At 56.7% G+C, this 137,765-nt stretch overlaps 6 protein-coding genes across 6 annotated transcripts; 1 reads left to right on the top strand and 5 right to left on the bottom strand.

Moving 5' to 3' along the window:
* Positions 1–2,799: 2,799 nt before the first annotated feature.
* Positions 2,800–14,677, bottom strand: MAN2C1 (mannosidase alpha class 2C member 1; the record flags this gene model as incomplete). The annotated part of the gene is made up of 26 exons (XM_084267804.1): positions 2,800–3,361; positions 3,446–3,549; positions 3,778–3,923; positions 4,049–4,128; positions 4,707–4,816; positions 4,894–5,037; positions 5,318–5,474; positions 5,642–5,746; positions 5,860–5,954; positions 6,155–6,237; positions 6,515–6,685; positions 7,148–7,233; positions 7,989–8,110; positions 8,612–8,735; positions 9,080–9,225; positions 9,515–9,610; positions 10,309–10,425; positions 10,532–10,624; positions 10,988–11,098; positions 11,222–11,328; positions 11,810–11,999; positions 12,540–12,717; positions 12,949–13,019; positions 13,632–13,755; positions 14,000–14,125; positions 14,586–14,677. 26 exons carry the CDS (start codon positions 14,675–14,677, stop codon positions 3,244–3,246), a joined length of 3,096 nt encoding a protein of 1,031 aa, XP_084123930.1. The 3' UTR covers positions 2,800–3,243.
* Positions 14,678–16,836: 2,159 nt separating this feature from the next.
* Positions 16,837–43,773, bottom strand: SIN3A (SIN3 transcription regulator family member A). Its single transcript, XM_084268170.1, has 20 exons — positions 43,576–43,773; positions 42,589–42,765; positions 40,077–40,183; positions 39,319–39,601; positions 36,935–37,186; positions 36,218–36,370; positions 35,690–35,848; positions 34,475–34,564; positions 32,946–33,064; positions 30,590–30,800; positions 28,221–28,337; positions 26,830–27,068; positions 26,403–26,586; positions 25,656–26,229; positions 24,553–24,722; positions 22,403–22,576; positions 21,569–21,661; positions 21,124–21,218; positions 20,182–20,389; positions 16,837–18,222 (listed from the first exon to the last, which is right to left on the bottom strand). The coding sequence occupies exons 1-20, from the start codon at positions 43,762–43,764 to the stop codon at positions 17,992–17,994; spliced, it is 3,825 nt and encodes a 1,274-aa protein (XP_084124296.1). The 5' UTR covers positions 43,765–43,773; the 3' UTR covers positions 16,837–17,991.
* Positions 43,774–57,476: 13,703 nt separating this feature from the next.
* On the bottom strand, positions 57,477–66,727 carry PTPN9 (protein tyrosine phosphatase non-receptor type 9). The gene is made up of 13 exons (XM_084268205.1): positions 66,636–66,727; positions 62,943–63,086; positions 62,410–62,499; positions 62,151–62,275; positions 61,277–61,382; positions 60,527–60,637; positions 60,083–60,411; positions 59,549–59,642; positions 59,351–59,420; positions 58,730–58,808; positions 58,352–58,502; positions 58,052–58,259; positions 57,477–57,835 (listed from the first exon to the last, which is right to left on the bottom strand). The coding sequence occupies exons 1-13, from the start codon at positions 66,666–66,668 to the stop codon at positions 57,609–57,611; spliced, it is 1,767 nt and encodes a 588-aa protein (XP_084124331.1). The 5' UTR covers positions 66,669–66,727; the 3' UTR covers positions 57,477–57,608.
* A 2,772-nt stretch (positions 66,728–69,499) lies between these two features.
* Positions 69,500–77,337, bottom strand: SNUPN (snurportin 1). Its single transcript, XM_084268206.1, is given in 9 exon segments — positions 69,500–70,537; positions 73,594–73,674; positions 75,102–75,179; positions 75,364–75,461; positions 75,798–75,894; positions 76,014–76,118; positions 76,840–76,987; positions 77,143–77,309; positions 77,311–77,337. Coding segments are annotated over 9 exon segments (1,125 nt in total). The 5' UTR covers positions 77,326–77,337; the 3' UTR covers positions 69,500–70,201.
* Positions 77,338–78,985: 1,648 nt separating this feature from the next.
* On the top strand, positions 78,986–83,033 carry SNX33 (sorting nexin 33). Its single transcript, XM_084267998.1, has 2 exons — positions 78,986–80,558; positions 82,057–83,033. The coding sequence occupies exons 1-2, from the start codon at positions 79,118–79,120 to the stop codon at positions 82,308–82,310; spliced, it is 1,695 nt and encodes a 564-aa protein (XP_084124124.1). The 5' UTR covers positions 78,986–79,117; the 3' UTR covers positions 82,311–83,033.
* A 7,339-nt stretch (positions 83,034–90,372) lies between these two features.
* Positions 90,373–116,527, bottom strand: CSPG4 (chondroitin sulfate proteoglycan 4; the record flags this gene model as incomplete). Its single annotated transcript, XM_084268100.1, has 10 exons — positions 90,373–92,432; positions 92,747–92,930; positions 93,921–94,075; positions 94,206–94,340; positions 94,526–94,724; positions 98,626–98,802; positions 98,966–99,445; positions 99,738–103,319; positions 104,169–104,332; positions 116,434–116,527. The coding sequence occupies 10 exons, from the start codon at positions 116,525–116,527 to the stop codon at positions 90,535–90,537; spliced, it is 7,068 nt and encodes a 2,355-aa protein (XP_084124226.1). The 3' UTR covers positions 90,373–90,534.
* Between the last annotated feature and the right edge of the window lie 21,238 nt (positions 116,528–137,765).

The following is a 137,765-nucleotide window of genomic DNA, read 5'->3' as shown; positions in this document are numbered from 1 at the left end:
GGCTCGGGAGCGCTGGTGATCCCGGCCGGAGAGCGCCGGGAGCGGAGCGGGAGCAGCGCCGGCCGCCGGGGGATTCGCGTCTTGGGGTGGGGACTCGGCCCGGGCGGGCTGTGTACCGCGGGGGGATGCGGGTCGCGGGGTCGTGTCCGGTCCTGGGAGCCGCTTCCCGCTCATGTCGCTGAGCCGCATCCACGGGCTGGGGGGGCACCGGCCGCTCCGGGCGCGGGACGTGAGGGGCTGAAGCCCCAGTGCGGGTCGGGGGTGGCTGGGCTTGGCCGCGAGCGGGATCTTGGAGCTTTAAATACCAACTGGTGACGCCAATGAAGTTGTGAGTGTGAAACCCGCCGTGTGCAGCGGTGGCCTAAAGACACCGAGAGCAGAGACTGGAAATAAAGTCTGTCCCGGGGCTGGCTCCGCCCCGCGGGAGGTGCCCCCAGTTCCCGGGCACTGGGGTTGGTGCTCCCTCCTTCCCCCAAGAGCGGTAGCAGTAGCCCCCCGGGGTGCCTCCAGCCCCTCAAAGACTTAAGTGCCGCGTGTCCGCCTGAAGCGGGGCCGGGGCGGCTGGCTGAAGGTCAGCACCAGCCTTTGGGGAGGGGGAACTGGAGGCCTCGCAGCTGTTCCCCCTCCCCAACTGCTGCTGCTGGTGGGGGCTGGGGGGGTACCAGGGCTGTGGGACCCTCACCCCAGGACATGGGCCTGCATCGACAGCTGGGGCTGGGGACCAACACTTCGGGGAACCGGGACAGCCGGGCAGGGGGGCTGTGAGTGATGACAGTGAGTGATTTCCCACCTTGTCAACAGCCCTCCGTGCTGCCGGGATAAGGTGGAGGCAGAGGGAAGACGTAGAGCTGGAGCTGAGAGAGACACTGCAGGGCTGGAGCTGAAACCACACCGAGCTGGAATAAAGTCAGTAGGGCTGGAATAAACAGGGGGAGCAGGGTGGGGCTGGAAGAAAGGTGGGGAGCAGTAGTGTGGGGCTGGAAATAAAAACCACAGAGCTGGAATAAAGGTTGTTGGGGTGCAAAAGGAGCTGAAATCACGGCTGTGGGGCTGGAGCTGAGAAAAACGTGAGAAAACCTGGAACTGGAGCTGAAATAAAACCTTCAGCTGGAATAAAGCCTGTGGGGCCAGGGCTGAATGAATGAATGCTGTGGGGCTTGGAAAGGAGCTGGAATCACTCAGGGATAAAATCCAGACATAGGGCTGGAGCTGAGACCTCAGAGACGTGGAGCTGAAATCATGGCTGGGGGTCTGGAGCTGGGACATGACAGAGCTGAACATGGGCTGGAATAAAAACAAGCTGGAATAAGGACTGTGGGGCCGAGGATGCAGTAAGTGCTGTGGGGTTCAGAAAGGAGCTGAAATTATTCAGGGATGAAATCCTGACTGTGGGGCTGGAGCTGAATATTGGCCATGGCTGGAGCTGAAACACCGAACCCGGAGCTGGAATAAAGCCTGTGGGGCTGAAATGATTGGTGTGGGGCTCAGAAAGCAGCTGAAGTCACAAACTGGAGCTAGAGGCAAAATAAATCCACTTTGAAAAATGCTAAATGTCTGGATATAGCTTCAAAACCAAAGGGGCAATAACTGACAGATGTTCCTGGCCTGAAACCTCCCCATGTAGCCCACAAGCATGCCCACCTGACCCTGGGGCTCAGGGCTTCCTTTCCTGATGTTGAGCAAGCAGCTGAAGGTGATCTGGGCTAACTCAGATCTCCTGGAGCTGGGCCACACTGTGCCCAGCATGTCCAGTTCAAGGCAGATCCTGAGCCAGTTTTTGTGCTGATGTGGCCCCTGCTGGGGCCAGAGGCTGCTCCCGAATTCACAGAGCGGCTCCTACCTGGAGTGTCTCACCAGCCGATGGTCCAAACACACTCTGCTAAGCTCAGGCTCTGATGTCCACCCAGCTCATGACCTGAGCCTCAAAATAATGGCCTGGAGCTGCGGTGAACCCCCTAAAGCTGGTCATGGAGGAAGAGGAGGTGGCTGGCAGGGTGAGGGGGGGATATTCTTGCAGGAGGAGGAAGGTTACTGCTGCTTCAGCCACACCTGAGGTGCTGGTTAAAGCCAAAAGAAGCCACTGTCGGGTAGAGGTGAGGCTGGCAGTCTCTGCAGCCTTGAAGAGGGGCTGTGGGCTGTGAAGGGGTACCAGAGGGCAGGAGAAGACCCAGCAGGGCTTCAGGGACAGAACCAGGCACCCTGTACCCTCTGCCTTCTTGTTTCCCTCCCCATTTTCCAGGCGCAGCCCCTGCTGTGTGAGAGCTGGAGCAGCTGGGGGAGGCTTTGGGTTAGTGCTGGGGGGAGACAGGGGTGCTCTGCGCCCGCTCGCTACTGCTGCGTCCTGCCTGTGTGAAAAGGTGACGGGGACAATTTATCCAGCACACTCTGCCTGTCCCTAAGCATTTGAGGGGTTTAAAGCCCACAAACCACACAGGGAGCTGGGCTCTGATCCTTCCCTCTGCCCAAAAGTGGGTTCCCTCTTCCTTCCCCCCTCTTCCCTTGCTGGCTGCTGCTTGGATCACTGTTTTTAACTGACAAATAGAAGTATTTCCTGTAGCAATCTCCATGAATGCCTTTTTGTGCTAGGGAGGAAACCTCCACTGTGCTCAACCTCTTCCCCTAGACAGGCTGGAACAGGCCTCCCCCTCCACCTCACCACCCCAAAATACAATACAAGCTGTGCCTCCCATCCCAGGCCCGAGCTCGAGGGGAGGATGCTGAGCTAGGAACAGGTTCCCCCAGGAGGAGGCAGATCAGTTCAGTTACTAGAAGTTAAAAACAGGCTGGAGTTTGTTTTCATGTCACTCTCCTCTTTACTTGTGTCCCCCTTCCGCAAAGGCGGCGCGAGAGGCGGGCAAAGGGAAGGGGCAATGATTATCATCTGTCGTTTAACCCCCCTGCCCCATCACAGCTTGGCTCTGGGCAAGACAAAGGCCAAGGTGCAGGAGCTGGTCCCCAAAGCCTCCAGGGACAGAGCAGAGCCTGTCCCACAGCCCCAAGCCCCTCCTCGGCTAGCCGGGCACGCACTTGAGCCCTCCTTCCCGGAGCTGGGAGGGGGTAATGGTCCTGTTCTCCTCAGAACAGCGCTGTTCTTGAGCACAGCTCTCAGGTGGCCAGAGGGGGAGCGAGGGAGAGAGTCTGCCCTTCCCTGGAAGCACGTCCTCACGCAGCTTTTGGGATGGGGGAAGCCTCAGGCCTTGATGTGAACTCGTGGTGCTGGTGCAGGTCACTGTGGCACCAGTGTCAGCGCCTCAAGACCAAGAGGACAGAGAGCAGGCGGAAGGGCGTGAAGGAAAGCCTCACACCCCGCGGCTCCAGCAGCAGGCAGCCCCTCGCCACCGGCCGCTCCAGAAGGTCGCAGCTGGGGAAGGAAGCGGTGGGTGAGGCTGGAGGGACTCTGTCTCCTTCCCCCCCACATGCACCCAGCCCTCCAGCACGGACTTACAGCATCGCCTCCTTCACAGGGAGGGAGGTCTGGAGCCAGGCGACAACCGTGCTGCCGTGCGCTTCGTACAGCCGGGCCACCACCGCGTCGGCTCTGTCCTCAGCCTTCAGGGAACAGCGCAGGAGGGAGTTTTGGGGAACAGGATGGGCGCATCCTACCCTACACCTCAGGGTACAGCCTGACCCAAGTTACTGTTCCCCCTCCTTGCCCTCACCTAGCAAGGCTGCTCAGCTGAGCCTGCCCACCACCCAACCACAGGGAGAAGAGCAAACCACGCTTAGGGACAACAGCCTCACCCCTCCGCTCTCCCCAGCTCTGCCCCGGGGACTTACCTGCTTCAGAGCCTCCAGCACGACTGCAGGTGAGCTGACAGAAAAGGAGCTCCAAGCCGGGCACTGGGCAGAGCTGGCTGGGACCACGTGGAGCGGGAAGTTCAAGTTGTAGGCGTGTTGGATCACACCAGCATCCTGGAAGGAACCTGCAACACGAGCAGCTCCAGCCAGGTGCTACACGGGCACAGCCGGCCGTGCTCATCCTGAGGCTCACCGGAACATCCTCTGCCCCACGGTGTCACCGCAGGAGCCAGCTCTGTCTGTCACTCACCCTGGTGAGGCATCAGGGCGTAGGTGAACCGATGGTGCGCGATGTCTGCCGTGGCGTCAGGGGACTTGGGTGCTCTCAGACTACGGCAACAAGAGGTAGGTGAGACCAGTGTCTTGGCAGCACCCTGTCAGCCGGTCCAGAGGCAGAGCCAAAGGAGCACGGGGACAAGACAGCTGCCTCCATCCACCCTGCTACCCCCAGACCTGCCCTGAGGTAGAACCAACACGCTGCTGGCTTCTGGCAATGGTGAACAGACCCTGGACAAGGTGTCTCAGAAGCTAAAACTGATGTTTGAAGGGGGTTTTTCTGCGAAACTTGGGGATGTTGGAGTCAAATTGAAACATGTAGAGTTTCTCCCAGCTTTGTATGCATCTGTAACACTGTCATTCCTTCCTTCCCCTCCTGGGGGATGTTTTGGCCAGTGGACCTGCTCTCTCCCGAATTATCTCTGAACGTTACTCACAGGAATTACCCGATCTTCCTCAACTGCAATTCAGCCAGCCACAAGTTCTCAGGTGACAGCCAGCCACTTTGACTAATACCAGGCTATTTCCTTACTAAGCAGGATCATTTAGGGCCAGGCCTTGCCTTGTCCAAGAGACACCTCAGGCAGCAAAGCGATGGCCGCAGCCCCACCAGCCCCCCCAGCCCTACTCACAGCGAGAGGCTGAGGACGTTCCCGCGGGCCGACGCGCCGTACTTGCAGTCGTTCAGCACTGCCACCCCGAAGCCGTGCTCGGAGAGGTCCAGCCACTTGTGAGCCCACACCTGCCAGAGGTACCAAGGGATGGGTCCACTGCACAGAGCCCCGTGCCACAGGAGGAACAGACCCCATCTCCCCTCACCTCGAATCGGGCCCAGTCCCACGACGTATTCCAGTGCGTCGGCCGCTGCAGGTGCCCAAACTGGATCTCGTAGGTGGCGTTCGTGCTTCGGACCTGCACAGGGAACTCCACCTTCAGGAACTTGTGAGCTTCCCTCCACTCCACCTAAAAGCAGAGCCAAAGGGGGTTATCACATGAGGCTGAGCAGGACAGCCCGCACTTGTCCTTCCCCAGGGCACAGCAGCTCATTCCCAGGCCAGACCAGCACCAGAGTCCAAACACAGACCCACTGGTGGGTCTTTCTTCCAGCTTGGGACCCCCACCCTCAGGTTGCCTTCCCCTAAGGTGGCAGGGGGGAGCTCCAGGGAGGGGGGGACGTAATTCAGCAACGAGGTTTAGCTCCCCAGGGCCCTGACCGTTGCATTGCAGCAGCTGCTGCCCAAACCTGTGTCAGGAAGCGGAGGTAGGGGCACGAGGCATCCAGGATGATCTCCTGGGTTATGGTGCTGCTTGCCCCGACCTGCAGAGAGAAGCTCACACTTCCCCGCAGGCCCCCAGCCAGGGTGATTTCCAGAGGCCTCAGCAGCATCATCACTGGCTTCCTAGAGAAAAGGATAAAGGCATAACCGGTCTCAGCCTGGCACATCCAGGTTCCCAAATCCCAATCCAGCCTCCCACACAGCAGGCAGTGCCTCTTCTGGAACAAACGCTCCATTACACCTAGGACTGACAGAGCAAAGTCAAAAATCCAAGCGCTGCATGCACTCACCTGGTTTCCAGGTGATAATCCATCACATCCCAGGCATCCCAGTACAGGGGAACATCATCAAAGAGGGCAAACTGGTTGGCATAGCAGCCAGCTGGGATGGACTCTCTGGAACAGAGAAGTGGAGCAGAGAAACAACTCCAGCCTAAGAAGACTTGGCAGTGGAGAAGGGTGTAGAATAAGAAGACCCAAGAAGAGGTTTGGGGAACCTGGTTCCATACCTCTCAGAGTCCACCAGCCGAAGCGAGGTCAGGCGGCCCATCACATCCAGGCAGGCTGCAATCACCCTGTTCTCCATGACAACAGAGCCATCCTCCTGGGGTGGGGGGGGAAGGACAGAAACCGCTGTCACAGCCCCACACCCATGGGGTACAAAAACCCGCAATTGCAAATCTACCCCTCCCCAGTCACAAATCTGGTGTGCAGACTTGCAGCACCCTGGGTTCCCTAGATTTCTCCCTGAGCCGCCTCTGTCACAGGGCACAGCGATGTGAGGACAGCAGCACTCACACTTACCTGCTTCCTGACTGTCACAGGCTGAGGGGGCACCAACGGCTCCTGCACTGCAGCGTAGCCCATGCTGGGGACTGTCACCAGAGCTGGAAAGCAAAGAGATTCTCTTCCAACATCTGCTTCAGACCTAACTCTAAGCCACACTGTGCTGCCCCGATGCTCCCACGTCAGCCCTACCACATCCATACATACCCTTCTCTTCTTGTTCTTCATGGACAATATGAAGTGGGATGAGCCCCAAGGAGCAGTTTCACAGGTCAGTAAACCCTCCCCAGGACAAGGAGAGGTGGAATATTTCTTTGCTAGCTGTCTCTGCCCCTCTAAGAAATCCTGGTACATGAGTTACCCCCAAGTCAGACATACCTAAAGTCTCCGCTCTGGCTGGCTCAGTCCTGGAGATCACCTCGGTCCGTTCCCAGGGCAAAGTGTTCAACACGAGGGTGCTCTTGGTGCTCACGGCCTCAGGCTGCAGCAGGTCCCCACACAAGGACTGCACAGCTTCCTCCTGCAGCTCAGCGCCGGCCCTGCGGATCTCTGAGCAAAGAAAGGCCCGAGCTGGACACATTTCTCACATCCAAGACAGTTTCTGGTACTCTATCTACTTCCAAAGCTACAATTACTGATTACCATTCGTGCAAATGACTATTATCTATTAATAAGTAAGTAAAGTTTATAATTATTCTTCACTTTGTTATTTCAATGGGCTACACTGGCTCAAGTGGAAAACTGCAGAGTTACAATAAAGCTACCGTGGGCAGGCAGGGGCAAACTCCACCTCCCATCTTTGCCAGGGCCTCTCCTGGCATGATAGCAGCATGTCAGTAACTCATGCTGGTTTTTAATCCCTCACCCCCCCTGCTCATTCCCTCTGAAGTTTAACACTGATACAGACACATGCTTGGGTGTGGATTCAGGATTGAGACCTCTGCAGACCCACCAGGCAGGACCTGGAGTGCTCCAATAGAGAAACACCCTCCTAACCAACGCCCCACTCACCTGCATAGTACTGCAGGGCATCTGCAACCACGAGCTGGATACAGCTGCCTGGCAGAACATCATGGAATTGGTTGAGCAGCAATAACCTAAAAAAGAAAGAGAACAGGAACCAGGTGGGGAAGCAGGGCAGAGGACTGGGGTTTGTTCTGGCTTGGTTTTGTTTGATGGACAAACTAAGGAATTGTTCTTTATTCCCCCCTTTGTTAGCAAACACTGGAGAGAAGAGGACTTTTTTGATAGCACCCTTTGAGTCCCATCACACTGGGACCTGCCAAGTGTCACCACAGCAAACCACAACTGTGGGGAGCAACAGCCAGTATTCATATCCCTTGGGGCTACCAGATATCACTGCACAAATTCAGGCAAGTCCAAACTGGTGAGGAATAACCTCAGGTTGGGAACAAAGCTTCCAGCCAGCAGAGCAGAGAGGCTCTGGAGCTGTCTTCCTATGGGAGAACCGAGCAAAGAAGCACTGAAATGCTTTCCAGGCCGAACGCCCATCAGTTTACAGAAGGGGTCACGTACCCACAAAGGTACCCACGCCCTAACTACACACCCACTGTGAGCCAAGAGGCAGTTCAGATGAAAATGGGCTCTGTCCATCACCCTTCTGGCTGCAGCTGGAGGAGATACCTATCTCCAGCCAGGGAGATAGGCAACCATCTCCCACCATCAGCCCACTAAGCTGCCCAGTAACTGCAGGTCCCACTGGTCCAGGCTAATTTTGGTACACTAACAGCAAAGATTCCTACCCAGACTCAGGCAGGGAGGAGGAGCTGTAGAGGATGGGGAGCAGTACCCCAAGAGCAGCCAGCTCTCAGGCCAAGTTCCCAGCCCTCACCTCCAGAGCCGCTGCAGCTGGCGGGCAGGGTACTGGAAGGCGCTGTCCCGTGTCATAGCCAAGGTGCTGAGCACTTCGACATCGTGGAGGATCCGTTCGCACTCCCGGTTCTCCTTCTTTATCTGGTGTCAAAGGAAGGGGAGAAGGAAGACTCTTAGGATACTGAGAGCTAGGAGTGGCTCTCTCACACCAGCTCCAGTGTATGAAGGCTGGTTACTGACGAGTTTGCCGTTATCAGCAAGTCCTTTTTTTGCCACAGATCAAACAGAAAATCCCAGCACCAGACACAGCTTCCCTTCTCCCTGTTCCCACCTTCCTGCCCCTCTCTTCTGACTCTTCAGCCAACTATCTCCTAAACTCTCTCTGCAGTTATCTCTTAAAGTGAAGGACGTGGCAGCTGTTGACTAAGATGGGGGTCCCTGTTGTGTCCAGGCTCCCTTCTCAGCCCTTGAAGAAAGCCTGGTGACAGATCTGCCTTTTGGAGTCCTGGCTCCCACTGCTGAGACCTGAAGGGCACTACCCAAGCCTGGGAGCTGCCTGAACAGCAGCAGAGAGAACTGGGAATGGCCACTTCCCTGAGGAGGGAATAAGGGAAGCCGCTGCCCCGTGCTGTGCACGCTCACCTGAGCCTGGGTGGTGTAGGTGCCGTTGTGCAGCTCGAGGAAGAGCTCTCCCACCCAGGTACACAGCTGCGATGACTCCTGCTCCAGGACAGAAAAGAGTCGATCGGGAGTGGAGATCTGAACCCTGCAGCAGAGGCACAAACAGGGATGAGCCATGGGAGAAGCCTCTGACACGGCCCATGGTGTGTCCCAAACAGAAATGTGACAACTCCAAAACTGAGACCTCAGGGACCCCAATACAGCCACACACAATGACCCCTTCAACCTCCTCCTACCCCTCTCCCACTCCACGCTGCTCTTGCTGCCTGTCACGGAGATCTGGGTATTCCCCAGGCAGGGACTGACTGCCACGCTGGCCACTCACTCCAAGGCTCTACTGAGGACTCCCTCCTTTCTTTTGGCACTGCTGAAGGCCAGGCCCAGCTCTAAAGAAGTATTCCTGCAAGGAAAGAGGAAGGGATCTCCCACCTTGGCAGCCCATCTGTGTCGCTCATTCTCTTCATCCTGTCCAGCATCTTCTGCGTAGGGCCCCCTCCTCCATCTCCAAAGCCAAAGAGGAAAGCGCTGTTGTTCACACGGCCTTTGTCCTTGTTGTTCTTCACTGTCTTCAGCATCTAGAGGGATTTTTGGATAGTTGTGATCCCCCAGCGCCCAGCCCCAGCCCCACACAAGAAAACCAGCTCAGCTTTTAATGTGAAAAAGTCCAATCCTGCCCCTCTTCCCCACCCCAAACTACCAGAAATCAGGCACGGACACATTTCAGAGACAGGCAATTGACTGCCAAGCACCCAAACAGCCTGTTTGGCCACGCTGTCACCTATCCCAGTCCCTTCCAGGGACCTCAGATCTGTCCCTGAGGGGGTGGTGTTGCATTTCATGTGCAGGTCTGGCAACCTTACTCACCTCCTCCACTCTCCCTTGCATCCCATAGGAGTCACCAGGGGGGAAATGGGTCAGGACTCGGGATCCATCAATGCCTTCCCAGAAAAAAGTGTGATGCTGGAGGGAAGCCAAAGGAAAACACAATGTCTCCTACAGCCCCCACCAGACCACAGGCAGCCAAAATGCTAAAGCACAGCCCCATTATCCCCAGGAATTCCCGAAAGCAAATCTCTGGTCATGCTGGAAGCAGAAAGATAAATTCATCCTTAGCTCAGCGTTTCAGGGCTCCCAAACTCATCCCCCACACATGGAGGGCACACTCCATCCACATCAGCACCGAACTCATAAGATAAAAGACCAAATTTCCTCACAAGTCCCATCAAACACACAGAGTCCAGCACCTCTGCCACCAGGGAAGCGCACAGGCAGCTCTGAGCCCTCTGCAGATTCAGTGATAGACCCCTGCAAGGAGTCACTTGCCCAAGGATGGGGAATGCCACAGCAGCTGGGGACAGCAGAGGAGCGGTTGGCTTTGCTGTCTGTTACACCCTCACATAAGTCACAGCTTCCCATCTGGAAGCAGAAGGAATCTGCAGGCTGTGAAGCCCAGCTGGGTTCTCAAACCACATTGTTCCTTTTCCATAAAGCCTGACAGGACACTGCTACCACCATAAACTGGTGGCTTCTGGATGAAAAGTCCCTGTCAGCAGAGCTGAAGGACTGGCTTGACCCGCAGAATGAACAGGTCCCGCCTCACAGATGTACCCCAGCAACCCCAAATCCATCTCACTGGGAAGAGGGAAAGCACAGCTCACCGGGAAGGTGTTCACCAGGTTCCAGCTGAGTTTCTGTGTGAGGAACCGCTTGATCCCACAGCCAAGCATCAGCTGGGGCAGCTGGGCTGAGTATCCAAATGTGTCTGGCAGCCAGAACTGGGAGCAGGGGAGAGACACATGTGAGCTGCCCTGACCCTAAATAACACCCTGAGATCGTGGAGGGTTTCACAGTTGGCAGGCTCTGGTGGAAAGGAGCATGTACCTCTGAGCACATCTGGCCAAACTGCTCCTGGAAGAACCGCTGTCCCTGGAGGAACTGCCGCACCATGGACTCCCCGCTGGGCAGGTTCCCATCCTGTGGGAAAAGCACAGGGAGTTCATGAGGAAAACCAGGCACCAGGGAAAGATGGGGGAAGTCTTATGGGCATCCCATTCCCACCTGCTGTCACCCTGAGGATCTGAACAGAGCTCAATAGAGGGCAAAAAGGAGGAAGAGAGCTCAGCCAGTCCAGGCCAAAGCTCCTTTTTCAGGGAATGAGGTGATTTGGGGGAGGGATGGTATTTTTCCTACGCTAGACATTGCAGACAGCAGCTGTTTGCTGAGCCTGGAGACCAGTGCCAACCAGAGAGGCTCCATGCTCCCCCTCCAGCACCAGGACCAGTCCCAGAGGGATGGCAGAGGGAAGGGACGGCAAGCCAGGCTCACCACGCTGCTCACCATTTCCACCCAGGTGCCTCCAACAGGGACGAACTGCCCCTTGGCCACGAAGTGCTGAATCTGCGCGTAGAGCCCGGGGTACCAGCTGCGCACCCACTCGAACTGCTGCGCCTGGCAGGGCACAGAGGTCAGGCTCAGCTTCCCACCGCAGCGCTCCACACCAACATCCCCCACCCCCTCTCCCCCCCCCAATCTCAAGGCGCCACGAGCAGCGGGAGAGCTGAGCTCACTCACCTGGGAGCAGGTGAAGGTGAGCTGGGGATTGCTCTCCATCAGACGGATCACTGAGACCCAGCTCCGAGCGCACTTACGGATCGTCTCCTCGTAGGGCCACAGCCAGGCTGCAGGGACAGGCACGGCCCCACCAGGGTTATTACTCAGCACAAGCTCCTTTAGGAATAGGGCTGGGCTGCCCTTTGCACATCAGCCAGGGAGAACACTAGAGCAAAATGCTAAATGCTGTCTTTTGACTAAGCAGCAGCGACGCAGCCTGAGGCCTCCAACTCCCACCCCTCCTGCTGCCTTTCTGTTCAGACTGAAACCCCTCCAGAGACTGAAAATCGAGGGGCAATGGTCCACCAGAAAACAGCAGCCTGGAATTCATCCCCCATCACCAGCCCTGTCACTGCTTCAGAAGGCACAGCTAGCCAGACACCTTGCTTCGGTGACAGAGCAGCTGCGTGGCAGCACCAAGGTCCCTCTCCCTTCCCTCAGGGCGCAGCACCCAGCGCCTGGAGCTCAAGGGCAGCCAGCCCTCCCCATGGGCTGCACGCCCTGGCCTCCAGGTCAGCAGAGAGGGGACACTGCACTGCTCTCACCCACCAGAGTCAATGTGGCAGTGACCCATGGCGTGGATGGTGTGCTGGCTCTCGCCGTTCCTCTGGCTGAAGATGGCTGCAGCCAGGTCACGGGCAGCAGGGAAGGTGGAGGGGTCTGTAACGTCACACACGTTGACCATCTGGTTGGCAGTGTACAGAGCCTGGAAACCCCTCTGGTCTTCCTCCCCGAGGAGCTGAGGTTGGGAGCAATAACAGATTGACTCTTGAGCTCTGCACATCCTCTGGCTCCGAGCAGCTCCCTGTATGAGCTCGGATGCCACCTGCCCCAGGGAGAGCCTGCTACCTCCTCCCAACATCTGAATCTACTGGAGGTGCCAGGGAAACACCGTGTCCCTGCTTCCCAGACACAATCTGATCTCTTTGCTCATGGGTCTTCCACAGCCAGGTTACACATCCATCCATCCATCCATCCATCCATCCATCCATCCATCCATCCATCCATCCATCCATCCATCCATCCCAGGGGATGCTGGTCTAACAGATCCAGCAGCAGGGCAGAAGGCAGATGAAAAAACTACCTGTAGCTTCTCTCTCATTCAGTTTTACCCTACACTGGACAACATCAGTTGTGCTAAAGCAGCAGGAGCAAACACCTGCTCCTCCAAGACCTCCTCGTAGGAGGCAGGCCATGGAACAGTGGGACAAGAAGATAAAATGAAGTTGTAGGAGGAGATGGAAACAGTGTGAGGAAAGAAGAGGAGGAGCTCACAGACCTTGGCCATGTCCAGCAGTATTTCCAGATCCACCAGCAGTTCATAGACATTCCTGTTGAAGACGACCAGCTCCGCCTTGCTCAGGGTGAACCTCCTGTCAGGGTCTGGAGGGGCTATTACACTGCCTTTGCCAGCCCCAAAGAGACCGTTGCAGGCCAGTTCCACATACAGCGTCAGGCTGGAAGCAAAAGCAAACCTCTGGAGAGCAGACCCTAAGCAATCGGCCAGGAAAGTCCACTTCCCTCCCTGTGGCACAACCAGCCCAACCTGAACAATGGACAGAGCCCCTGAATGCCTTCTCAGATCCCCTGGATGCAGACAAGGATGTCTCAGCCCTGCCTCCTGGCTTCAAACACTGCAGGATACCCCAGGAGTGGTGGCGGTGGCTGCAGCCAGGCTACCTACCCACCTGTGGGGTTCCGACTCTTTGAGGCTGCTTGTCAGGATGTAGCTGGTCTTCTCACCTTCTTTAGTCAAACCCTGCAGGGAAAGGCAGCACACTTCACACATGTCTTTGGAGAACCACGGGTAAACAGGACAAGAGGCATCCAGCTGGACGGAGGGGCCTGGTCCCACATGCCACAGGACAATGCAGTAACACAGAACCCACAGGCACCACCATAGAGCAGGGCAGGGCTGCAAAAAGGTCACCTGAGCCTTCCCACCACCCCAAAGCAGGACTGAAGTTGACATGTGTGACAAGAATCTGTCCCGCTGCTCCTGACCGCAGTGGAGACTGCCATCTCAGGCCCAATGCCTGTCCATCCTTCTTCCAATCCAGTTCTCCCAAAGCTTAAGCAAAGAATTCCCAGCTCTTACTGGCTTGCAGAGCAGAATTTTAACTCCTATCAGGGGGTAACCTCTAGAAAAGACTCACACATGCCACCAGCAGACCTGCCTTTCTGGGCAATAGCCCACATGACCCTCTGCGCTCTGGCAGCCCAGCACGCAAACCACCTCTGTGCCACCCCACACATCAGCCTAGGCATTCCTCTGAAGAGTACATAGCAAATGAGAGAGGGTTTCTTCTCCTCCCCCATCACAGAGGGCTGAGATAACCATTCTGCACAGTGCTGATCCACACCTCCTTACCTGGACAGGCTGGGAGTCTCGCCACACCATGCCCTCCCCATCGCTCTCCCAGACAAGATGCACTTCCCGCCCTGCCCATGCAGGGGGGATGCTCAGTTCCACTTTAAACCAGCACGTCTCCCACCTGGAAGAGAGCAGGCAGCTACCTCAGCCCACAGAGGAGACCTTCCCCCACGGAAATCCACAACTCCTCAACCTCCCTAAGGGCTTCTGGGCAGACACCTTCTACCTAAAGTATGCAGGGAAGAGGATTATCATCCGATTTCTCTGCCATCAAGAGCCTGGGAGGACTCATACAAGCAGGTAACACTGAAGACAAGAGCTCTGGCCCCACTGCAGTCACAGCACCACAGAAACCTGGTACTTACGTGGGCCCAAAGGAGTCTCCCACTTTAGCAGGTCTGAATTCCTGCCTGATGGCCTCATCGTACCGGATGCGCTGCGGGGTCTGGAAGCAGGAGAGCGACGCTAGTGGACAGCTATCCCCAAAGAGCCTGCGGTTGGAGACGGGTGGGGTATGATTACGGCGGCCAGTCCTGCGTGGAGCGGCGTGGGGCAGGGGACAGAGAGCACCCTCCCTTCCCAGCACGGCTGGGAAATCTGCTTGACACCCTCAGAGTATCAACTCCCGAGCGCCCTGGGGAAGGGGCCTGTTGCGGACGGGCCTCCAGCAGCAGCGGAGGGTTGGGTAGGAGAGGGGGGTGCAGAGGTCACCGTGCCAGCGGCACCCTGAGGCAGCGCTCCAGGCTGGCAGGGACGCGCCTATGTGTGTGTCTGCTCTGTTCACCGAGGCTCCCCAAGCCCCAGCCGGGGCCGCTCCCTGAGGCAGCCGAGGAAACACACTCTGCAGCAGGCCCGGGGCTCGGCGCTTTCAGCACCGCGAGCTACCAACACCCCACTGACAAGCCCCGGGGAGGCGGGGGTGAAGGGGAAGAGGCCAGCCCCGCCGCACACCTGCCCCTCAGGTTGCAGTCGGTGAAGTAGATCTCGGAGAGAAACTTCTCCACCCGCTCCAGCGCCGTCCGCCGGTGCTTCAGCGCCGCCATCTTGGCCGGCACCCAGCACTGGGGCGGGAACGTAGGAGGGGGGGAGATGAGGTGCAGTGCGCATGCGCCGCGCCTCATCTCCCTCCTCCCCCCCACCCCTCCACCTTATCCCGGGCGCTGCGCATGTGCGCACGGTGCGGCGGCAGCGGTGGCTTCAGCGGGTCCGCGGGTTCGATCCCCAGCGGCTCCGGTTCTGGGCTGCCGCACCGGGGCTGGGAGTGGTTTGGGACAGAAAGCGCTGTTCCCTGGGAAAAGGGGGAGGGCCCGCCTGGCTGCACGGAGGTGTCCCCCCCGCTGAGCCTTCCCCCGGGGGTGTTCCTCGCTCAGGAGCCCTCGGGAGGAAAGCGACCGCTTAATTATTTCCTCGTCTTGTCGGTAATTGGGAACCGGGGGGTAGAAGGCGGGTCTGGGAGCTGGGTCCCTGGGGCTGAGGGGTGCTGCACGCTCCTGTCAGCCTCCCTTACCCCCCTTTCCTCTTCCTGTGTGAGAGGGAGGGAAGGAGAACCTGTAACTCAACGGTTAGCCCCGGAGTTTTAATGGAGATACTGCCCTACAGCCAAGTTGGCAGCATCTGTGTAGAAAACACAGGGGTGGTGGGGCTGAGGGTCGCATTACAGAGTACAAAAAGCAAGCTGAAATGAAAAGGAAGACATAAAAATGAAGAAACACCCCAAATCTCTGCTGCTGTACAGGCTGGGAGCAGAGATGGGATAACAGAGGGCAGAGATCTCCCCACAGTGTTACCCGCACCAGCCCCCCTTGTGCTCAGTGACATGCAGGCACAGCCCCCTCGGGACAAGACACCCACCAAGCAGCAGCAGCTGATACTTCCAAGCTGGTCCAAAGTCAAGATCACCCAGGATTTTTGCTTCCAGATCGCCTTGAGCATACAACAGGAAAACAAAGAGAGCAGGGGAGCGTAGGGGAAACCATTGGAGTGGAAGAGGACACACAAGAGCCCCTTCCTGCCTTGGAAGAGAAAGGAGATGGGTAATTTATTGCTGGCAAACTGTGAATATTTCCCACTGGGCTTTTCCCTCACTCCAGAGGAGGCCCCCGTTCCAAGACCTGCCTTCTTGCACACTGGCTGCCAAGGAGCAGCAGCGGGGTCCCGCACTTCCACCTCAGCTGCAGAAGGACTAGTAAGACACAGATCCCCTTCCCCAGCTCTCTGGCCTGTGGAAGGGAGAGCAGCTTCTGTCTTGGAACAAGAAAATAAATCCTCAGGAAGGGTTTAGGCAGGGTGAAGCCCTGCGTGCAGCTCCCCAGATGAGGGACGACGGAAGCCGTGTCGGGTGCCCAGGACTAGCTGGTGGGGTGTGAGCAGGGAAAGCTGCCTCCTGTGAGGAGAGACAGTGCAGTTGCGTCCGTTGTGGCACCTTTCCCCATGTTTTAAATATCTGCCAGTGCTAAACTTCTATACTTAAAAAAATAGGTATCATCCCATCTGGGGGTTTCACTGGTGAAATGCACCGAGACCCAGCCCAGCCCCTCGCCTTTCTCTTGTACACACGAACACACACGCAGAGCAGCTCTAGCCAATACTACAAAAATGCACACACTGACTCTGCTTTTCACTCTTGGATCACAGAATCATAGAATGGCATGGGTTAGAAGGGGCCTCATATTGCTCCAACCTCCCTGCCATAGGAAGGGCCACCAACCTCCAGGCCTGGAGCTACACAAGATTGCCCAGGGCCCCATCCAACCTGGCCTTGAACACCCACAGGGATAGGACACCCACCCCCTCTCTGGGCAGCCTGTTCCAGCCCCTCACCACTCTGTGTAAAACTTCCCTCTAATACCTGATTTAAATCTTCCTTCCTTTAGCTTTAATCCATTCCCCCTTGTCTTGTCATTGTCTACCCCTTTAAAAAGCTGGTTCCCCTCCTGTGTCTCTGCTCCCTTCAGGGACTGGAAGGCTGCAATGAGGTCCCCCCACAGCCTTCTCTTCTCCAGGCTGAACCAGCCCAGCTCCCCCAGCCTCTCTCCACAGGGGAGCTGCTCCAGCCAATCCCACAAAACACTCAGATGCACAACCAGCCACCCTACACCCCCCCCCCCCAGATCCCACCCTCCCCTTTTCCCCCACCCCAAAACCCGCATGCTGCCTTTCAGACCAAGAACGGTTGGGGTGGAGCGAGCGTCTTCCTCCAGGGTTAAGAACAAAGACCATTATTTTTTATTTACAAAAAAAGGAGAAAAAAGTTTCCACACAAAAGCACTACAATGATAACTCCCTTTGGTAAAAAGTGTAATAAATGCCTCCGTCAGTCTGGCTCTGTCGGTACTAATTCTCAAGAAGCCACCCGGTACTATGGTACACAAGAAGCTAGTACAGTTATGCTAGCACATCAAGCATACTTTCCTTTAATAAAACCAAAAACCAAACCCAAAAACCGAAAAACCAACCAAAAAAAAAAAAATTTGACAATTTGTACATTTATTTACAAAAAAAAAAAAAAGAGAGAAGAAAAAAAAAGAGGGGAACATGTTAAAATTGTGTTGTTCTGGTGTGTGTGTGTGTGTGTGTACGTACAGGTGTGTGAAAAGCTGGTGCATGGCACTAGGAGAGACTAGTAAACAAGCAGGTACAAAAAAAAAAAGGAGGAAAAACCAAATAAAAAGGAGAAAAAAAAAAAAAAAAAGAGAAAAAGAAACAGTTCCACTGGCACTAGAAAGGACAGACCGATCTGCACGGGGTGAGTCCAGCCTGGGAGGGAGGAGAGGGAGGCGAGAGGAACCCAAGGTCTGCTCCGTGGGGTGACATCGGGCTGCCCCACGGCCCCCCCCAGCACAGGAACCGGGCCGCCGGCGCCAGCGTAAAGGGAGGAGAATCCGTTGGCGACAGGCACCTTGGGGATTTGGGACACATCCGAGCGGGCCCGGTGATGGGAGAACCTCCTGGTTCTCTTCCTACATCGTTCAGGGGCTCCGGGGAGTGGGGGGAAAAAAAAACCAAAACCCAAAACCTCAAGGCTGCTGGTGTGTACGAGCTCGTTGCGTTTCTCTGGGATGGCTCAGTTCGGAGAGGGGTCCCTTCCAGCCCTCCGGGGCCGCGCGAGCCGAGCCGCCGCCGACGGAGAGATCCGCGTGTGTCCCGAGCAGGGAATCCCCGCTGGTGACAGGTTGTACCAGCCACGCACTAGTCAAGTGGCCACATAAACACAGTGAGGGTGGGGGGGGGTGGAGAAAAAGGTCTTCCTCCTTCCCTTGATGCGCGCACACACACACACATCTCCCGGGCTCTTCCCTCGCCCCGGGGCGGTGGCGGGGTTTGGTTGGGGGGGGGGGAGGGTTGAGGGAGGGGAGTTTTAGGGTGTCTTGAATATTGTGCCGTATTTGACGCGGTACTTGTTAATGCTCACAAAGTGCAGGGTCTCTGTGTCACAGGTGGTGGTGCAGGGCACCAGACCTTCCAAGCCTTCGCCCATTAGCCACTTGTTTGTCTCGGCTGCCATGTCGCGGGGTACGTGTTCCTTGGTCCATTTGTCCACCCAGGCTTGGAACCGCTGGTGCAGCCGCTTGCTCACTCTTTCGTGGGACTGAGGGAATAGGAAAGAAGTGTTAGGAAAAGGCAGCTTTGCCACCCTCCCCCCCCAAAATCAAAGCATTAAGGCAAAGCTTGGCTGCTGGTTGACACAACTGAGGGGATCTATGTGCACGCTAGCTAACGACAGGAAAAGCTCCCATAAAGGCCCCGGGTCTCCTCTCCCAGTGGCAAAATAAACTCTGGGCTACCAAGAATCATAGAATCATAGAATTGTAGGGGTTGGAAGGGACCTCGAGAGATCATCGGGTCCAACCCCCCTGCCAAAGCAGCTCCCTAGGACATATCACTCAGATAGGCGTCCAGGCGGGTCTTGAATATCTCCAGAGATGGAGACTCCACCACCTCCCTGGGCAGCCTGTCCCAGGGCTCCCTCACCCTCACTGAAGTTCACAGTCTTTGTGCTAACACAGCACGTCTCAAGCTGGGGATACAAAACATACCCACCCCACCCTGGGAGGCACCTGCCCAGCACAGAGTCCCTTCTGCATCACCCAGAAGATGCTGCCTCCTCTCCTCCTCTTCCTCAAGCATCCAGGAGCCAAGGTAATCCAAGCATCCCAGAGCAAGCAAGCTCTGCTCTCTCCAGCCCTCGGGTCAGCCTCTAGCCTTTCCCCAATGGAGGGACAGAGCCCCAGGAGGGAACAAACTCTTAATATGTTGGGGGGACCCAATTGCTAAGGAAAATGAAGAACTAGTCTGAGTTTAAAATGTTCAAAACCTGCTGGCTTCACAAGAGCATCAAGAGAAGAAAAGCCACGCACGTTCTTGAGTAAAAGCTTCTGCTTAAGGAATGTCAAATCGAGGACAGATGGTTGAAAGCCCATGACTACAGTCCTAATTGAAAGCAGCAAATATAATTAAACCTCAGGATTAAAACTTGGGTATTTTATGGTTTGCTTTGTTCTCCTTCTGAAGGCTGAGTGCTTCTCAGTGTTAACCATTAAACCCAAGAGATCTGCAACTCCTTGGGTGTGCTTCAGCAACTGAGGGGCTACGCTGCACATGCAATGATTTGGCTTCTGTTCAGATTCCCCATGGAAAACAGCAGGACACAGTATCCCGTTTCATCAGGTTAGGTTTACACCAGTGGAATGGCATAGAGGGAATTCAATCAAAACCCTCAGTATGGGCATTTCAGAGAGTTACCTCTGAAATCCAACCTTCTCACCTTTGATGTGAATGCTTAAGTGAGTAATTTTTGCCCGAATCTGGCAGGTTTTACTTTCTTTTACGTTCTAAGCAACGACATTCTGTTTCACAGCATGTTTTAAATCTATTATAATGGAGTTACAGGGACGTATTTCAAACCTTGGGTCCAAACAGCCAGACTGGAACTGGGCTTTGCTGCTAAAGCTCCCCAGTTTTCTCTGCTGGACAGAAACATTCCCATGGGATGAGACAACTAACTCAAGTGCCAGAGCATTTAGCAGGCCTAATCTGCTTGCTCCAACCAAATCCTCCTGAATTTGGCCAATCTGGAGCCACTGGCATTTTCACCTTGAATAAACCTTTACAGCTCAAGAACAGGTGGAGAGCTGATAATCCCTTCTCCTCCTGCACCTCCGTTGCCCACTGCTCCTGGTCACATCCCCCTTCCCTAGTCCCAACGGTTACTTTTGGCATGGAGAACCACAAGCAAAGGTAAGTAACTTTAAGGAATCAAATTCCAATTGAAACCAGGGATTAAAATCCAGTTTGAATCGGGAACTTAAATTCAAATTTGAATCAGGAAATCAGGAATATCGACGGACACTCTGCACCTCTGATCAATTCCTCTTCAGGGAAGCCCCCCAGAAGAACAGGCACCCTGATGCGTCACCATGAAGACCACCGGTGGGTACCCACTGGGATGCCTGAGGGTGTTTCATCCCACTCTCCCCACCTGCCCTTTGGGATAAGGGGGTCCCAGGAAACACCACCTGCCCACCCCAGTCCTCCTGCCCGCTCCTACCTGCTGAGCTCGCAGCAGAGCGGTCCTCCTGTACATGTAATCCTCCGATTTGATCACGTACACCATCTTATAGGAGTTCAGTTTGAATTTACACTCCAGCTTGTCCAAGCTCTCCAAGTTCTCCATGGACTTCTTACTGTTTCCCTCCTTCCCTTCCTTCTCCTGCTGCTCACGACCACGCTGACACTTACGGATCCGCCTCAGATTCCTGCAAACCAGAAGAATCCCTCTTGGAATTGGCACTCACCTTCCAGCACCATCAGGCTGGATGCTGCTGGTAGATCCACACTCCCCCATCAAAACAGCTTCAGAGCACAGGTGCCAGACCACTGCTTCGCTGGAGCACAGTCACTCCCCTCTCTACAGCCAGATAAAGCCCGTAGTGTAGGGATCACAGAATCACAGAATCATAGGGGTTGGAAGGGACCTTGAGAGCTCATTGGGTCCAACCCCCCTGCCAGAGCAGCTCCCCAGCTCATATTGCACAGGTCTGCATCCAGATGGGTCTTGAACATCTCCAGAGATGGAAACTCCACACCCCCTGGGCAGCCTGTCCCAGGGCTCTCTCACCCTCCCTGTGAAATAGTTCTTCCCCATGTTGGTGTGGAACTTCCTGTGCTTCAACTTGCAGCCATTGCCCCTTGTCCTGTCCCCACAGACACTGAAAAGGGGCTGGCTAATTCCCCCTGCATCCCATACTTAAGATACTCATAGACATTAATTAGATCCCCCCTTAATCTTCTCTTCTCAAGACTGAACAGCCCCAGCTTATTCAGCCTCTCCTCATAGGGGAGATGCTCCAGGCCCTTAATCATCTTCGTAGCCCTTCTTTGGACTCTCTCAGGGAGATCCCTGTCCTTTTTATACCAGGGAGCCCAGAACTGGACACAATACTGCAGGTGGGGCCTGACCAGGGCAGCACAGCACAGCCTGGCCACTCACCTCGGCAGGAAGACTGGTTTTTGGGCCAGGTGCTCGCGGAGCTCGGGGGAGGTAGAATCGGAGTTGACGTACCGCTCCACGTAGTCCGACCAGCGCTGGAAGCAAACACAGAGCAGAGATCAGCCACTGCCTTCCCACCAAACACCACAGGGTGGTTAAGGAGGCTAAGCTGCAAGTTATACCTATGAACACCAGGACAATTTTGAAGGCTCCCTGCGTCTTATCGCCAACAAAAAGCAGGTGCATCATTCCTCTATGTGGTTTTCAGGGTTTTCCAATGCAAATAAAACCCAGAAGGATTTGCCTTGTAGGGGCTTTGGGTGATGTGAGCAGGCAAATCCTTCTTGGCCTCAATGTTTCTTTGGCTAACGGACCACAACAACAGTCAACCAGATACCCTCGTCCCAGCACCTCACAGTCAGCTCTCTGGAGAAGTTGCTCCTACCTCTGCTTCTACGGGGTCATCGGAGTTCTCTTCCTCCGTGTCCAGGAGTTCAATGGTTAACTGAACTTGCCCTCTGCTCTGAATGAACATCAGCTGTAAAGACAAAGCAGAAGGGACTGTGGTAAGAGGTTTCAAATGATTTAAAAAAATCCCCCAACAACCTTCATTAGGGTTTTTTTACCCCACAACCTTCATTCTTTCAAGGGAGAACGAGGCAAGTTTGCAAAGTTTTAAGGGGAAAAGCTGTGCTTTCCCCATCCCTGACAGCAAAGGGAAAACACCAGGCAAGCCTCAGAGCCTCTGAGGAATAAAAACCAGTAAAGCTTTTTGAAACCTCCTTCTCATGGTATTTGGGCGGGGGGGGGGTTCAGGGGTCCTTCTCAAGCCCCTCAAATAAATCTGAGGGCAAGGGGAAGAGAGATTACACAGGCAGGTTTTTATCCCAAGTACTTCACCGGCTCTGAAAGGGTCTGACTGCTTCCTGTACCTTAGGCATGGTTCTGATTAGCACCAGTTTCTGTTAGTGACGTATGCAGTCAGCAACGATTCAATGCCTGGGTGGCATCAGCAGATCTCCCCACAAAAGGTTGAGACAGGAGAGAAATGGGAGAGTTTGAGCTAATAAATTAAAATTGAAGGCAAAGCAATCGGTGAAATACAACCCAAAGATGCTGTGAAGCTGGGGATGTGCCACCAAAACTCTCCTTTCAGTGGTACAGCAAGTCCTCGGGGCCCTTGGGTGCTTAAAAACAGGCTCCTTGTTAACAGGACTGGTGCCCCCTCCTGCCTTATGAGGCACCCACCTCGCTGGTGGCTGCTTCCCCAGCCTGTTACCTTGAAGCAGTTCTCCTCCGACATGAGCTGCTCGGCTTTGCGCTGGTACGCGGCCTCCAGGAGAGTGCGAGAAGACTGGGAAGCCAGGAGACCTCCTGTTGCTCCGTTGTTGTTCTCAGACAGGTAAAGGTCTGTTACCTGCACACAGATCTCATCACTCACTATGTGCTGAAGCTGTGAAAATGAAGAAGATGGGGGGGGGAAGGTGTCGGTCAGGGAGGCTGCTCTGTGCCCAGAATAAAAAGAAACAGAGATGTACTGGTCTGATGTACTGGTCTGCCTTGGGTCTGGTGCTCTTCAACAGCTTTATCAATGAAAAACCTAATGATGTGAAGTGTCAGGTCTTGTGCTCAGGCCAGAGGAATCCCAGAAATGGGCACAGCCTGGGAGAGGAGCTCCTGGGGAGCAGCCCAGCTGAAAGGACCTGGGGGTTCTGGTGGGGGAGAAACTTCCCATGAGCCAGCAGTGGCTCTTGCACCTCGGAAGGGCGATGGGATCCTGAGCTCCATCAAGAGAGGGATGGCAGCAGGGACAGGGAGGGGATTGTCCCTCTGTGCTCTGCCTTCGGGAGGCCCCAGCTGGAGTCCTGTGTCCAGAGCTGGGGCCCCAATACAAGAAAGATGTGAGAGGGTTCAGAGGAGCCATGAAGATGCTCAGAGGGCTGGAGCAGCTCCCCTATGGAGAGAGGCTGAGGGAGCTGGGCTGGTTCAGCCTGGAGAAGAGAAGGCTGTGGGGGGACCTCATTGCAGCCTTCCCATCCCTGAAGGGAGCAGAGACACAGGAGGGGAATCAGCTCGTTAAAAAGCAGACAGGGGCAGGACAAGGGGGATGGGGTGAAGCTGAAGGAGGGGAGGGTTAGATGAGATATTGGGGAAGTTCTTTCCGGAGAGAGTGGTGAGGGGCTGGAACAGGCTGCCCTGAGAGAGGGTGGGTGCCCCATCCCTGGGGGTGTCCAAGGCCAGGTTGGATGGGGCCCTGGGCAAACTTGTGTAGCTCCAGGCCTGGAGGTTGGTGGCCCTGCCTGTGGCAGGGGGTTGGAACTTTGTGAACTTTGGGGTCCCTTCCAACCCAGACCAGCCTATGATTCTATGACTCTATGTAACCACAGGTTTAAGCCTCAATGGGGGAGGGAGGGGAGGAGAGAAAAAGATAAATAAAAGGCTTTAAAAAGCCTGAATTTAAGGCTACACCTTTAGTAACCCCTTCCAGCTGCAGATGATCTCTGCTGCTATGTAAAAAACCCAAAAGGAAACCACAGTATCTTTAAAAAAAAATAGCAGGTGGCAAAATACAGCTACTCTGAGGGAAAAACTACAGGAAGGAATTCCCAGATCAGCAGGGCATCTCCTCCACAGCTCGGGGCTGCTGCCGGCTCTGAGGAGAGGGGTGGGAGTCTGAGTACTGAATCCTCATTTTGTGGCAAGTTTAAAAATAATAGTAATTTTTAAAAAATCATCAGAAAGTTGCTCAGATGTCTTTTGAATTCAGTTCATCTCTGCACTGACGCACAGAGCTTCTGAAAAGCAGCTTCTGAAAGAGGAAAGGTCTCTCAAGCCATTCCCCTTCCAGCCCCTCAGATCTGGTTTAGTTCTTTATGCTACAAAAAGGCAGAGGAAGGATTTTTTTTTCCCCCCTTGATCACACGTTCTTCCTACCAGCCCAAGTAAAGGACTGCAGTTTAACAGTCCAAACATGCTACTCAAACAGCCAGATAAGAGAGACAAAGCTTTTCAGAACATAAAAATTAGAAATAAGAGGAAGACTGCTCCTGCAGCACTGCTGAAAAGGAAGGAAATTATTTCAGTATCATTTAATGTTCTTATTCTTTTTCCTCAAGTTAAAGCAAGATTAGATCTGAAGACGCTTTCAAGTTCAATATTTGTATCCTAAAACTTCTGGGAAACAAAAGGAGAACTCTATACACATGGAGAGGATATTCCCAATCATTTAAGTACATCAGAAATTACCTCTTACCACGTCTCTCTACTCAGTGTCAGAGCTGGATTAAAAACACACCCAGCATTTACCTGCCTACCCCCGAAACTCCTCATTTAGGGATACAACACTCCCTGTTCCTCTGCTCTCTGTGCAGCAAACCACCCAAGCAGACTTTCTCTACCACCCTCCCAACCTCCTTTTTGGAGAGTCACCTGTCGGACGATGCTCTGGATCAGCTTGTCCATGGTGAAGGCGATGTAGGCATGAATGGTGAACATCTCGCGCAGGGAATCCTCATACTGCGACGAGTCCATGTTGCCATCCAGGAGGTTCCTCACCATGTCCAGGAAGGCTGGGTAATAATCCTCCACATCGATGTCCACTGCAACAGAAGAGAAGGGGGGAGATGAACATGTCATCCCCCAACCCAGGAAGGTATGCTTGGGGGTTTTTGGTCCTCAAGACTACCCTGGTCAAGCTGGAGAATTACTGACTTAAGTACAGACTTAAGTAAAGACTTAAGTTTGTCTTTTAGAGACATTTCCTGGAGTAGTTTTAAGTGCTCTGGTAATCTATCACTTTCCTGCAGAGGTTCCAGAGGAGGCTACAGAGATGATTAAAGGCCTGGAGCATCTCCCCTGTGAAGAAAGACTGAGTGAGCTGGGGCTGTTCAGCCTGGAGAAAAGAAGTCTGAGAGGGGGATCCGATCAATGGTTATCAATATCTGAAGGGTGGGATGCAGGGGGAAATGGCCAGCCTCTGCTCAGTGTCTGTGGGGACAGGACAAGGGGTGATGGCCTCAAGTTGAAGCACAGGGAGTTCCACACCAATCTGGGGAAGAACTTCTTCCTGGTGAGGGTGAGGGAGCCCTGGGACAGGCTACCCAGGGGGTTTGGAGTCTCCTTCTCAGGAGATATTCCAGCCCTGTCTGGACACCGACCTGTGTGACCTGTCCTAGGGACCCTGCTTTGGCAGGGGGTTGGACCCAATGATCTCTGGAGGTCCCTTCCAACCCCTGTGTTTCTGATTTCCATCACTGGCCTCCTCAACGAGGCCTTTATTTCTAAAAGACTTTTTAAAAAAGCTTTTAGTTAAGGCACTCAAGGATACTTTAGATCCTCAGGCATGAAATGAAAGCTCTCAAGCCTGTATTAGCGCTCCATACCTCACACCTTCCCATCTCCCTCAACCCAGGGCTGCCCAGTGAGAATAAGAGAGATCCCCCCTCTGCCTTGATGGCTGACAAGTCCATCCTGTCACCAAGCCACCATCAAAAGCGTCTGTCCTTCCCAGCCTCCCTCCAGCAGTCACTCACTAGGCTCCTTCAGCCGCAGCTGGATGGCAGGACTGTCGCTCTTGTCTCGCTTTATGCCCAGCACTTCCCTCTCCCACTCCCTTTCCCGTGTCTCCTCCTCGATCTGTCGCTCGGCCTGGGTGCAGATCCTCAGGAGCCGCAAGCACAGGATCTGGTGCAGCCTCATGAAGATGTACCAGTTGCTGTTGACGTAGAAGAGGTTGTAGACCTCATCCATGCCCCGCAGCTTCTGGGCTGTCGTGTTGTTGAACATCAGCTTGGTTTTGGGAGGGCTTCCCCCAACACCATTGTGCTTTTTCGCAGCTCCGGTGGCTTCGTCCACATCCATTTCTTCTTCTTCCTCCTCCTCCACATCGGAGAGCTCCCCTCGCTGAGCAAACAGCAGGTCTGGAATGAAGTGATACATGATCTGCTTGATTTTGTACTTGTCCTCTTTCTGGATTCCCGTCTGTCGCTTGACGTGGTGGATGATGAGAGAGGCAGCATCTTCCAGGATCTGCTTGTCTTCATAGGCTAGCGATAGGTGTGGGCCCGTGGGGACTCCTGCATTGTCCTCTGAAGCCTGCTCTTGCCTCTACAAATGAGAAACACAGCACAAAAATTAGGCCCAAACACCCCTCTCCACCCCAGAAAGCTCTGCTGGCGACACAGACTTCCCCTCTGATCGTGCGGTGAGGAACAGGAACTGAAATCGCACTCGCAGACTAGAGAAGCTTGAGGGAAGGAAACTATTGGTGACCATCTTACCTCATCGTAGATGCTTTCAATCTCATTGAGGAGACTCTTTGACCTCAGGACCTTGGTATCGTTCTGCTTGAAGTTGATGCCCTGGTGATCCAAGGATTTCAGGTAATACTTCTCATTCTGCTCCCGCCAGACCTTGTTAAATCCCCTCTGGGCTTCTCGCCACTCTTCCTCTTTCATCTTTAACCTTGGATCGAGATAAAACAAGGGTGAGCTATGAGACAGGACAGTTCTACTGGGAGCATATCAGGAAAAACCTATGGCTGTGGTAGAGAAGAGCTGAACTCTCTAGGAAACGGCTGTGGGATTTGGAAAGGGATCAAATTTACCCCACATGAGGCTAAACCTCATCTGACGCGGGACGCTGACACTGGGGAGGAGACAAGGCTTGAAGGGAGATGAGAAGAGCTCTGGGCACAGCAGCCAGTACCTTTTCAGTACGATGGGAACAGCCACGGATGGGTTCTTGCGGAGCCCATCGATGATGTCGGCTGCTTTGTCAGCATATATCCTCTGGAGAGCCTTGCGGTGGATCACCTCCGAAGTGCCGCCCAGCGTGTTGTCCAGCCGGAACTTGGCCTGTTCCTCGGCAGACAAGCGGGAGAGTTTCTTCTGGATTGCCTCAAGGACGCGGATCGTGGCCAGGTTGGTCTCCAAGACAACATCCAGCTGAAGCACAGGGTGCATTAGCCATGGGTGAACAGACAAACCCCGGTACTACACAGAGGCTAACACGTAAGTGACGCGCAACAAGCAGCCCCCACGTGTTAAACAAGGTGTACTCCAGCAGCAGTTCCCACGTTCCCCTGCTTTAAAATAATCCAATTATATTTTATCTGCCACCTAGATAATAACACAGGAGAATTTAAAGGCCACTGTTGAGAAATTACATTTCCCAGCTGGGAACAGAGCGCGATTGACAGTTACTCTACAAAAGGATGTGGCGAATGGGAGCATTTGCAGGTAATTGCCAAGCTAACTTCCATTTCCTGTTGAGGTGTCAATCATTTCCCATCCCTGATGATCTTTTTGGATTAGTAGAGGGGAATGAGCACGTTCTCCTGCGTTACGTGGGCTGTCAGACCCTAAAAGGCACAGTGATTATACACTGCACATTGAGGGGTTTCACCTGGAGTGGCGCAAATGAAGAGCTCTCCCCAAAAAGCGAGGGGCAGGGGTGGCAGCTTGGAGCTCCTTGGGTTAAGGGAACACCAGCTTTTACCCAAAAAACAGGTGACAGGCACACAATACAGAATCAGAAGGCTGGAAAAGACCTTTAAGATCAGAGTCCAACCGTTCCTGTCCTGTGCTAAACCATATTCCTGAGCACCTCATTTACTCATCTTTTAAACGCAGCCAGAGCCAGTGACTCAGCCCCCTCCCTGGGCAGCCTGTTCCACATCCCTACAACTCTTTCAGGGAAGAACTTTTCCCTCACATCTGCTCTGACCCTGCCCTGGTGCAGCTTGAGGCCATTTCCCCTTGTCCCATCTCCTGTCCCCTGGCTGAAGAGACCATCGCCCACCTCTCTGCACCCTCCTGGCAGGGCAGTGGAGGTGGGGAGGTCTCTCCTCAGCCTCCTCTTCTCCAGGCTAAACACCCCCAGCTCCCTCAGCCGCTCCTCAGAGGATTTGCCCTCCAGCCCCTTCCCCAGCCTGGTTGCCCTTCTCTGGGGCAACCTCAATGTCCTTCTGATGGTGAGGAACCAGAACTGGACACAGCACTCGAGGTGCAGCCTCACCAGTTGTAACTCCATCAAGCTCATTAATGTTCCCAGAAGCCCAGGCTCCCCAGGATGTGAATCAAGGAAACACCATTTACCTCGAAACGCTCGTCCTCACACCTGTAGATGTGCTCTTCATATTGCGTCTTCTTGGAGCTCACAAAGGTGGAATCTTCGGACCAGGATGGGAAAGAGACCCAGGTGTCATTCAAAACCTTCAAGGGAAACAGGGTAGGGGGGAGACAAGAGTCAGGATCTTCCCAAGGGGTCACACTCAGCCACCTCCGAGCCCAGTATTCTGATGGAAAGATCCAACTCCCCAGTTGCCAAAGCCCACATACCCCTTCCAAAGCCAAGGCATCACCCTGAACCCCAAACAGCCACGACCAAAATGTCCAGGCAGTCGGAAAAATTCAGTAGTTGGAGCTGTGAGGCAAAAAACCCCAGGCAAACTTGCAAGGGGAGAGAAAAAGGAAGGTGAAGGAAGCTTTGCCATTAACTTTGGATTAGTCAACTGCAACCAGCTGCTTCATCATGTGCGTGATTCATCGCGGGCAATGCTGGCTGGTCATCACGTCAGACGTGGCTGCTAGGGCAGGACGTGGTTTCTACCTCCAAATAAGGCTAATTGGGAATATAAATCCATAGCCCAGCAACACCTTTCCCTGACAAGGCTGCTGAGCACCCGCAGCTTTCACCACCTCCAAAACAGGAACGGAACAGTCAAAACCAAAACCCCCTCAAAGAGGCCAAGGGAAAAGAATGATGGGTTTTGGCAGGCGGTCTTGAATGTCAGCCCCAGCTTTCATAAACCTGAAGCCTGAACAACTGAGTCATTAGATTCTCTCAGGAAGGAAAGTTCCCAACTGCATCCCACAAAACACTTTCCAGAGACGTGTTCAGGACTCTCATTTAAGAAGAATCCTTGCGTCCTTTGCCCATCATGTTCCCCAAGGACATTTGTGAGGGTAGTCACCTAGGGAAGGGATTTCTGGGGCTGTCCCCTCCTCCAGCAAACGCTCTTAAGCATCAGGTTTATTAACCAGCCTTCAGCAGAAGTCCTGGCTTGCTCACCTCCAAAACATCACCTTCGACACTGGTGAAGGAACAGGATCGACCGGTGCCATTCCCACTTTGATCAGAAGGTGATTACAAGAGATTAAAGGACTCAAGGAGTATGTTGTGAGACAAAGCTTTGACTCTTGACTGAGAAGGCTCCCCTGTAGGGTCCCAATTTCCGAATGCAACCCAACTGTTTGTCAAGACAGAGGTTTTCTCATGTATTTCAGGTGGGGAAAAAAGGAGGGAAGGATGGGAGGGATACATGGAAGAATCACACTGCAGAACCACAGAATGACCAAACTGTCAGTGTTGGAAGGGACCTCCAGAGTCCATCATGTCCACCCGCCCTGCCACAGCAGGGTCCCTAGGGCAGGTCACACAGGTCGGTGTCCAGACAGGGCTGGAATATCTCCAGAGAAGGAGACTCCACACCCCCTGGGCAGCCTGTCCCAGGGCTCCATCACCCTCACCAGGAAGAAGTTCTTCCCCAGATTGGTGCAGAACTCTGTGCTTCAACTTGAGGCCATCACCCCTTGTCCTGTCCCCACAGACACTGAGAAGAGGCTGGCCATTTCCCCCTGTGTCCCACCCTTCAGATATTGATAACCATTGATCAGATCCCCTCTCAGACTTCTTTTCTCCAGGCTGAACAGCCTCAGCTCACTCAGCCTTTCCTCACAGGGGAGATGCTCCAGGCCTTTAATCACCTCTGTGTCCTTCTGCTGGACTCTCTCCAGGAGATCCCCAGCTTTTTTATCCCAGGGAGCCAGCACTGGACACAACACCACTCCAGATGGGGCCTGACCAGGGCAGAGCAGAGGGGGAGGATCACCTCCCTTATCCTGCTGGCCACGCTCCTTTTCATGCACCTCAGGATCCCATTGGATCCCTGTCATCACGTTAAGAGCCCACAGAAAACTAGTTCTATCATTTCCTACGCAGAGGGTGAAGTTTGTAACCTTAATGTTCTTTTCACACGTTGTGAAACATGAACTGTGACTATCTGACGACCTTTAAACATCACAACTATTTGGCTGGGTTGTTGGGTTTTGTTTTCCAGCTGCTCCCCAACGCTTTACACAACCCTTTCACAAGTGCCACCGGAGCAGAGCTGATGCCAACCGCCAAAGCCACGTGGGTAGGGGATCTCCCAGCCAGCTGCTGGCATAACCCATTCCTAGACTGACGCCTCGCCCCATGCAACAGCTTCTGGATACGATCCAGGTGTTTCAGGAGCAAGTGGAGAGCAGACGTGCCCTGATGTCCCCAGGCACCTTTTCAGCATAGCACAGGGATACAAAACAAATTCCCCAGCCTCATTGTTCTATTCCCCTCTCTCCATCCCTGTGGGAAAACTGGGAATAGCCTTCTTCTGTCACGTGGTTCCCACCCAAAATCACCTTACCTCTTTACACAGCGGAGTCCGGCCCGTGCACTTGGGTTGCTGGTAGCTCTTGGGTAAGGCTCGGTAGCTGGAGCCCAGCCTTTTACAGGAGGCATAGTCTATCTCCATGGCAATCCCCTCAGTAGCCCGTTCCTTTGGATACGTCTCCATGTGAACAGACTCTTTATACCCCAGAAAGTTTTTAAACCAAGTGAACAATTCCGGGAATTTCCTAAAAAGAAAAGGAAGGAAGTGGAAAAACTGGCTAAGGAGAGAAACCAAACAGCAGCAAGCTGCCACGCCGAGCCTACAACTCATCCCCACGGACTGACTGTGCCCAAGGGGACCCTCTGAATTATCAGTCTGGACCCTCTCTGCCCAACCCCATCTCCACCTCAGGGCCTGACCGAACTCCCAGGTGTTGATCAGGCAGTGAGTTGCTCCACAGTGCTTTAGGATTACCCCCCCACACTCCCACATACTTCCAGGGATACGCTGAGAAGCATCCTCCACACGCCTCGCTGATACGGTGACAAGTGACAAGGAAGAGCAGCCAAAGCTTTCACTGCAGGGTCACATTGAGGTCTCTCAAACTACCCTGGTACCCAACTCAGGCCAGATTCCTAGTCATCCAACATTCTTGACCTTAAACCCAACCTTTCCTTCCCAAAAGCGGCATGGAGAAACTGAAAAGTGATTCCATAACTATACAGCCAAACACTTCAGCCAGCGCTGCCTTCCCTGCACCAGCACAAACTGGGAAGCAGCCCTGGGCTGCAAGGCCTGGGATCACCTGCTGCTCGAAGGGAAAAGTTGCCTGAAGGATTTATTAGCCTAAAATACTGCAACTGTTCAAGCACCTCTTATCTCATGGAAAGCTCCGGCAACATGAGGGATTGAAGCTGTTAGCGAGGCTAATTGAATCACTGCTCATTTATTGCTTTTTCATTACAGGACAGAAGATAATGTCCAACTCCAGGCTAAGAACACCACGTTATACCTTTCCCAATGCTGATGCTCACCCTTGTAGCTAAAAGCACTGACAGCAGACAGGAGAAATCCCAAATTTTTTTGTTATTTCACCTTTCTTGGCTCAAGGTGGCATCCTGCTGATGCCTGACTAATTCCAGCAGAGCTATCGGAGAGAAGGGGAGCTCCCCAGGGCAGTTTCTCTGCACAGTAGCTACTGAAACAGGGGCTTGACCCTAATTTATGTTGCTATTGCCTTCTCCCTTGGGACCAGGAACTCAAATTGCAGGAAGAAGGAAGGCTCATCCTGCTGCCCAGACTCGATGGGAGGATATCACTTGGTGTCAGTAGCTTAATACAACTTGTTCTGTACGCTACCAGCAGTTATGGAAGTCATCGTTCCTGCTTAAAACTAGAGTATTCCTTATTATTTTTTGCTTCAGGTCTGAACTCAGCAGCTTTTTGGAAATTTTGTGGGTTTTTATCTGCATTACTTGTTTTTTTTTGGGGAATGCTCCCTACATTGTTAAGCCAGTCAATCTTCTTCTCAAATGAAATGATCTGTGATAATAATCATAGAATGGCATGGGTTGGAAGGGACTCCAAGGGTCACAGAGCTCCAACCTCCCTGCCACAGGCAGGGTCACCAACCTCCAGGCCTGGAGCTACACAAGGTTGCCCAGGGCTCCATTCAACCTGGCCTTGGAACACCTCCAGGGACGGGGCAAATCCTGCAGTAACAGGCTGCTAAATTAATTCTGTCTGCTCTTCTCAAAAAGGAAGAAACGCAGCAAGTGGCACCGGCACCGCTCTCGAACGCTGCCTGCCTGCCAAGACACAGCTAGGAATCCTGGAATCCCTCTCTCTCCCCTCCTCTTGCACAAGGAACAGGAAAAGGGGCTGCAGAAGAGCATGAAGTTGAAAACAAAGAAGCTTGAGGGAGGAGTTTATTATCCTGCTCCCACACAGGAAAAGTTTGAAAGCCTAAAGGCTGCGGTACCTGCAACACTAAGAGCTACCAAAGGGCTTCCAAGGTGGACCAGAACCTGCCCATACAGCAGCATGGGACACCTTCCCATGGACATCTGAGATCAGCGAATGTGCTGCTGTGGAAGCAACTGGTGCAGTCGTTGAGCAGGGAGATAATGAACAGGTAGCAGGCTGTCCAGACAAACGTCTCGCTGACCGACAGCGGAGGAAGCGGGCAGTGCAGGGGGGCTCTATCTCAGATGGACTGTGCGGGCTGAGAAACCACCGCCCGGGCTCCCAGAGCGGTGTGGTGCTCAACCACCACCTAAGGTTAGTGTTTTGGGTTTGTTTTGGGGGTTTTATTTCCCAGCTTTGCAACAGAAACGGATCGAGCGGGTTCAGCTTCTAACCTCACCTAAAGGAACCGGGCTGCACTTACCCCAGGAACGGAGACACGAGCTGCACGAGCTCAGCCCGCGAGATCACCTCCTGGTTGAAAATAACCAGGCAGCGGAGGAAGTTTTCGTAAGCTTCCGTGCTACGCAGAGCCTTGCGCACCTTTGAGGGAGAAGAACAGAGGAAAAGAAAACACTGGCTGTCAGGGTGAGACCAAGCAACGTGTGCTATCGCTGTCCAGGAGACAGAGGTTTAACATCGTCCTTCCCACCAATGCACGGAGGGTACACGCAGAACGAGAAGGCTGATCTTTATAGGAGTCCAACAGGGAGTTTGTATCTGACGTGGGCATCTCCCAGTGACTCTATATTTTATATATGTTATATATAAGCAGCAGGTGTATTACTCTGAGGAAAGGAGCTGCAAGTGAAGGATGAAATCCCTTCAAGAGCCCCCCAGCAGCTGGAACTGTGGATAACATCGGTCATGGGTGCAGCACCAAAATTCTCCCTGGGGCGCCTTTAAACACCAGGGAATATTGCAAGCAGGGGGCAGAGACCTGTGCCCTGGGTAATAACACCCACCCCACATTGCAGCTTGGGTTATCACCAGTAAACCAGCAGCCTTAACCCTTATCTTCCCAGTATGAGGAAACTGAACAACTCATCCCAACACCATTACCCTCCCCATGAGAACAGTCAGCATCTCAGCAGGAGTCAGAGCTCTATTGCCATTAAGGTATTTGTCATTATGTCTTTCACTCTACGGCAGGGATTTCTGGGTTTACTCATGTTAACGCCTACGTACGCTCCCGAGCATTGAGACTGGTTCCCAGTTACCATTAGTTGGTCTGCAGTGTGCTGGGAAACACACCACATCATCAGGGAGCTACTGAGACCTTCATCAACGCAGGGATGTCACTTAACAGGCTTGTTAAGTATATAAGCTCACTACCTACTCCCCTCTGAGCCGTAAGGAAATGTACACACATCTCAGGGAAGGCACCAAGGTACCGCTTGGAAACATCCTGTGTATCCTTCATCTGTTCACCACAGTAAACCAGCAACACGTAACGACAGCGTAATTAATTAGATTCATCTCTAGTGGGTGGGAAGGGAAAAAAAACCTCAATGCAAAACCCAAACCCAAGGTCGAGGTGGATCGGTGAAGGGAGTTCTCACACCGCAGGCAGCTGGCTGGGGATGGGTATGGCAAGCTGTGCCCACGCCACGCGCGTCAGCGGTTGTACAGGGACTTCATCACGATGAAAGACAATTTGGAGCCTGCGTTACATCAGCAGCAGGTGAAAAGCTGGACAAAGGCTTTTGGGGGTGGGGAGGGGAAACAACTCCCATGAATATCCATACAAAATAAAGGTCGCTGGGCTTCAAAAACAACTCAACAGATCTGAGTGAAGAGGTCACACGATACACCTGAGGTCAAGCTGACAAGTGTTACCAGGGCAGTGTACATACATCCCATACCTCACAGTGATGAAAATCCAGCTGTCTATAGGCTAAGAACATATATCCCCGCGGGGGGGACGGCTTTACCCCAAATCTCACTGCTCACCTTTTCAAAGAAGAGCGATTCTGTCCCCACGCCGTGCTTGCTGGCTTCAGCCAAAGACTGGTCTTTTAAACCCAGCAGCTTCGGTTTCTTCTGTTGGCAAAAAAAAAACCAAAAAGGAAAAAGAAAAAGAGAAAAAAAAGAGGCTGTTTAGCAGAGCAAGGTGCTGTATTTTGGTTATCCATCACACAAGGGTTTCGGGTTCCCAACCTCACCACTGCCTGCTTTCATCTCAGAGAAAGGCATGGTTGTTATGGGAAGGAAGGACATGTCACAAGTCAACCTGCCAAAGGTTAATCAGTAGCACAGAACCCCAAATGTTTTTTGCACGCCATCAGCTAAATTCACCTGTTGATTTTTTTTCCTATCACTCCCCCAGTGCTTTTAAATCTTACATCTCCCAAAAAATATTGTATTTTCTCTCTGGCATTCCACTGCAAGATCCTTTATTTTCCCCTCTACACCCTCGGAAAAGCTGAGAGCTGCCTCCAAAACCTGTTTTATTTTGCTGCCCTTTATTTGGAGAGAAGGAGAAAGGGCAGAAGGGGAAGTAAAGCCCTGGATTTAAAATGATACAATCAGGCTTGCAAATGCTTTACATCCACAGAGCAAGATCCACCTTGATCAAATAAAGCAGGCCAACTTATCCTGACCACACAAACACTCAACCACCCAGTCAGGAGACTGGTTTTATTGTGCTCTCCAAACGTGCAGCATTTGAAAAGGGCCAAATTCTGCTCAGAGAAGAATTGTTCATCATCGTATCAGAAGGTTTATCCCAGGTAGGATGAGCAAACACGATTCTGCTGCATCTGCTCGGGACTCTTCCTGTGACAAAGATTTCAGGCACGCTTTTACCTTGCCCTCAGCTCAGAAACATTGCTATGAATTCTTGGACAAATTTCATTTGCCATTATCCTGATGAGTTTTAACCCCTCTTCTCTCCTCTCATCACCAAACGCCGCTTCGCTCCCTGATAAAACCACCCCCATCCTAATAAAACAGGGAAGTTCTTATTTTTCCCCAGTCAAGTAACTGTTACCGCCTTCAGGTACAGACAATACCAGGTGTTTATGAAAAATCTCAGTAACAGGGACTTCAAAAAGCTTCTTTATAAAGGCAAGCATTGATTTCCACAGGGATTCACCAAACGCATCCCGCTCTGCCACAGCTTTTCCTGGGGGGGAGGGAGGGCAGAATAAAGGGGGCCGCTCTTACCTTCACCGGAGGGGTTGCTCCGGTTCCCGAGTGCCGTCGGATCTGACAGCCGTTCTGGTTGGGCCTTTGCTGTTTGTTGTTGAGCTGTGGCTTCTTCACCGTGCCACCATGATCATTTCTTACCGACTCCACTTTCTCTGCGGTTGTCTTACTTAACAGCTTATTTAGAGACAAACCCATTAAGACCATTAGAGCCGAGTTCCAAGCATCCAGGCAAAAAAAAACCCCACCCCCAAAAAAAGCTTGCCTGCTCCTCCTAGCTCTAGGTGACCGATGTGTTTTATCACCAGCCTACAACAGCCCTCATAGGCAAAGGGATTGGATTTGAAAGACAAGTTGGAGCCACAAAATGCAGCCTATCACCCTGACCCCATTCCCACGCTCGGGAAAAGATGACTCCAAAATACCAACCAAACCCCAGCCCCAAAACCCCAAGAATCAAACAGGAAAAGCAGATTCTGGCTACACAACAGGACAGTTTTTTCCACAAGGGGTTTCAATTCCAGGCTGTCTCCAAGAAAAACTCACCACGGAGCTGTTGGCATCGGGCAGGAACTGCCCGAACTCCGAGAGCAGATCCTCCTGGTTCTTGAAGAGGCGAGCCACCTGCGCGTACACCTCCTGCTCCGTCAGAGCCGGCGTGTAGTTACCTCCGGCCTCCTTGGCGTTACGCTGCTCCTTCTGTCATGGCAAAGAGGAGAAGCGTCAGGAGAAAAGGCGTGCAAAGCACTGAGGTGACAAAGAAAACCAAACCAAAACCCCCAGCGATGGAAAGGAGGAGACAGCAAAAGGTCTCAGCTATAGGAAGAAGACGACAGCAGAGGTCTCAGCATCTTACATAAGGGACTGTGTATCTACAGCATGATTCTTATATCAATATATATATTGATATATATATTCAGGACATATAAATATGTCCTGAATGCCCTGGCCTAGGAGGACTGATGAAGGAAGGGGTTTCTTTACTTCACTACAGCCACATCATCTCTTCCTCATCCATCCTCATGGAAAAACACCAAATGGGATCTTTAAAAAGGCATTTCAGACACTCACAAAGACAGACAACAGACCCAAACATATTATTTCGCGCTTCTATGCAACCTAACTTCCTTTGCACCAACTCTGCTTAGCTCCTTGGCCAATATTAATCCAGAAGAAGACCAAGTTTTGGGCAGGCACAGGTAGCTTCCATGGCCCAGAAAAGAGAAATCGCCCTGTGTACACCCCAACCTGCCTCGTACTCACCTGATACGTATGGAGGATCTCCAGGAAGGCTTTGTAGATATCTGGCTGTCCCTGGAACCGATTCTTGATCTTGTTGACGTAATTGATGGCGTGATTAAACTCAACGGGCTGATTGTTCTGCAGGGATGGTGTGGTTCCCAGAGAGATTGTCACTGGCGTGTGAGGTTGGACCGGTGGCGAGCGTGGCGATGCGTACGGTGGAATCGGGGGAGTCTGCTGGCTGGCGGGAGTATGCGCCTGCAACTGTGACGGCTGCGGAGAGAAGAAGCCACACTCAAAATTAGCATTTTCCTTTCTGTTTGGAATAAAGGTGATTTTATTCTGCATGTGGACCACATCCAGAGGGAAAAACCCAGCAGAGAAGTGTAACCAATGCCAATGGTGGTACAACATGGATTCAACAGATATCTCTGAGCTGAAAGATTATCCCACTCCTACGTTATAGAATAGTCTGGGTCGGAAGGGACCCCAAGGATCACAGAGCTCCAACCCCCCTGCCACAGGCAGGGACACCAACCTCTAGGCCTGGAGCTACACAAGGTTGCCCAGGGCCCCAGCCAACCTGGCCTTGAACACCCCCTGGGATGGTGCACCCACGACCTTTCTACATCCAGTCAAGCTCGCTCTTCCTATAGACTGGCCTCAAGAGAGATGTCTTCTGAAATGGCTACTAAAGAATTACCCCCTTCACATGCTGAAGGGATTCCAATTGTGTTTTTGCCAACAGCTGTCTGAGCAGTAACTGCTGTTAAGACTTAAAACTAAGAAGTGCCATCTCAGAACCCGTTTCATGGGTTTTAAAGACCAACAGAAGCACAAATACAGGCAGACTAAGTAGAAGAAAGCTACTACCCAACATCAAGAAGTAAATGAATAGTTATCAGGCCAACAAACTACATTTTATCAGGAAGAAAAAAAACCTCCAGACCATTCAAGCTGTTCCTGTTCCCAGATCTTTTCCCTTCCTGATTGCTTTTGACTGAAATCAGACAGGAGACACCTCAAAAATTTAACAGAGCCCAAATGCCTATGCACAGCTCACTCTTTGTTTGCCCCTAGTGAAGAATTCCGGGCATGGCAACAGCAAAGGAAAACTGGAATTTCTTACAGTGTTGAGATAGGGATAAGAGGGACAAGGCTCTTGGAGTAATTATTTCAAATGCTCTTAATTAGGTAAAAAATAAACAAACATGAAGAGGCAGTTTTGAGGCTCCTCTCACCTTCACAACATGCATTAATTACGTCGAGTTTCCACTGCTGACACTGTAGGGAACTGTCTCAGGATGGCCAGAAGCATCCTGTAACAGCTCTATCTACCTGGTAAGGAGATCCCACCTCAGCACCTAGCACGTCCCTTGGGTTCATTTGAAAAGTTTCAGCAGGTCAGTGGAGAAAAATAACCACTTAGCCCACAGCAATGAGAGGGACTGCTCCCTCTTCTCGGAGGGCATGTCCTACTGCTTTGGAGAAAAGCCTCAAAACCCAGCACAGGTACCAAGTTAATTCCCAAAAGCCTTTAACTTCGTGGTTTTCAGCTCTGCAGAGCGTTTAGCACAGGGTTTTTTTTACTATTTCTGACCAGAAGGGGTTGCAAGTCCCACACATGTCTGTCTAGAGACCATCTTATTGCCACAGCTTAAATCTTGCTGCCTTCTAGCCGTGTATTCCTTTGGTTTTTCTTCTTTTCCAGCCAACTGTTAGCTAATTGTACAGTTTAGAGATTAACCCCTGAAACTTTGGGGGGATTCTTTCTCTCCCTAAGGCTCCCAAATCTTTCCACATTTTGAGGCTGAAATACCTAATTCTTTATCTGGAGTGAGCTCCCTGAATGCCTCTTATACTATCCTAAACATAAAATCCATCTGTTGGACAGTAGCATCTGGATTGTATCTACAGCAGAGAGTCAAATTCCTTTTGGTTACCGAAAGGTCTCCGTTTCAGGCATGGAAACCCGTACTGAAAGGCAGCATCGTGGGCATCTTGTCTGAACTCCTGTGCTTGTGACTTCACCAGCGACTCCTGCACCCATCCAACTGCTGGCTGAACCAGACTGTTCCTTTACAACAACTGCCTGATTCAGAAAGAGGACTTGAAGCAACGCAGAATTCACCCCTCTCCCTAAATAACATTCATACTTCACCAGATACCCCCAGCATCCTTCAGTTCCCCATTAAAAGCCACCAGGTTTTTCAAGAGCTCTAAGGTGGCTTCTTTGAATCAAATCAACTTGGACACGTCTTCAAGTTGGAAAAGAAGGACAACACGCACAGGTCCACAAATACCGCTGAAGAGTGGCGTGGCAGTGCCCTTTTCACCCTTCCAGCTCCACACCAGTTTCAGCTGGAGGCAGCAGGATCCCCCGTACAGCACCCAAAGCCTCTCACCTTGCTGATTTTGGCAGGCGGCGGCTGCGGCGCCGGCTGTGCTGGTGTCGGGGTTGATTGCGCTGAAGGCTGCGACTGGTGCTGCGGCTGGGGCTGCGGCTGGGGCTGCAAACCGTGAGTGGGGATCTGGTGAACCTGCCCCGGCGTCGTCACGTTCACCATATCGTTGGTCTGCACCTCGATTTTGTAGCCAGGGGGCAAGAAGGTGTTGAAACCCATGATCAAGTCTGGGTGGCCCTTGAAGAGCTGCGACACGCGGCTGATCACTCCTGGAGTGTCAATACTGGAGGAGGAAGAAGACCCCCCCAAACAAAAATATGTCATGATCCTCAAAGAGCCTTCCAGTGCCACCACCAAGTCCTCCACATCAGGATTCCCCATCGGAATTTTCCACTCTAACCCACGAAACGACGCCAAAGCTATTCCTCTAAACCCATTCCTGAACTTAAGAACAAAGCTAGAACTATTCTACCAGCCCAGATGGCATTTGATATCGATCAGATCCAGTCTATTATTAACAGACAGAGAAGCAGCCAGCCAGACGAATCGGCTATTGAGGCCAAACTCATGAACTCTCTGCTCTAAGCAGAGATTTAGGAGGAAGGAAGGGATGAGTTTTAACTTACAGAACAGAAAAACACACAATCACTTTCTCACTACCACTAGAGATGTGTTACTCTGCATGCAGAAGGACCGAATTTAGCTCCCACCCCTGTGCTCCTGCAGGCACCTGGAAGCAAAGCACAGCAGCTTGTTACCTTTGAGATTTAAATTCCTTCATAATATCCAAGAAGTCATTGTAGACCTGTGGCTGGCTACCAAACTGCAGCTTCACCTGGTCGAGGTAAGACAATGCATCCTCCACCTGGGGATGGAAGAGACAGAGGAGACTTTATTTCAGCTCCTGTTACTCTAACACACACATGTTACTTGGAAAACTGAGCCTGGGAAGGGAATGAAAGAGCAGGAGACCGTGAGCCTTGTTAGGGTACTGCCAGCACCATCTGAAGAAGAGCTAAAGAATCACAAGGTTGGAAAAGACCTTTAAGATCATCGAGTCCAGCATGCTACTCACTCCCTACTCCAGGCTCCCAAGACAAAAACTCACTAAAAAGGGAAAAATAAAATAAACCCCAACACAGATCGGCAGATTTCCTGCAACAAAACCCCAAGACATCCTTAAACAAACCCAACCATACTTCAAATTTACCCTCACTGAAGCAGCTGCTAGGATAAACAGAACTAGGCTGAGTATTTTTCCTGCATTCATCTGTGGAAATTATTATGGAAGTCTGAGAATAAGCAGAAAGTGGAAATGACATCTTCAGCAAAGCAGATGTCTGCCAGGTACAGGCTTGCATTATGTTTCCCTCTAAAAGCCAGACATTTCACTTCGACACAGAAGGGTTTTGGAAATGGCAACTGTGGGCGGTAAATTGTTTTACACCTCAAAACAGCGAGAAGTTTATGAACCGCTCGTGTCCCAACATCCAATTTTCCAGGCAGACTGAAAGAACAGGAACAGCCTAAAGCGAGAGCTCCGGGTCCCTGTTGCCTCCGACCTCTCTTCTGTCTGATTTGCAACAGGGAAGGAAGAATCATACAGCCATAGAATGGTCTGGGTTGGAAGGGACCCCAAGGATCACAGAGCTCCAACCCCTCTGCCACAGGCAGGGACACCAACCTCAGGCCTGGAGCTACACAAGGTTGCCCAGGGCCCCATCCAACCTGGCCTTCAACACCCCCAGGGATGGGGCACCCACCCCCTCCCTGGGCAGCCTGTTCCAGCCCCTCACTACTCTCTCTGCCCCCTAATATCTAATTTAAACTTTCCTTCCTTTAGCTTTAATCCATTTCCCCTTGTCCTGCCATTGTCTATCCTTTCAAATAGTTGAGTCCCCTCCTGTTTATGCGCTCCCATCCCGTACAGCCCCGATACTGCGCCCGCGGAGGATTTGCTATCAGTATCGAAGTCTTGAAGCTGTTTTCAGAAGGCTCTAGAAACGAAACACCCCGTGTACAGCAAAAGGAAGAGGCCTCTCACCCAGTGAGGCAGCAGGTACCACCAAAACTGGAAGAGATCCACCTCGTATTTGGAAGAAACTAAGGAAAAGGCATCGATTTGCACACACGTGCCTTCTCGCCACAGCTGAAGCAAGCACAGCTACTTAAATGGGTTATTTTTGGTGGAGTTCTCTCTCTCTTTTTTTTTTCCTTTTCCCAGGATTTTACAGCACATAATCTGAGAATAGACCCTTACTTACTCCCAAATTACTCCCACACGACCACCCACGTAAGCCATGTGTTCAGCAAAGTGACAAATGTTTGGGTAATTTAACCCGATCAGGCCAACACTCTGAGAAATACTTCTTCCTTTTCCTTCCTGCCCTGACCTTTTCCCAGCAAGTCCATCATTTTTTTCCTCTCACATTACATGAGGCAACAGGGTTTAGGCAGAAAAACCAGCCCCTTTCTGCATTTGACAGCCCACCAAACTGGAGGAGCATGGGAGTCAGGACAGCCTGTGAAGGGAGGCCTCTCCTACACACCGAATAGGAAAAGGTTCCCAGGTTCTCCAGGATTTGGGCACAAACTGAGCAATTCCACAAATCAGATCAGCAATTTAAAAGAAACCTTTCCCACAACTTTCCCCATTCCTCGAGGCCACTATATAAACTTCCTCCCAAGTTTACTGGATTCCAAAAGCAATGTGGGATGATCTTATTAATGTTGAGCAGTATCTGAAGGGTGGGACACAGGGGGACATGGCCAGCCTCTTCTCAGTGTCTGTGGGGACAGGACAAGGGCTGATAGCCTCAAGTTGGAGCACAGGGAGTTCCGCACCAATCTGGGGAAGAACTTCTTCCCAGTGAGGGTGAGGGAGCCCTGGGACAGGCTGCCCAGGGGGTGTGGAGTCTCCTTCTCCGGAGATATTCCAGATCCGCCTGGACACTGACCTGTCCTAGGGACCCTGCTTCGGCAAGGGGTTGGACCCAATGATCTCTGGAGGACCCTTTCAACCCCTACAATTCTATGATGTCCTCCCCGCCTAGCACCATACATCTTGGCCAGATCTGGATGCTGTCCACCTCTTCCTGCTCTCCAGAAGCAGAAGAGATTGCTCACGATCTCCATCCCCAGCTTAACCTCGCCTTCATTTCCAACATCCCATTTCATAATACAACTACTGGCCAAGTTCCCCTTGCCTGGCAGCAGATGCCCCTCCAAAAACAAACCGAGTTTTGATAAGGCAGCGACGCTGGGCATTACCTTGAGCCTCTGGAACTGCTGCTGGCCCTGCACCGGCACGGCTGGCGGCGTGGGGTGAGTGTGGCTCGGCACCACCTGGCTCCCGTGAGGCTGCACCGGCGCAGTGTGGTGGTGGCCGCTGTGGACGGCTGCGATGGCCGGCCCATGGCTACCTGAGCTCTGCGGAACGGCCGATACCTGCCAAGACAAGAGGACGTCAAGGTACGGGCTGCAGGTTCATGGGCAGGGAGCAAGATCGGTCTTTCCCAACCCACATAAACAAGTAAAATTTTAAGGAAGCAGAAACACCTTTTGTCCTTTAATCATCATTTCTAACAACCTTACTCAAAAAACCATCTTTTGTTTCCTTCAACAGTGACCCTGAGAGACCTAAAACCAAAACAAGACGATTCTGATGGTTGAGAATCCAGCCTGTGATAGTCTGAACACAGCAGAGCCCTCTCTGCAAATGCTGGAGGTGTGTCCAGCCCACTCTTAAAATACATTTTATTTCCCTTCTCCTCTTCCTCCTTCTCCTTGTAAAGGAGGCAAGAGAGGGAAGAGCGTCACCTAATGACCCTGGGGGGAACACTTTCTAAAACACTCCCATTTTCCTGAAACTCTCCCTTCTAAATGCTGATCCAAGCTGGTCCGTCAGGCTTAAGATCACTCAAGATATCACACGCCTGCGACAGAGCCACCGTATGAACAAACCTTTTCCTGCTGAAGAAGGGAAAAATGGACAAAATTCCCTGCATATATCTGCCTCTAGGATTTAGAGACCATGCTGTGTTTGCTCAGGTGGCTCTGAACACGAAGCCTTAAAGCACGTGTTTAAAATGAGATGCACGATAAACACGTCCAACCTTCCTTTTAGTTTAGGAAGCCCTGGTGACTACAACAAACCCTTGTCTTGGATGCAGAATTCTCCTGTGAAGCGACACGGTGCTGGCTGGCGGCGCAGCAGGGATCACAGCCCAAATACAGCAAGGGGAGGAGGGCACGCACCTGGTAGCTGGGAGTTACCGAGTACTGAATCCCCGTGGCAGACTGCATGGTGTCCGAAACCGCCTCATACACTGGAGGTGCCGGAGCGAGCACGCGGTGCTGGTGCTGGAAAGCTTCGGTGCTGCTGGTGATACGCCTCTGCTGCGACGCATACACGGGTGACTCCTGCTCGTCCAATCGCCGCTTCATTCTGAACTCATGCTCGGGAAGCGCAACAAAACCTGTTAAAACCAGATCATTTAATGAACACCATGGGGTTCGGGGCTCCCTGACGAGTGCTGCGGATGCTGAGTCCCCCAAGAGCACCCAGGGCAGGTTTCTGTCCCTTCATTTTGGCCGCTGCTACCTTGAGACAGGAATTAAGACTCACCTTTCTGCATAAAACACACTAGAAATAAAGCAAATTGTTACTCTGAAGAAATTGCTAAGGTCTAACCAATCTCAAAGGATGCTGCTGGTATGGGCATCTTAAGTAGATGCAGATCCTGAGCGACGCAAAGCTCAAGGAATGAGGTATTGGAACAAGACAGACTGAGAGGGGCCACAATACCTACACACAGCCTGCACAAAGATGCCTACACTGGAATCAGAAAAGAAACAGACCTCTCAGACACTCCAGGTAGGCTGATGGGCAGCTGTGAGAGATGCTTTAAAAACACAGGAGGGATAGAGGAAGGAGGGGAAAAGCAGGATGCCTCATCCGATTTGGAATTAGTTTACAGGGCCCCAAAGTAAAGTGCTCTCCAGTTAACACACCTAAGGCATGTGTAAGCACAGCAAAACCCTAGAGTATACCAGGAGTACACTGGACACCGCACAGCCGTCCTGGCCCCGCTCACCAGCCCTGGAGCCGAAGGGCGCAAAGCGGAGCATCACCCGTGGGCGCCATGGTTGGCACCCTGTGAGCACTGAGCAGCAGCACCAGCTCTCCTGCTTACTCTCCAGGGTTTTTTCCCTTCTCCAACGAGTCCCTGCACTACTCTGAAAGCTGTCTTCATGCAACAGGTTGCTGTGCTGCTGCCCTGCTCCTCAAAGTGCCATGAATCCTTCTCTCCAAGCTCACCTGCTCTCCTCTGCAAGCGAATTTCCGTGCTGTTTGCTACACACCGACAGTGACTGAGATCCTATCGTCCACCCATCAAACCACTGGCTGCTCAAAAGCACACGCAGCTCGTTAAGGTGTTTGATGGACAGAGAAGAGAGTGAAATCCACCTTCATCAGCCTCCAATTGATCAGGGCCTCTCCAAAGACAAGTCCTTCCCAGTTCCGGTGTAGTTAAACACAGACAAACAAGGGAATGACAAGGGGGAATGGCTTAAAGGTAAAGGAGGGAAGGGTTAGATGAGATATTAGGGGAGGGTTCTTTACAGAGAGAGTGGTGAGGGGCTGGAACGGGCTGCACAGAGAGGGGGTGGGTGCCCCATCCTTGCAGGTCTTCAAGGCCAGGTTGGATGAAAACCCTGAGCAACCTCGTGTAGCTCCAGGCCTGGAGGTTGGTGGCCCTGCCTGTGGCAGGGGGTTGGAACTCTGTGAACCTTGGGGTCCCTCCCAATGCAGACCAGTTTATGATTCTATGATTCCTTCCAGAATAACGAGACAAGAACCAACTAAGCCAATTCTCATCTACCAAGTCAGGACAGCTCCTCACAGTCTAAATGCATTGTGAAGCCAAGAGAGATCGTTCACCACTATCTCAGCACACGAACAGTATGTAAATGGGAACCAGGCTCAAGAATAGAGCCAGGTGGGCTTGGAAACAACAAGCTGTGTCCAGCAAAGCGTTCGTCCCTCTTTACTGGTCTCTCCTTTCCCTTGGAAGGGGTAGGACGAAAAGGAAGACACCTTTATTTCTTTTTTAGAGTGGCTGCTCAAGTTTAATCCCTCAGAACAAGAGGCCTTTAGCAGGTCCCCAAAGCACCAGGCAGGCAGAAGACAGCAGGCAGAGGAAGGCTCCTCAACCCCAGTAAAGCAAAAACCCCGCTGACTGGGTGTTAGTTACCTGGTTACAAACCCTAAGCAGGTCAGAACTCCGGCGTCCACTCAGAGGAGCACACACCAGGAGCTCCTATCACTAGTTGTGCCCACACAGTGAGTTGCCTTTTCCTTCAGCTGGTCTCTGCTGACAAATAAAGAGCCAGGCAGGTTAACTTGGAGCTATTCCCTTCAAGTGCAACCCGGATTTAGCTCGGTTAAAAATATAAAACCCCAAAAGTAGAGTTTGATGCTAACAAGGCTGGGAGTAAACTGAGCAAGGCAGGGAAATCTGGTCATCCAGCAGTGCTAGCCAGGATTTTACATGACAATGGCATGAGTAAAAGTCTGGGCAAAGCTTTGGTGGCATCTATTTATAACCTGCTCACCAACTTGGATAGCCTTCTGCTCCAAACACTGGAACCCCAGCCAGTCCTTCCACTTGCTTTTCATCTCCTGGGCTGGTTCACCCCTTACCCTCTTCAAGGGTGCAAGAGTTTTCCTTCCCTGTGGGAGCAGCCGTGTCGGTTTGCAGCCACGTACAGGCAATCCCCACAAAGCAGGAACGTTCTCAAAAGAACATCCCAAGCCACGTGTGATTTACTAGGAAGAAGTGAACGGTTTTCTGTGGGTTTGACCCACTGTCTGTGCTAAGGGAGGTACGTGGCAAAATACCTGGTGTATACCTGGTGTATATGTGGTGTGGTGGCTGTTACATGTCCCAGCCTTGTGTTTTACCTCTGCGCTTGTCACTTTGGATGGACTAATTAACCTTTAAAGCAGAGGCTGTCTGAGGACAGAACACCGGCTGGAAGACTCATGTGCCCTTCTGAGGATTAAAATGCCACCTTAGGCTGACCGAAAAGCCTTGTCCCTGTGGAGCCACCAAACACCTCAGCCCTGCGAGGGGTCAGGAATCGCGGTAGCACCGCGGACGCGCAGCCACACACACGCCAGCAGCGTGAACATCAGTTTGCAGAGCTCCTGATTCTCACCAACTGCTTCCAGAAACCTAGTTTGCCATACAGTCGACACTAAAGCTCCTGTTTAGTGAGCATTAAAGCCCCTGTAGGTGCTTCTTCCCTACGAATACCCCTCACCATCGCTAGCTGAGCTCGGATTCTGCGGCTACCCAAGCCCTGTACCTGCTTCAACTTCCAAATTTCATATTGCAGTCAAAGGAGAGCCAAGATCATAGGCAACAGTCAATGGCATTAGTCAGTCTTCCCTGCTAGAGTCCTACTTGGGGTCTGCACCCGCTGCAGAAGAGCGGTGGAGCACCCCTTAACGAAGATTACTAATACACAGGTTTTCTCAATCCTAGCAGAGATGACCTTGATACTCTGCTGCACCTAGAGAGAAGACTAGAGGTGTTAACTCTGCACCCACCATCACCAAAACTCTATGGGGAGGAGAAAGCACTTAGGCAGGAGCAGACCAGCACCAGAGCGGAGAGCGGTCTGAATCCTGCAGAAGAAAACACAACACCAAATGCTCCCCAAAAGGTCCTTGTGGTGGTTTGGCCCTGGCTAGAGGCCAAATGCCCACCAAAGCCACTCACTCACTCCCCTTTTCAGCCAAAGAGTGGAGAAAATACATATATATATTGGGATTACCAGATTGCTGATCCCAATCTAGCATCTCCTCCTTTCAAAAGCTGGGGAGATCCACCCCACAGCGAGTCCTACCCCTCCCAACAGCACACCAGCCGGCTGATAAGGAAGAAAGGCTGCGATGAAACCCAAGACTTGATAGGTCAGGTTAAACCGATTTAGCCAAAGCCGCCTGCTCCAAAAGGCAGTTCCACCCACCACCCTCCCCAGGATGGCCTGTTCCTCTCAGCACCCTTCCTGAAGCTGACACCCAAAGGTATTTCGAGGATCAGCCACATCATGGGTAGTGTCAAAGACTCGTGTCGGCCCCCGCCACGGCGATGTTAAGGAGCAGTACTAGGAGCAGCACGACGCTTACTTTATATAATCTGAATTTGGGGGGCAGTGAGGGGGAAATAAATAAGCAAAAGACCTCAAAAATACAGCTAGGGGTGCAGAAGACCGAAAGCAAGGCACAAGCTTTGGGTCCTTCCCTTCGTTAGCAGCATGGACCTGAAGCACGCAGGAGAGCTCGGCAACAACCCAACGGAGCCAGTCCATGGGGAACCTTTCCCCAGCATCCCTCCTACCCAAACTATTCACTTAAAGCACGCCACATCCTGCCTAGAGAAGGATGAAAACTACATGTTCCACTTATTGTTTGGTTGGGTTTTGGGGTTTTTCCAGCGTTGCCTTTCTCAGGGAAAGGATACCATGTGGGAACACACACCTCTCATCTTCCCACCTGGCTCACTGCCTTTGGCCAGTGCTGGGTAAGGTGCATCAGGCAGACACACGACAAGACACTCACAGGCTCCTCAGCTGGTAAAACAAGGGAAAAAATTTAAAATTTGTTTAAAAAAAAGGGGGGGAAAAAAAGGTACATTGCATCTCAGTAACACCACCAGAATTCCACAACTCTAACCCTCCAAGTTCACTGGAGGGTTTCCCCAACCATCTGCCTCGTGTAACCCAGTGGGACCGATAAACCTAAGTGGAGCGCATCCCTCCCGCTCCGGTGGGGAGGAGAGGGGAAGGGCTGTTGGTTTTTGATCTTATTTCAGGTTTTCCAATCAGGTCTTCTGGTGTTAAGAGATCAGCTGTTAAGTAAGTGCCAGAATCAAGAGCAAAAAGGCCGATGGAGAATAGGAAGAAAGGAAAAAGGGAAGGTCTGCTGTCACCTGTTGGAACTGCAACACGCCATCCTCACGAGCACACCATGAAAGCCCCAACCCAGAGGATCTCAGTCCCTGCAGAGAGAGGACCCTGCTGATAAAAGGGCAGGGAAATCCCATCACTGCTGGTGAGGTCTTTTAAGGGGTGTGGAGAGGGACACTCTGTAATAACCTTTCCTTTCAAGGGAGAAAGTGGAATACTTGGAATTGGCACACCTAAGGGGAGGGCTCTGACCCTGGTGATGGGTCCCTCATAGGATTTCGATGCCGTACATCACGGTGCCTACTGGAAAGCAGCAGGCTCAGGGTTGTGGCAGCACTGCTGTCTGTGCATGACTTCCAGAACATGACCCAGCTTGTTCAGCAACTGCTGGTGTGTGTGTGTGTTATATCTATGTGGGTACTCATGTGTGTGTACAGTGCCACGCACAGCCCAGATCCCTGGCCCATAAATTGGGAATAAGCTCCCAGCACTGCTGTGCAGAGAGGGACACCCCATGATTGGAGACTCATTCCGAAACACGCAAAGGAAATAAGGAAAAGAAAGAAAAAGCCCCCAAGAAGTGAGGGAAAAGCATTACATGAAGCTTTCCAAGGAGTTAGGAGCGTTTTCCACAAGGTGACTGCCTACAGGTGACGTGCCAGCAGCCGCCATGAGGCAAACAGGACATCGAGGATGGATTATCCGGGTGGGAAACAGAGGGTAAGGGAACCCATCTGTGCTGCACCCAAGCAGCAAACAGCCTCCACAGCAAAGAGAGCGCCCAAACCGAGCTTAGCATCATTCTGCCCGGCTTCCTGAATGCGTTTTCCCTGCGCCCAGAGAGAATCATCAGAATACTTTTATTTTCAAAATTAAAAAATAGGGGAAAAACCACCCTAAAAAACCCCAGAGACAAGACCCCATGGGGAATGGGGGGGTAAAAAAAAAGCAGCAGGACCCCAAAAGCAGCACATCCCCTTGCCTAACACCCTGAAGCAACAGCTATTACGGGACTCTGGTCTCTGTTCCAGCTTGAAGAGTCCTAAAAGCTTTCCAGCGCCGGGAGAAGACCAGCACAGCAATCTGGACAGAAAACGATTCATAAATCCTGGAAACGTAAATGATCCGCCTGCCAATTCCAGCACGATGTTCCCGGCTCCAAGACCCACACGTGCCAGCAGCCTGCACGGAGGGTTTCCCTCCCTCCCTCCTTCCTTCCCTCCCAGCCCTGACAATCCGGATCGGGGAGGCGAGGGCAGAGAGCATCCCCCTTCCCACCCCGCTTGCAAAAGGGGTCGAAAGCACCAGGAGTTTCCCCAGACTTGAAGGAAACCCGTGACCATTTCACTGGGTGAGCTACGGCGTCGAAGCTTTTCAGCTAAGCTCACGCTGAGCCCGTGAGTCTTAACCAGAAGAGGTGGGTGGGAGGGACGAGGACGGGAGGTTTTGGGGTGAGAAAGCGCAGTTTCCTCTCGCAAAGGGCACGCTGCCTTCACCTGGGCAGGGAAGGGGGGAAAAAAAAAAAACCCAACCCCAAACCAAGCCTTAAAAAGACACTTTTCCATTCCCTGACATCCAGCACGGGCTGACAGGAGGCTCCCAGGGCGCTTTTATGTGACAAAGGGCTTTAAAATTACTGTATCAACGTACAGTTGGTGGTTTATTATATTGTATTAAGGGCAGAATATTGTAGGGCGACGTATAGCTTGGTTATTTTATAAGACCCCTACAAGTCAGGACCAGAAGCACTAATGCATCCATCCTGGAGTAAGTTGGATGTTTCCCCACTTGTTTATCGGCCCCACAGGGCTCAGGGGCCCCAGTAAATAACACAAGGAGTTAGAAAAGAAACAGAAAGGCATCAGGTCACCCTTAATCCACGCTTCAGCACACGAAGCAGTGGGTTTTGATTCCTCTGCAACCAGGTGGGAGATGAAAGATCCAGGCGTGTAAGTGGAGCTGCCTTGGATCACTTGCTCCACTGCTGTTTTCAAGGAATTTTTAAGGGATTTTTTAAATTTTGATTTTGGAGTCGGTTTTTTTTTATAGTTTAGCAGTGGAAATGCTTGCTATTTCTTCCAGGTTGTAACCCTTCCCAGCAGCACGGGGTGTTACCCATCCCTGTACACAGGTTGTCTGCACAAATAACCACTATGGAAACTCATTTCTCTATTTCAGGAAAACACATGAAGGCAAAAAAACCCACCCCAGTATTTAGTTTTTATCAAGCTATCTCAACCCCAAGGCCGGCCTCTGGTGATCCCCAGGGGAGGGGTGGGGGGGAAACCCCAAACCCAACCTAACACCCACCCTAAGGTAGTTTCTCCGGATGCACGGGAAGAATGAAACTCCAGGGCTGAGGTAGTGAGTTCGGTCGGGTCTCTGGCTGGGTTTGAGGCACAGCACCGAGCAGGATGAGTCCAAGAAAGAAATTAGAAAAGAAAACCGAAGGTAGCTCACCCTTAAATACACTTAAACATTAACAGGGGCGAGCGGAGCTGTCTGATCTCTGTATATCATCTGTACGTGGCTCCAACAGGTCCTTACAGAGCTGAAAAACCGCGGGCAGCAGGAGGCTTTAAGAAGGGGCAGGGGGGAGGAAAGCGGGGGTGGGGGGGGCGCGTAGGGTTAGGGATGTGATGCCGGGTACCGGTTCGGAGGGAGCACAGGGAGCCGGCCCGGTGGGGAATGGAATACCACCCACCCACCCCTCCCTCCCTCCCTCCCTCCTCTCCCCTCCCCATCCCCCTGTTGCCGAGCCGTAAACCGCTTTTAATGGCAACTTCTCCGGGAAGTTGGGGTGGGCGATGGGGGGGTTGGGGGGCACCGGGGGAGGTGTCGTGTCGTGTGCCCCCCTCCTCCCCCCCAAAACGGCTCTGGGCCTCCCCCGGCCCGGCCGGCGGGCGAGCTCTGCGGAGCGGAGGGGAGCCCGGCGAAGGCTCCGTCGCGCAATGCGGCCGGTACCGGGGGTGTGCAATGCGGGAGAGGAGAGAGAGAGAAGGAGGGAGGGAGGAAGGGAGGGAGGGAGAGCGAGCGAGCTCTCGGGGGGCGGTCCCGCCGCAGCCCGGGAGCGGCACCGGGCGGAGGGCGGGAGGAGGGGCGGAGGGAGGGAGGCGCCCGCCCGCCTCGCAGCGCGCCCAGCGGCTGCCGTACGCTCCGCCCGCCGCTCCCGCCATGCCGGGACACCCCCCTGGAGCCCGGCGGGGCGGGGCGGGGCGGGGAAGGGAGGGAGGGAGGACTCACGACCGCCCGCCCGAGCGGGCCGGGGCTCCCCGGGGAGTCGCGCCGCGGGGAAACGCGTTACCCCCCCCCCCCCCCCCTTCCCCCTCCCCCGCCGCCGCCGCCGCCCCCCTCCTCCTCCTCTCACTCCCCCCCCCCCCCCGCACCGCCAGCGCGCGCGGTACCGGCGCCAGGCCCCGCCCCCTACGGATCGCCGGAGGGGGCCGGCACCGGGCCTGGCGTCCCCCCGTTCTCCCCCCACACCAACCCGCGCCCTCCGCCCCCTCTCCCTTACCTCGAAGCGGGCCCTGGCAGCGGCCGAGTCTCCCTCAGGGTCAGGGGGCGGCGGGGCCGCTGCGGGCCCCTCCCGGGCGGGGGCGGGCTGTTCCCGGCGCGGTGAGGTTTGGGGGGGGTGGGGGTCCCCGCGCCCCTCCTCCCGGAGGAAAGGGGGGGGGGAGGGGGGGGCGGGCGGGGGCGGCGCCGAGGCCCCGGGCGGGAGGGGGGGGGCTCGGCGGGGTGTGTGTGGGGGGGTAAGATGGAGTAACCGTCTCTCGGCCGCCGCGGCGGAACGCTGCCCGCTTCTCTGTTCCCCGGGAAATCCCGCCCCTCCCCGTGCAGGGGGGGAGCCCCTAGAGCCTATTGGTGGGCCGGCGTGCCCGTCTGCCCTGCGACCAATCGCCGCTTCGGTCCCGCCCACCTCGCCCGCCCCTATTGGCCACGGCCCCCAGGAAGGGGATGTGGAGAGGAAGGGAGGGAAGGGGAGTGGGGAAGGGAGGGGGGGTTGGGGAGGGTGGGGGGAGCGACCGCCGAAGAAAAATGTCCGTATAAGCAGCAAGCCCCGCCCCCTTTCCCGCCTCCTCCGCCTTCCGATTGGCTGGGACCGAAACGCTCCAGCCAACCGGCGAGCGGGCAGCGCTACCGTCACAACGGGGAGCCCGCCCACGCGGCGGGGCTGACCCCGCCCCCCCGGCCAGCGAGGCCCCGCCCCCTCTCTGGGGAGCCCTTTTGTGGAATGTTTACATCGGCTGCGGCGGGCGCGCTCGCGGTCTCCCCCCCCCCGCCCCCCCACTCACGGCGCGCCCGCACGTGCTCCACACACCCCCCCCCACCTCCCCCACCAACTCCTCCCGCCGGTTCCCGCCGCCGACATCCCCCCCCCCCCGCACCAAAAGGCGGGAAGTAGTGGAGCGGGGTGGGGGGGGGGGTTCCCCCTAAGGATGGGGGAGGGGGGGGGTGCGAGCGGCGCGGCGGCGGCGCCTTTTGTCCCTTCACCCCCCTTCACTTCCGGGCGGATCGGTCACACGTGCGGGGAGGGGGCGCACACCCGCGCGCGCACGCACCGAGCGGGGGCCGGAGGAGGGGGTGCGGGGGGAGGGGGGCGGGCAGAGGGGAAGGGGAAGGCGGAGGGGAGGGGGGAAGCGAGAGAGAGCGAGAGAGGCAGAGGCCTGCGCGCCGAGGGGGCGTGCCCGCCGCGCCGCAGCAGCCAATGGGAGCGCGGGGAGGGGGCGTGGCCAGCACGGCGGCCTCTCCCCCCCCCCCCCCTCATACACACACTCGTTCTACGCCACCCTCCCCCCCCCCGCCCGCCCCGCGCGCGCTTCCCGCCGTTGGAGCGCGCGGCTCCCTCCTTCCCCTCAGCGCCTCAGCTCCCGCCCGCCTCCCCCTGCCCGGCCCCGGGGCGGCGAATCCCGGCGAGGGGGTGGGCGGTGTGTGTGTCTATGGGGAAAGAAGGGGGAGGGGGGGTAAAAAAGCAGCTGTTACATACCCTCAACGCGCAGGCGAGGCGCCCTGAATGGAAGGGAACTTCCCCCCGCCGCCGATTGGCTCCCCCGAACCCGTCGTCAGGGCCGGACCCGCCCACCGGCGGGAGAAGGAGCGGGGAGGGAGGGAGCTGACACCCGCCCCGGCCCTACCGCAAGCCCTGGCCCGGCGCTACGCTGCGAGCAGGAGGCGGGGCGTCGGCCTCTCGTTTCTGTAGTATTACTTTGACTCTGTTTAATTCCTTCCCCCACTCTCCAAGGGTTTCCAGAGTTGCAGAGAGAGTTCCTGGCTCCCCAGCCTTCCCCCCCCCCCGCCTCACGCAGGAGCCGGGCCCGGCCGTGGATGAGCTGTCACCGGGCCTGCAGCCGCCTCAGATCAGCCGGAGCCAAAAATAAACACCCACCCCCTCCAAACTCCAGTTAAAACACACCTGACGAGCAGCAGCATCACTTACACAAGCTCAGAGCCTCTTGTTTCGGGTTGGGTTGGGGTTCCCCCCCCCCTTTGTAGCTGATTTTGTCCATTCTGGAGCTCTTAACCTCCAGTAAGGGCCGTGAGGCCGGGACATGAAGGCACAGCAGAGCTGCATCCATCTCACTCAGCTTTGAGTTGCAACTAGGGTTTGGACGCTGCAAGGGCTCCAGTCAGGGGGGTGTTTAAACCTTCCCACCCTGCTGTGGGATCCGGCCCCAGCCCAGGAAGCTATTGGCAAGGAAGAACCTGCTTTGGCAGGGGGGTTGGACCCAGTGATCTCTCAAGGTCTCTTCCAACCCCTACAATTCTATGATTCTATGATTAACATCTCCACTGTGAATTTTGCCCCTAGTGACTGCGACCCCTCAGCTCCAGGATCCTCAGGGGCATGGGACACGCTGCAGGCAGAGTAAGGAAACCTTCTACCTGCACTCCTCAGCCCCGTTTCACCTGGGGCTCTCTGAAAACTGCTATGTTTCACCTTCCCGTAGTGGCCATTTCCACTGAAATCTGTTACTTCTACTGCTGAGCGGGACCTGCTGGCACAGGGACGAGGAGGGGATGGACCAAAACCTCGTGTTGTGCAAGAGGACTGAATACACCGGCTTTGACAGGAAACATAGCCCTGGAAATAGTTACAGGGGGTGAGTGTTTGGGGTGTTTTCCCATGGAAAACGCTTCCAAACCCTTTCCCTCCGCCTCCGGCACAGATGGGATCTCCATCCCTCCTTGAAGGGAGGTCTACGACAGCGGTGTATCTGAGCAGTTCCCACCCAGAGCTGGTGTCGGTGATCTCCTTTCCTCTCGTCCTCACCTAAGCAGAGTTTTATCCGTGTTAATCCCCACTCCCCTGCGCTCCCAAGGAGGGGGGGGGGGGAGGAGGCGGCCGAAGAAATCCTTTGCCCCCGTCTTCTGCTGTCACCTTTCTGTCCAGAGCCACCAGACAGGGTTAAAAATCCCCCAACCTCAAGTTTAAAGTCCAAAACCACCGAAGGTTGATCTTGCCGCAAGAGGAGTCGAAAAGGGAACCTTTTTAAAAGTTAAAAAAAGAAAATAGAACACTTAAGTTTAAATATATATATACACACATATATATTAACATGAGCCTTCAGCACCCTCCGGTTCTGGGCTGCCCGGTGTTCCTGCCCTGCCACTGACAGACATCCAGGACATGGTTCTCCTGGGAAACACTTCGGTTCTGCACCCACAAGGTAGGGAAGGAAGCTAAAAGGCACGACTGCCTTCAAGCCGTGCTCCACAGCAGAAAGTGGTACCTAGAAGAACAGGATGCTGCAACGAAACCGCTTCCACAGGCTCCAAGGATGCTCTGAACGCCTGTCCTGCTGCCTCCCTCTGCTCTTTTCCAGCCACCCAGCTGAAGCGTTCGGTGCCGGTTTGGCACAGCCAAGTGCATCCACGCCTGGAGCGCTGGGGAAAGCTTCTCCCTCTGCCAGTCCCAGAACAGTGCTGGGCTCCTTGGCTTTTTCAGACTCCAGCTGAGCAAACACAGGTGCTGCTCTTCCCACCCGCCAGCGTTTCCTCTCACCCGGGAGCCTCCGCACGTGTGCTCTCCCGCTGGCTCCAGGGCTGGATTCACACCAGCCACCTCTTTTCCTCCCTCAGAAGCCTTGGGACTGACACACCTCACACCCCAAGGCACTGGGGATTTCCTCCCCCCTTGGCCATCCCCGGGGTGGTTTTGTGCCCTACACTTAGAGCACAGCAGTGATATCCTTGCCCCCCCAAATCCAGCAACACCACGCCTTTCCTCCACGCCACCGCCGTTCCTCATGGCATAGCATTTATTGCAGAATGCTCCCAAAACTCAGGATGAGGATGGATACACTCCCACCAGGGAAATAACCCACCACTCCCCCTCCTTTCACCTCTGCTACCATCCCTTCGGTGTTAAAGGATGATGAGACGAACCCTCCCTCGTGGGAGTGGGGGCAAGCGACAGGCAGATCCCGCTGCCCATCCCGCTGGCTCGGCCCCCCCATCCCAGCAGCCCCCTGGAATCTTCTACATAATTAGGAATAAAAATCAAGACGGGAGGAAGGTGACAGCTGGACAAAGGGACCCTGCGAAGAAGAGGAGGCTCCCAAGAGCTGGTTGCTTGGAGCAGGTAGAGATTGTTCCTGGGGAAAAAGAGCTAGAAGAGGGGGTGGGCTTGGATGTCATGTCCCCCCCACCCAACCCCCTGGTTAACAGCATCTTCCCACCTTCCCTCCTGTAGTTATCCTGCTCGCCCAGGAAGAGCTGCCTGCAGCCTGGTTATCTCTCACAGGGCCTTACCCAGGAGGGCAGAATCAGGGCTGGATGCCTCTTACAGGAGGCAAGAGGATCGCTCCCCAGTTGTTGTATTTATACATCGATACAAATCAAATCAAAACAACCCCCCCTCACCCCCTCCCCCCAAAAAAAAAGGAACAACAACAAAAAGGTTTCTCCGCACGAGAGCAAAATAGGAACATTTACAAATACTTCTGGCTCTGGCTTGGATCAAGTTAATGTTAAATACAACCAAAAAAAAACCTCCCACCCCAACCCCCTTCCCCCCAAAAAAACTCCAAAATGAAAAAAAACCAACCCACCCCCCTTCCAAGATTATAAAAAAATAAGAATATACACAATCAATCAAAGAGCTTATTACAGTATAAAGTTACCAAGGCCTGGGTGCTGCCATCCCAGCACCATGGGCAGGGGCTTGGGGGGGTTGGCAGGGGGGACTGGGGGCCAGGGATCGGAGCGGCCGTCCCCAGGGGTCGGCTTGCTGCCTCCAGACTGTTTGGGCTTCTTTTCTCCCCTCTCAGGGCTTTTCCAGCCCGTGACTCACTGCCAGCTTGGGAAAGCAAGTCAGTCCCCGTCATCTCGTACCTAGCGACTCCACGAGGATGCTGGTGATCCCCCCCCACCCCCCTCCCCACCACCATCCACAGTCAAAATCCTCCAGATCCTCCTCCCGGCGGGAGATGAGGATGAGGAAGATGTGATGAGTGGGGTGGGAAACACCAGCAAGCGTCCCCGTGCCTCCCCACGGGACGGGCACCGCATCCCAACGCTGCCCGCGAGGAGCAGGAAAGGGGTGTGGGGGGGTGGGAAGACAAAACAGAGCCAGGACCAAACTCACCCCTCCAGGGCTCACAGGGGTGGGGCAGCAGGACAGCAGGGGAGCTGCTAAACCGGGGTGCTTGTATATATGTATCTATATAATAGCTGGGGTGGGGCAGAGCGAGGATATATTATATACACACATACATACAGACACGCAGGCGTAAGGCTGAAGTAGGTGCCTCTTCCTAAGGCCCCCCCCCCTCCCCCAGGGGTGGGGGCTGGAGATACATTTCTTGGGGCTGTACAAAGCCACCTTCTCTTAAGGTACATTTTAGATGGTCCCAACGACGAAACCAATAAAATTAAAAACAAACAAACAAAAAAAAACCCCCAACAAACCCCACCCCAAAACTCAAAGAGGAGGAAAAAAAAAACCAACCCAAAAAACATAACAACAACCACCCACCTCCGAAAATGACCAACTGCCCCCCCCACCCCAGAACAGAAATACCACGGAGAGGGGAGCGAGAGCCTCTTCCCACCCCGTCCTCCTCCCCGCCCCGGCTGGGTCTGAATAAGGCACGGTTCCATAACAGTGCTAATAGTCGAGGGAGGGACGGACAGACAGACACCTCTGCACCTCTGTGCTCCGGCACCGGCACCGCTGACGGCTCCGCCGAATCCCGACAGGCGCCGGAATCGGGTCTGGTTACCCCGGGGAGGGTGGGAAAAGGAAAAGGGAAGGTGTGTGGTAGGGGGTGGGCGGTGTAGGTGGGCGTTGTGCGGGGAGGCGACGATGGGTCTCAGTGTCCCGGCGAGGTCCTCTCCTGGGGGGGCCGGCTGTGGTTGGCGGGCAGCAGCCCCTCGCGCTGGGCGTGCTCGAGGACGGCGGTGTAACAGAAGTAATACTGCTCGGGGGTCTGGATGCTGAAGGCGCGCTGGGTCCGCATGCGCAGCACCGTCTGGTAGATGTTCAACGTGCCCACGTCCTGCAGCTGGGACAGGCAGATGTCCAGCGCGCAGAAAGTACCTGGGGACAACGGTGGGGACGGCGTCAACCACCCAAGTGCCACCCAAGTGGGAGTTCCCCCCCTCCAGCCTCCCACACGAGGGCAGAGACTCATCCCTGGTCCGACGGCTGTGTGAAAGTCCTGGGGACACGTGTCCCACCTCAACAGCAAACACACCATGGGTCCCCAAGATGGACATGTCCCCCCCAAAAACCTCCACACCCCCACCCCGCTACCTGTCCTGCCGATGCCAGCGCTGCAGTGCACCACGATTGGGGGTCCCCCGGGGTGACCCTTGAAGCGAGGTCCCAGGGCGCTGACGGCCACTCTCTGTTGCTGTTTCACAGCCCCCAAGAAGTCGATGAGGGTGGCGGCGGAGGAGGGGACGCCGTAATCCGGCCAGCTCAGGTACTGGAAGTGGGACACCAGCCGCCGCTCCCTCGTCTGGGGGGAAAATGGGGAAGGGGGGTGGGGGTGGGTTAGTCCCTCTCCTCTCCGGCACCGTCGTACTGTCCCCTTTCCTGGCAGCCACATACCTCCGAGCTGTGGATCTCCAGCACGGTTTTCTTGTAATGGTTGAGGTTCTCCACGCCCAGGTTGGTGATGGTCAGGGCCCCGAAGCACACCTGGAAATCCTCCTCCAAGGGCCAGTACTGCCCACACTTCCTCCGGCCTCCCTCCTCCAGCCTGGGAGCATGAGAAGGACAAGCTGGTGATGTCCTCCACGCCCTGCTAGGGAGGCACCCCAAGCCACCACCCGCCTCCAGACAGGTCTGTCCCGGATGTGGTGTCCCCACCCTGGGGGGCTGGGGGTGTCTGGCTGTGGGGTCACTGCAGGGAGCGTAGTGCTGCTCCTCCAACAGCAAACACACCCCACCCCACCCCAGGCCCGTGCCCCCGCTGCGGGCACTCACCGGGTTGTCATTACGATCACCAGTACATTCTGCTCCCACACCATGCGCCAGAAGTCCCCATAGGTGTTTTCCAGAGGCCCTGGGAGGACAACCCATGCATCAGCCCAAAACACGGCAGGTTTGGGCAAGCCCCTTCACCCCACAAGCCTCCACCAGCCCCCCCTCACCCATCCCAGGTGAACATGGCCCCTTCCCAGGGCGGACTGACCCCGGTGTAGATCCACCACCCCACCAACTGCCCCCCAGCACCCGATCCCTACGGCTCAGCACCCACCTCCCCTCTCCGCTCTCTACTGCTTCATCCCTGGGGAGATGAAGCAAAGCCAGGGGTGGGGTTTAGGGGCAGGAGGAGGAAGAGGAGGCTGCTAGCAGGGGGCTGGCTCAACCCAGGACCCCATCAGCATGGACAAGGCCAAAGGCTGATGGATCCTCTTCTAGGAGAAGCTCCTCTCCCTCCTGGCTGGAGGGGACTAAACACACCCGGAGAGGAAGGGGACTTGCTGGGCAGTGCCTTCCTCCCAGGATATCCCCCCACCTTCCCCATGGCTGGTGGCTGATGCTGGGCAGGGAGGTGAAGCCCACATTGGGAGCCCAGTAACACCTCGGGGGCTCAGGCCATACCCTGAGTCCCGATGTAAGCGTTCCTCTGCTTGTAGCCGTCCATGAAGCTCGCGTTGATGTAGTCAGTCAGCTAAGGGAGGGGTGAGGTAGAGGGAGGGGTGCAAGGGGAAGGGAAGGGAGAAAAGCACGCACAGCATGAGCTCTCTGGACCCCCACAGTCAGGATGGGACCCCCCGTTGCACCCCCAGGTTGGCTCACCTCCGGACGGCTGTATGGCTTGGTCAGCTTGACGCGGGTTTGGTCCAGGCAGGGTACGTCCCCGTACCGGTTCTTCTCCTGGTTGTAGGGTGCCCTGGGAGCCGGGGGAGGTGGATATTGGGTGGGAGGAGTTGGGGGAAAGGAGGAGGAGGGGGGGGACGCGGGAGTGTTTTGCAGGCGGGAAGGAAAAGGCAGCATCCCTTCCCCTGCGCCTGCAGCCTGGGCTCTGCTGCCATCACCTGGCCAAAGCCTGGGGAAGGGAAATCCTCTGGCCCCTCCAACTCCCGGGGACTGTGGGAACCGCCAAGGCGATCGATCGGTCGGCAGCATCCCTGGGCAGGGGGCTCGCAGCACGCCTGGGCTGGGGGCTCTACATTGCTAACCCAAAGCACCACAGCCCAAAAAAGCGGCTGGGCTGAGCAGCGCGGGAATGGGAGGGTGGGGACACCCAGGTTTTTTTTGGAGCAACAGAAGGGACCCCCCCCTACGCTGACCCACACCCAGCTCTGTGTCCCACCCCCTGGCCCGACTCACAAAGAGCAGACGAAGGTGCCGGCCGGGCTCCTCCGCCGAATATCTTCGTACTCTTCGTAGATGCCCCGTTTCTGTTTGTGGGCCACGTGATCCAGCAGCTCCTGGAGGGTGACAGACTTGGGTCCGGGGACGTGGACGGAGCCGTTATCTTTGGGGGCCACCAGCGGCACCAGGATGAGCTCGTCCAGGGGGTCGGGGTGCCCGTTCTGCTGGGGCAGGAACCGGCAGTTCCAGCTCAAAGGGTCCAGTTTGAGGGACCCCCCGAGGTACTCGGGGAGACACTCCCGGGGAAGGTGCTCCTTCAGCTCCGACATCTTCACCATCTGCACCTGTGGGAGGAAGAGGAGGAACAGGGAGTGACTCCCAGCATCCTATCCCAAAGGAAAAACGGGATTAAAAAGTGGGGACACGGACTCATACATGAGGATGGACCTCCACACTCACCCGCTCCCGCAGCTTCTCCTTCAGCAGCAGGCTGATGATGGAGTAAGGGACACGAAACCACATGGGAGCTCCCACGATGAAAACCTTCTTCAGCCGAGCCGGGAAGGCACCCTGTGGGCAAGGAGAGGGGCGAGGGGGGGGGGGGGTCAGATCCACGTCTCCAGGAAGGAACTGACCCCTCTCCACGCTCTTTCAAGGACGGGATGTGTGTCCCAAAGGAGGTGACAAGCAGCAGAGGGACAGCGCTGCAGCTGCTGTGTGTGTGTGTATGGAGCCGACAGCCCCGTGGGCTCCCACTTATTTTCACGCTCTGATAGGGAAACAAATGATTTCCTTGGAATTGGGGTAGGCAGAGGGCTTGGCTCTGCGGGGGAGAGGTGAAGCCCGGGCACTGGGATCAGCACACAGCCCAGCCAACGCTCAGTGATGGTTCTTTCTTTCCGGAGAAGGGAGGAGGGATGGGATGCCAGTGCCAGTGAAGAATAATTTGCATCTGTTTTCCCAAAAAACTCCGCCAGCAGCTGCGGGAGGAATCCGGCACGGGGACAGCTGATCCCCTCCCACCCCTGGGACATCACAGCCCCGGATGGATCCAGCCTGGAAGAGGCTCCCATCTCCTTCCCGATGTCCTACGGGGTCTGGAGCACCACCGGCAACATGGGCTGACATGAAAATTTAAGCCAAAACCTCAGGACTTAGTTGGAGAGTGAGTGGCTCACGGGGCATCCCCGGGTCACCCCCGGCTGTTACCTTCAGCAGGTTGAGGATCTTCTTGCTGAGGTCCAGCTCGAAGTTGGTGTACTGGGAACCTGCCATGTCGTAGATGAACACCAGCCCGTTCCTCTGGGTCTCGAAGCTGAGGGGAGGGAGAAGAGCGGCGTCAACCCCGCGACATCCAACCGCTCAGCTCCAGTGTGAGCGGATCCATCCCATGCTAACTTCATCTTCATCCCCAAAAAATCCTCCTTTGTCCTTCTGGAAGGACTCACAGACCCAAATCTCACTTCTGCATTTCTCAGCCGCTCCATCACATCTTCCCAAGACTCTTACTTAAGCCTGGCTCGGGTCTTAAGCCTGGCTCAGGTGCATCACCCAACGATAGGTAAGTTCAAAACCCAAAAAACTCCAGCAAGATGAAACAGGACATCTCAGCTTTATATTTTAGGCAGGGCTCACATCACGCCTTGCCAGTGGCAGGGCTGCCTCCTCCCCAGCTGAAGCTGGGAGAAATCAGGGGCTTTGCTAAACTAAAACCTGGGTGTGAGCAGGGAAAGGCTGTGAAGAGCCCGGTTTGGGGCTTGTGGAGCAGGGAGGAATTTTGTTCCCCTGCTGAACACCTCCACAGGGATGACTGGCTTGGGGTCAAACCGGAGGGAGACAGGGAATTTCCAACCACAGGAAGCTGTGACCTAACAGGAGATGGGGCACCAGGGGATGGGGCACCAGACAGGCTCAGCCACAGTGTCACCTTCACAGGAGACACGGCACATCTTTTCCCTGCGAAACCTTCCAGAGGGATTTAATCCAAACCTCAGCAAGCAGCAGCATCTCCCCCCACACTGAGGAAGGGAAGCCGGGGGGGGTGGATCTCCCCAGGGAACCTGTGACCATACCCCAGCCTCACCTCTCCACAGCTCGGTCCAGGAGGTAGAAGAGCGCCTGGAGCACCACGTGCTGCACGCTCTTGCTGGGGTGGTGCAGCTTCGCCGTGAAGAGGGCGATGGAGGCGCCTGAGGGGTCCCGCACGCTCTGGCAAGGAAACAACATCAGGTTCCCTCAGCACCCGAGGATGCTGCGCAGAGCTGAGCCACCCAGCTGGGGCAATTTTTGGGTGGGTGGGTGGGGGGGGTGGGATGGGAAGGGGACACCTCCCCCCCACCTACCAGAATGGTGAACTTGCCGCTGAGCAGCTCCGAGCGCAGCGGTTCCTCGTGCGGCTTCAGCTTCACGATGCCTTCCTTCAGCCGCGTCTCCTGCGTGCGGGGGGAGCCAGTGTGACATCTGGCACGGGCACCCTGACCCTCCACCCACCCCAGGGGGTTGGGAGGGTGTGCACCCAGCCCCTCCGAGGGAAACCTCTGCTCCAGGGCTTGTCTTTTATCTGCCCAGCAGAGGATGGACATGGGCTGCAGCATCCAATGCTCAGCATGGGGAGGAGCAGCTTGGGAAAACCAGGGTGGGAAAGGTCTATGTGCTTATATATCCTTAATATATGGGGAGATGCTCTGCAGAGTGGAGGGGGATTGGGGTCTCCACGGTGACTCGCCATGGATAAAACTCATCAGGGAGCAGGGAGACGAAATGGGTAATTAAAAACAAAAGCAATGGGGAGGGTCGGCCTTGGGACTGGAGATCTGGTCCCAGATCTCCAGGGTGGGAAGCCTCAGCTGGGGTGGGCCCAGCCCCGCTCCCTTACCCGGTAGGAGTGGAAGAGCTCAATGGCCCGCAGAACGTCGAACTTTCGGGCCATGAGGAACTTGACAGCCACATTCCAGGAGAGTGGAGACACATTGTACTGACCCGTCCACTTGTTGATCTCCTCCAGGAACTGCTTGGTCGCCTACAGGAGAGACAAGGCGGCATGAAGTGAGACGGGAGGATGAGGAGGAGCTGCCCAAGGAGCATCCTCGGAGCTGCGCAGTCCTCAGGTGCGGGAAGGGGGCTGAGCGGGGCTTGGCAAACCCGGCAGCTGCTTGGGGCCAAGCGAGGAGCCTGAAGGCACGTACCAGGTGGCAGGGACAGAGATGGGGGCAACACCAGCCTGGGGGAGGGAGGGCTGGCCTTTGGGGCTGGGGGAGATCACGGGAGGGAGAAGGGGAGCGAAAGGAGGATTTTACAGGTGGCTTTCTTCTGCATACCAGCCCCCATCCCCATCCCACAGAGGAGCCCCCAGGGAGACGGGGCAGCACAGCTCAGCATTCCTGCCACAGGAGGATGGAGGGGGTCCCCAAAACACCCCCCACCTCGCCCACCATTCCAAAACAAGGAGGAAGAGGGACAGACAGCGCTGAAGGCTGGCTCCCGGCAGCGGCGATGGATGTCAGGCGGTGGCATGGGAGTTACTGGGAGCTATTCAGCCAGAAAAGCTCCTCGGCCTTAATGACTTCCGATGGGAGGAAGCCAAGGGCCGGGGTTTATCGGCGGCACGAGGCTCGGCGGGGGCAGAGAGCGAGCCCCTCTCCTGGGATGAGCTGAAGGAGCCCAGCTCATCTGAGGGGTCTCTCCGCCACGTCACAGCAGGCGTTTTTGGAAGGGGTACAGGCTCACCCAGCTGCTGGAAGGGCCAACCCAGACCCCCAACTGGGAGGGAACTGACAGAACTGGGCTGGATCTGCCAGCACCAGCACTGGGAGGAACGTGAAAGGGGGTTCCAACAGTCTGGCCCCAAACCCTCCCAAAAATCCCCTTGAAGCATCACGGGCACTCCTGGCACAGTGTTGTGCCGGTGTCTAACAGCACCGGCACGGCAGCAGGAGCGGTCCCTGCACCTCTTGAAGACAGAACCATCTTCAGCCTCAAGCCGACTCACAGATCCAGGCACACAGAAATACGCTGCCCAACTCGAGCTAAGGCAGCACCGTCTGCACCAAAACCCATGGAGCACCCTGGCTGGGTAAATCGGATGGGGAACCCCACCAGCCGTACCCCACCTCTGCCCTGGGATGGAGACCTGAGCCAACACAGCGATCTGAGGTATCAAAGACAGACGGATGCCCCAAGACAACGGGGAGAGGATGCAACGCAGGGTTCAGTTCCACACCTAATCCATCCCGCTCCCAGCACTCCCGCACCCCTCAGGAGGGATGCTGGGGAGGGTTGTTGGGGTGGGTTTTGTTTTTCCAAGGGGGGTGACCTTAGGAGAAGAAGCATTGGCTCTTGCAGGGCGCCTCAACCACGAATTCCAGCTTCCCAGGAACAACACCCCAAACTTACTGGCACCGATGAGCCAGGAGTTCCAGAGCTGAGCATCGCTATCAGATGTAGCTCTGCCCCCGCCTCCCCCACCTGCTCCACCAGGTCTCAGCATCATTTCTTGCCCTGATCCCACACAGATTTATACTGGTGTCGAGCTGAGTGTGGTTTCCACACATGGAAAACGAAGCCTGTGACCCAGAGCCAAGCAAACATCGCTCCCAGTAGCCAGGCAGGAAAGGTTTATGGGGTGGGGGGGGAAAGGGGGAGAGAAGCCCCATTTCCACAAGCAACACAGTCAGTGGCAGGGTGTATTGAACAATGCTGGTCATTGGCAGAGCTGCCGTCACCTAAGCTCCTGCTTCGCTGCACCAGGGCAGGGTGGTGACAAAGCCACTGCTGCAGAAACACGGTGGCTCTTCGAGCCCTCCATCCCCAAGCTGCAAGCTCAGCCTCCTCCTTCAGCCCAGGAGAGGCGGGATGGGAGGGATAAATCCTGGGAAAATCACTGGCTGGGCTGAAACACCCCCCCCAATCCTGAGGAAAATCAGTTTAAAGTCGGTTTGGCTCCTCTGATCCCTCTGGGGTAGGTTGGGCACGCAACCAATGGAGGTCCCATGGAGCAGGAGATGTCTGGAGGCTGGCAGAGAGAGGAGAGGGGTGGATTCCTCCCCCTCCCAGCTTGGTGTCAGTAATGGGGGAGAGCGTAGGAAATCCTGATGATCCCAAGGACGATGAGAGGTGGCAGGAAGGGAACATCCCAGCTCCAACCAGCACAAAAAGAGAAGCTTCTACTCTTCAGTCATTGGAGCCATTGCAGGGAGAGCAGCGTTCCCCCGCCCCAGCCCACCGACCCAAACCCAGAGCTGTTACCACAAACACCCCTCCATCTTCTCCATCCAACATTCCCACACAAACCAAACCCCTCAGATCCCTCTCTGCAGCGCTCCAGTTTTGCCACAGACCAACCAAAACCGGAGCAGGGTCTCCTAACCCTCCCCCCCCACCATCTGCTGGAAGCTTTGCTGCAGACGGGAACCACAAACCGTGGGGAGCCAGGACACAGGGAACAAACAGACACCCCCCAGCTCAGCCCTGGAGATCTTATTTCCCTGGAGATAGCAGCAGGGCTCCGGGGAGCGATGCTGATAAGAGGGAGGTGTGGTGGAGGAGAAAGCCTGGGAGCGCTGCATTTCCCCAGCACTGGAGCGGGCTGGGCTGCAGGACGGGACTCCTCCAGCTCCCAGCAAACGCTCCCTGAGGATGGGGAGAGGCGCAGGGGTTTGGGGAACCCAAGGTCACCCTACCAGCCTTCCTAAACCTCCCTGGAGAGATGGAAAAGTGACCGACTGACCAGAAAACCCACTGTCTGGCGGCTTCCCCCTCGCCTTGGCATCGCAGCCCTCGGGGGCCAGCAAGGCGCCGGTGCCCTCAGCCAGCCCCAGCATCGCTGCGGGGCAGAGGGAAGCCGGGATTCGAGGGAGCAGCGACCGGCAGCGTGCCCCGGGCCTCGGCTCCCGGGCTCGACACGGATGCAGCCCCGTCCGAGCATCCCACGGGATGAGGACGAAGGAGAGGAGAGCCAAAGGTCGCTCCGGCTCATCCGACGCGCCCCGGCTGGGTTATCGGCCCCGCTCCCCGAGTCGAGCAACATCCTCCCATGATGACGCAAGGACGGCGGAGGAAGCCGGGACGTCACGGGAGGCCTGGGGCGTGGGAAGCGCGTGCACACGCATCCCCACGCCAGCCTGCCCACGGGGGGGAAAAGCCTGCGAGGAGAGGCCACCGGCACCCGAGGGGGGGAGGTGGCGGGGGGGGAGGGGGGAGACATGGGGGGGTCACACATCAATTTAGGAGCGCACGACCCCTCTCGGCTGCAGGACCCCAGCTCGCCCCGGCACCCACGCCACGGGCCGGGCCTTTGGGGCGCAGCGGTGCGCGGCCAGCACTGCGGGGACGGGGGGGCTGCGGGGATTTGTAGATGGGGGGAGAGGAAGGGGGGGCTGCGTGGATTCCGGGGGGGAGCTGCAAGGATGAGAACCGCCCCGCTGGGAAAAAACAAGGCTGCAAATGGAGGGTAGCAGATAAAAAAGGGGGGGGGGAGGGAGGGAAGAGGACGGGGAGGAATAGCGCGGGGGCTCCAGCCCAGCCCAGCCCAGCCCAGCCCAGCCCGGGGAGCCCGGCGGTGGGGACCTACCTGCTCCTCCTCGGCGCTGAGCTCCGCGGCCATGCTGCGCGGCCCCGCTGCCCCCGCAGAGCCGAGCCGAGCCGGAGCCGGAGCCGGGACCGGGGCCGTGGCCGTGCCGAGCCGGGCCGGGCTAAGCGGCGGGCGCCCCACCGGAGCCCATCCCCGGGGAGCGGCGGCGCTGCGGGCACCGGCCCCTCCCGACCGCCGCAGGCTCGGCGAGGGCGGTTCCGCTCCGGGCTCCCCGGCCGAAAGTGCCTTAAAAACGTGAAATAATTGGGGTTTTCTTTAGAAAAATAAGAAGAATAAGGGGAAAAAAAAATAAATTATATATATATATATATATGTACGTCTGGAGAATCTCGCCGTTCCCTCCCCGCCCCCCCGGGAAGTTTGGCTCGCCCCGGGGAAGCGGCGCTCGGCTGGGCTGGGCCGGGCTGAGCTGAGCTTCCCCGCCCCGCTCCGCTCTGCCCCGGCGGGGGCGGCGGCAGGAAGCGCCCGCAGCCCCCTCCCCTCCCTCTCCTCAGCTCGGCCAGCCCCGCCGGGCGGCGGGAGGGAGGGAAGGAGGGAGGGAGGGAGGCGGGCAGGCGGCCAGGGGAAGGCGGGGGACAGGAAGCCCTCCCCGGCGGGGGTGTGGAAGTGGGGGGCGGCGGGGGGTGGCGAGGGGTGCCGGTGCTGCCGCTTCTCAGGCCGGGATGGAAGCGGAGGAGCTTTGCCTCTCCCGTCCCGGGCTGGCTGGGCTCTGTCGGGAAAACGTCGCGTCCTCCGGCATCCCCCAAGCTGCAGACGCCGCTAAAATGGTGGCAGGGAGCGCTGGCCGGCATCCCCTCCCCCCCTCCTCCCCCCCCCCTCCGCCTCCAAGGGTGAACGAGGAGGGGGGGGGGGAGCAGGGGCAGCGCTGGGAAAGGGCTCCCGCAGCCTTCCAGCTCCGAGCCACCTTTGCACCCCGGCTCCCCAGGGACTTGGAGGAAAGGAGAAGGCTGCGCCGTGTGTTCGTGCCAGCCCGGCACCGAGGGAAGCTTCCCCGGACACCAAACCCATTATTACTGTATTCCGGATGCATAGCGAACCCCCAAACTGCGACCCCGGGGTCGGTCTGCCCCAAGGATCGGCTCCCCAGAGGAGCTTGGCCTCTCCCATCACGGCCTTTCCCGGCAGCGATGTCCTCCCTTGCCGGTACCGAGCCTTTCCTGCGGGCAGCAGGAGTGGGCGGGCGGCTTCCCGCTACGCAAGGCGACCTCCGGGCTCTCCATCCCTTCTGCAATCCCCAAGGCGCGTTTCCCGGCTGGGTACAGGTAGCAGCACACAGATGGAGAACCCCAAAACTCTTCTGGAAGAAGCGGGGGACCCCAAGGGGGGTGAGAACCCCACATGGCAGCGGCCCCACCAACAAGCCAGACCCGGGGCTGGGGAAGGTGGGGGACACATGGGACGTTTTGTTCCACTCAGAAGGACCGTGTTGGCAACGTGCCCGCAGCTGGAGCCTCCGCACCTAACTCCAAGGAAGTGGAAGAAAGGACAGAGGGAAGCAGCCAAGCCCGGAGCTGGATGCGGGCTTGAGGGGTGTCTGTCCCTCTCTCCATCCTCCAGGCTGAGCTGCCTGCTCAGTTCTCCCGCCCCATCCTAAAATTAACACCCCCCCCCACCCCCCCCCCTTCTCTCCAGCAAGGAAGCAACCCCCTCCTCCATCACTGCCGCTTGTTCCAGATGGGAGCAGGGCAGGGAACAGCCGGGAGCGGGATTGCACCCAGCAAATCAAGTAAGTCCCAGCAGCAAACTGCTCCGGCCCCGGTGACTTCCGTTTGACACCCTCTCTCCAAACACCACCTCTCCTTTCCAACGGGAATCGTAATGCAAATATTTATCCCTTCGGCCCAGCCCCGGCTTTTGAAAGGGAAACGCTGCAGCATCAGCTGGAGCTGATGGAAAGCTGCAGGCGCTCCCCTCTTGCTCTCCCTCCATCCATCCATCGGAGCGACCGGCTTGTGTGTTCTTTCTCACTCCATGTTTTCTCCCATCCTGCAGCCAAAGGACCCTGGAAGGTCACTGGAAGGAAGGGCAGAGAAAGCTGCAGCAAGGGATGCGTGAAATCCTCCATCCAGCTGCCCAAAACGGTGTGGATACCAGGCTGGATGCGAGCTCTGGAGGCTTTCCCTGCCATCCTCTGCCAGCCCGTGAGGCTGAAGTGTAGGAGGAACCCACAGTAGGGAGGACAAAGCAATCCAGGGCTTCCCATGCTGAAACACCCCCCACCAAAATAATAAATATCCAAATGCCACGGGAGTGCTGTGTCCTCTCCTCATGGGGAAGGGGGAGCTGATGCCCTGCCCCCAAACTCTTTACCCCAGCCGGCTCTTGGGGCAGTTCCTGCTGCCCACTGATAGGATCACTAGCGGCTGCAGAGGCAGATGCTCACACCCAGCCCACGCATTTGGCACTGAAATGAGTGTTTTTCGAGGAAAACCAAAAAAAAAAAACAAGGGGGGTGTGAGCAGACGATGGCAGGACACACGTGCCCCTGATATCTGCAGGCAGCCACCCCCGCTCTCCACAGCTCCTCCTGGATACCAGCCCCACTCCGGGGGTATTTACACAGAGGAAACTCCTTGATCAGCGAGTAGAATAATTGCTTCATCCCTGTTAAAAAGTGGGGAAGGGGGAAAAGGAGGGGGAAAGGGGGCAGCGGGTGCACGCAGAGTGGGTTGGGGAGCACCCCAGCGCGGAGGAGAAGAATCAAACCCGCGCACAGGCATTTCCTCCGCTCCAGTTAGCGCCGCAGCCGGTTTTTCACTCCCTATTTGGGAGGCACAGCACGCACCCACCCCCTTAGGTAGCAGGAAGACGCTCAAGAATTTGTCTTTCTGAGAAACCTTTTATTTGGCACAATCAATGCTTGGGGGGGGGTGTGTGTGTTCAGAGCAAAACCATTCCTTCCCCCCCCACTGAGAAAAGCCTCGAGCAGGGGCTTGTGTGCCGCACAAAGCCACGCAGTGCCAAGGAATTCACTTGCAGGAGCACTCCTTTACACTTACAGCAGCCTCTGGTACATTTTTCATTCCTACAAGCAGATTGACTGGCAAAAAAAATCCCTCCCCCCAAAAAAAACCCAACCCAAACCCAACCAAACCAAGCCCCAACTTTGAGGAGGCTCCTGTAAACCAAAGCTCAAAGGCTGGATGAAGCGCTGCATCACTGGGGTTGCACCTCGGAGGTCTGAGTGCTGTTCCTATGCTGGAGTTTTGCCAGAGGGTTTGAACAGAAGTGGGGTCAGGAATTGAACTGGGAAACCCCCGCGGCACGGGGATTGATCGTTTCATTTCCTAACACAGGGCTGCCTCAGGACCAGACAGTCCTGTTCAGGCCTCACATAAACCCTGGCAAAAATTAAAAACAAAGAAAAAAAAACTAATCATAGTAATAATAAAAAGAAATAAAAAGAATCCAACTGCCCCCAGAATGAGATATTCCACTTGGGACAGAACAATCCTATCATCACCTTTGCCCCCCATCTCAGGGAGCAGAAGCAGCAGCGGGGAGCCTTTTCCTTTCTCCTTACCCAACCAGTCTGGCCCAGCAGCCTAATTCTCCATCTGGCTCCCTGCTTTGTCCCGGCTCTCTGGAGAATTAGCTGGCTGAGGGGTAGACAAGTGTTCCAGCTCGTAATGTCCGTTCCTCGCCGCCGCCGCCTCCACGCCGCTCGGGTCACCCTTTTCCTCTGCCAGCTTTTTATTCCTCTTGCTCTCGATGATCTGTTGGAGCTGCCGCCCGGCGTAGTCCGGCTTGGCAGTGAGTGCCGTAACGGGCACGGCGAGCCCCAGGATTTCGGGTATCATGTAGGGTCGCAGCCAGCCCACCAGCGGGGTGCTGCCGGGGGTATAGTGGGTTTGCTTGTGATAAAAAAGAAGTCCATCGACCTGGAGGAAGCAAAACAAAGGCAAAACAAGCAGAGTGAATGAAAAGCAGGAACCAGATTCCCATTTCCAGGCCAAAAGTACCAGCTGGATTGTTTCCCCCCACTCCTCAAGCAGCATGAAGGGAAAGAAGGAACCTGCAGAGCTCCTGTCCTGGAAAGATCAGTGTGAAGCCAGCAACCGGCTGGTTTGCCATCGGCAAAGCCCGGTGTCAGCACCGGCTGCCGCAGAACCTTCCCTCCAGTGACTTCGATCCCGCCCTGAGGTGAAGCCGGTGGGTTTCCCACTGAAGGGGGGTTACTGGTTTAAGGTGATTTTAAATAACAGATTCAGAGAGTAATTAGCCAGAGCACACGCTGCCCAGGAGCCTGGATGATCCGTAACGCTGCCACAGCCCTACGGAACAGAAACTCCTCCTGGCTCCCAAGAGGAAACCTCTCCAGCAATCAATGACAGTTACAGGCACTCAGGACTTGGAAGGATTAGGCCCCTAACTCTTGTGCTACTATTTCCACACTCTGCAGTGCTGCAGCTGGCTGACGTTTTCCCTGCTTCCCAGCCATGCTCAGGGGTTTTTTTCACTCCCCTCCTTTTCTTCCTGCGCTTCCCAGGGGTGTGTTCCGCGGGGTTCCATCCCGCTGCCAGGCTGACTAACGCTGGAGGCAGGCAGCCCTCCTCAGAAGCATTAAAAAGGCGGCTTTCCCTACAAATAAGAGTGGGCAGAAGAGATGGGGAAGTTGCCTCCAGGTCCCTCCCCTAGGATGTCAGCCCCCTCCCTAAAATATATATGGCAGAACAGCGCCCATACAGACAGAGCCAAGGAGATGGGAGGTGTTCTCTGCTACTGTGCCAGACTGGGAGCCAGGCTGAGCACGGAGCAGCAGCACGTCCCTGTCCCTCCAGGAGGGTGTGGGGGGAAACTTCTCATACTCTTCTGGCCGTGATTTTCAGCCACTGGTAAGATCTTGCAAAATAATCCTCCAAAAAGGGGGATTCCTGCACTGGGAAAACCAGAGGGGTAAACATCCCGATGAGCTCCTGTAACCCTCTGGGGATCCAGAGCAACAGAGCTTCTCCTTCCCCTGGAGAAGAGCCAGATTTTGCGGCACCCTGGAAGCATGGCTGCACATCCAGCCCATTGCTGTGGGTCAGGGGGTCTCCAGCACCCACAGGAATGGTTTTGGTCAAGATCTGAGCCTGGAAAAAGCTTCTGCCTTCCAGACTGCTCCAAAAAGATCTTCCTGGAGGATTCAAAGGAGTTAAGGCCAGCAGAGGGTTAGGTCACATTCTTCCTTCTGATCTCTCTGACGTTACTCCCGTATACCTTCCAGTTTCTTTAATTCCTCATCCCAGCCCCTATCCTGAGTGGCAGCCAGATCAGAACAAGGGCCAACACTGCCCCTAAACGTCCAAACTCCATGAGAAACCGGCCTGGCAGGATTTCCAGTCTCACAGTGCTAAACAGCATGGCCATTCCTCCTTCCCACCAGGGTTATCTGTGAGTAGGTCAGCAGGTCCTAAGATCCACCCCAAACCCCACTTTGGATTCAGTGTCAATCAAGCCAGTCAATTGATCCAAAAATAAAGGCTTTTCCACTGAATATATCGGATCAGGTCCTAACTCCAAGGTTACAGATTAACTCTACAGGCCCCAATCTGAAAGCACTGATGCCCCCCATCACCACCAAGGACGGTGAGATGCTAGGTCCAGTCCTAAGGCTGCCTCTATCGCATCACACCGGCCATGGCCAGGCTGAACCGGGCCTTCTCCAGGGTTTATTTTCCTCCGGACCAGCAGTGGAAGGTGTTTAAGGGGATTTCTTGGGCTCCCTCTTGTGGCACATCACCAACAGACCCATGGGATCCCTTCGCTCCTGGCAGCAGCACCCTGGTTTCTGGGGGGTTCCAGCTGCTTTGAGCCAAAATGACACCACCTCTCACTCGTACCCACCAGAGAACCCGGCGAGGGATCACAAGGGGATCCCAGCGGCTCCACCTCACTCCCTCCCTCAGCGTTCCGCAACCGTCTCCTTCCCAGGCTGTTTCTGCTCTGACGGCAGCGGGGCAACACTCCTCAGCCTCTTCCTGTGGGAGTGGGACGCCTCAGGGAGGAACAGAGCGTTCTTCACTGAATCACAGAGCTGTAGGGGGTGGAAGGGACCTCTAGAGCCCATTGGGTCCAACCCCCTGCCAAAGCAGGGTCCCTAGGACAGGTCACACAGGTTGGTGTCCAGACGGGGCTGGAATTGCTCCAGAGAAGGAGACTCCACACCCCCCTGGGCAGCCTGTCCCAGGGCTCCCTCACCCTCACTGGGGAAAAGTTCTTCCCCAGATTGCTGTGGAACTCCCTGTACTCCAACTTGAGGCCATCACCCCTTGTCCTGTCCCCACAGACACTGAGAAGAGGCTGGCCATGTCCCCCTGTGTCCCACCCTTCAGCTATTGATACCCATTGATCAGATCCCCTCTCAGGCTTCTGTTCTCCAGGCTGAACAGCCCCAGCTCACTCAGCCTTTCCTCACAGGGGAGATGCTCCAGGCCCTTCATCATCTTTGTGGCCCTGGATTAGGTTAATTGCTGGCTTGGAGCACAAGAGGCATGGTCAAATCAATGTGGCTTTGGGCTTAGTGGGACAAGCAGCCTCTGCAGAGGCTGTTCTCCCTCTAAGGCTGTGGCTGCCCCAAGAGATTCTGACTCCCAGATGTTTGTCACCAACATTGTGCCACCTCCATCCCCTTCAGCCACCAAAAAAGCAGACAGAGACGTTACACAAGAGCCCCTGACTTGCTGCTTACAAGACACGGGGTAGCTGCAGCTGGAAGCAGCTGGGCTAAGGAAACAGGGAGCCTGCAAGGGAGGTCAGGGAAAGACACTGCTCTGCCCATCCCCAGCAAGACCCCCAGGCAAACACTGCCATGTACAGGAGCACACCACAGAGACCCTCCTGCCTGTGCCCAACACAAGCCCACCCAGGGCAGCCCTGGCTGTGGCCCTAGAATGAAAAGGCCAGCTGTGTGTCACACAGCCCCCAGCACCGAGGGATGCTCCTGTGTTCTCACCTGGAAGGGGAAGTCTGTAGCCAGCACCTGGCACAGGCTCTCAGGGGTGCAGGGGAAGTTCTGCAGGGCCACGAATTTGAACTGAAAGAGGAAAAGGAGGTTAGAGGAGACAACTGCAGGGGATGGTGAGGAGGAAAGGTCTCCCCCAGCATGAGGGACACAGGCATCAGATAAAGGAGCTCTTGAGCAGCGATGGCATCGTTAAACTTTCCTGCCACGGGGGATCAGGGGCCCAAATCAGCTCAAAAGAGGGTGAGAGCAGCTCCTGAAAGGCAGGTTGCACAGTGACCCTAGGCACAACCAACTGGCCAATGAAGTCAGAGGGAACACCACAGGTATCTCCAGTATCTTCCTCTTCCCACAGTGACCAGTCTCTCAGATTGCTGTGGGTTATAGGGACACACAAACCCTCCCAGCAGCAGTTTGTGAGCAAGCCCCAGGTCTAGAGCCAAAAGGAAGAGCCTGAGCTGTCTGGGGGTGCCCATCACATCCCAGCAGAGTGACTGGCAGTGCCTGCATAAAACCCTACAGGCTCAGCACGCAGCCCCAGTGCGCTCCCAGTACCCTTTCTCCCCAAGAATTTAAGCCCATGGGAAGGATGTTTCAGGAGAGTTTGACCCTGAGATGCTCCTTTAACTGAAATAGAAAATGATGACCTCCGGGCAGGATGCAAAGCAGACAGGCGGCTGCTCCAAGCTGCTGGCTCAGCTGAGTAAGTCTTTCCACCCAGGAAATGAAAGCTGAATCGACCCCCCCCTGCATCATTAGGTAGCTGTCTTGTGGATATTCCCCCTGGAGTTGGAACAGGATGCTCTTCAGATGCAGCCATCCTCGCTGCTGGGGGAGGAGCCGTCATCCCCGTTTACAACCCAGCTGCTCAGCTGTGTCCGAGCACGCAGGGGGGTCACACAGGCCACAAATGGGACTGCCAAATCTCTTCTGTCCACCCCCTCCCAAAGAAAGAAATCACTTCCCCAAGCTGCTGTGGGTTCTAGGTCTAACCCTCCACAAGGGAAGGCTTTGTATCCTCACTCAGCAGGGAGTCTTGCTGGCAGCCCAGCATCCACCCCGACCAGTTCCTTGAGTGGTTTAAGCAGGAGGGAAGGCTGAAAGCTCCAGGAGCCTTTGCCTCATGGACCTGGGCTATGTGAGAATAACTCCTCCCACTGCAGCCAGGCTGCTGACTGATGCTGCCCCTGCAGAAACCACACCGGTTTCCCATTCCCTTTCAAGGGAACAGCTGAAGGCAGCACAGAAGTTGAGCGGATACCCCGCAGCTTGATCTCCCTCAGCACTCTGGCTGAGAGAATTCAAAAAAAACCCCCCAAAACTAAACCAAACCAGCCAATCCACATTCAGAAGGGCACTTTGAAGCCTGATCTGTGAGGGGAGGGGGGAAAAAAGAGAAAGACAAAAAGGCTTCTGCTTGTGAAAGAAAGCACTGAAGCCTGCTGAACAAGAGAGTTTACCCCCCACTCTCCTCCTGCTTAAAGCACAAAAGAACTTACTGGATTAATCCTGCTTTTCTCTCCCAGCCCTTCCTCCTCTTGGATCTTTGAGGCAAGCCAGAAGAATCTGAAGTCGGTCTGTGAAAGGAAGCAGAGACTCTAATGACTGCCCAGCACACATCAGAGATCAGTGTCTCCATCCCTCTGCACTCAGGAGATTCCCAAGCCGAGCTTCACCTGCAGAGAACCAGCCTACAGCCCAAACTCCCCCAGCACCTGATTATGCAGAAAGGGGAAGGAAGAGGGGAAGGAGGTTCAGTACCTGGCAGTCATAAATGGGGTGTCCTCTCCAGCACATCACATCCAGGATGTAGTACGTCTGCTTCACCTCGCTGTAGATGCAGTCCAGGATGCAGTACACTGTGCACACAAGCACAGGGGGTGCTCCAGAGACCACCCTACCCAACAGGTCTAATCCCTCCTGCCCTTCAGCCCAGCCCAACGTTAGGCTGAGGATTTTTTGTGTTAAGAAACCCCACAGCACCCAGCTCCCTGTGGAGAGGATGCTGAGGTTTAAAAGCATCAGCTAACGAGGCAGCTCATGCTGAGGTTTAAAAGCATCAGCTAACGAGGCAGCTCATTCTTATCTAGCATAAAAGGCACCTGAGGCATGCAGTTATCCCCAGGGATTCACTGCCAGGCCTGAAGGAGGAGGTTCCCTGCTCCCTGTCCCAAATGCCTCCCCCACCCCCTTACCTTTCTCGCTCCCGGAGTTGTGCCGGTTGCCCCCCGGCAGCAGGGACGGGAACCTGTTGACACAGAAGCCGCTCTTGGTGTAAGCTGCTGTTGAGCCCTGAGAGGAAATGGGGAGGGAAAAGGGAAAGTCAGGCACACAGGATGGTCTCATGTGGGTTGGGACGCAGACACGGGTCCCACACGGGATGGCGAGAGGTCACCGCTGCTGCCGCTTACCCTGGACGCCACCACCAGCGCCCTCTTCCCGACGGGACACACCACTACAACCCACTCCTGCTCCAGATCCAAAGGCACATCCACCAGCCATTCAGACAGCATCAGCTATGGAGAAACACAGCGGGAGGGAGGAGGGGAAAGAGATGCGGTTTGCAACAAGTCTCCTGAAGTTATAGAAACCTCCGAGCAAGAAGGGCTCAGCTTGGCTTGCCCAGCTACACTGGGGTGCTTGGAAGGCAGGCTGCACCGCTCCTCACCCTGCACCACAGCACTGAAGTGGCTCCCAACCTCCCTCTCTCTAACCAACAGGCACAACAGACTCTCCCCCGGGTCTTTCTCTGCTGATCGTGCCTCAGACTACAGCACGGGGCTCACAATCCTCAGCTGTGCACCTCTGTACCCCAGTCCCTTCTGAGCTCCTCCTTGTATTTATATTCCTATAAATACAAGGAGGAGCTCAGAGGTTCCCAAAGCAAAGAGCCCAGGCAAGTTGACCTCTTCAGAGGCTGTCTAGCTGTGGTCACCTTAAAGGCTGCTTTTCTTTTAGGACCAAGCCGTTTCCAAGGTTGATAAAACCCATCAGCTGCACTGACCCAGTGCAGGATGCAAACACCGCTCTCTGAGCTGACACCTCCCAAAGCAACAGCAGCAAACCCCTCTCTACTCATCCTCCATTTGAAGGCAGCACCTTTCACGGGCTGACCTGAGACACGGCTCCTCACCCACCACCGGCCCTGCTGCGCCCATCACCACGGCTGCTCACCGCGCCTGGCCTCAAGCGCCCCATGCCCCTCTCCTTCACACAGGCAGGCAGGCAGGTCCTCACCTGGTTGGCATAGCGCTTGGGCAGCTTCTTGCCAGCATCCATGTCCATCTCCTCTTCATCCTCACCTTCCTCCTCCCCTTCGCTCTCCACCCCTGCCCAGTCATCCTCTGCCAGCCTCCGGGCATGGTTCACGTAGTCCAGCCGCCTCCTGGAGATGGGAGAAGGGGCAAACCAACAGCCCGGCTCGCCTCAGCGGGCCGCAGGCGCCCACCTCCCCCGCAGCCGCAGCCCCAGCCGGGCCTACCCCGCCTCACCCCCGACCCCGCCGGGCTTCGCCGAGCGCCGGCCCCGAGGGGAGCTCACTCTTTCTGGAGGCGGAGGAGGCGCTGGCGGCGCTCGGCCTGCCCCGGGCCGCTGCGGGCCTTGTAGGAAGCCAGGCGGGGGTGCGGGGCCGCGGGGCTGTTGGGAGCCGCCAAGACCACGCCGGCCGCCAGCGCCGCACTCAGCTCCTCCATGGCAACGCCCGCCCGGGCGGCCCAGCGTCATGACGCACTTCCGCCCGGCGGGTAAGAAGAGCCGGGGTGCGTGTGTGTGTGTATATATGTGTGTGTGTCGCTCTCTCTCCACTCCCCCACCCTCCGCAGCGCCGCCTACCGGCGGGGAGGTCCCGTGCCTTCCCCCGTTCCCCGTCGCTGTGACTCAGTTTCCCCCTTCGCGTGGGGGGGGCGGGGAGGGGACACACGACACACGCGCTCCTGGGACGCGACTTGAATGTGCCCTCCTTGAACGGAGGGGCCATTCAAGTCGGGGATGGCGGGGCCGGCCCCGTGCGGGGGGATCGCCGCGGGCAGCGCTCCCCGGCAGCGCTCCGGGGCTGCCGGGACCGGTCGCCGTGCCCACGCCGGCCCTGCCGTTGGGCTGTGGGCATGATCCGTGCCCCCCACCTTCTTCCTCCCCCCACCCCCGTCCTCCTCCTCCTCCTCCTCCTCCTCCTCCTCCTCCTCCTCCTCCCTCGCTGCCCCGGGCCGGCTGCCTGCAGAGGGCAGCGTGCGACCCGCCGCGCCGCTCCCCGCCGCTCCCGAGCTGCGAACCGGGGAGCTCGGCGCTGCCGTGCGTCACGGGAGGCTGGCGGCCAACCCACCCCCCCACCCCCCCCACCTCCATCCCTCCCCCCACCACCAGCACCGCCATCCCCCGGCACCCAGCACCGGCATCGCGCGGCGGCAGCGGGACCCCCCCCAGCACCGGCACCGGACGGCGGTACCGACAGAGACCCCGGGGAGCGGGAACGGACGGCGGTTCTTACCCCCCCTCACCCTCACCCGTCCTCCCTGCGGAGCCCCGGCCATGCGGTGAGGACGCCCCGCCGGCTCCGCGGCTGCGAGCGGTTCCCCGGCCCCGGGAGCGGCGGCGACGAGCCAGGCTCCCTCCCTCTCTTCCCTCCGCACCGGCACCGACAGCCAGCCCCCCCCCCACCCCACCTTTCCTTCCCGCCCCTTCCCCTCTTCGCGCCCCCCCCCCACCCCATCCCCGGTACTGGGGACCCTTCCTCTGGGTCCTGCGGGAGATTCGGGTGTTTTGGGGAGAAAAAGGGGGAGAAACCCCCCCCAAACAAACCCGACAAAGCCCCAAAACAACAACAAAACTCCCAAGCAAATCCCGGAAAGGAATTGCAAACACCCCCCCCCCCCCCCCGCCTCACACCCTCTCTCGGGGCCGGGATCACCGGGAGGTTGAGCTGGGGTTTTTTTTTTTTGGGGGGGGTCGTTTCTCAGCTCCTCTTTCCCGGATGGGAGGAAATCAGGGTGTTTTAATCCACAGGAGCCCCGAGAAAAGTCCCTTTGGATTGATTCTCTCGCTGGCAACCGGATCTTTTCCACCCGGAAAGTGAAACCGTGGGGATCGGCGTCCCGGAGAGATTAAAAACTTCAACCCCCCCTTTGCCAGGCCATGGCAGAGCCCAGCTCCTGGTCCAGCCGGGGGTTTATATCCCATAGGAACGAGGGATATTCCTCTCCCTTGACTAGGGAATGTTGTTTTTAACTGGGGAGTTTGTTGGGAGTCGCTTGGACGTCCGGACTTTGGCGGCGTTTCCTAAGGGATTTCTCCTCCGCCGTGTTTTGCTTTCCCTGAGAATCCAGCCCAGCCTTTTCCCACAGCAGGAGGAATCATCCCCCTCCCCGGTGCGGAGCGAGGTTGTGGTATCTCACCGGGGTCGGTTGGGTTTGGGTGGTTTTGGCTGCGCTGGGGGGGGATTCCCTGTTTCCCTTGTCAGCATCCGTCCATCCCCCCCCACCTTCCCACCACCATCCCAACCTCAGCTCCCCGGGATCCGGCCATGGCGTTGAAAGCCAGAGCTCTTTACAACTTCCAGAGCGAAAACAAAGAGGAGATCAGCATCCAGGAGAACGAGGAGCTCGTCATCTTCAGCGAGAACTCCTTGGACGGGTGGTTACAGGGCCAAAACAGCCGCGGGGAGACCGGCCTCTTCCCTGCTTCCTACGTTGAAATCCTCCGCTCCCGCTCCAGCTCCAACTACACGGACTATTCCAGCAGCCCGGCCAGCTCCCCCAGGCACGACTCCAACTTCTACTCCGAGACCCCCAACCCTGGCATCTCCTACCAGGGTAGTTTTGAAGACGACGACGATGATGATTGGGATGACTGGGATGATGCTTGCACGGTGGTGGAGGAGCCCCGGAGCGCGCCGGGTACCAACGGGCACCCTTCTCCCAACCTGGGGTACCCGGCGGCATACGGCCACCACCAGTATGCCGATCATCGCCCCAAACCGGCGCTGGAGAGGCAGGACAGCATGAGCTCCTCCAAGAGGGGTAGCGTGGTGGGGAGGAACCTCAACCGCTTCTCCTGCTTCGTCCGCTCCGGGGTGGAAGCCTTCATCCTGGGCGACGTGCCCCTGATGTCCAAAATCGCTGAGGTCTACTGCATCGAGATGGGCTCCAAGGGACCCCAGTGGAGGGCGAACCCCCACCCGTTCATCTGCTCCGTGGAGGACCCTACCAAGCAAACCAAGTTCAAGGGCATCAAGAGCTACATCTCCTACAAGCTGACCCCCAGCAACATCAACTCGCCCGTCTACCGGCGGTACAAGCACTTTGACTGGCTCTACAACCGCCTCCTGCACAAGTTCACCGTCATCTCCGTGCCCCACCTGCCCGAGAAACAGGCCACCGGCCGCTTCGAGGAGGACTTCATCGAGAAGCGCAAGCGGCGGCTGATCCTCTGGATGGACCACATGACCAGCCACCCCGTCCTCTCCCAGTACGAGGGCTTCCAGCACTTCCTCTGCTGCCGGGACGAGAAGCAGTGGAAGCTGGGCAAGCGCCGGGCGGAGAAGGACGAGATGGTGGGCGCCAGCTTCCTCCTCACCATCCAGATCCCCACGGAGCACCAGGACCTGCAGGATGTAGAGGACCGCGTGGATGCCTTCAAGGCCTTCAGCAAGAAGATGGACGACAGCGTCCTGCAGCTGGCCAACGTGGCCTCGGAGCTGGCGCGCAAGCACGCGGGGGGGTTCCGGAAGGAGTTCCAGAAGCTGGGCAATGCTTTCCAAGCCATCAGCCACTCCTTCCACATGGACCCCCCATACAGCTCGGATGCCCTCAACAACGCCATCTCCCACACGGGCAAGACCTACGAGACCGTGGGGGAGATGTTCGCTGAGCAGCCCAAGAATGACCTGTTCCTCATGCTGGACACTCTCTCTTTGTACCAAGGGCTCCTCTCCAACTTCCCAGACATCATCCACCTCCAGAAAGGTAAGGGTGGCTTCTTCTCCCCCCCCTCCCGGCCCTGGTGATGGGCTCAGGTCCTGAGCGATGGGGATGCAGCAGATGGGGATACAGCGAGGAAATCTGGTGCTGGGATGGGATGGGGAAGGGGCTGTGAGGCTAGGGGTGAGGATGAGGATGGGGACTGTTGCCCATGGCTCCCTCGGAGGCAGTGTGGTACCCGCTGGTAGGGTTCCCCAGTCACCCCAGTCTTAGAAAGGGTGATTGGTCCATGCTCCAAGCAATACCATGGGCTCTGTAAGGTCAAACCCTTCCCAGCCCCTCTGAGCCCAGGGCGGGTGGGTCTAGCACCCCCAATCCCCACTTGGCATTGCTCCCAATTGGGATAGTTCCCCCCATCCCTGTTGTCCCGCCCCTGCTCCCAAATCTGACCCCCAAATACCCAGGGGACAAGAGGCACCTGCTCTGCCCTTCCCTGGGGAGGGCAGTGAGCGGGCAGGGCTCCGTGTCCCTTTGCACCCAGGCAGTGGGTGTGACGCAGGTGGGGAGCCGGCTATGGGAGCGGGGCCAAAGTCCAGACACTCCTCCTGGCCCAGCTGCCGGTAGCGGGGAGGGGACACCCACATCGGCATCCTCAGATTTTGGGGGAGCAGGGAGTTTTCCCACGGGGTGAAAGCCAGGGCTGTCCGTATCCAAGCATCCAGGGGTGTCCAGGAGAAGGGGGAAGGGGAGGATGCGATCCGGCCATGGACGCTGCCTTGCCTTTCCCTCCCCACATTGTTTACTGTGGCGGGTGACGAGGGGCTTGGATCCTGTCCGGAAGCGACGCGGCGGCGTGGGCAGAGCGGAAGGCAGGATTTGGCCTCCAACCTTTGCTTCTTCCTCCTCCTCCTCCTCCTCCTCCTCTCTGCTGGGAGCAGGGCTGGCGCAGCAGCAGCAGCAGCGCCGTAACCCCGGGTCTGGTGCTCCCGGCGAGGGGCAGGGAGAAGGGAAAACAACCCAGCAACCCTGTTTTCGGGCCAATGGCCTGTGTGCTAAGGAGGGGGGAGGAATGCAGGGCTGGAGCCAGGCGGGATTCTTTCGAAACAGAGCTGTAAAAATAAAAGCAAGGATGGGGGGGTGGAGCAGGAACCCGGTGTCAGAGCATCTCTGGGAGATGAGATGCTCTCCTGGCTGGCACCCTGATTCACTGCCTCCTGGGCTGGGGTCTCCCTGAGCTGTCCCTGACCCCCCATCCCCAGGGAGGCATCTAACATCGTGCTTGGCTGTGACAACACTGCCCCACGGTAGCTTCATGTGTGTGTCCTCCACCCTGAGACTCCTCCAGCATCCCAGCCCCCCCCAAACTAAATAGGAGGCGGATTCCCCGGGGACGGGGCGGAAAAGGGGTTGGGTCAGGGGGGTGTAGGGGTCAGAGTCCAACGGCAAAAGGCTCCTGATCTTTCCCTGCCTGGGGAACAACCATGGGAGGGAAGGAGGGTGGCAGGGACCCATCGGCTTCTCTCTCTTCCCCCTGCCTGGCCAGGAGCCTTTGCCAAGGTGAAGGAGAGCCAGCGGATGAGCGACGAGGGCCGGATGGACCAGGAGGAGGCGGACGGGATCCGTAAGCGCTGCCGCGTGGTGGGATTCGCCCTGCAGGCCGAGATGAACCACTTCCACGAGCGGCGCGTGGCCGACTTCAAGAGGATGATGCAGTCCTACTTAAAGCAGCAGATCGTCTTCTACCAGCGCGTCAGCCAGCAGCTGGAGAAGACGCTCCGCATGTACGACAACCTCTAACGCCGCCGCTTGCCGCCCCGCCGACACCGCGCACTTCTCTCCGCAGCCTCGCGCACCGGCTCTCTGCGACAGGCTGAGAACGAACGGGAACTCATGACGCTAGTGACCAAATACCTTCGGGCTTTTTCCTCCTCCTTCCCGGGCGGGCAGGCTGCGGTCCTGTGAGGAAGGGCTCATCCATGCCACCTCTTTTCCCCCCCCCCATCCCCCGCCCCGCCCCGGCGGGACCTCTCACCCTGCCGCGGGTCTGGCAGGGATGCTGGGGGAGCGGGTTAGGAGATAACCAGGCTGTGGAAGTAACGGTGCCGCTCTCTCCACCCTGGGGGGGGGGGGGGATTTTTAGCTTTCCGATAAACCCATCCTCCTGGAGCAGAGGGGTGGGAGCATCCCAGCCCACTGGGAGAAGGAATGGAAAGCAGCCGACGTTTTGCACACTCAAAGCTTTTCTGGTGGGAAGAAGAGAAGAAGATGATCTTTATTTGGGAAAAGAATTGATTTTTGGGAATGGGGGGGTGGGGGGGGGGGTTTCTGGTCCCGGGATATTTTCCATATTATTTTCTGCAGCATTTTTACCAATCGGTTTTTTAACCCAACACACGCAAAGGCAAAGGGAGAATCTCTTCCTCCAGCACAGCTGTTGCCTGGGAAAAGGGGAGACAAAGGAATTAAAACCCCAAAAGCCCCCCCCCCTCTGCAGCCTTCTCAATAAAATCCTCCGTAGAACAACAAAAAACCCACATCATCCACCTCCTTCCCAGAGCTGCTCCGGAATCCCAAGGAAGGCTCTGCATCCGAGCATCCCCAGGCTTCCAGCCAGCTTCCGAAAATCCCCGTGCTGTGGGCACTCACCAGGATGGGAGGGGGGGAAAAGCCCCCCCCTCACCCCCAGTACCATTTGCTTTCCAAACAACTGGCTGAGGGGTAAATCCTTTGCAGGACGCATGGACAGTGGCGTGTGTCTGGAGGGGCTGGCACGGGGGCTTTGTTTTCCAAGGGAAATGGCTGGGATAAATCACGGCGAGGAAAGTTAAGGCCGGTTTGGCCGGGCTCCAGGGTTAAAATTAGCCCCGGCATGTGGGCCAGCGGGGTATTGTTAAAATAACAGCGGCGCTGGGAATGCGGCGGGCTGCGCTCCGGCCTCCCAGCGCCCTCCCCGTGCCCGTGGGGATGAAACCAGCCAGAATACAGCCGGCGTGGCCTCCATCCAGGTAGGACACATGTTATCCCTGCATCCCGCTGCTGGGGCAGCCCCATCCGTCCTGCGTCTCCATCCCGGTCCCATCCCATTCCCATCCCAGCCTCTCCAGCAGCGGCAGCCATAGGGCAGCTAAGACCTCCTTAGGGGTTAATGCTTCGTCCCTGGCCGTGCCCAAGGTTGCCTTGGCCCCATGTTGATACCAGATGCTGTGTAGGACAGCGTGTCCCTTCCCCACCCCATCCCATCCCCCCCACCCCAAGCTCCTTGCCTGCTCTTCCCCTGGGAGCACAATGGGCGCTGGGTTTGAGCCTGCCACCGCTGTCCCCGGGCGGGCAGCCAGCCTCCGGAGCCGCAAGCAGCCGCCAGCGCTGTGCCGGTACCCGGCTGCGGCATCCCGGGTACCCCCAGACCCGGCTCAGCAGAGAGATGCCCTGCCTGAGGTCCTCTTTGTGGAGGGTTTGGGTGCAAGCTGGGGGACAAGGACCCATGGCGGGGGGAGGGGGGTGGTGGTGGTAAGGCTGATAGTGGGGTCAGGAGGGCACGTGGAGGATGGGCGAAGGAGTTAATCCCCTTCGGAGCCACCCCTATAAATGGTTGCAGATTCAGGACCCAAACCAAGGCCGGTCACACCCTTGGCGAAGGCAAAGAGCTGCCTCTGCTCATGGGATGCGTGACCAGGGTGGGGAGGTGTCCCAGAACCCCGGGAGCTTATCATCCACTCCAGCATCCCAGCGTGGGGACAGAGACTGGATGGGGTTCCTGCCATTTGTGTGCACTCCAACTGAATGCCGTGCCTCAGTTTCCCTGGGGCACGGGGTAGCATCACGGAAGCGGGGTGTGGGGGGGGTGCAGGTCATGCTCCCCACGCACCGGCGGTTTCAGATGCCACCCCCCTTTTCCAGGACACAGGCTGTTCCCTGCTCTGGGTCACAGCATAAAAAAAAACCCCACCAAGCCCAGGGTGTGCGGGGCCAAGAGGAAATGCCGGTGACACGGGGCAGGTCTCCTGCTTCCTCCTCCTGCTTCCCAAGGCCGTCTCGCGTGGGAAAGCCAAGGCAGCCAGCCCCACCAGCACGATGGCTGAGCAGGGAGGTGTCAGATATGGTTTGGGGGGGAGGTGGGGGGGGCTGGACCAGCAAAGCCTTACTCAGCTCCAGCCCATCCCTAGGTATCCGCAAAGAGTTGAGCTGAGCAAACTAAAGCAGTCATGGTCACTCCACACCTCGCCCCCCAGATGCTATGGGGTGGGAGGAGACCTTCCTGGGTGTAGGAGCAGCTGGGAACCCGTGGGGACTGGAGGAGAGGCTGGGGAGGGCTGTGCTGGGTGTCTCCTGCGTCGGTGGGTTGGCTGGGTTAAGCGGGGCCGCTCAAGCGGAGGCTCCCACCAACCTCAAGTGCTCAATGTTTCGGGGACTGGGCACCAAAGCAGCCCAGGGGCCTGACCCAGCTCCTCCCCACGTCAAAGGGGAGCACAGGGTGCAGCTCCCAGCTGGGCAGGATGGGACCTGCCCCATAGCCAGCACGTTGGAGAGGCACAGTTCCAACGGGGAGCAGGGTGAGGAGTGGTGCCTGCTTGTCGGGGCCGGCAGCAGCTCCGGGGCTGCACATGCGAGGGATGGAGCCCGGTGGGATCCTCCTGACCGAAACGGGTGCCGGGACCCCTCGTGACGTGGCCCCACCAGCCTGGGGCCTGCGGGGCAGGAAGGCAGCGAGGCCGGGCGATGGAACGGGGAGCGGGGTGAGACGGCCCAGCCTGCCAGCCCCAATCTGGCTGCACTTCCCAAATCTTTCCGAAGCGTGACCCTGACTCGGCTCCAGCGAGCACCAGCTGGTTCCTCCGGCTGTGGCTCTACATGCTCCCTCCTCCCCCTCTCAGGGCAATTAGGGAGGGGTGTAGGGGGGTGTCAGCTTTGGTAGGGAAAATGAGCCAGCAACCACTTTTGGTTGCAAGCAGGGGGGTCCCAGCCCTCCAAATTCCCCTGGTCCTCTGCAAAAGGCTGTTTTCTCCCCCCTTCCCTGTTTTCCTCCTCTAGACAGGGTGATGCTGGGGGACAGATCCTGTCCCAGCTCTCTGTCCTGGGATGGATAATCTCCCTCTGGTCCCTGGGAAGGTGCTGAGCCCCAGGGCAGTGGGTCCTGTGCTGCTGGGGAGCTGAGTGGCTGGGTGTGTCGGGGTTTTTTGGGTGGGTTTTGGGGGGGTTTGTTGTTGTTGTTGTTGGGTTGTTTTGGCAGGAGGGGTGGAGAGCCCAGGCTCTGGGATGTGGTTATTCTGTCCGTCCCAGCCTGTCTGCCGTGGAGTCGCTGGGTGTGGAAATGGATGTTTGGCTCAGTCTGGCTTGAGTTTAAGCTGGCAGCCAGGCTGAGGAGCTGAGGCAGGCGGCAGCTGCCTAGGGTAGGGGGGGAGAAGGGAGGGGGTGCTTTCTGCTGCACGAGTCCTCATGTCTCCAGCCTTTCCTCCTCTTGCCATGGCCTGTGGAGCTTTATCTCTGGAGGGGATGCCAGGCTCCCTGTCCCTGCGTGGGCTTGTGTGCTCCCCCCACCATCCTGTGAGGTGCTGCAGGGGTGATGTGCCTTCAGCCAGCGCTCCCCCCCCAATAAAGCTCTGCCCCGTCCCGCCGGGCTTGCTGCCAACTCAGCCAGTTCTGCAGGTATGGCTGCTGAAATCAGGCCTGTGCAGAGCAGGGAAGGCTCCCAGCACCCTGGGGTGCTGGGCTTGGCTCAGAGCCAAGCAGAGGTGCTGAGCCTCATCAGCCAGCCTGAGGTCTGGATCCGGGTTTCCCATGCCGGGCAGCTCTGAGGAAGACCTGCCTGGGGAGAGTAGGTGTCCTCTTGCCCATCTAGGCTGGAACTCCCAGAGATCTCTCCTCATCACCTTCTGTCAGGGACCATGACCTGTGCCCCAAGCACAGACCCTCTCCTGGGGCCGGTGAGAGCTCTCAGGGAGGTTTGGAGATGGGGATGGGGTGGCAGGAGCCCTGGAAACACACGTTGCCTCCCCAAAACGGAGCCAGGACTTGTTTGAGGTGGTGTTATCGGACAGGCAGTTTGACCTGGTGATCTTAGTGGTCTCTGCCAACCATAAGGATTCCCTGATGCTACATGATGAGCTGGCTGCACCTCGGTCCCCAGGAGCCAGGTGGAGCGTCACGAAGCCCCACGGTGTTCCGCAGCAGTGACGAGTGCTTCGGAAGCTTGGGGCCATGATGCTTACGTGGGTCAGGGCTCGGATGCACTGGCCCCGAGCCCGGCTGGGAATGAAGTCCCAGCTTTGTTGAAGGCCTAAATTTGCATGGGTAAAGCTGGCGGGGAGGGTTTGGGAGCCAAATGATCCCTCAGCTCCCGGGTGGATGCTGAAACCCGACCGGTTGGGCCTATTATTTGTTTGCCTTTGAATAGGTGCCCTGGTATCTCCAGCTCCTGCCTCCCAGAGCTGGTGTGGCGATGCTGGTGTGGTTCTTACCCCAGCAGAGAAAGCTTCTCCCCTTGAGCCACCCAGCGCTGTTGCTCTCATGTCATTGGCCTGAGCTCAAATCAGGACATTGACCCCAGCGCTGGGCTCAAATCCCAGCAGGGCTGCAGGGACTTCCCAATGGATCCAGCCCTGGCCGCATCCTGCCACGGGATCCAGCAGAAGAGGAGAAATTCCCTGTTTCTGGGGCTGGTAGGAAACAAAGGTGACTTTTCCTTCGGCATCCTTTCTTCCTGCCATCAGGGAGGCAGGTACGGTCTGTCATCTCCATCCTGTCACCTCCATCCTGTCACCTCCATCCTGTCACACCTCCATGAGTCACCCCGACGATGACATGGTCATTGCCCTTTGTGTCTGGGTGTCTTCTGGCTCCTACCTGCCCTCTGCCACCCTACGTTGTCCTTAGTGACCTGTGGCTTCGCTGCAGGCTGGCTGTCCCCTTGTCCCCTGAGAAGCAACATGTATGGGGGGGTGGGAGAGGTCCTCAGAACCTTCTCACAGTCCCTCTTGCTGGTGGTCAACCCCCCCTCCCCCGACCTGATACCCCCCCACCCAAGTTGGGCAGAGAGCCGGGGCCAGGAGTAAGGACATCCTCGTGTCCCTTGGGGACAGAGGTCTTGCTCTTCTGGGTGGCTTTTCTTGCCTTGGGTAGAAGGCAAAGGAGGGATGTAGGGGTGAGATTCCCCAGGGAAACTCCAGTGAAGTGCAGGTTCATGGGCACAGTGGGCTCTAATGGCAGCCAGCTGTGCACATCTGGCCCACCTTGCGGAGGGGGGGGGGAGGAGGGGCAGCACATCTGGCAGAGCTACAGGCACCTGCCCCAGAACCTCTGCGAGCTTTATAACCAGTCTGGGCAGGGAAGGGCACACCCCAGCTCCTGTCACCCCCCCCCCCCAAAAAAAACCCCCTCCCAGATCAGAGTGGATCTGGCCCAAGCAGGGGTGAGGATGGGGGTTTGGGGGAGCCACATCCCTGTGTGAGCAGGCAGCTTTGGTGCTGTGCCCTGGCCGGGAGCGGAGCCCGCAGGGATGCTGAGCGCTTGGTCCTGACACAGGGAAGCCAAAGGGCTCAGCCAGGAAACTTTGAGCTCGTGTAGGGTTGTGGTTGAAGTGTGCCCCACAGCCAGGCATGAATCCCCCTCCTTCCCACTCCCCTCTGCCCCCCAGACCCTCAGCACTGCCCCAGGTGGGTGGCTGGCCTGATCCTGCCCCAACCATCCCTCTGCAAACCCCACATATCCCGAGCAGAGCCAGTGGCTTTGTTTAAGGGATTTAAACCCTGGCAGCAGAGCTTGGCCCCGGAGCCCCGGGATCCGTGCTGGCCTTTTCCAGGTTACTGCCTGTCCTCCCCTGACCCTGAGAAGTGGATGTTTCCCAGCAGTGGAAATACAACTTCAAGCCTTACAAATAACCTGCTTTGCTTTCAGACAGGCCACGTTCCTCCTGTTTAATTCCCGGACATAAGGTGGGAATCCTCCACAAGGAAAAACCACGGCAGATGCTTTCCAAGGGGGGGGGCACTTTGGTGCCATCAGTTTCCCCAAAAACCTCCACCCCTTGCCCAGGGAGGGGGGTAGGGGCACATACAAAGCAAAGATAATACTCCATGTGCTTGTTTGAATGTGATGGAGAAGGCACGGAGCTGGGAAGAGACGGTGTCCTGTCATTTTGGAAGCAGCATCGCCCTGGAGAGATCCTTCTCCATGGCAAAGCTCTGAGGCGTGGTGTGGGCAGCCCACACATACCCATCCCGGGATTGTGGAGGAGCCAGGGTGTGATTTGCCTCTGAGAAGAAGGAAACATCCTCTGGATGGGGCAGGAGGAGGGTTTTGGAGGCAGCATCGCGTGGGTTTGGCACCCATGGGCATAGGGGAGATCTGGACCAAGAGGGCTCAGAGATGCTGGGCATCATAGAATCATAGAACCATAGAATGGTCTGGGTTGGAAGGGACCCCAAGGGTCCCAGTGCTCCAACCCCCCTGCCACAGGCAGGGACACCAACCTCAGGCCTGGAGCTACACAAGGTTGCCCAGGGCCCCATCCAACCTGGCCTTGAACACCCCCAGGGACGGGGCACCCACCCCCTCTCTGGGCAGCCTGTTCCAACACCTCACCCTGCCTCTGCCATGCCCTGTCTCACCTGGGATGCACATGGAGGGGGTATGGGATGGGACATGGGGCTGCCTGCCTGCACCCTGATGGTGGTGGGGACATGGGGATGAAGCAGGACAGATGGGATTTACCAGCAGCTGGGAAAACACCAAACAAACATCCCAGCTCTGCTGGAGATTTGGGGGCAGCATCTTCCTGGGGGTGGGGAGGGAGGGGGTGCTGGTTTGGGGAGGGGTTTGTACCCTGACACTGGGGATGGGTTTGGTTTACTCTCTGTGAGAGGGGCATGAGCGTGATGCTTTGGTGCCCAGGGCGGGTTCAATTCGGCTCAACCCAGAGCGGGATGTGGTGTGTGATGAGCTTCCCAGCTGTAGCAGGACAGGGTGTTATTGTTGGGTCCCATCCTGAGCCGAGCGCTCAGTTTTTCCTCGGATAATTTCAGCCTTTTAGGACTCCAGGCTGGGGAAAAATTTTGAGCAAGAGCCCAGAATTTGGGCCATCGCCCTCCAAACGTCGCTCAGCAGCTCGCTGGGGTTTAAAAACTAGGCCTGGCAAGGAGCTGGCTTAAGAAAAACCCGGAGGCACCTCGGAAAAAGACACTTTATTCTGTTTACTTCCGCCGGACCGGAGCGTGGAGTGGAAAAACCGCGCTGGCTCCGGTTCTCCGCTTTCCTCTCTGGTTTCACGCTGCCCAGGTGAGTGTGTAGAGGGCATCTTACCTGCCCCCCCATCCCAATCCCTACCCCCCTCACCCCCCCAGACCCTCCCCCCCTGGGGCTCGGTGCAATGTGCTTTATGAAACACCCAGCAAGCACGCAGAGGAAGAGCGAGGCGGGTGCTGTGTTTTCCAAGTGGGTGGGGAACTCCTTAAATTCCCCTGGCTTTGGCTGCGGAGTTTTTTCCGAGCCTCTGCTCCAGTGTCTCAGCCCGCCTAGCCTTTGGGGGATTTGGGTAGCTTCATCCTCACCCCCCCCCCCCCCTCCCTCCCACTCCAGCCTGACTCAGCGCAAGCCGCTGCTCATCCTCACTGAGAGCAAAACACGCCCCCCCCTCCCCTCAAGAGCGAAACACACCCTCCCATCCCTCCCAATCCCCCCTGTGATGGGCGGTGCTGCCCACTGAGGATGTCACGGTTGGGTGGCCCAAATGAGCACCCCCCAAGTCAGCGTTCCCCAAGGATGCTTGGGTATTTCGCCTGCCCCCACTTGCTTTTGCAGTGCCCCCCCGCCCCCTCCCCACCCACCCCCTGCTCAAAGCCACCTGGAGATTTGGGACTCCTGGGTGGGCTGGATGGGAAGCCCCCCGGTACCTCCAGGGTCCTCCTGCATCCGCAGGATGCCAGCTCCTGGGAAAGAGGAGGAGGAGAAGAGCCGAGAGGACATGGCCGGCGGTGCTCCAGGAAGGTCTGGACCCCCCGGCGGTCTCGTGCCCCCACACCTGAGCCCTTCACACCCAGTACTGGTTGTTTTTCAAGGGGGGGTTGGAAGTCCGGCAGTACTGGAGGAGCTCGGGGTCCGGCGGTGCCCCAGGACCCATGCCCTGGGGTGGGGGACCCGTGCCCTTACCATCCAGGGCATTGACAGTTGTTAGGGGGATGCCTTGGTTGGGGTCCATCCTCCGGAAGGTCTCCTGGTCGGGCACAGCCCCGTTCTTGGCCTTGGAGGAGGGGGTGCCTTGGACGTGGTGCTTCCCCGTCTTGTTACGCTTGTGGAGGTAGAAGAGCAGGGGCAGGATGAGAGCCAGCAGGAGGAAGATGAGGCAGATGGGGATGATGATGCTGAACATGTTGGCCTCGATGAAGCTGAGGAAGGTGCCCCCTTCCACAGGGCTGGGGGTGGTGCCGGGACCCAGCCAAGAGGTGGGAGGCACCCCCAGCTCGCTGGCATTGGGGCTGCTCCGTGCCGTGCCCTGGGGCATGGGGGGTGAGGGTGCTGGGGGGGCCATGAGTAGGGTGACACCATAGGCTTTTGAGGCGTTGTAGGGCTCAGTGCTGTACCCCAGGGACGCCAGCGCTGGTGGCACACCAGCAGCTGCCAGCTCGAAGATGAAGCTGTCACTCTGCAAGGGCTGGTCGGTCTTCCCAGCATCCAGCACCTCCAGCCCCACCAGCCCTTGCTCCAGCTCGCTCTGGCTGAAGGTCTCAATCGGGGTGGTGGGTTGTCCTGGGTCCCCGGGGACCCTCACGATGTGGCTGCCACGGGGCGCCCTGCGGATCCTGAAGACTGGAATGCTCTGGGTGTGGTTGGCCAGCTCGCTGGCATCCAGGATGCTGGTGTCCAGGAGGGCTGTGGTGCCCCTGGGCCACACGCTGCCGGGCTGAGCCTTCACCAAGGCACGGACGGTCACGTTCACCACGCCGGTCCTGTTCACCGCCCGGGACATGGCGAGGAACTGGAAGCTGTCCTCAGGAGAGGTGAGGTCAGTGAAGGTGAACGTCACCTCCCCACGGTCCAGCTGCTTTTGCGAGAAGCCCCGCACCGGCTTTTGGTTGACCTGCACTTGGCCAAACCTTGGGTCCCTGGTGATCCTGTACAGGGCATTGCCTGCCCCGAGCCGCGGGGCTCCCAGGAGGTGATGGTGGGACACGGCAGCCCTGTTCAGGTCCTGGGGAACCTCCAGCAGCACGGGGCTGGCGGTGGTGCTCACTGTGGGCACCACCTCAACCTCCAGAGAGGTCAAGGCAGGAGGGTGGTGGCCATCAGAGAGGGTCAGGGCTAAGGACCCTGAGGCGTGGGTGCCGGTGGCGACGAACACCACGCGGCCTGCATTGATGTCCGCCTGCGTGAAGCGGGTGATGGGCTCCCGCGGGTCGCGTGCGTCGGCCAGGTGGCCGGCAAGAGGTCTCTGGAGGACGCTGTAGACCATCTGTGCTGGGGAGCCCGATGGGTCTGCCACATCCAGGTATTCCTGGGACAAGGTCACCACAGAGCCCGCTGGGACCTGCAGCACTTCCTGCCGTCTCAGCACCCGCGGTGGTTGGCTGCTGCCGGTCACTGTTACAGTGAAAGCTTCGGAGATGACCACCCCGTCCTGTGGAGGACGGAGGGGCTGCTGCGCCCGGGGCTGGAGCCAAGCCTTGAATCCAAAACGGTCCTCAGAGGTGCCATCTCCACCATGGACGTACACCAGGCGTCCTGTGGCCAGGTATGACTGCAGGAAGAATGGCTGGGAACGCTCCAGAGGCACACCAGCCACCAAGAGCTGCCCGTGAGCCGGCGGCTCCGACACCAGGAAGACGACGTCATACGCAGCCCTCTCGGGTGCTGGGATTTGGCTTAGAAGGTTGGAGGCATCCAGGACTGAGGTGCTGATCTCGGCCCGTTGAGCCCTTGCAAGCTGGAGACCTGGGGGAAAAAGGGAAAATCCCAAAGTCCATCATCCCTGAAAAGAGCCAGGATCTGCTGGAGAGGAGAGCAGACCCATGTAAGAGCGAGACAGAGCAGGCAAAGGAGAAATGGAGAGGGGTGAGAACCAACTGGGACGTGTTAGTTGGGTAAGATGGGGAAGGAAGGAGTTGCAGAGAGAGCCAGCAGAAAGGTGGGCACAATTTTAGATGTTGCTTGACATGATGTCAAAGCTGGAGCTTGGGTGGCCATGGGAGATTGCACAGAGGTGTCTTCAGGAGCCCTGCTTGTCCCTGGTTTCTCCCTGTCTTTACCTGTGTTTCTCCATAGCTGAGTTGGGAGCTGGGGACACGTGGCCTCGAAGGAGATCAGCACAAGGAGGGTGAAGGAATCTGAGATGGTTGTGGGGGCAACCACACGGAAGCGGATGGCGTCTTGGGCGAGCCAGAAGGGCCTCTCTGGCATCTCGTGTTGGTAGAAAATCAACCCTCTGTCCACCTAGAAATAAATAGAAACTCTGTGAGCTCCTCTTCTGTGAGGCCACACCTCAAGTGCTGGGTTCAGTTTTGGGCCTCTCGCCACAAGAAGGACATCGAGGTCCTGGAGCGAGTCCAGAGAAGGGCAACCAGGCTGGGGAAGGGGCTGGAGGGAAATCATAAGAGGAGCAGCTGAGGGAGCTGGGGGTGTTCAGCCTGGAGAAGAGGAGGCTGAGGGGAGACCTTCTCACTGCCTACAGTGACCTGACAGGAGGGTGCAGAGAGGTGGGTGATGGTCTCTTCAGCCAGGGGACAGGAGATGGGACAAGGGGAAATGGCCCCAAGCTGCCCCAGGGCAGGGTCAGTTTGGACATGAGGAAAAAGTTCTTCACCGAAAGGGTTATGGGGCACTGGAACAGGCTGCCCAGGGAAGAGGTTGAGTCACCATCCCTGGATGTGTTTAAAAGATGAGGTACTTAGGGGCATGGTTTAGCAGAGGACAGGAACGGTTGGACTTCGTGATCTCAACAGTCTTTTCCAACCTTGTGATTCTGCTGAAGGGCGAAATAGAAATCCAGAATGGGTGCTACCCCATGGGAGGTGGGTGCATCTGTTGCATGTCTGGTGTGATGGGCATTGTACCACTATGAAAGAACAGCCAAGCCCTTCTTAGGTAAGAAATGGGGTACCACCACCAGCCAGGGCGTGGTAGAACTCACAGTTCTCTACCAGGATGCTTCTGTCCAGCAGCCGGGGAAACTGAGGCTCAGAAGAAGGACTGAGCTTGCCCAGCGTCTTCTAAGAGTTGGGCAAGGCTGCTTCTGAGGGGGAGCACAGCACAGAGCTTGCAGGATGGGCAAACCTGCGTGCTGCTGAGGGCAGTGGCGAGACATAAGCCCTCTGCTGGGCCGGGTGGGAGCAAGGTGAGAGCAATGGGGGCTCAGGCTGGGACCCTCGGGGTGCAGCGATGGGAGGGCTGTGCCCTGGGGTGCTGAGGGAGGGAAAGGCTCACCTGGGCTTGGGTGAAGTTCCTGATCTCCTCTCCCTGGGCGGTGCTCAGCCTGCCCAGGCGCGGGGCTTGCTCCACGCTGTAGTACAGGGCGCTGGAGGCGGCGGGGCTGTTGCTCACTGCCTGCAGGTTCTGGCTGGTGATGGGCTGACGGGCACCTGGGGAACACGTCAAGCACGGACCTCAGGCTTCACTAGGTGCCATGGGCATCTCTGGGTGGGGGTGGTGGAAGGGTCTGAGAGCCCCTTGCTATCGAATCAGGAGGCTGGGGAGCGTGCCCCTACCCACCTGGGCAGACCGTGAGGCTTTCCTTCCTGGCCAGGCTGATGAGGGGCTCCCTCTGGGCCCTGATGAGGAAGAAGTGCCCTGGGGACAGGTTCTCGCCGTCCCACAGGTCAAAGGCGAAGCCTCCATCCAGGGGCCCTGCGGAAAGCACAGAACTGGGTGGAGGGGGCTGCTGCAGCACCCCCATTAACCTGGCATGGTTCAGGCCAGGGTGATGGGGTTACATCTGCCTTTGGTGGCACAGGGCTCCCTTCCTCCTGTGGTGTCCCTTCCCTCGGGCTGGGGGTGATGCTGGGGAAGGGGGGGGGTGGGTCCTGCCCTACCTTGGTGCACGAAGAGGATGAGGCCATTGTTTATCTGGGCCTGGGTGAACCGCCGGACCTCAGCACCGGGCGCCGACCTCAGCACAACCTTTCCGTTGGCTGGTGGCTGGATGGAGTAGGTCACCTCCTCTGCCGGGGAGTCCTCGTCCTCAGCGCTCAGGACGTGAGGGCCGATGACAGCTGTGGCCCCTTCCCTCAGCTAGGGGACAGGGAGAGAGGCTGTAATCCCCTGGGATGCCCCCTGGCACCTCTCCCCCAATCCCGCTCCACACCCCTGTCCCTGTTCACACCGCTTCTCCAGGTGGCTGGAGCGCCTCCCAGCCAGCCCAACAAGGCTGCTTTGTTGGCACACCAGATGATGCCTCCATCATCTGGCCTCTTCCCAGTCCCACGTCACTGCCACCGTGTTTGCCAGCACGTGCCGTGTGGCCAGGCCCCCTGTGCCTGCCACATCCCTCCCCATCGCTTTCAGCCCCCAAACTCGTTCCCGAAGCTGCTGCCAGGTACGCAGTGACTGCGTACGTAGCTTTCCTGGGCTGGGTGTTTCTCCCAGCTTGGGCTCCCAGCAAAGCACCCATCCCACCCACCCCCTCATAAGGCTGCAGCAAGGCCGCCCTGGCAAACTCTCCAGGAATGATAAGCATGCAGCCGAGCTCAGGGCCACCGCACAGCTTTCCAGGGCCGTTTCACCCTGGCCGGAGGTGCCCGTTCACCCCACCGGGAACGCTGCCATCCCCAAAGCGCCTGGCATCTCCCTTCTCCAGCTGGAGGCAACAATTTTTCCCCGTTCCCAATCCTGTGCCATATCTCCATCTTGGCAAACCACAGGGATGAATCTCATGCTGCAAGACAGGTTCTGCCCACGCTCTTCAGTGCTACCTTTCACCCTCGGCATGCCCCAAAATTGGGGGGGGGAAGCACAGACCAAGCTTTGCCGCAGCTTGGGCAGGGTGGAGAGGCAGGATGCTCGGCATCTCACACCATCCTGAGCCCGGCCCGTGTCCCACAGACCCAAGGGACAACAACCCAGGCGCTGAAGGAGCTGCTGGGTTAGACGATGAGCTCTTCGCTGCTGTTTTCAGCCAGCCTAGCCCAAAACATTTCTTGAGTGGGTGTGGGTGCCAGCAGTGAAATAAAATCCCTTGGCAGTCCCTGTGGGACAGCGGGAGGCGGGCTGGAAAACACAGCTTTTGGGAGAGATGGGGTGGGGGAAGTGTGGCTGGACACGGAGCCGGTGCAGAAGCTGAAGTCCTTGCAGCAGGAGCTGCCGCTCCACCACGTAATGCGTGCCGAGGCTGCTCTCACTCTCCCTTCCCAGCCCAACCCCCCTCTCACCCCAAACTTCAGCGCCCATTGGCATTGCAATCACACCCTGGGGGGGGCTCAGCGCCAAGGAAAACTCCCCAGGGTCGGAGTGTTGTGCAGGCTGAGGTGGCGGGGGACGGACAGGCAGCCGCAGGCCCACTGAGGCCCAAAGCGTGGCCTGCTGAGGCCCGCAGCGCCTTTGCTCGCCCGCGCCGGCGGGGCTGACCCCGCTTCCACCATCAGGCTCCCCGTCCTCCCTGAATTATTAAAGGCTTCCGCCTAGTTCCTGCTCTCGCTTACTCAGCGTATTGTGTTTGCTCAGCCTGCGTGTCGCCTCCGCTCCCTGGGAGAGCGCGCAGGGAGGCGGCGAAACAGGGCCAGGAGCGTGCCTGCGTGTTTCAGAGCGAGCCTTCCTCTCTGTGGCATCCCGCCATCCTTCCCCCCCCCCGCCTCAACCATGCAAACCCCCAAAAAAGCAGCTTTTGGGCTAATCCTCCATGTCCTTTCCTTGGGGAGGGTGGTTCTACTGTGGGGTCTGAACCCTGCCTGTTATCTCCCAGCCCTGCGATGGACTCCGCACCCCACACACCCCACACACACCCCCATTCCCTCCCCCCCCCCCCCTCCCGCCGCCCCAGTGCTTGCAGCGGAGGAAAGCTTTGTGCAATCTCTCTCCTGGACCCGGCCTGACCTTTAAACGCTGAAATCATCTCTTACCACAGCACAAACACAGCAGGGCTGGGCCCTCTCCTGAGCCCTGGGATGTTTGAGCAGTGCTCTGCAGGGAGCAGGGAGACTTGCCCAGCTCCACAGCCCTCCCTGCGGGGAGCTGGGCAGCTGTGGTTAACCCCCCACATCCCCATCCAGGGTCAGGGGATCCCAATGGAAAGAACCATGGAATTGTAGAGGTCGGAAGGGACCTCCAGAGCTCATTGGGTCCAACCCCCTGCCAAAGCAGGGTCCCTGGGACAGGTCACACAGGTCGGTATCCAGATGGGGCTGGAATATCTCTGGAGAAGGAGACTCCACACCCCCTGGGCAGCCTGTCCTAGGGCTCCCTCACCAGGAAGAAGTTCTTCCCCAGATTGGTGCAGAACTCTCTGTGCTTCAACTTGAGGCCATCACCCCTTGTCCTGTCCCCACAGACACTGAGAATAGGCTGCCCATGTCCCCCTGTGTCCCACCCTTCAGATATTGATAACCATTGATCAGATCCCCTCTCAGGCTTCTTTTCTCCAGGCTGAAGAGTCCCAGCTCACTCAGCCTTTCCTCATAGGGGAGATGCTCCAGGCCTTTAATCATCTCTGTAGCCTGCGCTGGACTCTCTCCAGGAGATCCCCAGCTTTTTTATACTGGGGAGCACAGAACTGGACACAACACTCCAGGTGGGACCTGACCAGGGCAGAGCAGAGGGGGAGGATCCCCTCCTGTGACCTGCTGGCAAGACTCCTTTTGATGCCCCCCAGGATCCCCTTGGCCCTCTTGGCCCCTGGGGCACACTGCTGGCTCATGGCCCACCTGTCATCCACCAGGACCGCAAGGCAGATGGATCCTTTGCCTCAGGGTTTATTTTGGGAGCTTTTTCTTTCTTTTCACCCCTTTTATTTAGTGTGGTGTAAGGAGGGGAGGGCATGGTTCCCTAGGTGCCTGGCAACCACCGGGCTAATGGACTGGCTAAAAATAAGGCATAGAGGGACCCTCAGCGAGGGGAGAAGGACTTTGCTGCCTCTGGTGAGGGGCTGCCCAGGGCCCAGCAGCTGAGGGGTTAACTCTTCTCTGTCAAGGAGCTGGGGGTTTGGCACAGCTGGGGCAGATCATGGAGGTAACACTTAATTCACTATAAAAGGGATGTGCTGGGAAGGTGCTGAGCTCCCTGGGCTTGGGGTGTAGTTGAAGGCAGCAGTTAGGTATAGAGCTAGGGCCGGCTGGGGATGGAGGCACACCCACCCCAAATTTTGCTGGGCAGCCTTGTCTGGATGGTGCCCAGCCTGTACCCATCCCTTCCAATACCTTCCCTGGAGCTCAGGCTCTGCGACTCCTTCCCAAAGGGACCCCTTCCCAAAGTCACTGTGATGATGCTGATGGAAGGAGCCGCTTTCCCTGCTGCCAGCCTGGGAAATCCTGGGATGGGTGAGGGTAAGCCCTGGGTTTTTGGGAATGGTCCTGCCAGGCTGGCTCTCCTGCATGGTTACTAATTATCTCCTTGCTGTGATGCTTCGTTAACGGCCTTGACTGGGGCAAGGAGGTGATGGGCAGCCCAAGACACCGAGGAGAGGGATGGGATCTGCCTGGCTAATTAAGGAATTCCCAATCTGTGGCGATGGAACGTGGGCGAGATGTTCTGGGTGCTCTTGGGGATGGTTCCGGGCCTCGGGGGAAGGGTGAAGAGGCTGCCGGCCCCCCGCAAAGCGGGGAGGCTGCGTGGGCCCGCCGGCCGCCTGCCGCCGTGGCAGCTGGGCCCGGCCGAGGCCCGAGCGGTGCTGCGGGGCGCTGCCGCCATCTTGCGGGCGGTTTGGGTATCGGCGGCGGGGAGGGACGGGGGTGTGTTTTGGGGGGGTGGTGTGTGGGGTGTGTGAGGAGGGGTGGGGACATACGGCACAGCCCAGTCTCCTCCTCCCGCAAAGCCTCGGCCCGCCGGGGATCCGCCTCCCTGACTCCAGCAGCCCATCACTTGCCTCTGGTCTGCATCCCGGCTCTGCCCTGCGGACCAGGCGTGGGTTTGGGGGGTCCCCTACGCTGGACTGCACCCCTTCTTCCCCCCCCCCCCCCCCCACCCCATAACGCCCCGCTCTTACCTGCAGGCCGGCGTTAACCCTCAGCCGGGGGCCCTTGGAGCTGCGGGGCAGGATGGTGACAAAGACGGTCCTGGGCTGGCTCTGCCGGTCCATCGCGGTGACGTTGGCCAGGAGGGTGAAGCTGTCAGCCTGCGCCCGGGGACCATCCTGCCTGTACTGGATCTGCTGGTTCTCCACCTGAGGGACAGGGGCTGTGTCACCCTCCTGGGGGAGACCCCAGGCCACCGGCCCTGCTGGGCAAGGGTCCTGTGCACCAGCCTGGGAGGAGGGGACTGGAGCCCACCCCTGAGGTATTCCCAATTCCCCTCCCCGGGAGACCCCCCCCCATCGGCTGCTCTACCTGGCTCCAGGTGAAACTCTGAAGCCCACCATCCTCGGGCCGCTCGCTGTTCAGGAGGGTGCCGAACTGCGGAGGCTTCAGCACCCTGAACTCCACGCCGAGAGCTCTGTAGTCGGCGTTGGGGATGTTGAGGATGCCCGTGGAGAGGGTAGCGGAGTCGCCTCCTGGCACTGTGAGGTTGCGGACACTCAGGGGGATGGTGATGGGGAGCATGGCCAGGCTCACCACCACCCCCTGCAGTGCGTCTGCACCACTGGCCGTGACATCCACCACAAACCGGTCGCGTTCCTCCTCTGGCTTGGAGTGAAGGTAGAGGACTCTGTCGTCATTGATGTCCTCCTGAGTGAAGGACTGGATGGGGTCCAGGCTGGGCTGCTCATTCGGGTCTTGGCCCTGCTGAAGCATTGCCAAGAAGCCAGAGGCTGGGGGGCTGCTCACTAGGTAGACTATATCCTGGGGAGGGATCTCTTCATGGGTCACCTGGGAGTGTGGGGAGAGACAAGGCATGAGTGGGGGGCTGTGCCTGCAAGATTGGGCTGCCCCACTGCCCACCAGTGCGCAGTGTCCCAAGGCTTTGCTGGGGGAGGAACTGCCAGAGCTACCTTATTGCTGAGACCATGCCTGAACCTGGCCCATCTCTGCCCCCCAGCAAAGCCTGAAACGGCCACGTGGTCCTTTGCAGGTAACTGGAGTCCCACCAGTGGCTGTGGTCGGTTTGGTGGCCAGGAAAGCGATGTGGGCTTGGGGAATGGTTAGAGAAAGGGATACTCACCAGTAGGTACTCCTCCTTGATCCCAACTGCTTCCCCCTGGAAGACGGGTATCTTCTTGTGGTTGACTATGCGCAGGGGGCTGGGATGGGTGTCCAAGAACACGCTGATGGCCAGTGTGTCCTCCACCACCACCTCGTTCGCTTCTACAGTGAACTGGAGCTCGTCCTGGGTGTTTCTGCTCCCGTTGTGGTGGTAAGAGATCTCTCCTGCAAGCAGGTCCCTCTGGGAGAAGGCCATGACTGGCTGCTCCCCTCTCAGCACGGTCCCCCACCTTGGTGGGGTGGTTATCAGGAACCGTATCTCGTCATCTGACCTGATGTCCATGTTGGTCTCCAGGCTGAGGACAGAAGAGTCGATGCTCCCTCGGCTCCCTTGGTGGATGACTAGGCCGGTGTTGTTGACAATTTTGATGTAGGGGTCCGACGCCTGTACTTCCAGGAGGGCTGTGGTTTGGTGGAGACCATCGGACACCTGGAGCTGAATCCAGCCCCGGTCAGCCCCAGAATGGACGAAAAGGATTTTCTTCTTCCTCAGGTCATCCTGTGTGAACCGATAGACTTGGTGGCTCCTGTCATCCGCAGACACAATGCTGCCAAACAAAATGTCCTTCCTTGCCAGCACCAGCTGCGTGTCGGAGAAGCCAGAGTCCTTGTCGGTGAAGGCGATGTCATCTGTTGTCAGCAGGTGCTGCCCATGGCGCACAACGTTGAAGACCTTGTTCACCACTCGGGATGGGAAGTGGTCATTGACGGGTTGGATAGAGACCCTGAAAACACCTCTGACCTCCTCCACATCAGAGTCAGCGCTGCCCTCGCCCTGCCTGATGGCCACAAAGGGGATGTCGTCCTCCAGTGTCTCGGAGTCGTCGTGCTGGTACAGCAGCCGGCGTTGGAGGATGTCGTCATTGGTGAACTCCATGATCTCCTCTCTGGAGGCCAAGGCAGGGGATGCTGCCCAGGCCAGCCTTCCGTGTGCTGGCCCCTCGATCACTTCATAGACATAGTCCATGCTGTTCATGCTCTGCACAAACAGGTGGTCCTTGGAGATGACAGCTTGTCCCCCTTCTGGCACGGTCAGGAGGACGTTGGTCAGGGCTGGTGCGTCGGGGTCCCCGCCGATGCTGATTGTGTAGGTGTAGACAGGAGAGTGCTGCTCACCAGCACGGACACGAAACTGGAAGGTGTCCTCGGCTTGCTGGGAGTTCCTGATGGTCGCGCTGTAGCTCAGGTGGTTTCTGTGCAGGTCATCTTGGGTAAATCCAAAGCCTTCAGTCAGCCTGTTCCCGAGCAGCTCCAAGTTTCCCTTTTTGGGAGCTTGGACTATCACATAGTGGAAGGGGACTGGGGCAGAGTTTGGATCTTCCCACATTGCTTCCAGCTCCTTACTGGTGATGTTTCTGTGCCTTTTGTTCTTCATCTGGAGAGGGACCATGGTCCTCATCTTAATGGTGGCTCTTTTAATCCTGATGAGGAAGGTGTTGTTTTGCAAGACCTTCTGCCCCACCTGGACTTGGAACCTCAGCTTCTCCACAACATCTTCCAGGCGGTGCTCCGTGTCTGTGCTGAAATACTGGATGCGCCCTTGCTCCAGGTCCTGCTGGTGGAAGGACTCGATTTTTTTCCATTCCCCTCCCATGCTCCCTTGCTTCTGGACCTCACCGTACCTTAGGGGCTCGGTGAGGACATACAGGATGGCAACGTGCTGCTTCACAGCATTTGTCTCCACTGACAGGTTGGCCGTGGTAATGCGTGCAGCCCCTCCTTGGGAGATGGAGAGGCCGGTGTTGTTGCGCAGCTGAATTTCGGGGTCAATGGCGAGTATCCCCAGGGTGGCGATGGGGCTTGGGACAGTGCCATCACTCACCTGCAAGGTGAGCTGTGAGTTCGTCCCGCTCTGGTGCACATAGACAACATTGCCTGCTTCCAGGTCCCTGCAGGAGAACTCTTCAATGGGGACTCCAGGCTGGAAGTCATACTCCACGTAACCTTCCTCCAGCTGCTGCCCGCCGTGCAGCTGGAATTCCAGGTCATCACAGGACGTGTCATCATCTACAACCTGCAGGATGTCCGTGCTCAGGTGCTTCCGCGTGTGCTTCAGGATTGTCATGTGGTTCCCCTGGGGAAAGACCACCTGCGGGGCATCATTGATGGGGTTGATCATGATGGGCAGGAGGTACATCTGCCCCTGTCGCAAGCACTCAGGGATCCCTTGCTGGGCTGTTACTGTCACCTCCAGCATCAGCTGGTCCATGGGCCCCTCGGAACCATCGTGGACGTACCTGACTTTCCGATTCACAATGTCCAACAAGGTGAACTTCCTTCTGCTCCTGGACCCAGGAATATCCAGCTCTAGCTGGCCATGCCTAGGGTCGTTGGTGATGCTAAAGAGGATTTGGGACTGCCGGATGTTTGCAAGACTCAAGTCTACCGTTGGCTGGGCGTGTTTCCACTCCAGATAGGCCGTGGCCCCCTCAGAGACGATGAGGGGGCTGATGTGCAGCAGCCTGCTGATGTTGCTGAAGGCGGGTAGGAAGCTGTTGTCTGGTCGGCATGGTTCCACCACCAGGCCTGGTGCTCCCGACCAGCCATCTGGAGGTGGGGAGGTGGGTGCCTCATCCTGCTCGTAAACCTCTTCATAGTCCCAGTAGTGCTCCTGCTTTCCACAGCCTGGCATGATGTCCTTTGTGATCACAGCATCTTGCAGGCTCCTCCTCTGCAGGTTTATCCGCAGGTCCTCCAAGCAGCCAACAAAAGAGTTGTTGGTCATGGTCCACACAGAGATGAAAGCGAGGTGATGCTCCTTCAGCCTTTGCAAAGCTTTTTCATTCATGCCTCCAATGAAGAGGTTTCCCTGGAGGTCCAGGTAGTTGTTGATGCCCCGGTTGGACGTGGATGAGGCGTAGTAATCGATCAGTATCTCAAACTTGTGGATGTCTGTGTGGACTTTGACGTAGTGCTGCTGCTCGTCGCTGATGAAGACGTTGTTGTGCAGGATGATGATGCCGTTCCCCTTCTCAACAAACCCTCTCAGGCGCCCGTTGGATATCTCCAGGTAGAAGAAGTCGTTCTCCAGCCCCGCGTGGTAGATGAGGGGGGCCTGGGTGATGCTTGTTGTTATCACAAACTCGATGGTTGCTTCCTCCCTTGCATCCCACGTGGGAAACGCAACGTAGGAGTGTGGCCCTGGGAACCCAAAGGGTTCCTCGGGCTCCGCAGAGAACTGTGTGCTGCACCCTTCCTGGACCCGGTGGAAGATCTTGGAGCTGCCATCAGAGGACAGAGGGGAGAGGACATCCAGGCCGTTGAATGTCACTAAGTGGAGGCAACCTCTGAAGGGCGAGCTGGCCTCAGTCAGGTACGGCAGGTCAAGGCTGCCGGTCCCGCCGGCGTAGAGGCCGTACTGGATGTCCAGCTCCCGTACAGGCCCTGCGATGTCCACAGAGCTGTTGAAGAGGCCGTCGATGGTCAGCGTCATTCTGCCGTCTTCCACCAGCAGCCCCACGTCGTGCACCGCCAGGTTAGCGAGCTCCAGCTCTGCTGGGGACTGCAGCGTCGCCTCTTCCGAGCCCAAACGCAGCCTGGCCTGCAGAAGGACACGGAAAGGGCTCGGTTCAAGCAAGGGCAGCACAGGAGACACCCCTCCACCTACCAGGAAGTACCTGCGGAAGTGTGGCCCCCGTTCCTGGGGGCTCCCAAGTGTTTTAATCTCTTGGTTTTCCCCTGCTCACCCTGCCCTCCTCTTCCTGTGCATGTTCCTCCCTCCCTGGCTAGATCCCACTGTGGGCATCCCTCCTCCATCCTGCTCCCTGAATTTAATCTCTGCAAACCCCAGTCTCAGGATTATTGCCTTGGGGTCCCTGCCCCATAGCTGGGCTTCTCCTCTCCCCCCACCCCTCCAACCCTGTACAGAGGAGCCCTGCCAAATGCTGGGACCTCTTTCTCTGCTCTGTCTAGCTCCCTGTCCTCCATCCCAGCATCCTGGGCCACTTCCAGCCCTTTCCCTGGGAGCTGGCAGGGGAAATAGCAGGCTTTGCTCCTGCAGGCAGCAGCCTGGAGCCTGCTTAAGTAGAGGGTTAAGCTGGTGGACCTTGAGAACACATGGTCTGCATTAAGGAGACCTCCGGCCAGCTGCTCACTCACTCTCCTGCTTTGGTTTGGAAGTGGTTGGTGGCCCAGCCCGGTCTGCAGGAGAGGCAGGATGTGTGCCTCAGATGCTCCCTGCTCTTCTTCCACCCCTTCCCACACCCCAGCTGGGCTTGACCCGCTGTGGGATGGGGGAGTCTGCTGATGCAGACCTCTCCTTTCTCTGGATCCTCTCAGCTCATCCTTTGCCTGTCCCTGTGGAATGCCCTTTCCAGGTGCTTGCCCCTTCCTCCTCGCGCTGGATGGAACCCAGTCAGTATGGGGGGGATGGAGGTGTTGGGGTGCTGACCTGCAGCCTGCCGGCTTGCAGCTGGAGCAGGAGGTGGTCGGGCTGGCCGGCAGCCAGGAAGAGCATCCCGTTCCTCTGGCTGGTGTACAGCTGCAGGTGGAGCCGCACTGTGCTGGAGGCATCAGCCAGCGGCATCTCCACGAAGCTGTCCCCGAAGAAAGAGGCTGCAGAGGGAGAGGAGAGGGTCAGGCAGGTAAAGACGTTCCCCACAAGCCCTTGTCTGCCTGGGTGCTGGGAATCTGGAGCCTCCTGAGCCCCATCCATCAGTCCGTCCCCTCCTGTGCTGCCCAGTTGCCCTACAACAGCGTGCTGGAGCCCAGCAGCCTGGAAAGACCCTCAGAGGAGTCTGTTTCCTGGTTTTCCTAAGGGAAGGGATTTCTAGGGACAGAGGTTGTGTTTCTCCTTGCCCACACAGCATGTGGAGGACACACCCCACCCCCTACTACGTCCCAGTAGCACATCCTCGAGCCCAGTTCCTGAGCATTAGGAGGCCTTTCCCACTTCTGCCTCAGCATCTATCTCCCTTTAGAGGAGCACAAACCCTTCCCCTGGTGCCTGGGCTGGATTTCCCAGCTGGTGCCCATGTCTCTGCCAAACAGAGCGATGCTGTGTGGGGATGCCACCAGCTCAGCTGACGCTGTGCTCTCCTCCTCTCTTTTATTTTCACACTGCTTCCCAACAGCTTCCTGCAACACCTAAGCCTTCCTGAGGGCAGCTGCTCTGTCTGAAGGCGCTGGAGGAATAAACGCCTGCGATCCATATGTGGATGTGAGTTCGTATGGAAACCTCTGCTGGAACGGGGCGCCCGAAGCTCTGGCTGGAACACACCCAACGCCGCTGGTATCCATCAGCCTTCCAGGGACTCAGCGCAATGGCATGTGGTCGTGAAATGAGAGACTGTGTCACAGGGCATAGGAGGGAGAGGGCAGAATTAAAAGCACAGGGAGCGGCCCAGGCTTAATTTTAGACTTGTTATAGCTGGTTTGGGTTTGTTTTTTTTTTTTTTTTAAAGCTGGCTTAATGCATGTAGGAGCTTTGCATGAGCATTGAGTATCCGTGGTGCCCAGCCACCCATCCCAGTTAGCTCTGGAGCAACCCATGGGGGGAATGTGGGGGGTGGGAAACGAGCTCTGTATAAACACTGGGAGACCCATGAGTTGGGAATGTTTGGGGAGGATATGTCAGGGAGGAGAGGGGGGGTGGGTGAGAGCGTTTTAGGTCCATATGTAGTCACAGTCTGTAAAATCCCCTGTGCTGGAGTTTGTATGTGTGCAGAGTGTGCCTGTTAAGCTTCACGGCAGCACTGTCTGTCACCGGACGACGTTTGGAGTTCAAGTGCTGTTGGGGCCTTAGCCTGGCCCCTGCTCTTTTTTTGGAGGGGGCAAGGGATGGAGGTTGGGTGCTGGGGTGAAACCAGCCACCTCCATGGTGAGGTCTGGGTGGAAACATACTGCTTTTGGGTTGCCTTTTCCTATTGCAACGGAGTTTCTGTGGGACTGACCAGGGTGGGAACGGGCAGGAACTGGGCAGGTTTCCCCCCCTTCCTTGCCTCCAGCAAGTGAAAACCCAACACTGAAACAAGTAGGTGCTGAGGTTTTAAAACCAGCCCATGGTTAGAAGTGACGGTGAGGGGCTTGGTCAGCATGGGCAGAGCGGGAGCGCTCTGCGTTGGGTTATTGTCCCCTCCACAGGGTTGCTCTTCCCAGCCCTTCAAGGGGGCAGATCTCCTTGCCCAGACCCCAAGGATAAAAAATCACCTCCCACAGCTGGTGACGGAGAAAAGGCCTCGGTGTTCTCCTAGGAGGAATAACAGGGGTGGTGTGAGGCCCGGCGCCCGCTCTGGGCAGGGCGGGAGCGGCCGCAATGGAAACATCCAGCCCTTGTTTTAACACCGAGCCCGTTGCTCAGCCCCGGGCACGGCTGCCAGCGCCTTACTCAGGCCCGCGCCTTTCCTGGCCCTTGTGCCTGCCGCTGGCACAGGGCACTTTGGCTTCCTTGTCTCCTTGGGCCCCGCTGGTGACTCAGAGGAGCTTTGCTCTTCCTCACAGGGCCGTGAAGGGCCCTGTCCTCACCTGACCTGCTCCCTCCTTCCAGGGGTCCCATCAAAACCACCCAGGCCCGGCGTGCCGTACTGGAAGGGTGGGGGGGGGGTCTCATCACTGCTTTGTCCCAGCGTTTGCAAGAGGCTGCATCTCCCATGGGTGCTGGGTGGTGTAGGGGGGGATGTTTTGGGGCTGGAGGAGCCAGGCCAGCACCGCCGGCCTGTTTTCCAGCGTGACAAAGGGCAGCAGCTCCTGCAGCCAGCACATTTTGTCCTGCCTCGGTTCTGCTGGAGCTGCCAGGCATGTTTTTCTCCTCTTTCATAAAATACTACTAATAAAAAGCTACGGAAAGCTCGGGTGCCCCGGGGGAAGAGGAGGAGGAGGAGGAAGGACCCCTGCCTGGCTCTAGGAAGCGCTGGGATGTTTCTTCAACAGCAGAGCAGGGTGAGTTATTGCTGTTTGCCCAAACCCCAGAGTTATCTCGGGGCCTCTCTCCTCTGCTCTGCAGCACAGCTGGGCTGTGAATGCCGCTCGACCTGTGGCATTTCTCTTCCACAAGGGGTTTCACCTTCTCCTCTTCTCCCTCCCTGTTGCAAGAGGCGTAGGAAATACAGCTTGATGGAATGGGTTTTGGCTTGTTTTCCTTTTTCCCAAATGCATTTTGCCCTGGAAGGAGCTTCTGCAGCACGGGCTGCACCATCCCCATCACTTGGCCATTGGCTTTGAGTCAGGTGTGCACAGTAAATTCAAGGACATGTCCGCTGCTCCCCCAGCCTCCCCTGCAGCCGAGCATCCCAGGATGCGGCTCCTGTGATCCAAAAGCACCTTTCCCTGTGAGCTAAGGGTGCCATGATCACACCGTGGGTACATCCTGCCCTGAGCTGAGCCTCATCCCAGGGTGGGGATGCCTCAGCTGGCCCTTTTCCCCACCCCATCACAGGAAGCAGCAGGTCCCCATGTCCTAGCCGTGGGTTGGGGTGGCCTCTCCTGCTCCCTCTGCCTAAAACCAGTTGATGTTCCCATCTCTGTGGCCTGCAGGAAAGGGTTGCCCCTGCTTTGCCAGGCCCTTGGAAAGCCGTTGATGAGGCAAGAGGAGCCTCCGTCACAGTTTCCGAGCAGCCGGCCAGCAGCCAGCAGATTATAGGCTGCAGTGTCACTCGGGTGGGTGGTTTTGGGGTTTTTTTGGGGTGGTTTTTATTTTTTCTGCGTTGAAAGAAACAAGATGACGAGCCAGAAACTCTGAGCAAGGGGCCGGGAGCGAGGCCCCGGGGGTTCTTGGCTTCTGCTGGGGTCGGTGAACAAGTAAGGGCTCTGTGAGAGCCGGCACTGCCCCGGCACCCGCCCCGGCTGCCAGCCACATGCCAGCTCCAAGATGCTCTGGTCCTCTCCCCCAGCTCCTCTAGTTGAAAACACAGTGGGTTTGGCCTCTCTGATTGCTGCTTTTTTGGTGGTTAGGGAGTTTTTTTGGCACAAGATGGGTCCTGAACAGCATCACGGATGGGAAGGGATCCCCCTCTTCATGGGGGCCTTTGGGCTGGGGAGGAAGAGAGGGGTGTGTGTGCTCCTGGGGCTGCTCTGGGGCTCAGTGGGGCTGGTTTGGGCTCTCCTCCATGCTTTAAGATCTCAGCACACAGACTTCTTCCACCCCCCTTCCCCAGCACGTAGGAGGATGGAGGAGCCAACTCCCAACCCCGGACGAGGGAAAGAGCTTGCAAAGCTCCACACAGAGGTTTCCAGAGCGAACCAGCACTGCAGCTCCAGGGCTTTTTGGAGCAGAGAGATGCCCCCTGGGCACACAAAGGGAAAGGTGAGCTGGTGGATGGATACCTTCTCCATCTCTGGGCGTGGGGCATCCCCAGCCCTGCTCACGGAGCACGTTGCAGGGTGCTTGGGGGATACAAACAAGACCCTAAGGGACCCATGTCCCTCTGCGTGGAGGAGGAGGCTGAGGCTGAGGCGGATGCTGTGAGGCTGAGGAGGAAGAAGCTGCTCAAGCCTGCCTGGGGAGGAGGGGGCATGGCACTGGGGAGGGGCTGGCCGCTCAACAAGGCTTCATTCAGGCTGTGGTGGGAGGCAGGTGAGGGCCAGGGCCGGTGGCCCCCATGTGTGTTTGCAGGGAGGGGACTGGAATTCATTAAAGCAGCTCTTTAATTACCAGCTCGGGTGCCAGGAGAGCCCCATGCACACACACGTGCCCCCCTCCCAACACACCCTGTGAAAGGCTCTCTGTCTTCCCCACCCTGGCCGCACCAGTTTTCTGATGGTGGAAAAACATCTGGGGAGTGAAGGCTCCTTGTTGCCCGAACAGCCTGGGGCTTGTGCGGCTGCTGGTACAGCCCAGCCCGCCGGCTGCCCTCCTTCCTGCCCACCAGCCCATGCCAACAACCGGCCCCTGTGTTGGCAGGGCGCCCGATGCTGCCCTGACTCCCCCATTCCCACAGGATGCCACTGGGATGCCCCACGGCCAGCCTGGTGCTGTCCTCTGCAGCTCCCAGTTGTTCAGCGTTGGGGTTTGGGGTTGGTTTTTGGATTTGTTTGAATGACTTTATAAGGTAGTGAGCTCGCTTGTCGCCAGCCAGGCTGTGCCCGTCCCAACACTGGAGGGACTGGGGGGGGGTGGGGAGGGATACAAACACTGGAGGATCATGGAGGTCAACCACCCAGCCCTGGAGATGCTACTCTGCTACTCAAACCCCTCCTTCCCCTGTCAAAGCGTGTCCCTGAGCTCCCATCCCAGCTCCCAGCGCAGTCAGGGTGAGTGGGACCATCCCTCCTCCTTCCACCGTGGGTGGTCCAGGGTTTCACCCTCCTTAATTCCCAGCCCAGCTCTGCGATGTGCAACGGGACCCACAGCCTCCTGCATCCCGACTGCATCCTGGGTGGTGGGGGGGCTGGGCTGAGCCCCCATCCCTGCACAGGGTGGAGGGGTTGGAGGAGGAAGGGATCTGATGGGCTTTCAGAGAAAGGCTCCCATTATGTGCTGTGTTCCCTTTGGTTTATGGTGTGGTCTTATTTATGGCCTTGGAGGAAATGAGCAGCCTGCAAGGCAGGCTAAGGCAAACACAGCCGCAGCAGGGCAGCCCTTGGGTTTGGCCAGGGTGTGAGGGTGCCTAAAAACCTGGGAAGGGGGTTCTGGTGGGGGCTGCTGCCTTTGGGGATGCTCAGAGAGCCGTGCAAGAGCCTGGGCACAGCAGGAGGGCTGCAGCGATGGCATCCAAGCCCAGTGGGGATCTTGGGGACATCTCACGGGTCCCCTTCCCTTGTGCTGGCAGGACGCCAGTTGCCTCTAAGCATTTGGGATGGGACAGAGCCAGCCCTTCAAAGAGCCTTGGGAAAAGCCTCTCCTTGCTCTGCTGCTCCTGGGGTTCAGCCTCCAGACCGATGGGATGGGGCAGCATCTGCACGGACCCATCCCTGTTGGCTCCATGGGGAGAAGTGGGACCTTCTTTTCACTTTCTCCCCCCCACTTCCAGGTTTTATCCCCAGGATTTCAGCCAGTGACTGCAGCTCCCGCACACCCGAGCCAGGGCTGTACGTGCTTCCCCAAAACTCTGGCAAGGGGAATTGAGAGCTCCAGTCCCTGCCTCCCACTCTCCACCTGGCCCTCCCTCGCAGCGGGGCTCCCCGAGGCCAGTGCTTTCCAGGACCTCCAGCCAGCAGACATCTCTGGAAAGCAGCAGGAAGGGGATCGGCAGCGGGAAGGGGATCGGCTGTGGTTTTGCTGGCTTTTTCCTGGGTGCTGCTGGCCAAGCCCTTGCTAGAAGTGGCCCTCACCCTTGTTTCGGGTGCAGGAGGAGAGCCTCTGTGCTGGGATGCTTCATGCCTTCCATCTCCATCCTGCTGACCCCCCCCAGCCTCCAGAAGCATCTCATCCGCCCCCTACCTCTGGCTGCACCGCGCCGCTTCAAGAACCTCCGCCTGTGTTTATTAATTCAGTTCCTCTCCCAGTTCCCTCGCCAGCTGCTCTCCCGCTCGCCTTCCCCCCGTGACAGCCTCAGGGAAAAGGAAAAAAATAACAAAAATCCATCTTTTTTTCTGCAGCCCACGGACTTTGGGGTCAGGGGAAAACAGGGAAATACGCCCACCCCCCCCCCCCTGCTAATTCTGCCTGGGGACCACACTGCAAGAAGCCGGGAGCTCTCACCCCCCAAACTCCCTGTGCCCATAACGTGTGCTGCTCCTGCTTTGCCCTTGGAAGCGGTGTGAGGGGAGCTGCTATAGCTGGGGTCCGGGGAGGCTTGGCTGGAGCTCCAGAGCTTCAGCCTTCAGCTTATCCAGCGTGGTTTTACGATGATTCAAGCAGCCCTAAAAGCTGATGGTATTTCCTGCGCTCTCCCTGCTCGGCCAGATGCAGGAACCACGGAAGGGAGGGTGAGGAGCCCGGAGCTGCTGGCACTGCCGCGGCCCCACGCCGCCGGCATCCCCCTCACAAAGATGCTCTTAGGAGGGGGAATGGGAATGGAGTGGGAGTGGGGTGTGCACCTCCAGGCCCAGCAGCCCTGAAGCGAGCAGGAGCAGGGCTGGAGAGCGTTTTACAACACGCGGTTAAACGACTTTGGAGGGATTTAAGGAATAAGCCCAGGGTTGGAAGCGGTGCTTGGAACTTGAGCCCTGGGAAGCGAGGCAAGGGGGAAGAAAGTGGGAGGATTTAGGGAAGCGGGAGGCTCAATGGGGCTTTTGTGCCGTCCCCTGCAGCGTGACTCAGGCTCAGTCAGGCTCCCGCTGCCAGGAGAAGAGTTGGCCTGGAAATATTGTATCAGCCCCTTAGGACGTGGTTTCCAAACCATCCCAAGCTGGGGTTTGTTCTATTTTTCCTGCCCCCCTCTCTTTCTTTCTTCCTTTCTTTCCCTCTCTCCCAAGCCTTCTCCCCCGTCCTGCTGCCTGGCAGGTTTTCCAGCTCCACCCAGCACATCCTAGTTCCTCACTCCCACAGCTTTCCCTACACTGTGGCTGCATCCCACTGGAGCTGCAAGAGGGCACGTGGCCGGGACAACCCCAGCCAGCCCAACACCTTGGGAGACTGGGTTTTGGGATGGGGGGAGTAGGGTACCTGGGGCACGCATCCCACCCGCAGATCCCCAAATCCCATCCATGCCCACCCAACTGAGCCGATGCCCGTTCCCGAGCCCGTCCCCATCCCTGCATGGATGGAGATGCTGAACCTCTGCCAGGAGCTACCTGCCAACTTTAACTGCATCATTCAGCCCTGCCCTCGATGTGTCCCACTTGGGATGGTTTGCCTGTAGCAGGGCAGCACCAGCAGTACCCCACATCCGGCTTTTTGGGGACACTGCGTGCTGCAAGGGGCAGAGAAAAGCATCCCCACACAGAGGGAAAGGTGTTTGCAGTGTGGAAAGGGAAATAAAGGGTATTTTTTGCACATCTGGGCTTGACATGCTGCATGGCCTGTCTTGCAGGCGAAGAAAATGAGTATTTCCTTCGCCCCCTCCCAAAAGCTCTGTCTCCTCTCCTCTTCCCATGCTTTCAGAGGTCCCCCTCCCCACCCTGCCTCCTCCTCGTCCTCCTCACCCCCCTGTTATCCCCCTGCCTGGCTTTTCCATCTATGAGAAACAGGCGGCGGGCTGATGTTTATAGAGAAAATAAACGCCTGCTCTATTTCTAGCACAGGAGGGACGTATAGCTGGCTGCGTGGGGGTGTGGAAGCGGGTGCACACATCCCCTCCCAGGGCTGCAGGGCAGGACAGGAGGCTTTTCTCAGCCACATCTACCTCGGGCCAAAAAAATCTTTCCTCCTTCCTCCCCTGATCCCAGAGGAAATGACCCCTGTGGGGCCCAAAAAATGGGATGAGGAAAAAAAAAACCCTCGAAGGCCGGCTGAAATCCAGCCAGAGGCTGGGAAAAAAGGGATGGGAGATTCCTTGTGACACCCCCTCCCCCCTCTCCCCCCCTGCATCGCTTCCTGCCTGCGCACTGGGGAGCACCAGGGTGTGGGGGATGCTTACAGCATCTCACAGATGGGGAACATCCATTAACATGCCTAGGGACCACACTGCAAGAAGCTGGGGGCTCTGACCCCCCAAACCTCCTTCCCTCACCAAGCTTCATAGAATCATAGAATGGCATGGGTTGGAAGGCACCCCAAGGATCATAGAGCTCCAATCCCCCTGCCACACCTTCTCCCCACCAACCTGCCAATGGGGAGATAAAACAACCCCAGAAAGCCAAGGTTTGGGCAAAAGAAGCCACGGGGATTCACGGGGCCATCCCAAGCTGAGTCACCGCCTGGGAAGGCTCTTTGAATGTCTGGTGAGTCACGGCTGGGGATGACTGGTACTTGTCTCGCGCGTGATGGGGACCGGTCACCTCCAAACCCTGCCGCTTGCCCCATGACTTTCTCCTCTCCCATCAAGTTTTGGCAGCGCCTTCCCTTTCCCGGGATGCCTTCTGTCTGCTACCGTCCGTCTGTCCGGCTGTCAGGCAGCCAAGAGCAGCCGTTGGGCGCTGGGCAGCTCCCGGAGGTATTGCACGGAGCGACACGCAACTGGCACCGGGATGAGGGATGGAAAAGGGGAATTTATCACCCTCTTGGAGCCAGGACACAGGCCATAAACATCCTTCACCCCACCTCGCTGACGGTTGGCAGGAGGATGCTCGGAGGCCCTATTTGGTCTGCCCTGAGGATGAGCGAAGCCGCATCCTCTCTGGCCTGAGAGGTTGGGAAGAGCCGTGGCAGCCCAGCTCCCCTGGTTTGTAGGCCTGGCTTTGGCTGACTCTGGGCTCCACTTGGCAAAATGTTGGTTCTCTGCTTGCGGTGGGTGTGTTAACAGGAAGCTCCAGCCCCACTCTGGCAGATTTTGGGAGTAAAAGGAGCACGGCACGGGGAGTGTCCGCTCCCACCGCGGGCAGCTGGGGGAGGAAGATCATAACGTGCTTCTCCCAACCTCAGCTTTTCTGTTACATTATCCCCCTCCAAGAAGAACTGGGCACGAGTTGGGATGCCCAGGCAAGTGGACAAGTTGTTTCTAGGACTTTCTAGGGGGTGATGCTAACGCTCAGGGAAGCTGGATTCCCAAAAAGGAGACAAGGCCGCAGCCTGGCTTTTCCAGGCACCTGGAAAAGGCCGAGGGAGCGGCCCCTGGGAGTGGAGGCCGGGCTGAGCCAACGCCTGTTGCGAACAGTCTGTGCTTTGAGCTTTATTTAGGCACAGAGACAGCGTTCAGTTAGCTCTGCCCCCCCCCCCCCCCTTTCCCAAGTCCCGTTACCCGTCCAGCCTTCGACCTGACGTGAGTGAGTTCCTCCGGGCCAGCTTAACCCCGTCCTGCGATCTGGGAGGAATGTGCTTATTATATATTTGCCCACAGCCCTCTGTTGCTAAATACGAGCGAGACAGGAATATTCCTCCTCGATTCCCACGGCACCGGTTTGGGTCTCCCCCTCCCCCCCCCCCCTTCCCTCCTTTTTTTCTGTCTTGTCTTTTTTTTTCCCTGTTCTTTCCCATCGGCTGGAAAACTTTTCCAGCTGCTCAGAGCTGTGACCTCAAAACACATAAAAAAAGGAGAAAGGTTGAATAAATTGGTCGGATTTCCAAAAGCTGGGGGGTGGGGAGGGAGAGGAATGACCCTGGATGAGGCAGGAGGGAGTCCCGGGTGGGTACCCTTGGGTAGATGCTGTTCCCTGCCCAGGAGCTGGTAGCCTGCACTGGGTGGGTGTGGACAAACGGGGGGTCGCTTGCCCACCCAAGAACCCCATCACCGCTGCTGAGGTCCATCTGAGATTGCTGGGGGGATTGGGGAGCATATTTGTGGCATCCCCTTGCTGGAAGTTTGGGGTGAACCCTACTGCTGATTCCTTCCTCACACATCCATCCTCATTAACCCCAGCGAGAAGGATTTTGGGGGTGGGGTCAGCCTGTGGGTGACCTTACTGGGAACTGGAGGAGAGCCAGGCTGTCTAAAACCAGTTTACCAACACTTCACACTTGGATGTCAAGAGGACAGATGTGAGGAAGGGTTGTTCCTCTTTGATGTGATCTTGGGTTCGTTGATGTGCACAGCAACTGTTTCCATCCAGGGCAGAACGTCCGGAGCCCCTGATCCTGAGCTTGGGGGCAACGTAAAACACACGCTTCACCCCTAAAAAACCAAGCCCAACACGCTGCCCATGCCTGGTGTGGCTTTTCTTGCTGGGGATGGAGGGATGGGATGCCATGGGATGGAGGGATGGGACACCATGGGAACACCCTGGCATCAGTGCTGATGGTCTCAGCAGGGATGGTCCTGAGTTGACAGGGCAGCTTGTGGGTGCCCAGACCCTGGGGGTTGCATCTGGCACATTTGCTTCATCTGGGGTGCAGAAATAGTCCCCAGCATCAAAAAAAAGATGGAGAAACCCCCTTTTTAATCCCAGCCCCATGGGTCCATGCCAGGCAGATGATCCCTGGAGTTGTCCCCCAGGGATGTCACCTTGGGGGGATGTTACCTGGGCAGGGGGCTGGCAGGTGCTGGTGAAAGCCACATACTGGTTTTTGGGGTTGCTTAAAATCTTTCACAGAATTCAGGAGCCATCCCGGGCACCCCAGTGGGCAGCAGCTCTGCAGGGTGCAACCCCTCTCTGCCTGGGGTGGAAAGGTAAGGGATGGAAGGAAGAAGACTGCTTTCTTCATTAAAAAAAGGGGATTATTTATTTTTCCTACTCATTTTGCTGGGCATCCTCAGAAAAAGAAGGATGGAGGTGGGAAGGAAGGAGAGGAGCGTGTCCTGATGGCCACCTGCTTGCTAGGCAGGGAACGGGGACAAAAAAGGACCTCACAGGTGCTGAGGAACACAGGGCTGGGCCCTGGGGTCGTCCTCACCCTCCTCCTCGCACTGATGGGAAGATGGTTGGGGAGCCAAAAGCACAGAGGTCATCAGCTATTCCTTTGTAAAGTGCTTGGCCAAAGCAAGCTCCCAACCTGCTGCCCTGGGATGGGTGTGTGGGGGGGTAAGTTTGGGGAAGGGAAACAGCTCACTGAGGTGTTAATTTTTGGATTAGTTAGGGGAAAACAACAATAAAGAGCTTTTAACACCCCCCTCCCCTCCAAACACACTTCTGAAGCTGTGGCTACTGCTGATCCACTGGAAATGGTCACCCTGAGCGCAGCTTGGGAGGATCAGGCTAAGGCATGGAGCTGTCCCCAGCAGGGTGAGACCCATGCCCACACCCCGCAGACCCTGCCGAGGGTCAGACCACCCCAGGCACCCGCATCCTCCAGGAGAGGAGGGAATGGACCATTAGGAGAGGCAGAAGGCACAGGATGGGAGTGGGGCTGCAGGGTGGCCGTTGGGATGCTGAGGCAGGGCACAGCGCCGTGCTGAGAGCTGTGCAGTCCAACCTGGCCACTGCTTGGGGAAAATTAGGTATAAATCCCTGACTTTGCTCCATGCCCAGCCTGTAGCCTGGAATAACCCCTCTTCCCAGCTCGGTCCCTGTGCAGAGGGGAGCGTCCTGTGCCCTCCCCACTGCCTGAGGCCAGCACGTCCTTTAGCACCTTGGCTTCTGCCCCCAGAGAGACCCTCAACCCAGACACCCCATCACCCAAGGGGGTGATTCTGCACCCCTCTGCCTTACCCCCACACCCCAGGCACACAGGATGGATAGACAGAGTAGAGCTGGGAAGGCAACACGTGCCCTGGAAACGCCACCCAGCTCCATCCTTCCCACCAGCACCCTCCAAGCACCCTGTTCCTCAGGTGAGAGGGGCAGCCCTTGCAGTTGGATGCTGTAGCAAGGCCAAGCATGGGCACGGAGTGCCGGCTTCCCCACGGGAGCCATGGCCATGCCCGTGCTTCATCCCAGTGGTACAGGGCTTGGGCAGAATAGGGAAGGTGCCTCTCTCCCAGGTGCTGTCTACAGCACTGACCAGAACCCCAAAACACAGGGAGTGAGCCCTATCCCTCCCAGCACCACATTTGTGCGTGTCCCCAGGGGGAAAGCATCGGATGCAGCCGGGACTCAGAGCCCCACTCCCTCCCTTGGCTTTCCCCACGGGGCAAACCTGGCCCAAGCACACTGCCCAAAAAACGGGCAGCTGCCCTTCCTTTGCTCCCACCAGCTTGCTGGCGGGCTCCCACACCGCAAGGAGGGGCAGCCTTGCACCCGTGGGTGCTCGCAGCGCTCTCCACTGGCTCCCCATCCCTCCCCATGCTCCCAAAGCCCAGCCTTACCCCCATCCCAGGCTTTCCCACCGCTCCAAGCCTTGTGCTGGCTGGAAGCAGGGGGCTTACCTCCGGCCGGGGGTCCTGCGCAGAGGGGCGTTGGGTACCATGCCAGGACCAGCAGCAGCAGCAGCAACGTGGTGATGCCACGGCGGGCATCCATGGTGTCCCGGAGAGCTGGAGCAGCGGTTGGGGCTCCGGCACGGCCTCCCGCCAGCGCCCGCTTCCAGGAGAGGGCTGCCTCTACTACTATATTTAATAAAGCGGAGCGAGGGAGGGACCCGAAACTTCTCCCGCCTGTCAGAAAGGAGGAATTCGCTCGGATTACAAAGTCCATTTTTTTCTCTTAAAGGGCTAGAGGCCCCCACCCGCCCGCCTGCCTGCTGCCCACCCACCCGCCTCTCAAAGCGCCCTTGTTCCCGCCGGGGCGAGGCAAGGGGAGGCGAGGGAGGAGCGGCGGCCGCCGTCACCCAGAGGGAAAGGCGCCCGACGTGGGGTGTGAGGAGAGGCGGCTCCGGACGCACCGCCTGTTCTGGATGAAGTGAGGCATCTGTGGTTCTCCCTGGCACCAGGCATTTTTGTTTTGGGTAGAGAAACCAGCTTCCAGTGTCCGCCCAGACCCAGAGGAGCGACGCGGTCCCAAAGCCGTGTTGCCCATCCCCAGCCGCCGTGCCACCCGCTGACACGGCTCTCCGAACCTCACACCTCTTTCATCAGGCAACTGGGATGATCCTCAGCCCACTGGGCTTTGCCATGCTCCACCCGTGCCAGTGTGGCGCTGGGAAAAGGGCTTCTCAGCATCCCCCACCCCGGTGCAAACCCATCAGCGCCCCAGCATCCCACCCAGCCTGGCTCCCCACTCCTCACCCTGGTGGGTTTCAGGGCTCTCCTTGCTCACCTCCCATCTCTCCAACTCCCTCCAAACCCGCTCCAAGCCTCCCGCTTGGATCTTGTGCAGCACACCCCTCCTTCCCCTTGGATGTCTACACTTCAGGTCCCTCTCCCCCCACCCGTGCCGTGTTTCACTGATGGATTACGTGCCATTTGTTTCCTGCTGGTTTATTTCTAACCTCTTTAGGGCCCTTGGTGTGACTTTGCTGTCTCTGGCAGCGTTCGCAACACCTTCCAGCTCCCAGTCATCTGCAAACATAATTAATTTGTTGTTTACTCTTGCTTTCAGATCATTAATAAAGACATTAAACAAACCTGGGATGCGCCAGTTTTCTCAGTAACTTTTTATGAGGAATCATCAGGGGCTTGCTAAGTTCATTAGCTAATTCTATTTAGTCTGGGGGTTACATATTATCCAGACTTGCAGATCCAATTTTGCCCAATATTCCCTTTCCTGCTCTTTATCTTGAGGTCCTCTGTGTGGCTTTGCTTGCCATCTCCCTCCCTTCATCCCTGGTAAGGGGCGATGGAGGGGTAGGGGTGAGCAGGGCTTGGCCTTTTGGGTGGTTTTTTGGCCTCTGTAGGTATTCATCGGGTAAACAGGCTGAATGCATCTGCCCTGTGTGGGGGGATGAGATGCCCTTTGCCAGGGGAATGTGAACAGCAAGCGTGGCTTGAGCAAGGAGACTCCTCCAAGACCCCCGGGGAGCATCCGCCACCTCGGGGATGCTGGCTGGCATCTCTTCTTTATCATTTTCTCCCTGTTCTGATCGGGAAATGACAGTAAAACCACCCAAAAATAAACCACGGGGTGTCCCTAGCAAGTCCCCGTGGCAGCAGAGCCGCAGGATGCTCTGGCCGAGCCCCCCTTGCAGGAGCCCCCCGAGCGCAGCCCCGTGCCCCGCGTCTGGCCGGCACATTTGCTGTCCCTCAGCCAGGCTCTGGGATTTGTTTTCCCCTTTTCCCAGCCAACATCTGGCTGAGCAGCAGAGGGGCAGAGCCAGCGAGGAGCTGTGTGTCCCCGTTCCCCCCTTCCCAGGCGGCTGCAACCAGAGTTTGCCCGCTCCCAGTGCAGGGATCCGATGCCTGGGTACCCCCATCTTCATCTGCAGGCGGTGGGGAGCTGCCCTCGCCCTTTGGTGAGTGCCTATCACGGGGAAACCCGGGTGCCAAGGAGGGTTGGGAGGGGAGCTGTGGGATTGGGGAGCCTGGGGGGGCGGGTGCTTGGAGGAGGGTTGGGGTTAAAATAAGGAAAGGTTCAATCTTCCCTTCCCTGCACCCCGGGGGCTGGTTTTTGTGGCGGTCTGGGTCCCTCCAGCCGCAGGGCTGCTCCCTGCCTCCTCTCCGCGCTGGCCAGCCCGTCAGCCTCCGGATGCGTTTATTTATCCCAGCCCAGCTTTTATTTGGGATGTGTTTCCAAGGTAGCCGGTGCGAACGGAGGCGCAGAGGGCTGATGAGGGGGGTCTGTGGCCATAGCCCTCCCGACCCAGAGCCCCGCCAACGCCTGCTCATACAGACACCTCTGGGCCACCCCACATCCCACGGGAGCTCCCGCTTCATCTGCGGCATCTGAGCCAAGCTGGGAGCCCTTTCCCTGCCTGCTTGGGGTGGGCGGAGGCGTCCACAGCATCTATTTCATGAGCTGCCCTTTGCTGTCCCCCGTGTCCTGCTTTTCCCTGTGTGAATAACTTGGGATGAGCTAAGTCTCTGGAGAACCCTTCCAACCTCGCTGCTGGAGCTCCAGTGATTCCGAGCAGTGGGATGCCGGCATTCACCTGTGGGGAAGGGATGCCCTCAGCTTAGATGCTTGGCTGTCCCCATATGACATCCTGGCTGGGCTCCCACCCTGCCACCCACAGCCCACAGAGGAGGGGATCAGCCCCCCCCTCTCACCATGGAGCAGGGATGGGGGTTCCCGATGGCTCTGAGCAGCTGCAGCTGGGAAAGCAAAGTCTGTCTGAGGAAGGAGAGCAGCAAGCGTGCTTGGAGCACGCCGCCAGCGCCTGGAAGGAATATCCCATCCGGTGCTGGCAGGAGGGAGCACATTCATGAATGCTGCTGGGATTCAGCTTCTCAGCATCTGCCTTCCTGAGCACTAGAGGGGCTTAAATAGGAAACAAAGCAAAGCCTTGGGGTCCAACCTGGCCAAAGCAATGCCCCCGGGGTTGGATCTAGCTTGGGACAGTGTGTTGTGTCCCCAACATTGGCTGTGTGATGTTCCTTTGGGAGAGGGACATCAGCTGGGGGCTGTTTTCAGCCCAGCTTGGAGCCTCTCCTGCCTCAACACGTACGTGCCGTGCGTGAAGGCAGCGGCCGCCTCAGCCAGGTCATGTCTCCGGCTGCTCAGGGAGAAAGGAACGCTGGTTCCAACCAGTGGGTTGCAATGCTGAGGGTGAGGAGGGAAGGGGATGCTGCGGGGACTCAGGGACCACTGCATTAGGCAGAAGCACAGCCCTGCAGCCTGTCACACCTTCTTCTTGTCTCTTCTTCACAACAGCCAAAGAACCAGCCTGTGTCCAGCAGAGACGTGTGGTGTTGGCAACAGAAAGGGACAAACAACCCTCTGCAGAGCTTCAGGGCCCTGCCTGCTAACTGCCCTGACAAGCCCCAGCTGGGCTCTCACCCACACCCTCCGCCCACACAGGGATGTATTTAAGCTCAGGTGCCTCCCCCCCTTGCTCTCTTTTACTGGGGGTGTGTTGTGGTGCTGGTCCTCCCTGCCTGCTGCCCTCATCCCTCCCTGCCTGCTGCCTTCATCCCTCCCTGCCTGCTGCCCCCATCCCTCCCTGCCTGCTGCCCCCATCCCTCCCTGCCTGCTGCCCCCATCCCTCCCTGCCTGCTGCCCCCATCCCTCCCTGCCTGCTGCCCCCATCCCTCCCTGCCTGCTGCCCCCATCCCTCCCTGCCTGCTGCCCCCATCCCTCCCTGCCTGCTGCCCCCACCCCTGGGCAGGACCTGCATCCCTCACCCAGCTTCCCTGCCTTGCCTGCAGTGATTTGCCCCCTGGAGCACCGGGATAGGGATGAAGATGCATCAGCAATGTGGTGAGCAAACATCTTTGTCTCCTTGGTTCTATTTTGGGGTGTTCCCATCTGGGCACATCATGTGCAGCCTCTGTGTAGGGATGGGTCCTGAAAAAGCAATGTGCTGGGGTGGGGGGGATGCCTCTGTGCCTGGGCTTTAGTTGTGCTCCCTGACCCAGGGGGTCTTTGGGGTGCTGTGACTCTACTTCCCTGTGACTGACACCCTCTGCCCTCCCTCGAGCCCTGAAAGGCTTGCTTCCTGATGTTAGCTTAAAATGGGAAATCAATAAAGCCCATTTATTTTTAGCCTAGATTTAGGGTGCTTCAGAAGTGGAGCTGAGCCCTGCTGTGAGCCAGTGGGCTTGTCTGCTTCTCCTGGGCTCATGGGACAGAGGAATTGGCTTTTACTGCTGGATAAATATCAATTGATGGGCTCTCAAGGAGCAAGCCCCTTGCTGTGTGAGCAGGGAACCCTCTGCGGGTATGGGGAGGGATGGAGTGAGCCCTTGGAGCATCGGGGGAGGGGGAGCAGCTGGTGGGCTGTGCTGGGTGCTGGGGGTGCTTTTGGGTGTCCTGTTGGGTGTTGGGGTGTGACTGGGTTGGGCTTGGTCCCAGAGCTGTGGGCTGGGTGCCCTTTCTCCCCCAGTTCGACCTGAATCCCAGTAAAACTCTGGCCGGCCCTGGACTGGACCCGTTGGGGCAGCGGGAGCTCCAGGGCAGGCTGGGAGGCGAGGAAGGTGGCGGTGTGGGAGGAAGGCTGGGTACGGCGCTGAGCATCACTGGCTGGGCTCAGCTTTGGGCAGGAGGCAGCGGCCAGGGCCCGGGGAGCCCAGGAGATGGCACCAGCGCACCGCGCTTGCCGGCCCCGGCCGGGGGATGGGGGCTCATCCCGGGGGTGGGGGGGTCCCCAGGGGATGGAGGGGTGTCTCAGGGGATGGGGGTTCCTGAGGAGTGGGGGGTGGTCCCGGGGGATGGATGGGATGTCCCCCCCGAAAATGGGATTTCCCCCCCCAAAATGAGGATGGGGACAGGTCTGGCAGATCCAGCCTGCTCCAGGGAAGGCTCCTGTGAGCTCCTGTGTCTGCTCTCCATCCCTGAGCAAGCGGTGGGGGTGGCTGCCTGGGCTGGGAGGCAAAGCACAGGGTGCGTCATCCAGATGCTTCTTGAACTCCTTTGGTGGTCCTGGTGTGCTGAGAGGCTGTCTGGGCTGGTGTTCTAGTGTGGTCTGGCTACTGGAGGTAGGACATGTGCCTGGAGAAGGTGGGTGGAGCCACGGGGTGAAGGGTGGTGATGGTTATGTCCCTGGCAGCTCATCCCAGCCCAGGACAGCATCCTGTGAGGGGTGAGATGCCCTGGGACTCCCAGGGCTGGGTGACAAGCAGTCCCAGAGCTGCTGGGGTCTCTCCTGTCTCTGCTCTAGATGCAGGTGCCCTTGTGACTCCTCCACCTTGCAGACAGTGGTGACAGCTTCCCCTGGAGAAGACCATGAAAAGGAGAGCTGTGAGCATGCTGCCTCCATCCAAATCCCTATTTTAGCTATCACCTGCTGCTGTTCTTCCCAAACACACTTCCTGCTGCTCGACTCCTCATTGTCTGTCTTCAGTGTCACTCTCACAGGCCAGAAAGGTGTCCACCTGCAGCCACCTCCCCTCCTAAGCATGGCTTTCTGTCAGGAGGACAACAGCAGCATGAAGCCTCTTGTGCCTTGGCCCTGGAAGGCTCTGGCTGCTGCTGCTTCTTCACCTGGTTCTTGCTGAGCTCAGGATGTGAAAAGCACCGGGAGCTGCTCCTTGGAGAAAGCTGGAGATGGCTTCTTCCCCCATGGAGCTGGTGTTCACCTGGAGAAACCTCAGGTGGCAGGGTAAGATGCTGGTGCTCCATCTCCCCATCCTGGCTTATGGTGGAGATGACACCAGACCAATGACCCAATTCCTTGCAGCCCCTTTTCCACCCTCAGTGCAATCCCTGAGGACCCCAGGGCTGGGTGGGAGGGAATAAATCAACTGCAGTGACACACCCCCACACTACCCAGCTCCTGGTGCTGTGGTTTCCCTCCCAGCCAGGCTTCGCTGGGGGTGAGAATGTCTCTCCCCATGTCAGGACCCATCTGTCTTGGAGCAGATCAGAGAGGTGTCCCTTTGGAGCAGCAATCTATCACAGTGACTGGGGAAATTAGCAGGAGGGAGGGAAGTGGGGCTTGTCCTGGTGCTGGAGTCTTCCAGACTGTTTCCAGCTTGGCATTGGTCTGTCCCAGAAGGAAACAAGTGTCTGGGATTCCTACCTTTGGATCTCCATGGGGATGAGAGATGGGGATTTATTGCTCCTGGAGCAGCTGGGATCTCTCAAGCATCAGGGCTGCAATTCCCCAGCTTTTAACCACAAGCTAACATTCCCCTTCCAGCTGTTAACTCTGGGAGCTGGGCTATAAATTAAGGCTTCAGCCTCCTCCTCATAACCATGAGGGCAGGACACAAACCACACCACCCCACTGTGGCTCTCAGAGGGTTACCTGCACAGGGGCAGCCTCAGTGCTCTGCAGAGGGGAAGGGACCCCAATTGAACATGTCAAAACTGGGGGACACCCTCCCCAACCCCCCCCCCCCTTTTGCAGGAGACACCTTGCTGCAAATAAAGGCAGAGTAAAAGGCAAGTTCAGCCTGCTGAGGATTCCTTGGCAGTGTCCTCTTTAAGCATCATATACTTTTATTTTACTCCAGCTTTATTTGCTGGAGGAAGGAACGTGGAAGGAGAAACATCCAATTAAACCTGCCTGTCAGCTGGAGCCTCTGAGCTGTGTCCCTGTGGGCCTGGAGGAGGATGAGGAGGAGGAGGGATGCTGCTTGGAGGTCTCCTCTGCACTGTCCCCATCGGGGTGGCTCTGTGGATAGTGTCTCTTGTCTGTCTGCTCACCCACCACTGTAGCTCCTGATGGCGTTTGCAAGGTGATGCTAATCACCATAGTAACGAGAGCTTTATTGCTGCCAGGATCTGTCCCCCTGGCTGTGTGGCAGAGCAGGGGCCTGGCTTCTCCTCTGTGGAGTGAGATTGGAGGTGGTTGCTCCTCAAGGATGCTCTTGTACCTCCATCCCCTTCCCTTCTGTGCCACTGTCACCAGGTTGCCCCTTGCTTGCTGGGCTTCTCTCCATCACCTCTTCCTTTCCAGAGCTGTGCCTGCAGAGGACATGTGGGGATCCAAGTCTTGCATTAAGGAGCCCTTGTGCCTTCAGAGTCAAAGCTGGGACTTTTGGGATAACAGTAGCCTCCTCAGCAGTGTCAAGAGGCTCTTTGCCTTCAAAAACCCAAGAGGGAGGTGGTTGCAGGCTAGCTGCTGCTCAGACCACTGTCTTTTCCTTCTGGAGGGTCACACATCTGAGTATCCATGAACATTATTGGTCTACAAAGACAGGTGCCAGTTCTAGGTGGCTCCCAACTGAAGCCCAGCATGTGCTCACCACTGGGCTTTTAAACACTTCAATGCAGGAGCTGGAGATGTTGCTGCATCCCTTGAAGTCTGGATGTTTCAGACCTTATCCCAAGGTTGCATTTCAGTGGCTTTTGGTGTTTTTCTAACTGTGGGAAGAGCCAGGGAGATGGTCCTGGAGATGACTTGTTTCTCCCCAGACCAGGGCTTCTCTGAAGACCCTTTTCCCCAGCCTGGGGCTGATTCCCAGTAGATGTGGAGGGTTTTGCTCCTCCTGTGCTGGTGGGACTGGAAGGAAGCCAGCTGCTGGCTTTGTCCTGTTGAAGGCACAAGGCAGTGGAGAAGATGTTCCAGAAATACTCACACCAGAGGGCACTTGGACTTCTTTTTGACGTCTCCCTTTGGTGGAGGCTGCTGGTTAGCAATGGCCATGACAGGAACAGCTGGGATGTGGACATCCATCTCCTCCTAACTAGACTGAGACCAATGGCAGGTATTCCCTGGCAGGCGCTGATCAATCGGCAACGACTTTCTGTCTCTTATTGACCCAGGGCTGGAGCTGAGCCAGTGATGCAGAGGTGAAAGGGTCTATTTACCCATGAAAAAATACTCCTGAGTCATCTACACCTTCTTCAACCTTCAAATCCCAGTGAAACTGGGGATGTGCCGTGGGTAAGGAGATACCAGTGGGGCTGGGGCACCTGGTTAAGTGAGCTGAAACTGGTGGCATAGGTGTGATGCTCATGAGATGTGGAAGAACTGCTCTCTGGGCACAGCAGTTTGGTGCTTATTGTGCCACTCATCCCTCAGCTCCCCACTGGGCTGGGAAGTAAACCCCAAGTAGCTGTGAGGAATACAGCCCCAGCCCCACAGCGTGGGAAGGGTGTAATGCTGGAGGGGGGGATGGTTTTGGAGGGTGGTGGGTGTGTTGTGGAGTTGGAGATAACAAGAATAATAAAGATAAAATGTCAGGGAGAGTGGCAGCTCAGCAGCCTGGGGTCAAGCCCACATCCTGCTGCCCACCGGCAGCTCTGCTGAGCCCTAGGGAAGCTGTCAGCTGCTGACATGGCACAAATTGAGCTGTTTCCCTGGAAAAAAAAACCCAAATAACAAATCCAAACCCAAAACAAGCCAGGCTGTGTGTTGTGTTTCCTCTCCACGGGATGCTGCAGCTGCCTGGTGATACCCCGTGCTGAGCGCGCTCAGGCGTAGGAGCCTTGGGGATGGAGAGAGGGAACGAAGCTAGAAAGGGGGTGTTGTGGTGGTGGTGGTGTTTCCTAAAAAAGAGCTGAGGCAGGAAAAAGATGGGCTGGTTGGAGATGTTTTTTGGATGAGGAAAGAGCCTCCATCCCCAAAGCATGGGCTGGGTTCAGCCCCTTCATCACCTCCCCATCCTTCTCCCCAGCTGATGTCTCTCAACCCTCTGATGCTGCCTCTTCTCTCCAGCTGACCTGGCACCTGTAGACCCACCTCCCTGTGCATGGTCCCCAGCCTCTCCAGAGCTGCACACAACCCTGCCATGTACTTGGAGATATCAGGTAGCTTGTTGAGGACCTCTGCATTCAAGCTGGGAAGAGTGGTGGTGATGTTGGTGGCTTGGCTGTCCTCTAGCTGCCTTCCCATTGCGTTGTCCTCAGGGTTGTTGCACAGCACCACAATCCCCAAGGAGTCCTGGAGCTCCATGAGGATGTGTGCAATCCCACATCCCTTGCCCACAGTGTTTCCTTACACAAATGAAAATTCTCAATCCTTCTGGATTTCACTCATTCCAAGAGCTGTTTGGGGGGACACAACAAATTTAATTCTTACTATTTTTAATTCCTAGCTTCCTAAGGGAATAAGGTGCGTCCCAGGGGACAGCCAAGGCTGCCAGGACTCAGGTGGAGAGAGAACACCAAGAAATTGGGTCTTCTGGGATGTGGATGGTCTCCATCCATTCCAGACCCTGGGGAGACTAAGCATGGAGGAAGAACACAAGCTGGAAGAGGGAAGGGGAAGAGTTGGTTGGCATTTATGTTGAAGGGAGGGAAGGGGGGGCTGGGCCTCAGCTGTGAGGATGAAGATGGATTTTCGGAGTCTCCTTGGGTTTTGAGTGGGGTTTTTTTTTCCCCTCCAGGAAACTGCTCCTTTGTCAAAGTGAAAGTGCTTGTGGGGAAGGTCAGGCTTGATAAATCTCCCCAGTTTGAAAGCGGGCGCTCAGAAATGAGCAAGGATGTCCCATTCTGGTGATTTGCGAGCCCACAAAGTGGGGGAGAGTTGGTTCAAAAGGCTTCTTGCCTGGAAAATGTGACTTGTGTCCAAAAACAAAGAAAAAATAGTAAAAATGAAGTGAGCCCCAAGAACTGAACCTGGCCAGTGCTTTCTGGTGTCATGGTTTTGACACCCACTCTTCCCTCCCAGCCTTTCTTGGCCATCTGTGTCTGCATCACAGGTCCTTTTTGGGGGTAACCCCCTTTCCTACCAGCTCTAGCTGGGGGCTGAAAGCCACCACAGGAGCTCAGCAGCAGTTGAGCCACTGGGAATAGAAGCATATTGGAAGTTCAGTACTTCTTTGCCCTAGTTCTGGCTTTGTGGGTGTTGTTACTGACTCCCTGCCCCTGAGTTTCCAGCTGTGGGGAGTGGGAGCTCTGCAGCAGGCAGGTTGAGTTGCTAAATTTGGGGAATCTTCCTGAAATAGCTCATGCTGGAGTGACTTTGGAATGCTGTGTGGCTAACAGGGATGAATGGGGATGGAACAAGGGAAGGGGAGAAGCACTGTGAGGAATCAACTGCCCTGGGAATTGGTGTTAAGGGGGGAAGCATGACCTGTAAAGTGTCTGGGGAGATGCCTGGCTGGCAACTGGGTGATCATCCTTTGGGTGATGGGTTTCACAAAGCAAGGGGATGCTGTGCCCATGCCCTGAGATGTGGGTCTGGGGGCACCACTCAGGGCACGGTGAAGGGGGGGTCAGCTCAGGGCTGGACCATACTTATTTCCAGCCCTCAGTAGAGTATTCTGCAGGTTGGCAAAGCACTACTTGAGGGTCCCTGGGGGAGGTCTAGGGGGGTGCCAGCTCACAGGAGGCCTTAGAGGGTGTGTGAGGCTCCTCAACTCTCCTGTGACAGTGAACCAGCAAGGGGGGGAAGCCAAGGAGCAGGATGCTGATCTAGGCTCAGCCTTGAAATGACAGCAGAGCCCTGGTGAAAGGCTTTTCTGGCAGATACTGCCCAGCACAGCATGGACTGGGATGCCTGTGGCATCAGGAGTCCCCTGTGTGTCCCCTGCCTGCAAAACCAAGGGCTGTCCTGACTCCTGATGACAGCAGCTCCTTTGGGAGATGTCCCAGCCGCTGGCCTGAGCCCTGTGCACGCTAATTACATGTCATTAGTGGCTCTGGCTATTAGCAACCTCCAAAGTGCTGACATGCACATGTTGGCACTTTCCTGCCTGGACTAGGATGGAGTCAGGTCTGGGGATGTGTGGTGAGCAGAGCTGGGTTGTGGTGGAGGAGAGGGGCCTGCCTGCTCCAAGTCTGGGTTTTGGGTTGGTTTTGGGGTGGTTTGGGTTGTTTTTTTTTTTTATCATCTGGGCAAGTCTCACAGGGGCAGCTGTTGAGAAACTGGATTGGATTGTTGTGCCTGCATGAAGTAGGCTCTGGTTACACAGCCAGAGAGAATAGGATCCTCAATTGGATTTTGCTGCTCACTTGGAATGGGCTCCAGTCATGCAGGATTATCAGGGATTTAAAGTGAACGTATAGGAAATGGTAATGGAACCAGCCCCCAGCCAAAACAGCTGGGGACCTCCACGAGCTGCTCCCTGAGACACAGAGGGATCTCAAGATTAACTCCTGAGCTGCCAACGGAGCATCGCTGGCGACATCTCCTTCCTTTGTGCCCCTCCCATCCCCACGCCGGGGTGAACCCAACCCCGTGAGGTGGGGCTTGAGGGGATGAAACAAACCCCCAGGTGCTGGGCTGGTGAGTACCTACCCACAGATGTGCAAAAGCATCGTGGTGTTTGGTGAAATCCATGACTTGCTTTTAATAAGGTAAAAATCAGGATGAAATTTGGGATGCTTAATTGGATATGCCTGGCACTGAAATGTAGTGGCTCTGGTTTGTTTCCCCACTCCTCCCTCCTTGTTTTGGCCCCAGAAGTGTCAAGGCTAATTGCCAGTGTTATTCCTCCCCTTGTTTCAGCATCACTCACCTGAGCGCTGGGGCGTGCAAGTATCATCGCCCAGGGCTGGGGAACTGGGGTGTCCAGGGTGGGGAGAGGCAGGGAGAGACACCTTAATCTGGGGAGAGATGAAGTGGAGCTGCATGGCTGAAGTGGAGAGGGGGAAGGATAAAGAACCTTTGCCTGGCTGATGGGGGGGGATGCTTCTCAGGGACCCCAGCCTGAGGTTTTGGTACCCAAGTTGGATGCAGGAGCATCCCCAAGAGCTGGGGGAGGGAGTGCTGGGAGCAGAGTCGCGTGGAGGCTGTTTATTTTCTGTCCCTTGGGTGGTAGGCTCTCACCTCTGCCTCAAATTACAAGTCATGTCACATCTCAGGAGGCTTGAAATTGTGTTTCTCAGCAATGTTCCCAAAGAGATTAGAAGCACTGAAATGGCTGAAATACCCCCAGAGCTCAGAGCAGAACAAGCCACCCGAACGCAGCTGAGCGGGGTGGGGAAGGAGCTGCAGCATCCTCACTGGGGATGAGGAGAGGGCTTGGGGGCAGCCCATCCTTTTTCCTCCCCCCCATACCTGCTTAGGGGTTGTTCTTTTTGGTGCTGGTTCATACTGGTGTAAATGGGACGTGGGAAGGGCTGGGTGGCCACCTTCCACCTGGATGGGATGGGGAGACCCAACCACCATCCCATGTGGCACGAGGTGTCTTTGGAGGGACACTACAGGGTGTTGCCTCCCAGATTTACCGATGGAAGGTGGGAATCTGTGATTTAAGGGGATTAATAAGGGCCAGTCAGGAGCAGACCTGGTGTGTGGGAGGGATTGATTTCCAGGGCTGATTTAGAGGAGACAGAGGTTTAAAACCATCTAATATGAGGCAGAAGCCACATGAGGCCCTCACTGGGCTGTTTCTTCTCAGTTGGGTTGTTCCAGCTAATATCTCCCTTCACATTCTCTTCTTCGCTGCGCTGGTTGTGGGGCTGCATCCTGTTCCACACCACCCTCCTCCCTCCCACGGGCATCCCTGTTCTGGGCACCATGCAGAGCTGCCTGAGATGTCACCAAAGTGAATTGGTCCCCAGGTCTGGCTGATCAGCTGGCTGATGGGACCCGTCCTACTGCAGTTAGAGACCTCCTGGTAAGAGCGATTCAAGCCTGGCAAAGCCCAAGTCGGATACAAATGTTGCAGGAAGCCATTAGAGAGGCACAGTCATCATCTTCCAAGCAATCCAGCGATGCTCATGAAGACATTAGTGCCAGAGCAGCACATAGGAATGATGAATGTAGATGTACACGTGGGGTTTATGGGATGGAGGGGACAGAAAGGTGAGTTTGATGACAAATGCATCCACAAACAGCCCGGGGAAGAAACGTGGGGTGTGAGGAACTGGCATGGGTGGAAGGGGCATTGATGGAGTGGGGCAGGATCTGGCCCCCAGTGAAGAGAGGTGCCAGAGCTTGAAGGAGGAGCTCCCACAGTTGGGTCCATTTGGGGAAGAGCTGGCTCTGATTGGGATACACCTCCCCTGTCTCTGCTGGTTAATTATGTTGCCACGTTCCTCATGACTTGTGAGGCTCAGCAGGAGCCTTTCGGTGCGAGGGTTGCCTCAGAGGTCAACAACACTAATTGAATCGAATTTCCAGGGAGAGTATTTAGGGGGTTATTTTCAGAGCAGGCTTCTTCCACACTGACTGTTCTTCTGCAGCCTGGTGGGACCTCCTGCTCTGGTCCTGGAAGCAGCCGTAGCACTGGGGGAGGTGGTCCTTCAACTGTGGGTGGCGATGGAAGAGGGGCAGGATGATGGGATGCTGCTTTGGAGCCCTTCCAGCTGGAGGGGGGGGGGTGGGAAGGTGGGTTAGGGGGTGTTTAAACTCAAACCATGTTTCTCTCTGGCTGTGTGGCTTTATCTCTGCAATAACAATGTGCTTAGCACGCAGGGTGAAATTAATACAGCGTCGGATTCACCTTGGGAATATTTGAGCAACTTTTTAAAATGAATATTCATTGGAATCCTCCTGCTCTTACATCTTGCTTTAGCCCATCGTGGCTGGAAGTGGGCAGCTGTGTCAGCTCTTCCTGGGGCATCGCTCTCCATGTCAGAACTGCTGGAAACATCCCAAAAGGAAAACATCCACCTCATTTTCTCTGCAGCCTCGTGAAGCCGCGGACGTGATGCAAATCCTGCTGTCAACAGCCGTGCTATGCGGCTAGGAGAAGAGATGACCTCTTCCCTGGGGTACAGCTCCCTTCTCCCATCCCAACGGTGCTGTCCAGAGCAGAGGGATGTGGAGGGGAAGGGGGTTTGCAGCCGGGAGCCGGGTTGGAACCGCAGGATGCAGGTGGGCTCAGCAACTGTAGTAAGTATGTGAGCTGACCTGTGGCCAGCTCTATAGAGAGCTCTGGATGCTCTGACTAAATGAGCTGGTGGTGGATTCGGGCAAGGCTAAAATTAAACCAGGTCAGGTACAGGCAGTATCTGGAAGCTGGGAGTCAGGCTGTCAAAGCATGCTCGTTCCAAGAGGGAGAAGGAGAAAAAACCCACCCTTCCTGCCTATGCAAAGGACACTTCTTCCAGAGCTCTAATCCTTTGATTATAACAGATCTTAAGAGACACTGTGCTACTCCTTGAAGAGAGGAGGGGGGAAAAAACCCCTGTAACTGCTCTAAACTGATGGAAACCGAGCTTCTAATCAGCAGAGAATAATGATCAATTTATTGGATGTGATACATTTAATGATGAAATACCAACTGTCTCTCCTAATTCCTGTGACTAATGGAGAAGGACGTAGTGGAAAAGTATCAGCGTGCGCTGGTACAGTAAGTGCTGGGAGAAACGCTGTGGTGGGTATTTATCAGATGAGGAGGGAGATGTGGAGCCCAGGGAGGGGATGGGGCTTCCCTTTACTGCTGGTAAACACCATCTGTAAAGCAGGGAGGGAGAGGGGAAGGCAACGAGGCTTGTCTGGAGTAACCAGCTTGGGGAGCGTCAAGCTGGGGTTGCTGGAGGGAGCACTGGCAGCTTGTGGGACGGCCTGGGATGCTGCAGAGGGACGCTGATGGCCCCTCCCTGGGAGGCCTTTGACTCTCCAACCTGGCTGTATTCCCTAGGGACGCCAGCTTGGTCCCTGTGCTTTTTCTAGGTGGTGGGTACGATATGCCTGCCCGTTTGCTGGGGATGGCTTCAGAGGGCTTGTGGAGGCATCTCTTCAGTGGAGATGTGGTGTGATGGCTCCAAGGCGCAAGGAAAGCCCCTAGGGACCTACAACCCTTTCATCAGGTCTGAGACACAGATGCCCAGTGTGTCCTGGATGGGTGCTCATTCCAAACCTGTGGGGGTTGTTGGTGTTTCCTATGGGACCATCCCTGGGGCTGGAGATGCCTTTGGAGAAGAGCAGCAGGCTGCCTATTGCCTTGGCTCAACAAGCTCAGCATTGGGGCTGGGGGCATGCCTGACACAAAGGGAGCATGCCAACACCCCTGCTCTTCCCTGCACATCTTCCACTGCCCTTAGATTCTTAGATCTCCTTGCAGCCCACGAAGTAGAAGGAAGGTTTGGGGAAAAGCAAGAGCTGAGCATCCTTGGATGAGGGGGAAGCCACACAGAGCTCACCTCCTGCTTTTCTCATGGGGAATGGGAACAGGGATGGGGATGAGGACTGGGATCTACTCCTGCCTCTGCTGGTGCAGTAGCAGAGCCTGTAGCTAGATGCCACTCAGTGCTAAGGCGTCGTTATTTTTACGCACTAGGAGAACATTCCCTAATGCGCCTCGGAACATTATCGTAAATAATTAAATCCCAACTGCAGTTGTCACAGTAAATGAACAAAAGATTGTTCCGCTTCCCATGTGCAAAGTACAAATCACAGACTTTTAGTCTCCCGGAATTTTTACTGCCAATTTAAGGGAAGCAGCGAAGAAAGAGCTGATATAAAGTCTCCGGGTTGGGAGCGGATCCAAAAACCCCTCCTAAAAAAACTCAACCTCTGCGATGGCTGAGGAGGAGCTTGGGAAGTGGGATCGCAGAGGCTCCTTGGGATGGCTTGGATGCTGAATGTGCAAGGGTTATGGGGCTGAGCATCAGCCTTTCCCATGTGGGATCAAGGAGCGTTTGAAAGCAGATTGGAACTAGCGAGCGGATGATGAACCTTGTGAGCTCTGGGTATTCCCCAAACTGAAGGACAAGCTGTGGGCCATCACACCAGCCAAACTCGGGAAAACCAGTATGTGGCATTTACAAGCCCTGCCTTCATTTCAGGGCTCAAATCTCAGAGCATTAGGAGCTGGAAGGCACCTTAGAAGACCATCAAGTCCAACGCCCTGCCAGAGCAGGATCACCCAGACTAAATCCCACAGGAATGCAGCCAGGTGGGTCTGAATGTCTCCAGAGAAGGAGACTCCACAACCTCTCTGGGCAGCCTGTCCCAGGGCTTCATCACCCTCACAGTGAGAAAGCTTCCTCTGACAGTCACATGGAGCTTCTTCTGCTTCAGCTTGCACCCACCGTCCCTTGTCCTATCGCTGCCATCCCTGAGCAGAGCCTGGCTCCCTACTCCCGACTCTTGCCCTTTACATATGCAAAAACTTTAATGAGGTCACCCCTCAGTCTCCTCTCCTCCAGGCTCAAGAGGCCCAGCTCCCTCAGCCTCTCCTCGTAAGGAAGGGGTTCCACTCCCTCCATCACCTCAGTGGCCGTGCGCTGGGCTCTTTCAAGGAGTTCTGGGCCCTTCTTGAGCTGAGTGGCCCAGAATTGGACACAATATTCCAGGTGCAGTCTCACCAGGGCAGAGCAGAGGGAGAGAAGCACCTCTCTTGACCTGCTAACCACACCCCAGGATGCTATCAGCCTTCTTAGCCACAAGGGCGCGTAGCTGGCTCCTGGTCATCCTGCTGTCCCCCAGGTCCCTCTCACCTACGCCTCTCCTCAACAAGTCAGTCCCCAACCTATACTGGTACCTGGGGTTGTTCTTCCCCAGATGCCAGACCCTACACTTGCCCTTGTTAAAGCCCACGAAATTTTCCCTGCCCAGCTCTCCAGCCTGTCTGACTCTGTGATAGCAGCACAGCCCTGTGGTGCGATGAAAACCTCTCCCAGCGTGATGACACACTCCCATGAAGTCCAAGGAACACAACAGGACATGGCCAGGGGCTTACTTACCTGACTAAGGTTTTATTTAGCTGTTGGCTCATCACACAGGAGCATCTTGGGAGCCAATGATTTGGTATGGCCAGGACTTCAGGAGAGCGAAATACAGCCTGTGTCTGGGGAAGATCGCTCCCATGTATCACAGGGACCCCTTGGAGAGCATCTCCTGCCTCATCTGTCTCCTCAATTTAAGGCTGTTGGTGTTGAGGACATGGTGGATGCTGATGGCTGCGATGTGCATCTGAGGCCTGCATCTCACCTCCCTCAATCTTCCTGCCCGGGTTTTAATTCAGTGTTAAGTGGGGATGTGTCTGAGAGAGCTTTGCCCTTCCTGTTCCTCGAGGGAGCGGGGGTTGAAGGCTGCTGCCTGCCCAGGGCTCTGTGTTTGTGCAGGTGAAGGTGTGCTCTCACATCAGGGAGGGGATAAACCCCCTCACATGTGCCAACAAGGATGGGTCCTGGTTTGGATCCTCCTGCTGCGCCCGGCAAGCACATAGCTGGCCCCCAGCGAGCGGATGGGTCACTTGGTACCACTGCCCAGCTCCTCCATCTCCAGGACCAGGATAGGGCTGTGCTGAGCTCACCCCAAGGCAGAGAGACCCGGGGAAGGCGGGTAGATCAACACCCCCGTTTGCTCTGACAAGCAAATGGGTCCCTGCAGCCAAATCCATCTGCAGGCTGTCCGGCACAGGGAGGCTGGGGGAGGGGGGGGATGTTTCTCTTGGCCATGGTAAATAATCCTGAATTTGGGCTTGATGGATGTTGGTTCCCCACCAGTCTGTCTCCTGAGACTTATATAATTCCCGCAGCTTGGCTGTAAATTCCACGTGATTCGCATCAGGGAGCTGCTTTTGGGCACTGCCCTGGGGACACCGGTGGCTTTTCCCTTGTAACGGGGTCAGGGCAGAGAGGGTGATGCTGGGTTGGGTGCTGAACACCCCATGCCAGCAAAGGGACTGTTGTCAGCGCCGTTTGCCAGGCTGGTCCCTCTCCCCTTCCCCTCCCAGCCCTGTCCGTGAGCTCCCATCCCAATTTGTTCGGTGCTCAGGGGTGATATCATATCTGCAATATTAAGACACGTGTAATGGTGTATATACGTATCCCCCCCTCCTTAAATCTGATAGACCCCGTGGTGGAGACAGCTGATAAATCCCCTGGGCAGTTACAAAGCCAGAGGAAAGGCAGGCAAATTTAATTAATTCTTATCATCTCTGACAGAGGCAGCGAGCAGGGTCTTTTCGGAGCAGGAGGGGAAAGCAGGGGAGGTAGCAGGACCCTGCCCAGCATCCCGGTGACACAGCGCGGGGCTGGGACCCAGGCCATGAGGTGGGAATCTGCTGGGAGGAGGGGAAACAGAAACCTGCCAGCTTGTCGCTCGTGGGCTTGATCCATCAAAATCCAGGCACCACAACGTGTCAAAACACCGGGGCTGTACAAATATCTGTTTCCAGGTACTGGAAGTCTGTCTAAACAAACCAGGCTCAGCTCAACTGCTCATCCTGGACAATAAACACCTGGAAACAGTGAGCCTTGCGGTGACGTGCTGCTGGAACGCGCCCGGTTCTGCTTGGAAAAGCATTTTGGAGATCAGTCACAGAGGTATTTATCTCCTGTGGATGGGAAAGCAAAGCAGCGCTGGATGCCTCGGTGAGGGGCACCCTCACCCAGCCAGCTCCAGGGCAGAGAGAAACTGCTCATCCCTGAAAAGCTGCTGGAGCAGGAGTGAGTGTTGGGCACCTGCGTGTCTGTCCAGGCTGCTCAGATGGGGTTATGGCCTCCGGAGTAAGGATGTGCTGGCCTTGGGGTGTGATTTTTTTTGGAGGGGCTGCAGTGCTGTTCCTGGCCCCCTGGGCTCCTTTCCTTCATGAGTGAAGCAAAGGGTTAGATTAGACATTGGGGGGAAGTTCTTTACAGAGAGAGGGGTGAGGGGCTGGAATGGGCTGCCCAGAGAGGGGGTGGCTGCCCCATCCCTGGGGGTGTTCAAGGCCAGGTTGGATGGGGCCCTGGGCAACCTTGTGTAGCTCCAGGCCTGGAGGTTGGTGTCCCTGCCTGTGGCAGGGGGTTGGAGCTCTGTGACCCTTGGGGTCCCTTCCAACCCAGACCATTCTATGATTCTATGTGTTTGATGTGGCACGTGAGGATGGCCCCCACCCTGGGGCAGTGCTCTGTGCCGAGCATCATCTGCGATAACCAACACAGCGGGCTCCGATGCAGTGGCCAGGGCTGCCATGGGATGACCACCCCAGGGCAGTAGGCCCCTCACAGAGGGGATGGAGTGATGCTCCCAGCGTGGTCCTCCCCAATCCCACCTGCGTGCAGGAGCGGGATGTCCCTTGCCAAGAGCACTCAAGCTCCATCCGACTTCCCCAACGCCGATCAGTGACTCAACTTCGAACATCCCCATCCTCTGGAGAAGCTTCGTTCTCTCTTCTCCTTCTCCTTTCTCTCCCTATCGCTGGCTATTGCGCTTCCATCTCAATCTGCTGATAGTTCATTTTCATTTGACATATTAATCTCTGCCTCTTTCTGTACAGATAACTCATCTCTGCCTGCTGGCAGGAGCGCGTGCCCCAGCGCCACGCCGGGAATATTTTACTCCCCTCAAAAAGGCGGCAGAATAACAAGTAACCAGAGTTGAACTGGTACCACCCATCCATTTTAAGAAGAGGTTCCCCAGCAGAGACCCTGGTCTGAAGGTTTTGCTCCTGCTCACACGTGGGTGAGGCTTTGGAGAAGGAGCTAGGTGGGTACCGTGATGCCAAGATGGGGCTGGATGCTGGGAGCCCTCCATCCTTACACACACAGAAGTGGAATATTTGGCTATTGGCAACTGGATTAATTTACTTGATGCTGTTTATCAGGTTTGTGGCTGGCTGGGTTTTTTAGTGCTGTTTGCATAAGGAATGGCATTGGTGTGCGACAGCAATTATTCCTGTGTAAATAAGAGCGTGGATGCTGTTGGCTGCCCCTCATGGGCACTGGGATGGGAAGGGAATTGGTGCCACCACCCCATCCCCGGAGGTGGGGATATGGGAGGTACCAGGCAGGGTGGCAAACGTCACCAAAAGGAAGATGTGACAGGAAAAGCTGCCCAGCATCCCCTTCACCCCTCTGCTGAAACCACACAGCTCCGGGGATGCTCCCGGTGCTGTTCCCTTAAACACATAAAAGGGCTCCATCTGGTTTTAATTATTCAAATGAGCTGACAGGGTAATCAATATAAATGGTTAAACGTGGCCAGGATTAGTGTCAGCTCTGCTGCAGCACTGGGTGAAAGCTCTTGAGGTGGGGTGAGAGTGGGATTAGCTGGTGCTATGGGGGTGCTGGGGGTGTCCCCCTTTACTCATGGGGACAGTGTGGCACCACAGCCTGGATTGGGGGTCTTGGGGGGGGAAACACGTGTCTGCAGATGCAGGGTTTGAAACAATAACTTGTGGTACTTCTGGCTCTGGCTGCTTTTTTATGGCTAATATACTGCTAATTGCGCTCCGCTGTGCGGTAATACCAATAAAGCGAGATTTAGAAAGCAGGAGGCTTCAGAGAGTAAATCAAGGGCACGGCGCGGGCTCAGCAGCCTGCGCCGCTATGAGACACTGCTCCCTGGCACTGGGGAGGGATGGGGGACCCCACTGTGAGGACCCAGGTGTGGGGTGCCCATTGCACCCCAAGCCCTAGGGCGGAGGGGTTTTGTCGGCGCTGCGCCCTGGCCTGGGAGCCTTGACTCCTCCCCGGTGCTGGAGGGCCCCTGTCCTCGTGCCCTCCCTGGCAGCAAAGTTTCTCCTGACCCCTTTTTCCTCTTTCAAGGCTGCCACCATGCTGCTTTTTTACTGTGTTGCCATGGAAATCCTGCCTGCATCCATCCATCCATCCCCTGTCCTGCCTGCATGGTCCTACCTCCATCCATCCCCAGTCCTGCCCCCATCGTCCTGCCTGCATCCAGCCCTGGTCCTGCCTCCATCTTCCTGCCTCCATTGTCTGGTCCTGCCTGCATCCATTTGCCCAACCCTGGTCCTCCCTGCATCCATTCACCCATTCCCGGTCCTGCCTGCATCCCTGGTCCTGCCTCCAACCTGGGTCCTACCTGAATCCGTGTCCTGCAGCTGGTGAGTGCCACCAGCCTCCCTCCTTGAAGAGGTTTTGGTGGGCTTGCTTGGGCCTCAGCTCCCATCTCTCCAAGCACTGGATCAAGCCTTATTAAAAGATGAAAAGTGGGAGGTGGGCACCCCCAGAGTTGCTCAATCCGGCTCTGCTGGTCTATTACTGAAGCCCCTCCATGTGCCGCGGCGTGCGCGTGCTCCATAGGAGCAGGGTCCTGCAGAGACAACCACCGTAATGAGAAGAGCTGAAATTTGCTGTGGGAAGGGGGCAGAGGGTAGTGGTGGGGAGATAACAACATCCCCATCCCCACCATCAGGCAGCTGCAGGCTTTCTAGGCTTTTCTAGCCCTGAGCAATGGGAGAGCCAAGGCTGTTTCTGTTCCCCTCTCCTCCCAACCCCTCATTTTCATCTCACGTTACGGCATGGAAATGTTTGACTTTACAGCCTGGGTTTATATTGCCAGGAAGTAACTTAACCGTGCTCTCCAAGTGTTGGAGCTGCATTTCTTTTTGATGATTTCAAAGATTTATTAAGTTCTCCCAGGGAGAAGGAGGAGGGGGAGGAAAAAAACCCAACCACAACACAACCCGAACCACACACCAGCGAATAAGATTCAGCGGGAAGCCCGGCGAAGAGACTGGAAAATATATGTGCAGCGTTTAGAGAT

The sequence above is a fragment of the Gallinula chloropus genome, assembly GCF_964237585.1.
Source record: "Gallinula chloropus genome assembly, chromosome: 9".
Taxonomy (NCBI): domain Eukaryota; kingdom Metazoa; phylum Chordata; class Aves; order Gruiformes; family Rallidae; genus Gallinula; species Gallinula chloropus.
This window is presented reverse-complemented; position numbering and strand designations above follow the sequence as displayed.

Coding starts and splice junctions, on each gene's coding strand:
- SIN3A (XM_084268170.1), bottom strand. CDS start 43,764: ATGAAGCGGCGATTGGACGAGCAGGAGTCACCCGTGTATGCGTCGCAG. Junction 27,069..28,220: donor GTGAGGACGAGCGTTTCGAG/GTAAATGGTGTT, acceptor CCTGTGCTTCAG/CTGGATGTTGTCTTGGAGAC. Junction 22,577..24,552: donor TCCAGAGCATCGTCCGACAG/GTGACTCTCCAA, acceptor TCATTTTCACAG/CTTCAGCACATAGTGAGTGA.
- PTPN9 (XM_084268205.1), bottom strand. CDS start 66,668: ATGGCCGCGGAGCTCAGCGCCGAGGAGGAGCAG. Junction 61,383..62,150: donor CTGGACCGAGCTGTGGAGAG/GTGAGGCTGGGG, acceptor CCCTCCCCTCAG/CTTCGAGACCCAGAGGAACG. Junction 58,809..59,350: donor CGCTTACATCGGGACTCAGG/GTATGGCCTGAG, acceptor TTGTCCTCCCAG/GGCCTCTGGAAAACACCTAT.
- SNX33 (XM_084267998.1), top strand. CDS start 79,118: ATGGCGTTGAAAGCCAGAGCTCTTTACAACTTCCAGAGCGAAAACAAA. Junction 80,559..82,056: donor CATCATCCACCTCCAGAAAG/GTAAGGGTGGCT, acceptor CTGCCTGGCCAG/GAGCCTTTGCCAAGGTGAAG.